The sequence below is a fragment of the Vicugna pacos genome, chromosome 26, assembly GCF_048564905.1.
Source record: "Vicugna pacos chromosome 26, VicPac4, whole genome shotgun sequence".
NCBI classification, from domain to species: Eukaryota; Metazoa; Chordata; class Mammalia; order Artiodactyla; family Camelidae; genus Vicugna; species Vicugna pacos.
The window spans coordinates 5,739,671-5,861,566 of record NC_133012.1 but is presented as its reverse complement, the minus strand read 5'-3'; the positions used below and the strand labels follow the sequence as shown (position 1 = coordinate 5,861,566).

At 39.9% G+C, this 121,896-nt stretch overlaps 4 protein-coding genes and 1 long non-coding RNA gene across 18 annotated transcripts in view; 2 read left to right on the top strand and 3 right to left on the bottom strand.

Annotated features, from left to right (window-relative positions):
- The first annotated feature begins 671 nt into the window (after positions 1–671).
- DDHD2 (DDHD domain containing 2) lies at positions 672–20,008 on the top strand. Of its 3 annotated transcripts, none has more exons than XM_072950255.1 (18): positions 672–933; positions 2,171–2,398; positions 3,086–3,276; positions 4,220–4,309; positions 4,850–4,970; positions 6,072–6,161; positions 7,114–7,249; positions 9,317–9,525; positions 9,803–9,870; positions 10,541–10,663; positions 11,724–11,819; positions 12,828–12,950; positions 13,056–13,211; positions 13,481–13,583; positions 13,717–13,887; positions 14,571–14,733; positions 17,399–17,506; positions 17,922–20,008. In XM_072950255.1, the coding sequence occupies exons 2-17, from the start codon at positions 2,179–2,181 to the stop codon at positions 17,478–17,480; spliced, it is 2,142 nt and encodes a 713-aa protein (XP_072806356.1). In that variant the 5' UTR covers positions 672–933; positions 2,171–2,178; the 3' UTR covers positions 17,481–17,506; positions 17,922–20,008. The 3 variants fall into 3 exon arrangements, with proteins under 3 accessions (XP_072806356.1, XP_072806355.1, XP_072806357.1); XM_072950254.1 differs by having other exon boundaries at positions 2,153–2,398; XM_072950256.1 differs by lacking the exon at positions 2,171–2,398 and having other exon boundaries at positions 673–933.
- A 312-nt stretch (positions 20,009–20,320) lies between these two features.
- Positions 20,321–25,549, bottom strand: PLPP5 (phospholipid phosphatase 5). Of its 6 annotated transcripts, none has more exons than XM_072950257.1 (8): positions 25,162–25,538; positions 24,829–24,987; positions 24,336–24,426; positions 23,864–23,927; positions 23,241–23,365; positions 22,415–22,585; positions 21,362–21,552; positions 20,321–20,468 (listed from the first exon to the last, which is right to left on the bottom strand). In XM_072950257.1, exons 1-7 carry the CDS (start codon positions 25,195–25,197, stop codon positions 21,389–21,391), a joined length of 810 nt encoding a protein of 269 aa, XP_072806358.1. In that variant the 5' UTR covers positions 25,198–25,538; the 3' UTR covers positions 20,321–20,468; positions 21,362–21,388. The 6 variants fall into 6 exon arrangements, with proteins under 6 accessions (XP_072806358.1, XP_072806360.1, XP_072806359.1 ...); XM_072950259.1 differs by having other exon boundaries at positions 24,919–24,987; positions 25,162–25,536; XM_072950258.1 differs by having other exon boundaries at positions 24,879–24,987; positions 25,127–25,531.
- A 168-nt stretch (positions 25,550–25,717) lies between these two features.
- NSD3 (nuclear receptor binding SET domain protein 3) lies at positions 25,718–118,300 on the bottom strand. 5 transcript variants are annotated; one of them, XM_072950253.1, is made up of 24 exons: positions 118,171–118,300; positions 85,614–86,332; positions 77,978–78,049; positions 77,365–77,527; positions 71,087–71,241; positions 69,073–69,588; positions 67,272–67,398; positions 63,436–63,536; positions 61,272–61,317; positions 58,199–58,329; positions 57,700–57,828; positions 56,971–57,097; positions 51,587–51,784; positions 50,953–51,126; positions 47,099–47,245; positions 43,690–43,846; positions 40,722–40,924; positions 39,964–40,076; positions 39,124–39,393; positions 35,451–35,567; positions 33,818–33,959; positions 32,653–32,759; positions 31,946–32,150; positions 25,718–31,539 (listed from the first exon to the last, which is right to left on the bottom strand). In XM_072950253.1, the coding sequence occupies exons 2-24, from the start codon at positions 86,286–86,288 to the stop codon at positions 31,298–31,300; spliced, it is 4,317 nt and encodes a 1,438-aa protein (XP_072806354.1). In that variant the 5' UTR covers positions 86,289–86,332; positions 118,171–118,300; the 3' UTR covers positions 25,718–31,297. The 5 variants fall into 5 exon arrangements, with proteins under 5 accessions (XP_072806354.1, XP_006201182.1, XP_006201183.1 ...); XM_006201120.4 differs by lacking the exon at positions 118,171–118,300 and adding an exon at positions 117,256–117,796; XM_006201121.4 differs by lacking the exon at positions 118,171–118,300 and adding an exon at positions 117,256–117,796 and having other exon boundaries at positions 35,484–35,567.
- Positions 118,301–121,043: 2,743 nt separating this feature from the next.
- On the bottom strand, positions 121,044–121,280 carry LOC140689414 (uncharacterized). Its single transcript, XR_012064339.1, has 2 exons — positions 121,244–121,280; positions 121,044–121,124 (listed from the first exon to the last, which is right to left on the bottom strand). It is a non-coding gene; the product is annotated as an uncharacterized lncRNA (long non-coding RNA).
- Positions 121,281–121,408: 128 nt separating this feature from the next.
- The window catches only part of LETM2 (leucine zipper and EF-hand containing transmembrane protein 2), a 16,750-nt gene continuing 16,262 nt past the window's right edge, over positions 121,409–121,896 (top strand). For 2 of the 3 annotated variants that reach the window (XM_006201119.4, XM_072950230.1), the window contains exon 1: positions 121,436–121,896. This exon is cut by the window's right edge and continues 44 nt beyond it. The gene's annotated coding sequence lies outside the window, so the exon portion shown is untranslated. The other variant, XM_072950231.1, reaches the window with a different exon arrangement.

Genomic DNA, 121,896 nt, shown 5'->3' with positions numbered 1-121,896 from the left:
AGAAAACGAAATACCCCAGAGATGTGGGCAGGGCTACTACTTGGGAAATTCGTTTACACTCTTCACCTCCGCTATGTGCTTTCGTTTGGACACAAATACCTCATCTCCAACCTACTTTGTGCTTTTTGAACCCTGTCAAGCTCACTTCTACATCTTTTAGAGATATCTTTTTGGCAGTCTCGAAAAACGAATCAACGCATAGGAGAGGGGGGCAAGGCCCTCAAAACGACGTTTTTTTCCTTGCAATTATCAACGGTATCGGTTCTCAGCACCCAAAAGTGGAGGTCTGGATAGACGCAGCTGCTGCTAGCGCCCGGTCCTACTTCTCACCAGGGCCGTGGGCCTCCCCGCGTCCTCGCGGATGCCTGTACCATCCCCGCCCATCAGTAGAGTTAGCCACGGGGTCAGGAGGCCTGTTTCCCCATCTATTAAGTAAGGAGGCTGGGCTGGCTCATCTTGAACAGCCTTGCTTTCACTGAAATTTGAAATGCTCCCCACCTGTAAGGTCTCATTCCCCATCCCTGCCTTCTAATGACCCCTGGCCTCACACCGAGATACCGCGCTTGGGCTCGGCGCGGAGGGCATTCCGCACCACCACCTGTGCGCCCAGCGCTCCAGCCTCCGGCCGGCTCGGAGGAACACATCTCGCGCGATTCCCTCCACCTCTCGCGACACTTCCTGCCAGGGCTCCTACGGGCTCCGCGCCCCAGCCTTCGCCTCCACGCCCCGGTTTCCTTCATCTCACCTTTGCTCTTGGCAGCCCGGCCCGCTGGGAGCGCGGTGGAGCCCCGAGTTGGGCGCAAGCCCGGCGGGGCCGCAGCTCCGCCCTGCTCTGCTTCGCCCCGCCTGGGCTCGGGGGGAAGGCCTCCGCGGGGACATGTCGTGCCCCTCTCTGCGAGGGCCGGAGAGCGTGAAAGGCTGCGGGGCTTCCAGGTGAGTCCGCGACGGCGCGTTGGGGGCGCCGGCTGGGCCGAGGGGCCCGGCCGCGGTGAGGGTTGGGGGCACTGCGGGATGGAGATGCCAGGGCGGAGGAGGACGCGTTGCCCCGGGCAGGAAAGGGGGGGTTTGGGAGGAACAGCCCCGGCGGGATAGGAGTGACCCCGGTTCCAGGGAAGGGTCCCTCTATTATCGATTGCGCCCAGAAGAAGCACCGGGAATTTACCTCGTTTCATCTGGCTCCGCTCCTCTCTGCGGGGCTGGAGGCGGGACGAAGAGACGCGTCCGCGAGCTGCGAGGTCCCAGAGTTGGGATGCAGGAGGCTCGGGGTCGCGGGGAGAAGGGACATGCAAGGTGGCGGAGGAAGATTCGTGCTGGGAAAGAAGATAAAGTGGCGAAAGCCTGGAGAGCGACCGCTGAGTCCTGGAGGCCCGATGTTTGCGGTCCTGCTGCGCCCCAGTGATGAGATAGCGATGATCTTGCCCTTTCCCCTCGGAGGAGCCTGGGTTTATCTTTGATGTCTGCAGTGTTAGTCTCTGTCGAGTGTTAAGGGGATAGAAACTCAGGTCAGAGTCTTCCGTGACGGAAGGGGGCTTTTGAGGTCACTTGTTAACTTTTCACCTGACAACTGGATGATGCGAGGGGGTGCGTGCGTGCGCGCAGTGGCCCCAAGCGATGGTTCGTGTTTTCAGAATCTGTACCCTAGTCTCTAATTAAGCACCCTTCAAAGATCGATAAAAAGTGACTGGTTCTTAAGTGAATACATTTATTTTCAAGACTGCAAGATTCCAGTTGTCATGTAAATGTGTAATGATGGGCCTGGAGCTTAAAACCAGGCGTTAATAAGACATTTAGTTGGAGTAAATATTTTTGCCGTTGGCACTAGATTTGGATTGGAAATTGGGGTAAAACGTTTTTTTGCAATCAAAATTTCGACCGTGTGTTTCTTGTGAGTCTGTCTGGTTTTGTTTGATTGAAACCATGCAGTTTTCTGAGAGAATTGGAGATCATTGCAAAGCAGTTGGTCTAACAATAAAAAGCATTTTTAAGCCTCTCTTCCATCCCCCGAAAATCCAGCTGTTATTTTATTTTTATTTTAAATTGTATAGCCCCCTTAGATTTTTTTGTTTTCGGAAACGACTCCTTAAAGTGACCAGTTTGGTGTGTGTGAACAATTACACTGTTAACAGAAGGAAAAACATTTTTTTTCTGTTAGTTTTCTTTTGTCTTTTAGAGAACGAAATGTCATCAGTGGAATCACTCCAGGAACAGTTGTCCCAGTCAGATCCGTCTCCATCACCAAACTCATGTAGTTCCTTTGAGCTAATAGACATGGATGCTGGCAGTTTGTACGAACCAGTTTCTCCTCATTGGTTTTACTGTAAGATAATAGATTCTAAGGAGACATGGATTCCTTTCAATTCTGAGGATTCACAGCAACTGGAAGAGGCATATAGCTCTGGTAGGATGAAATGATGACCTGTAATAGGCAAGGACTTACTGTCAATCTCTCCCAAACTATAACGGTCCTTATAATGAGTGCTATTTAAAATAAATTTTAGATTTTTTTCTAGTTGTCGCCTAAAGCATTTTTATATAGAAGCTCTGAGTTACTGTTCAGCCAATTTATAACATTGAAGAATTTGGTCTGTATTTTAAAAACAGTATCTGTTGTAATTTCTGCCTACTTATCCAATAATGTTTCTTACGTTCTACCTTATGTTTCAGTTTTTGTTTATAAAGACTGTGATGGGGGCCGGTGTCACATGGCAAAAGAATGAATTCTTTGATTTTTCACTTGTTTTTCTTCTTTTATGAAACAAGGCTGATGCTGATCTATCATCGTGATGGTCATGGTCATTGATTTACCTTTTGGTCCCTTAAGCAAAAAATTCATAAAAGCTTTCTTATTTACTTCTTTTTTTTAAGGGACTGCTGTCTCTCCTCGGAAAACGAACAAAACAGTGTTTGGGAATTTTTTTCATGTTTCATTAAAGCCATGAATGATTTTGATGGTTTATAAAGTAGTGTAACCAAGAAGAAACTGATCATTCATGTGTTTCATCATTTAGAGTATAACTCAGAATTGTATTTTGGGGCTGTTTTTTTGCTATACAATGTACTTCTTTTCCTTTCCAATCCTTGACAGGAAAAGATTGTAATGGGAGAGTGGTCCCCACTGATGGCGGCAGATACGATGTTCATTTGGGGGAGAGGATGCGGTACGCTGTGTACTGGGATGAGCTAGCATCAGAAGTGAGACGATGTACCTGGTTTTACAAGGGAGACAAAGATAATAAGTATGTTCCATACTCGGAGAGCTTCAGCCAAGTATTAGAGGTATTTCTTTGACTGTTTTTTACTCATTTTCCTCATTTTTTTCTTCATTTAATAGTCTTTCCTTCCTCTTGGGACTTATTTTGTGTAACTTCCAGAAAGAGTTTGGTTCTGTTTGCATCACAGTTTCTTTCTGCAAGTTTGTTTCGGGATAAAGGAGATTTGAGATTCTGAAATACTATGGAAACTATTATGCCTCGGAGTTAAAAATTTTTTCCTAATGGTGATCGTTGTTAACATTTAAGCTATGATCACAAGGTTGGCTTTTCTTTTTCCTTTTATTTTTCTTGCTCTGAAAACATTCTGAAACTTGATTTAAATTGGAATAGGACATTAATATTATTGCAAGAAATAAATCAAAATGTGAATAATGATTATGTCTAGTCTAGGTCTGATGGAATTGGTAGTAATTTTTTTCCTCTGTCCTGTACTATATTATCATTGTTAAATTAAAATGATTTTAAAATAAATTTGATAAATTAAGAAAAAGAGCTATATATGTAACATAGTCTTCATTATGGAAGATGTGCATGCATTACTATTATTGAAAGGAATATATCAAATTGTGTACAGTGATTATCCCCAGTCTAGATGATACAAGTAGGGGTGATTAGGTTTTCTTTGTTTTATCCTAGTATCTTTTGTAATTTTAAAAGAATTAAAATTGATACATTGGAGTAAGATGTTCTCTAATAATTTTTTTTGTGTTTTTTGGGGAAAAGGTTGGGGGGGTGGTAAACAGATTTCTTTCTTTCATGGAGGGACTGGGGATTGAACCCATGACCTCGAGCATGCTAAGTATGCGCTCTGCCACTGAGCTATATACCGTCCCCCCCCCCCCAGTAGGATATTCTTATTGTAATTGTTTAGCATTATTCCTGTGAAGAAGCTCAGTTTTAATAGAAAAGCTATTAGAGAAATCTAATGAAATGTGTTTTCTTTTAAGGAAACTTATATGCTTGCTGTAACTCTGGATGAATGGAAAAAGAAACTGGAGTCTCCCAACAGAGAAATTATTATATTACACAATCCAAAGGTAAAGCAAATTTCATCTCTTTAATGTCCAGGTTAAAGGTTAATTGCATTACTAAGGGGAACTTAATTGGTTTCTTTTTCCTGGGGATTCTACTTAGGATGACCTTTGGCAGTTTTTATGTTGCAGTCACAACTAGAAACTTAAAAGGTAGCCAGTACAGTTATTTGCTGGTCCAGTTCTTACATGAATTTTAAGGGAAAACTATGCCACCACAGATTAAGAAAATCACTGACACGTTGTGTGGGCGTGTCCTCCTTGTGTAGCTTGTTGAAAGATCCGTTAGGCTGATGTATTTTCTTTTTTCTTTCTTAGCCTTATTGAGGTATAATTGACAAATAAAATAGTAAGAGATTTAAAGCATACGACATTAGCCTAATGTGTTTTCAGGATTCTCATTTCAAGCTGTAGGAGCTGCATATGAAAACTCCTGTTGAGACTTGACTATGTTTTATGTTTTGAAAGATCTGTTCCTACCCCTCCATGTGCAGAGATGTCTTTAATGCAGCTTATCTTTACTGCTCTGATCTTTTTTTATTTAAGCTTATGGTGCATTACCAGCCAGTTGCAGGGTCTGATGAGTGGGGTTCAACACCCACCGAGCAGGGTCGACCAAGAACAGTGAAGAGAGGGGTTGAGAACATCTCTGTTGACATTCATTGCGGTAATGTTAATCATTCATTTTGTTATCTTCTGATATACTTACGAGCTTGTGACTTGACTTGTGGCCGTTTATTATGGCTTTAGATTACCTCAGGGCTTTAAAATGACTTTAATCAAAAGGGCTTAGAAAATTAGCATTATTTCATCTACTAAGAATCTTAGTAGGTATAAAAATCTCTTTTAAAGTTGCTAAGTATATGGTGGGGTAAATAAAATTTGGCAGTATGATTCAGTAAAGTGCAAATGAACTGATTTAGTCCTGTTTCTAAGAAGGTTGTTTCCACTTGCTTGATTATTAATTTATTTCAGTCATTCCTGTCCTTGAAGGTTTTCAACTAGGGAAAACTGTTTCTCAGTAGGACCTTGATAGTCATCAGTTGCTAGGGTCATTTATGGTTGGTTTTATAATTTATTTCAGTGGATTATAAAATTCCTTTTATCTTACGTAGGAGATGGCTTGTGTCTTAGACAAACTGTTAGACTTACTGTAATTTAAAAAGATGAGTTTAAAATTTCAGGCTTCAAATACACACCAGACATTATTGGTACAGCTGATAAAAATGGGATGTTAGGTGAAAGTATTCTGTCAATGTTAGACTGCCTGAATTTGGTAACTGCACTATGGTTATGTAAGAGAGTATTCTTAGGAAATACACATTAAAATATTAAAAGGTTAAAGAGGTATGATGAGTACAGTCTGATGATGTATGTATGCGACCTGCTCCCTGATGGCTGAGAAAAATAAAGGTGAATATGCATACACGTAGGATAATGAGGTAAATGTGCTAGTGTTGAGTCTGTGTAAAAAGTACAGGAGAGTTTCTGCACTGTTCTTTCAAGTTTTCTGCAAGATTGCAGCTACTTCAAAATAAAAGTTAAAAAGCTGAAATATTTTTTTCACAGACTTATTTCAAGATAAATGAGAAATAAAATAAAATCACTATATTTTTACCAAGTAGCTAAATGTGGGACTATTTGTGTCCTTTAAATTATCTGCTCATATTTTAACTGGCCCATCTCTATAACCTATGCGTTGTGAATTTGATTTTAGCATACGTGACTAGTTACATAGACTAATTTTTCTTTGTAAATTCATTTGTAGGGGAACCTTTACAAATAGATCACTTGGTTTTTGTAGTCCACGGGATTGGACCAGCTTGTGATCTCCGCTTTCGAAGCATTGTACAGTGTGGTAGGTTTGCAGAGCGCCTAAGATTAAATCATTCAGGGGGACTATGAGTGCTCCTGGGAGCTGAGATGAAGTATTGCCTTTAGTCTGTTGCCGTAGCTGCATAATGAGATTTGGAGAGCTGAAGACAGGTGGCGAGGTGGTAAAGCTTCCCAGCTTAGACCTGAAGTGCTAGTAAATTCTTTAGGCTAATAGGTTTATACTCTTAACTAATAATTCTTGAGTGAACAAATCCTTATGCCTTATAAAATGATTTTATGATATGATGGTCCTGTTTCTAACCATTCCAAGTTTAAAGGGAATCATAAATGTATAACCACAATGATAGTTTAAATGAGTAACAGAAGCTTTAGTCATTTTTGTAATTGATACTGTGATAAACCTTTCGATATTCTAATTGGAATATTTAGGTCATTAGTATAACTTTATTTTGAAAGATAGTGTCTTCTAAAACATCTTAGTATTCATAGTCTAACTGCCCCAATTTGGGAGTCCGACCCTAATGGCTAATGCTTCTAAGCATAAACCTTCTAGAAGGTTAAGATTGAAGTAATAGGTATTTCAAACAGCAGTGTATTTCATTTTAGTCTAAATTACTGGGTGATGGTTGTTCATAAGAACGGGAAAAGTAGGATGGAATCTGACTGCAAGGCCACTTGATGTCACTTGATTTTTTTTTTTTAATTGAAACAGTTCCCCTGACACAGTAGAACTTCTGAAGTCAGCATTTTTTTGATGAAATGTTTTGTATAATAAAAGCAAGTTCTATATTGAAAGAACATCTTTTCCTATATGCACTGTTAATTTTTCCTGAATACCACTCTATTTTTGACGCAAGTCAATAGGTGCTCTAAGCAAATGGAGATAGACGCAGTATAATTACATGATCTGTTGCATCCTAATTCTGAGAATTCATTGCTTCACTGTTGATGCATAAGATAACTTTCTTTTCCAGTTAATGATTTTCGCAGTGTTTCTTTGAACCTGCTACAGACGCATTTTAAGAAAGCCCAAGAGAATCAGCAGATTGGGAGGGTAGAATTTCTCCCAGTCAACTGGCACAGTCCTTTGCATTCCACTGGTGTGGACGTGTGAGTAACACCTTACACCACTGAATTGTTAACTGTGATTCTGATATGTTTTCTGATTGTTGATATGGTTAGGAACATTTCTGCTATAGCTGGGTGTGTATTTAAAATTTTGTTCAACTAAAAGCTTTTTGTACTTCTGTGTTTTTTTCTTTAAGGTACATTACTAAATGGTGACCAATCCCTTGCTTTAACTAGCTCAAGTTAGGAGTAAAGAGCTGTGTGTATCTTCTTCCAGTATGTTTTACTGGCTCATTAGTGTTTACTGTTACAGCTTTATTTCTTTAGCATTAAAGCCAAACATTACTTTCTCCCCATAGTGCATAAGCATTTCCATTTTCAGATGTCAAAAGCCAGCATACCTCCAGATGTGCAAAATATTTTGTTTTCCTTCTGTGATTATATTTAGATAATGTTTGTCCAAATTTGGGGGAAAAAGGAAATCCCCAAACATGAAATTAGTAGCATCTATAACTTGAGGTGTAATTGATACAGTGACTTAAGTGATGGCTTTTTTATGTTTATAAGCCCAATAGTTTCATTTCTAAACTTTATGATAACGTCAGAGAAAGCTGCCTTATGTTAAGGATATTCAGCTGTGGGCTCTCCAGGAAGGAGTGTGTTCGTAACATAGCTCTAGGATAGAACTAGGAGGTGCTTCTCTGGTAGATAAAATGAAGTAGTCAGCATTATTTCCATGCTGTCTTGGAAATGCTGTTCTGACTCTGTCTCTCAGTTCTTGCTACCCTGTGATTTGAGCATAGTCCATGTGCCAGAGGTTCCACTGTGGTGGTGCTTTTACTAGATATGGAGTTCACATTCCTTCTTGTCTGAGCTGATTCTGCATTGAGAGAGGGAGCTGATCCACTTATCACTTGACTTGTGATCAGAACACCTTAATGCTAAGAATTCTAGGAAAAGCCTCTTGTATCTTTTGTCTTTTTAAATAATTGTTTATTATGGAGGATTTTGTATACAAAAGTAGTATATGTAATGGAGCTTCATGTGCTGACTTTGATTGCCCAGCCCTAATAAGCCTCAGCACGTGGCCAGTTCTACCCCATCCAGTTCTTCACACTCCTGTATACTGCCCATCCCGCCATCATTTTATTTTTGAATAAAATCTTAGACATCATATCATTTCATACATTTCACCTGTAAATGTTTGTATATCTTAAAGGATAAAAAAATGTAACCAATAATGCCATTATCACACCTAAAAAAATTCTTAATATCAGCAAATATATAATATTCAGATTTCCAATTGTCTAATAAGTGTTATGATTTATATATACATATATGTACATATACATGCACATACACAAATGCACACACATATTTTAAACTGGGTTCCAAATAAGGTCCATGAATCACAATTAGTTGATATGTCTGTTAAGTCTCTTTTTTATTTATTGAAGTATAGTTAATTTACAATGTTGTGTTAATTTCTGGCATGCAGCATAGTGATTCAGTTAAACATATATATATATTCCTTTTCATATTCTTTTTCATTATAGGTTATTACAAGGTATTCAATAATTCCCTGTGCTAGAAGCAGGACTTTGCTGTTTATTTTATATATAATAATTAATATCTGCAAATCCCAAGCTCCCAGTTTATCCCTCCCCACCCTCTTTTCCCCCCAGTAACCTTAATTTTGTTTTCTATGTCTGTGAGTCTGTTTCTGTTTTGTAAATAAGTTCATTTCTGTCTTTTTTTTTTTTAAGATTGTATATTTAAGTGATACGGTATTTTCTTTCTCTTTCTGGCTTACTTTACTTGGTGTGACAATCTGCAGGTCCATGCATAAGTCTCTCTTAATTTCTTGATTTCCATCTTATTTTCTTGCAATTTTTGTACTGAAGAAACTGGGCTGTTTGTCTTGTAGTTTCTCACACTCTGAATTTTGCTGATCACATCCCTTTGGCTTTAAACGTGTCCTTCTGTCCTCTGTATTTTCTATAAATTGATAGGTATCTTTTGTATCTTTAAATGTCTGAGATGGATGACTTAGAGGAGGTCACAGCTTGTACTTAGGTTTTCTGCTTTCCATAATTTTCCTTTTTTCAGAGATCTGCAGCGAATAACCTTGCCCAGCATCAACCGCCTCCGGCACTTCACCAATGACACAATCCTGGATGTCTTCTTCTACAACAGCCCCACCTACTGTCAGACTATTGTGGACACGGTTGCTTCTGAAATGAACCGAATATATAAACTTTTTCTGCAGAGGAATCCTTATTTCAAAGGAGGTGTATCCATTGCTGGTCACAGTTTAGGTAACAAATGGATTCTCTGTGACCAGAGAGGACTGTCACATTTAAGGACACCCGTTTCTGAAGTACACTGTCTTTCGTCAGTAGCAGACTCGGTGGTGTAGAACGGGTCTGTGATGAAGCATTTGGAAGGAGTTGGAAGGGTGGCGGTGGTGGGTTGGAAAGACTCCCTGCTTCATAAATTTTGCTCCCTGGGCAATTGGCTTATTACTTTTTTTGTGTAAAAGACAGCTGTTTGTGCTGACGCTTTGGAGTGTCCCTTCTTCTGTTTTACTTGTAGGTTCGCTTATATTGTTTGATATCCTAACAAATCAGAAGGATTCTTTGGGGGACACTGACAGTAAAAAGGTAATTGCGATGTTCAGATAGATTCTCTTGTAGTATTTCTTAGTAAGGATTTTTAGATTTTAGGCTTATATTTTGTTTTACTTTGTCTAATACCATAATATTAAACTTATATTTATTCTACTTTTAACATACTTGTAATTATCTCTGTCATTCTTGGATTATAGAAGACAGTAATATGCTTCTGCAAATATTTGCCACATTCTAAAATAATTATCAGTCTCTTATTTTTCACTATAAATATACACTAATGATCATTTATTAGAATTTTAGAATCATTCGGTTGAAATCAAATTTGCATCTGAGGAAATGAGGAATGAATTGGATAGAAATTGATATAATTTATAGAAATTCTGTTTGAAAACAGTCCTTAAACATTGTTTCCCTAATAAGAGCTCAGGAAATGTTTTGTTAATGATGATGAAGAAAACTTGGATAATTATTCACTCACTCATTCATTTATTTAAAATATTAGGTTTCAACTGATGTTATAAAAACTTACATATCAATAACCTCTTAATTTATATTATGTATAAATTACAGTTCATTTAAAGTTAAGATACATCTCTACGTGGAAATCTTATATAGTACATTTCTTTATTGCAAAAGAAAGTATTCATGAAAGAAATCTAAATGAATGTAGAGAACACGCGCTTTACAATTCAACTTTTAGGATTCGCCGGATATTGTCATGGATCACGGAGACACACTGACATTAGAGGAGGATCTGAAGAAACTTCAACTCTCTGAATTCTTCAGTATCTTTGAGAAGGAGAAAGTAGACAAGGAAGCTCTGGTAAAAAATAATCTGAAAACTTTACGCTGTACCGGTTTCAGCATTTTGATTGCTTACCTTCACCCGACTGCTTGTTAAGAGTCAGCTCTTCAGAAGCGTTCAGTCATGAATACTTTATCATCAGTAATGTTCTTTAGCATTACTTACGTGTTTTTTTTTTTTATCATATAAAGTGATCTTTGCTTTGTGGGAGTTCAGAGTTCAGAGGAGCCATATTGCTGTGGAAATAGAGCAAAGACTAAACACAGCCGAGCTCTGAAAACACAAAAGCAGGAATAAATGACCACTAGCTTTTCCAGCTTTTATTTTCTGTTACACTTTCCAGAGCTCTGCCACTTCTGATGTACTTTTTTTTTTTTTTTTTTTTTTTTTTTTTTTTTTTTGCCACTTCTGATGTACTTTTTCTCCCCCATGTTTGTGATACATTAGTCCATTTAACAGGTGTTTGGTAAATGCCTGCTGTGATCAGGCAGACCATACCAAGCAGTGAATTAAGGTAGAATGGTGATAACCTCGTGATATTTAGTGGAAAAGACACGTTCAATAACCACATGATGCGTTCTAAGTGCACAGTGCTTTCAGAGGTGTAATGGGATGAGCTGACCTAGTCTGCGAGGGTGAAGGGAGACTTCCCCATCCGGGGCCGGCACTTGCGCTGACATCTCAGTTGTCGGTCTGTTTCATGCTGTGTGTTTGCTCTGCGTTCTTTCCGGGGCAGGCATACAACTGTCCTCAGGAGCGTGACATCTAAGGAGCTTGGAAATCATGGAGGGTTTTTCTCTCGTGAACTTAGATACTCACTTCTGTAGGTATTCTTTATAATAATATCTGTCACTATAGCATTGATACTGTGATACTAATATTTTTTACTCTTCTTTAGGCTCCTTTATGAATAAAATAGTCTTCCCTTCTCAAAGTTGTTAATGATGTCGTACCACTAGAGAGCCCTTGTCATGCAAAGCAAAGAACAACTTGGGCCTTATTCCTCCCAGAGAGCTGGACATTTCATTGATTTTATTTTGCCTAGAAATAAGAAAGACATTTGATTTTCTATGCCTAGGCTTTATGTACAGACAGAGATCTTCAGGAAATGGGAATTCCCTTAGGACCAAGAAAGAAGATACTAAACTACTTCAGGACCAGAAAAAATTCAATGGTACGTGCTTACTATAGCTTGTAGGATTAAACAGGTTTTGACACCCTTGTACCCTTGTGCTTTGTGAAGTGTTTAGGGAGCTGTGCCATTTTTCCTGCTCTTTGGCTCTCTTTTTAGAAATTAAACACATTTCCTTTATTTATATTAAACAAAGTGTAATTAGCTTCAGAAGTCCTATCTCTCTGGACTGCTACCATTCAGTTTTTCCCCTTTTTTTGTTCGTTTTATAACTGCTTTTTTGAAATATAATTCACATCACATACCACTGAAATTCACCCTTTCAAAGCAGATAATTCAGTGGGCTTCAGTATATTCACAGAGCGGTCTAGCCATGACTACTGTGTAATTCCACAGCGCTTCTGTCACCCCAAAAAGAAACGCCGTGTTCACGAGCAGTCACGCTCCATTTCTCCCTCCTGGGACTCACTGATCTGTTTTCTGACTTTATGTATTTTCTTATTCTGGACATTTCACATAAATGGAATCATACAGCGCGTGGCCTTTTTGTGACTGGCTTCTTTCACTTAGCATAGTGATTTCAGGGTTTGTCCATGTCGTTAACAGTGCTTCTGCATTCGGTACTTTTGGCCACTGAATTCCTTTCCAGATCCTAGTAGTGAATTCTTTTCCACCTTTCCGGCAGGTTGCTCTGTTCTTATTTAAGGCCCAGAGGGGCAGACTGCTTGCCCGGGTGAGAAGGGCACAGCGCTCGGGACCCCGCGCTCTGCTGCTGTCCCTCCCAGGACGGCTGCCTGGCGCTTCCGCTGCTGCCCGCGTGCCTGTGTGCGGCTCCCGTCACTTCAGTGCTCACAGGAATGTCACTTCATAATTTAAGGCAACTTCTGTTGCCATCAGCTTTATCTTGTTTTCTGAGAGATTCTTCTTAAGAGTTGTTGGCTATCATTCAAAACCTTCCCAAGCATCCTCTCAAACCAGTAGAAAACTGTGTAATTCTTTGGGTATTTTTACTACATAGCCACTCCACAGAACTATTTTTTACTTCTTTAGGGTATTAATAGACTGACCTTGCAGTCAGCTTCAGGGGCGAACATGTCTAACCTTTCCAAAGAGTCGGAGTTCTGCAGCGGTACTGCTGGAAATGATCAGCATCTGGACGTTGGCATCGGGCAGGTAACAGTACTGATTCTCCTTGGTCATTTTATTGTTTGCCATTGCTATGGTAAGAACACATGGAACGTTTGTTATTGAGAGAAACTTTTTGTTTCCTCTTTCCAGGTGTCTGTAAAATACCCCCGACTCATCTATAAACCGGAAATATTCTTTGCCTTTGGATCTCCCATTGGAATGTTCCTTACTGTCCGAGGACTAAAGAGAATTGACCCCAACTATAAATTTCCAACATGCAAAGGTTTCTTCAATATTTATCACCCTGTAAGCATTCGATAGATCTTGTGGTTTTGCCTGAATTCTTAGGGCTTATTGGTAAAGAGCATATGACAGTCTTTTGTGTTGAATTACTTTTTTCTATACGCTTCTGTACTAATGACACAGTTTATAAGAGCATGAATCTGAAAGTGATGGGGCAGAGCTGTACATTTTAAAAAATGAGCTGATAGTTATTCTTGCCCGGCATGCAGTTCCTGAGCCTGTGGCTGCCTGTCTTCAGGAGAGGTACACGTAGTATTGTTTTTCCTACGTAGTTTGACCCTGTGGCCTATAGGATTGAACCCATGGTGGTCCCGGGAGTGGAGTTTGAGCCAATGCTGATCCCACACCATAAAGGCAGAAAGCGGATGCACTTAGGTGAGTCGGGAGTGCGGAGCCTGGTAATTCGCCACCTTCTGGCTGGTGCAGCCTGGCTGGACCTCACCTGCTCTGTCTAGCTGCGTTTAGCTGTGTTCCCACATACAACCTTCTTAATTCACGTGTGTTTCAGAACTGAGAGAGGGCCTGACCAGGATGAGCATGGACCTGAAGAACAACCTGCTTGGCTCGCTGCGGATGGCCTGGAAGTCCTTCACCAGAACTCCTTACCCTGCCTTACAGGCTTCAGAAACTGCAGAAGAAACTGAAGCAGAACCTGAGTCAGGTTCAGAGAAGCCTAGTGGTCAGTGACAGTGTACACATGGGTTTCCTGCAGCAGGCCAGATAAGAGGGACTCCCTGGTGGGTGGCTCGTGTTCGCCCAGGGTCTCCTTACTGTCCCCTTCCTGTTGTATGGGACCAATCCTGTGAGTCCTGTTGGGCCTTCGGCTCTGCTGGCATTTTTTATCATCTTATAGCCACAAATTATGGGAAAACATTATTTGTGAGAAAAATGTTGAGAAGCTGAGCATCTAGTAACAAGGCTTTAAAACACTCCCCACTTGGGAGCTACGGGGGTGATGCTAAGAGCTTACACTGTGGGAACCTTGCTTTTACAGGGGACTGTCTGTGTTCATGGGTCAGTTTTATTTCCCTGGGAGGGGACCAGCTAGGATGCTCTCCTCTCCTTTTAATTTTGCAGTTAATACTGCGTCATTTTGCTTTAGTTTTCTACTGCCTGAAGAGTGCTAACCCTGCTTGCTTTAGTTTACAAATCAAAGGTAAATGAATTAGCTATCAGAGGTGCAGGAAAATAAAAAAGGGACTGGATAAAGTCAGTGGGACTTGAGGAGAAGCTTTCAGGGGACTGAGTCGAGGGAGGTGGGAGAGAGCTCAGCAGAGAAGCTCATCCTGCGGTAAACGTGGAGTCTGAGGGCAGGTGAGGCTGGAAGCTTTTGGGTTCTTATTATAGTTCCTCCCTATCCAGATGTTAGCACAGAGGAGAGCCCTGCGGCAGGGAAAGAAGACGCCCCCCCCATTAATGTGGGGATGCTGAACGGAGGCCAGCGCATTGACTACGTGCTCCAGGAGAAGCCCATCGAAAGTTTTAATGAGTATTTATTCGCTTTACAAAGCCATCTGTGCTACTGGTAAGTGTCGTTTGTTTTTGTTTCTAGAGGATTTTTTGTTTTAATTGTTTCACAGATACTTGATAGATGTAGAAAAGGACAGGTCAGTGTACATGCGGGATTACAATGATTTCTTACTCAATTAGAAAATAGTCTTGTCATTTAAAGAAATTTGGTGTAAACATGTTTTATTCTGCAGTTGGGTAGAGCATGGGGCCAACGGTGCCAGCAACCATGAGTTCAGTTAGCTTAGCCTTGAAAGTGTGTCCTCTGGCCATTAGTGGGACAGGACAGGTACATACGGATTAGCTGGAACAAAGACGTTCCTGTCACTAAAATTATTTTAAGAAGCTCATTTGAAAGTATTTACAATAGCTAGATCAGACTTGTTTTGTGTTAATGTTTAAATGTTTCTTCCCTAGATTTGAGATATAGTTGACATACAACATTGTGTAATTTTAAGATGTACAAATGTGATGTTTGATACACATATATATTATGAAATGATGATCACAGTATCACGTCACATTATAACCTTTGTGTGTGTGTGGTGAGGGCATTTAAGATCTACTCTCAGCAACTTTCCAGTATATAATACAGTATAGTTAACTATAGTCACCATGCTGTACATTAGATCCCCAGAACTTATTCATCAGAATTAATTATTCATAAATATAATTAATTACCTGATGGATTATGGAATGGACTAATGGTGCTTATTGAAATTCATGATTTATAGCATAACAGAACTTACTCACTGAATAAGTTGAACTAAAGGAAATAAAGCTAGGAAAATAAGTTGGGTCAAGGATAAGTGCTCAAAAAATGGATGCTTTATAGTCCTGCGAGGACTTGAACAAAATTTCTGAGGGGAATTTTTCTATTGACTTCAGATAAAGGGATTATTTGATATAATCAGTATTTTCTCTATGTATAATAAATACAGCAGAGGCCATGACATAAAGTCCATAAAGCAAGTCAATAAAAGCACTTTCTGTAAGGGGCCGAAATAATGCTAAGAATGATCTCTCCTGATGTGACCTGTAGATGTTTGAAAAAGGCGTTCTTTAAAAGTTTGAGTGGGCAATACATTCATGTGGCTCAAACTTCAAAGAAAGACAAATGACGAAAAGCCTCTGTTACATTTTGTTCCTGCTAAGTAGTTCCCTCCCCATACTCAACTAACTGCACCTCCCAAACTGGCTTCCAGGGCTCTGCTTGACGCGGACATAATACAGGTGTGAGGGAGTGGGTTATACTGTTTCTTTCCTTTAACAAACACAGATAGTTTGTTTCAGGAATTGTTCTGTACCGTCCTTTTCCTTTCAGTATGTCTTGGGTTTTTCTGCCTGTCATGTAGAGAGAGTCTCTTCATCCTTTCTAGCAGCGTGGTGTTCCACTGTGAATGTATCATGATTTATTTAGTTCGTTATTACAAAATAATGGTGATAATTCCCAATGCTGTACCATATATCCTGTTGCTTATCCATTTTATACATAGTAGTTTCTCTCTCTTAATCTCATACCCCTATCTTGCCCCTCCCCTGCTCCCTTCCTCCACTGATAACCACTAGCTTGTTCTATCTGTGAGTCTGTTTCTGTTTTGTTATATTCACTAGTTTGTTTTATTTTTAAGATTCTACATATAAGTGATACCATATAGTATTTGCCTTTCTTTGATTTACTTCACTCAGCATAATAATCTCTAGGTCTATCCATGTTGCTGCAAATGGCAGAATTTCATTATTTTTAATGGCTGAGTAGTATTCCATTGTGTATATATGTGTGTGTGTCTCACATCTTTATTCATTTGCCTGTTGATGGACACCTGGGTTGCTTCCATGTCCTGGCTATTGTGAACAGTGCTGCTGTGAACACTGGGGTGCATGTGTCTTTTCAAATTAGTGTTTTCATTTTTCTCAGGTATATACACAGAAGTGGAATTGCTGGCTCATAGAGTAATTCTATTTTTAGTTTTCTGAGGAGCCTCCATACTGTTTTCCATAGTGGCTGTACCAATTTACATTCTCACCAAGGGAAAGGACATGGGTGTACTTTTGGTTTGCTAATATTTTGTTGAGGACTTTTGCATCTCTGTTCATCAAAGATGAAATTTTTTGTAATGTCTCTGTCTAGTTTTGGTTATCAGGGTAATGGTGGCCTTGTAGAATGAATTTGGGAGTATTCCATCCTCTTCAATTTTTTTGGAATAGTTTGAGAAGAATAGGTATTAAATCTTCTTTGAATGTTTGGTAGAATTCCCCTGTGAAGCTATCTGGTCCTGAACTTTTATTTGCTGGGAGTTTTTAAAATTACAAATTCAGTTTCACTACTAGTGACTGATCTGTTCCAGTTGTTTCTTCTTGATTCAGTCTTGGTGGTTCTTATGTTTCTAGGTGTTTGTTTCCTCTACACTGTCCAGTTTGTTGGCGTACAATATTTCATAGTGTTCTTATGATTTTTTTGTATCTGGGGTGTCGGCTGTTTCTCCTTTCTCACCCCTTATTGTGTTTATTTGGGTCCTCTCTCTTTTCTTCTTGGTGAACCTGGTGAAACGTTTCTCAGTTTATCTTTTCAAAAAATTGTCTCTTGGTTTCATTGATCTTTTTTTTTTTTTTGGTCCCTGTTTATTTCCTCTCTGATCTTTATTATTTCTTTCCTTCTGCTGACTTTTTTTCCTTTCCAGGGAGTCTGAAGATACAGTATTGCTGGTCCTCAAAGAAATCTACCAAACCCAGGGTATCTTCCTTGATCAGCCTTTACAGTAGAAATGAACCACCCACGGCTGCTTGATGTGAGTTTTCCAGTGTCGTGTACGCAGCATGGTTCATGCATATTAACACTTGAGAAGGAACTGTGGAACCTCCAGCCCTTTATAAATATACTTTTTGTTGCCGTCACCGAGATCTGTGTTACAATTCCTTTTAGAGGGAGCCTGGTTAGAGTTCAGGGGGAGGAAGTACAATGGCCCACTTAGAGAAGGGTCAGTGGATTTGTTTTGCTAGCGACTTGGTCCAGTGACCCTCAGAATCTTAACTAGTTCTGAGCGTCTGAGTTATCATGGCAACAGTGACAGCTTTAATAACAGCCCATCGTGGGATTTACACGCTCGGCCTTTTAGATGCGTAACTAGAAAGTGCGTGTGTCAGACTCCGGCGTTCTCTCCGGTCGCCTTCCGGTGCTGACCCCTCTCCCCCTCTCTCCCCTAGACGGACTCTGAGGCGTCCTTCCCCAGAAAGCCCGCCTCTTCGCTGCTGCACTTCTCCTCTCCTCAGCCGCGCCATTGCCTGCATGTTACCTGCCACTTACCACTCCGGGGTCCCTGGAGGAGAACCTTCCTTCCCGGGAGGGCGTGGGCAAGCAAGGGGAGCCCCCGCCGCCTTCCCGTGCTGCTTCACACGGACTCTTGCCATCCTTTCCTCGTAGCGGGGGGTGGTCTGCATCTTTAATTCTTTGATGGTATTTAGGCACCACACGTTACCGCTTAGTACTTGAGATAGTATAAAGTCTGTTTTGAGTTTGATTTGGGTTGGGTAGAAATTTTTTGGGAAATTGCTGCTTATCTTTAGAAAATATTCTTATCTGGAAGCAGACTCTTAAGCTTCAGAAGACATCTGGGGTCTGCTCGTCTCACGGGCGATCTGTGCGTTTGAAGGCCGAGGCTGAGGGACCATGGGAAGACAGGTGGGCAGTCTCTGAGCCAGCTTTTCTTTCCTCCAAGAACTGTATGAAGAAAGACTAAAACTTGTAAAGATTGTTTACTCTCTGCAGCTGACTGATTGCTAGGAATCCCGGAGGCTGTTCATTGTTTTTATAGCTGTTTGAGCTGCTTGCAGTGTCTAAAGTGGACAGTTCAGTTCACATCAGGTGCATCTTTACAAAGCAAAGATATCATATATCCTAGGCCTGCTCTTTTATATCATACTTCACACTGGGAGCCTCTAGCTGGAGTCTGACTTAGGTATTAAGTTGAGGGTAAAGTTATAAAAGCTGATGTAATTACACAGCCTGGACAGACCGCTTAGGTTTTGAATAAAACCTTCTAGCGGAGCATTGATGGTGAAGTAGTTTGTGCAAGTCACCTGCCGCGTCTGTCAGGGCGAAGGTAGCGCGGTGTCCCCTTTAAGAACGCCCTGTGAACACCGCGCTGCCGCAGTCACCCGCAGTCCCGCATGCCTCCCGCACAGGCTCCCGGCACAGGCAGAGGCGGTGGAGCAGGTCGGTCTGGCTGCGTCCCTGGGGCTGGGAACGGCTGTTGCAGGGTCAGGTGAGGCGGGTGAGGGGAGACCGGCTTTTCCTGAGGCACCTGCTCACCGCTGTGGGGGGCTGTTTTGTCACTGGTCACAGCTTGCTGTTGCCTTTGCTGTTCTCTTTGTGAGCATCCTTCCCAGTCCCCTCAGGTTCCCACAGGCCCCGTGTACACAGTGGCACAGGCAGGCGAGCTGTGTGTCTTGTAACTTTCTTATGAATGTATTATAATGTCCAAAGCCCTGGCGTTTAACATCCACGTAAGCCATCCCTTCGACAGCGGTGGTCTTCATCCCTTTCTGGAGAGACAAGGAAAGGGGGGGTTACTGGCCCCCTAGAGGTAAGGCTGGGGTGTAGGTCGGAGCCTGGCCCTTCCTGGGCCACCGGCGGCTGGACTGATGCCGCCTCAGCCAGCGAGCAGTTTCAGACACGTGGGACACTTTATTCCCTTACTATATAAACTGAGTTGGAAGGGTTACTGAAAATTAAGGAGCATCCAGTATATATTAAAGGGGAAGCTTTCATCAAATTGTCTTCAAATTTAAACTTACTCTTCATATTAACAGAGTAAGTACTATTTAAGAGGGAACCAAAGGACAAGCAAGAGTGAGTTCCTGTAACCAAAGCTGAGCAGCACCCCCTGGAGGGCTGGATGCACCAGTTTGTACGAAGTGTTTCTGTCCTGGGGGGAGGGGCAGGTGACTGTAAAAGAGCTTTACGTCTGTCCACCTGGGGTAGCGTCGTGGCTGCGTATTACAGAGTAAGAAGCTTGGCTTAAATTCTCCCACTGTTGTTTGCACTACTTCAGCTGGGTCACGTGCGGATTCTTGACCAAGCCTATTCTTAAACTCCAGTAGTACCGTTTTCTACATATTCCCAGCTACAGAACTGGTGTTGCTTATCACACACAAGAGACTGTCTGCATGGAAAGAGTAACCGCACTGATTAGCTTTCTAATATTTTGCACTTTTTGAAATGTTTATGTGATTATATTTAAAACTTTAGTAAATCCTGAAATAAACTATATTGACCAGTTTGCCTACTTTGACCTGGCTCATCCATCATCAAGTAAAGACAACCAACTCAATAACTATGTCTCTTCCTCTAAAACAAGTTTAAAAAGTTTTGGCCAAAGAACTAATATTCAGGTTCTTTCCCTTCGACTGGTGTCTTCCCTGTCAAAGGCAGATGGAGCTCAGAATTCTAAAGTTCGGTGAGTCTAAGGTTAGATCCGGAGATGACCGACCCTTCAGTGTTTATACACATCAGCCACTACAACAGATAATTGAATCACTTACATCCGATGTGGAATCCACTGTTTCACTTTGGAGATATTCCATTTCTCAAAAACAACCTTCACCATTTTGTTTGAATATCACATTTACTGAAGGAGAAAGATACACCGAAAACATGTTCTAGAAAGAGCTGAATTCACCCCCAATTGAATTTCTTTGAAGATGACTCAAGGGGGACTGCAGTGTCATTCCACCTCATTGGCTGGACCAAATCTGGAGGGAGAACCCGAGTTAGTTATTTTTGAAAACAATGTCATATCTAAAGTATAATCACAAAGAGAAAGGGAGTCGTAGGTCCTAGAGCATCGGTTCTGATGATGTCCTATAACTGCTCCAGCCCATTGTGAAGCAGGGACAGGAGAAGGCCCGTGTGTGCCCAGATGACAATGCTGTGGGTCCCCCCCGCCTCAGCCAGCTGGCGGCCACCGCGTGTGGGCAGCTTCTCAGTCGTGCGCGGAGGGAAGGGTGCTCGTGAGGACAGATGAGGTAGAGATGGCTGTCAGCTTAGTGCCGAAACCACGCTCCTCACCGCTTTCTTTTTTTTACTGTTTGTTAGTAATTCAACAAATCATTTATGTTCACCGTATTCACAATGGACAGCAGTATTTGGCTGGACCTGGATTAGGTGTGCATAACACAGTGATAAATTAGCCAGAACTGGACATTTTCCTGTTTAAGCCTTGATGGAACTGTCACCAGAGAAAGTAACCAGAAATAAAATAATTTAAGATTATTATCCCTAGATTTTAAGATTTGGGGCTTTGGGAAATGGAAATTAAGTTCTGATAATCAACTCTGGCTTCCAGGACAAAGTGGGGCTAATGAAAAAGGCTTCTTTGTGACAAGATCCTTCCCAGAACAGTATCAAAATCAAATGTAAAAGCAGTAGACCCTAGGATATCAAGCCGATGGACCAGGTTCATCGCTGCTGGGGGCCCACGGAAAGAGCTCGTCCCCAGAACGCGTGGCACCCGGCAGTGAAAGAACCTGGGCTCCTCACAGTAAATCCACGCAGGCCGGCGCGGGACCGCAGCCGCGGGGGCTGTGCCTCACTCGTACCTCTTAGGAAGTAAAAGGTCAGAAAGTCCTGTTCTGGGCGTGGTCACCTGTTCTCCTGGAGGTTGCTCCTGTGTCTAAATATCAAACTGATGAGGGCCACCGGGCCGCTTCTGTGCCGTGGGAAGTGCAGGGCCGTGTCCCAGTGGCCTGTGGCAGTCCGCGTCCGTCAGGGGAGGGAAGTACTGCCGGTAGCAGCCGTAGGCCAGCACCAGGCCCAGTGCGGACCCCGCCAGCACGTCTGCGGGGAGAGGACACGGGCCTTCCGGCAGTCGTGGTGGGCGCCGCCCATCGGGGCGCTGGGCCCTCCAGCCACTCCACTGGTTTGACTGCAGACCGCCCTCAAGTCCACGTTTACGGTTTCTTAGTTGTCACATAGAGCAGCACTGTCAGCATCAGGCTGTTGTCTGAACCCCGAATCAACAAACATCTTTAATGAAGTAAGTGTAACAAGGCCTTTTCCGAATTCATTTGACTGAATTTTTTAATCCAAAAGAATAACACATTCACTAAATGTTATCCACAGCCCTTCTCACCACTCAGAGGTTCTAGAGGAAGGGCAAACTTGTCCAGGAGGTGCTTCTCTACAAAAATTTGGTTTTTCCTTCAAAACAGACCTCCTCAGGGCCTCTGGGCAGTACTGCCAGCTTTTATTTTGAACTGTGAGGTTTTCTGTGCAGATTATTCTGTTATTTAGATGTTTTACTCTATTCATTCAACTTAAATTTCTTTGGTTTAATCACAATTTTGTGATTTCTTGAATTTTACTTTTGTTTCTGAGCAGAAATCTCAGGACAATGACCTTGATTTATTTTAAGACAGTAGTAAATTGAGCTTTGAGGTTGGTTGTAAAAAAAAATTTCCTAGAGAGTTTATTCTGAACTTATGATGCTTCAAAATAATGGGAAAGTTAGGATGTCCCTCCTCGGTAATCTCTTTAAAGATACCGTGTGCTTTCTCATCCTGCATGGAGCTCTGAACGCAGGACAGAACACTTGTGTGTCCACTTGGCAGGTACCTGGGGAGGGTCTCCTTGTGCCCAGGGCTGGGGAGGGATGATGGGAGAAACACGGAGGCGTCCGTGGCCTGGACACCTCGCTTACCTTGCCAGTGATGCTTGTAGTCACAGGTGCGGGACAGGGCAATCACAGCTGCAAAGAGTAGAGGTGACAGAAAGGCACAGAACCTCCAGGATTTCCCTCGGCCTCGTGGTGTGAAGCAGTGTAGCTTCCCTGCCAGGTAGAAGGACGCGAAGGCCAGGCCAGCAAATGCAACTAGAAGAGGGAGAAGTTCTAAGTCAGGTCTTTGAAAGGAAAAGGGGGTCGGGGGCATGAGCAGGTTTTTAGCCCTTTTTGTAACCTCTGGTGTAGATCATCGATTGAGATTATTGATTACAAGACAGAAGGAAACAAGGGAAAATGAAAGACTGTCCCCACAGTGAGTAATAGCTGCCCTGAGAGCAGTTTTTGGAGTACCAGCCACGGGATTCCGGGCAGGTGACTTAACTTCCCGATGCCTTAGTTTCCTCCTGAATAAATGGGAATCATAAAAATCACAGTACCACCTCATTAGCTATTATGTTATCAATAGAGACACGAGTCTAAAATGCTTCCCAAAGCACCTGACACACAGTAACCCTTCAATAAAGGTTAATTATGTTTTTATGACTAGTACGAGATTGCAGGATCTAGGCAAATAATACAGTAACAATGTTCAGATTTCCTAAAGGTGAACTACTTCCTCTGTCCTCGACTATCTACCCTAATAGTCAAGGTTCAAGCTTATTAAGGGGGGGGGGGTTCTCCAGTTTCCAGATACAAGAACAAGAGTACATGAGATGTTCCCATCCTGACAAGCTTCCTAGATTACACTCAGTGACCCCCCCCCCCCCCCAAAAGCACAGAAGTAGAGCCCAGGTGGTGCTCATACAGGAAGAATGTCCACTGGGGAAGCTCTTCCGGCCCTCGTTCACCACATCCTTATCCCCCGTGCACATCAGGTCAGAGCGGGCTTGCCCGTCGGGGAAGCAGCGGTAGAAGAAGTCCGGGCGTGGCCTGGAAGAAATCAGCAGGGTCTGAACAGGGATCATTTACAGCTCCCGAAATTATTTTTCGGTTGTGTTGTGTCAATAAGCCTATTTACCGTTGGTCAAATAGTGTCTCTGGCAAAATAATGAAACTGAACTGGATAGTCACCACTAAAAGAAAAGCCTTGCTTCCAGGGTCAGTATTTAAAATTGGGGGGAAAAAAGTTCACTGTGATACGATTAACTTTTAGGGCAAAGAGTGAGTCACACCGCAGCTGCCGGGGGTGCCCTGGAGGACAGTGGCTCTGCCGTGTGTCAGTGGAAAATGCTGCCCAAGGCAGAAAAGAGCCCAAGTGTCACCTGTGGGACTGAGGTAGAGGAAGGGAGGAAGTGTTAAATGAGAAAAGAAAGATGAGACAGAAGAAAGAGAAAAGGAGCGGGGAACGGTGTGGGTAGAGTGCCCTTAACTACCTCTCCTGGTGGGGATGGGATGAGGCTGGTGCGGTGGCTGGCGCTTGTCACTTACCTCCCCACTATCAGCTTTATCGTGTTGGTGAAGACGCCGTTCAGGGCCAGGGCAAGGCTGGCAGCTGGAAGGCAAAGAGACTTGCTGTTCGTGGTATCTGCTAGGACTGCATGGTCCCTGTCACGTTAAGAGAGCAGCCCGGCTCTTCTGAGATGAGGGCTGAGCTGAGTGTACAAATAATTCTGGCCCTCGATGACCAGTCGGCTGTGGTTCAGGGAGCACTCCTGTACTAGACTGAAGACATCCTTGAGGTACGAATAATCCAGTGCGTTAAAGCACTCGTAGGAGGCGAAGCCAGTTCTTACAGTGCAGTTTCTCTGCTTCACAGGGTAACAGGTGGGGACACAATTACTTTAGGAACACAGAGCTCAGGGGCCACACACTGCGGCCGCAACCCTGGGGTGGACCCCACCGCCCCTGCTGCTTTCCAGCCCAAAGATGAGAACACCAGCCAGGAGGGCTGGGCTCTTACCCAGGCAGGCTTGTCTGCTGTCTGCCGTGTCTGCCTTCTTGAGACATTTGGCCAGGAGGATCAGAGACAGCGGAGAGAGAAATGCAATGACCTGAACCAGAATACATCCAAGGTTAAAACAAAAGAAAACCACACAGAAAACTCTGCACAACTAGTTGTGAAAAGAGCTCTTAGGGGAAGAGGGATGAAGTGACAGCAGAGCTCACACATCACACCTAAATGTTCCTCCAAACGCAGTGTCCAGTGTCTGTGGCTGACTGGGCTCAAAGTCCCACCGGTGAACACCAATCACCCTTGTTCTAAACGACCAGTTACCCAGCACCGCCCTAAGGAACCTCGCCCACAGAACCTGTCTCTTAAGCAAAACAGACTGACGTCTTGCTCCCTAAATCTGGGCCTTAAACAGCAGCACATCAGCGGAGGGAGCAGTGCTGTCCCCTGCACGGGGCATCCGGGAGCCAGTGTGAGCGCCTCCCGCTCCCTAGCACTGAACTCGGGAGGAGCCCGGAGGCCGCAAGGCAGGCCGCTCCGCTCCGCACGCACAAACATCGGCTTGGTTGGGAAGTAGTCGGCCTCCGCGTACGGGTTCCGGTACAGCCACATCTCCTCCGGCTGGATGAGCCTCTGGAAGGGCGGGAGCAGCTCCGTTACCCTGAAGGGGACACAAAGGTGTGAGCGTGTCGGCGGCTACCCGGAAGCGCGCCCGGAGCCCGGCAGAGCGGCGGGACCTGCCCTCCCCAGGCGCGGGCGGGCGCGACGGTGCGGGGCCGGGGTCCAACCGCAGGTCTCACAGGAAGGCGGCGAACAGCGCGAGCCGCACGCCCACCTCGGCCCCGAGGGCCGCCGCCGCCGCCTTGCCCATCCCGGACGGAGGACGGAGGACGGAGGACGGAGCCGACGTGGCCCCGCGGAGGGCGGTCCCGAGCCGAGCCGAGCCGAGCCGAGCCGGCGGCAGCGCGGCCTGGCGGACGCCGCGGGCACTGCGCCGGGAGCGGCGGGGAGCGGCGGGGTCGGGCGCGCTGCTCTCCTCCAGCCTGGCCCCGGGACCGGCTCCAGCCGCGCGGCGGCCACCCCGGGTCCGAGAGCGATGGGACAGGAGTGCGGGGTCCCCGCCGGCCAGGCTCACGCGCCGCGCCGCGCCGCGGCGAGGGCCCTCCTTCCGCGGAAACGACGAGGCCCCCGCGTTTCCGGATCCATGTTCCTCAGCAGCGCAGCCCGTTCTGCCGGAAGACGTGCGGGCTCCCAGCGGGGACTTCCAGGGCTGCAGGCCTGCTGGCCGAGGGGCGCACACAGGGTCAGCCAGCCCCGCGCTGGGTCCCCTCCCAGCCCGTGATGGCCTCTTGCCCCGTGACTTGTGGCAGGCAATGAACAAGTCCACATACTTAATTTGGAACATACAGGACAATTTATTGAAGTCAATCTCAAGCAAAATCTGAAATCAGTGGAATGTCATTAAAAATCTCTCCAAATTAATCCTCACGGAAGCAAAAAACACATCTGAATTCCAAAGTATTTGTGAAATAAAAAAAGGCAACATCTCAGTAGATACAATGTACAAAAATTATATGTTCCTACCAGCACACACAGCAGAAAGAAGCTTAAATATTACAAGCAGTCCTAAGTACGCTATAACTAGCCAACAATAAGCTATCTATGTACAGGTTAACCAAGCTTTATACGTGTCACACTGTGCAACAGAACATAGGCCAATCAACAAAATCCCCGAAATACCATATATCTTGAAGTCTATGTGGCAACATCAAGTCATAATACAGTAATGCCCTAGTGGAACACCCCCCAGGGAGAATTAACACTAATCCCTTAGTGTCAAGAGCTTCTAGCCAAGTCACAGAAACTCAAAAGAGATCGACTTTAGTGAATATTGATGCTTTGTTATTAAAGACTCAAGTCTCAAGTGATTTAGGCAAAATAACATTTCACAGGGTCTACAAAGTTTATTACAGATAAACAAAGTACAGAAATAACCAGTCTACAAAGGTCATTATCATAGATAAAGATCACGAGGAAATGAAAACAGAACCTGCAGGTATCTGTGTTCGTTGTGCAATAATATCACAAGCCGATACAGATGAATTTCTCCTAGCAATTCCAATTATGCACACACCCTTGTACCTAAAAAGAGCCTTACTGTTAGCCAGTTGTGAGCATCATTTAGCATCCGAGTTACCAGCGGCAATATGCTTTTCTTCTTTAGCACAGGGTATGTGGCAGCACAAATAAGATAAAGGACAATATTAGTGACAACAAGGTAAATTTTATCCAGTCCACTTCTAAACCAACAAGAACACCATATAAACACCTCAGCTAGGTGATCTGATGGCTACTGAGAGCCATTCGCACACATCGGGAGCCTGGTAGGTCGGGAAGGGAGTACTGGAACCCGAGGGTGCTTTCTTGCCAATGAGCCGACGCAGTCATGTCGTAGAAGAAAACTAAGGACTGAATAAATGACTTTGGCAACTACTCATCTTTTCCCTTTTGCTCACCTGTTAGCGACTTTTAGGGGTAATTGTCCTCCCCCTCCTCCTGCTCACACATGTGCCACAGCACCTGACCTTGTCACTTAAGCAATGGACTGACGAAAAAAGGACGAAAAAAGAACGGAAATGGGTTTGAAACACACAGGCCACACCAAGCATTTCGGGAGTGTAACATAAGTGCAAATTTTTGTTTTTTCCCTACACAGGCATATATTAAAAGGAAAGAAGAGGTGCTTAGGGATGGGGTTGACAAAATAAAGAACATACGTGGGAAATACTCATATAAATGCTGCTGGTATCTCATGCAGGAGTCTCTCCCCCAGGTGTGTGCATGGATCTGAGTGATACTGGGACCCCCAGCTGCAGAACCCCGCCTTTCATCCAACTCAGAGAGGGTGAGAGACAGAACAGTATACAAAACAATGCTTTCTACTTCATAAATTCAAAAATTACTGTAAAATAAGGAGAATCTGAGGAGTTTCAAGTACTTAAAAAACCTGAATTCAATGAGGCAGAGGTCTCAATGTTAAAGTGACTACTTCGTACCTGTGGTAAACATCATCATCCCTCCCTGACTCTATTAAACCCCCTTTTCTCCCTGTACCCCACCCCAGATAGACATTGATAGATTTTAGTATATACAAATGTCCAACTCTTAACTATTAACACACGGCAAAGCTGTCTACCTGTGTCTATTCCCGAGCCTGTCTGAAAATGGAAGCCACTTCCACTCTTTGTTTACAAACAACCAGAGACCAATTCTACGTGGCCCTGGGCCAGAGGAAGTTGTTCCAAATGATCACTTCACGTCTGCAGCATCTTGGACAACCAGATGGCTGGACACATTGGCCTTGTAAGAGCAAGTCAAGTCTAATCTGCACTGGCCAGCAACAAGGCCACCTCCTGGTATTGCTGTACCTCGGGCGGAAGGACATCCAGGGAAGCTTCCCGGGCTGTGGGGACTCCACGCTAACTTGTTTTCTTTTCCTGGTGGGACGTGGCACCTTGGCTGGAAGGTGACTGCTGACGAAGAGCTTTATGTTTTAAAGTGAAACGAAAGACAAGCAACACTCCTCGGCAGTCCAGAGCCCGAGTCTGTCGAGCTGGCCTGATTCCAAACTGCAGACCCGGGTCTTCCCGATTAGAACACAGACCATGCAACGAGCTACTCAGCTTTACGCGATCACCTCAGGGTTTCACGACATGATACACAGGCGTGTTTCCAAAGCTATGTGGAAACGGCGGCAGGGAGCTGGCAGCAGCCCTCCCCTCCCCCCACCCCACTTTTTTTTTTTTTTTTTTTCAGTTTTTAGATGTGTTCCTGACTTGAACACACAGAAATCTCCAAGTTTCAGTGATTCTAAAAGCCTATTTTATAGCTTAGGCCAGAGCATTTTTGAGAATTAAGATAGGGTGGGACCTTGTTAAAAGGAAAATGAAAGCAAAGCCTCACTCCTCACTTGAGCCCTGATTAGGTATTTAGGCAGTGACTCACTTCCTCCCGCTGCTCAGCCTTCCAGGAAAGGGGCCACCCACCCTCCCTTCTCAGGCCCCCAGGTCCGGCCCCTCCTCCTGCTCAGGGCCGGGGAGGTCCCCCTGGATTGCATCTTCACTTGTTGCCGATCCAACTTCTGAGGCTGTATGCTGATTATCAAAAATCTAACATTCACTTCTTCCTCCAGAGAATCAACACGAGGTTAAAAAAATACTACCATCCTCCCAGGCTACTTTAAGTTATTTCATTTTCAGACAAGAATAAAAACCAACCATTTGTGCTCTGACCACATACAGATTTAAAAGCAGACAAAGGACAAGTTCAGACGACGCATGAGTGACATTTCATCCAGGGCGGCACCAGCAGGCACCCTGCCAGCCGGGCTCACCCTTTCTGCCTCCATAACCTGCGACTTTAGAATCTATAAAACAGGTCAGCAGTGACACTGGAGGTGTGAGGACAGCTCCGCGGCATCGGCAGGACTAAAGCCACTTTCAGATGTCACACAACGTTCGTGGACAAAGACTCCAGAGCTCGGTCAGCTAATCTGTGTTCTACCCTGATTTCTTAAATGGCAGAGTAATCCTATCAGTACCCCCCACCGCCCCCCCCAAAAAATCTCAGCAGAGCTCTGTTTAAGACATACAAACAAAACGCGACACAGTGAAGAAGCTGCATAAAAAGACTTAAACTGCAGGTGTTCGTCGCACACGGGATATACCCTGGCTTCCCGTATAAAAGTCGTCAGGTATTAAATAGCACTGAGTCCAGAACAAAGCAAGGAGACACGATTTCAGGGCAGAGACCATTTCAGCAAGAGTTGCAGTTTGAATATTAAAGGAAACCCTTCATGTTAGTAAGTTTAAAAAAGCAAACATTTATCATATACATATATAAAATAAAGTTTCAGTATGATAAAACCTAGATTTTCTTAAATTATTCTGTAAAAGGACATCAAACTATATAATTCCTCAAGAGATTCTTCAAGAGCACAGTTTAGTGTTTGGTGCGCCGTGTCTCACGTGACTGGGAGCAATCACATTTGGTGACATGTGTAGCATTTTCTATTCTGCTCTTTCTTTTGAGACTATGTCTACTCAAGAGAATTACTGGAGGTCCGATAAGCTACCTCAGAATTATTTGCTGGAATCAGGCAAATGGCAGTTTAGGAGCTTAAGTAAAGGAACTGTAGTGTTTTTTTTTTTTGTTTTGTTTTGTTGTTGTTTTTTAACAAGAAACAATCCAGTATAATTGCACATTTACATACAAAGAAAAAAAAAAGAGAGAGGCACAAAACATGTTTTTCCTTCTTTTTTCCAAAGAAGAGCTCTAAATTGATAGGAAAAAGGAACACACGTAACACAACGGAAGGTTTGCGGTAGAGCATCTATCTCCCCACCTTTGTAAGGTTACTAGGTACTACTTGAGGGAAGATAAATGCTACCAGGTACCAGCAACTGTAAGCAGTCAAATTTCACAGAGAAAGTTAATGTTCATTGGAGCTAGCCCTAGGCTTCTGAGAACGTGTTACAATAGTTCAGACATTACTGGTGAGTTCACACAGGGGATACTGGATACAGAAGTTCCTTAGCAGTAGAAGCAAGGGAACTCGGTGGGCAGACATCCTGGCTCACGTGCATCTGTGAGACCCAACCCCTTGCGCTAACACTGCTTCCTTGGGCGCCCTCTCTCAGTGCTTCCTGCGACGAAGTGTGTTTGCGCAGCCCTTACATACCCTGTACAAGTGTTTTCCCTTCCTCGGGGGGTGATTTTAGGGACTGGACAACACTAAGCAGAAGTTGTTTACATATAATTTGGGGACCCCCCCAAAATTAGGAACTAAACCAAAAAGATATATTCAAACACAGTTCAAATTCATCGGGGTGGTTTCACCAGGAAACACGACTGAGGGGTCAGTGGACAAAGGGGATGCTCGACTGGGAGAGGAAAGTGGAGACAAAATAAAACGCCCATAATTCTCTCCAAGTCAGACCAGAGTCTACATTAAATCGGACAGAAAATGGTGCTTATTTGATCCAACTTTCGGTCTATGCCTTTCGTCTCCCTTTAGCTGCCTTTATCAGTGGGTCAGGGGAGCGGGAATGACCATTCTAACTACGCATTCACATCCACATAAACGCACTTCATCAAAAATACCCATTGTCAATGGAAAACATTCCAAACTCAGTGAGTGCATCAATTTCTTTTTTTTTTTTTTCCCCAGAACAAAACCAGCAACCACCTTACATACCTTTCTAGGTACAGCTGTCTGTCACAAAGCCCACCCAGTTTAAGACCACAGAGGTAATCCACTGAGGCCTTCTGTTTTCAAGAGGCCGGATTCGGTACTCCCACAGAGCCCTTCCCTAAGACTATGAAAGACACCTGGAAGGGAAAGAGAAGTCAGCCTACCTACTGCCCAGGACAGAGGTGTATGAGACCATCACACCCTTTTCTAGAGGGCTTTCTCCAATTCCTACTTAAAACACACACACACACACACATGTACACTGATTAGACTATCTGAACTACACTTCTTAAAATTTTAAAACATGAAAATAAATAAAGGAATGATGGCTACTTTTGCTTTTTACACCCAAGGAACACATTCTAGACTTTAAATTTATCTCATTTATCTCATTCTTTTCTCGTTCTTATTTTAAAAGTGAAGACATCGTTTTCCAGCTGCAGAGGCATTGAAGCACAATAAAAAGCAAGAAAAGACCAAGGGAATCTAACCCTCCACAAGAGTCCCCAAACCAAAAGAACAAAACCGAGAAACCAGCTACCACCAACTGCTCCGGCCTGCACCACCTGCGTCCCCGTCTCCGCTCGAACAGGGCGGCGCTGATGTCCGCGCTGCAGCGGCCTCTCCTGGCCATCATGCAGCACCTACTGACTTTTTTCTTTTCCTTTTTTCATTTAAATAAAAAGAAAAAACAAAGAAAAAGGAAATCACCACCCAGTTATTCTTTGCCTTCTTCTGCGTGATCTTGTGATTCCAATTTACATTTCATCTTGCTCCAGTATTCGGACGACACGGGAGCTCCGGGGTCGTGTTCAGAGCAGCAGAGACGGCCTTCCAGCGCGGAGGGAACCAGCGCCCCCTCCTGGTGCTCTTTACAGAACGAGCGGGGACAGAACTCACAGAAGGAAGCGGCTGCACCACCGCACTGGTCGCACCGATGCCACGGGCACTCCCACTTTCCTGGTGAGGGCGGGAGGGCGAGCCCGGTGAGTGCCTGCGCCCACGGCCCGCGGACACCCCCTCCCCGCCTCCTCCAGTCCAATCAGCGCACTAGGCCCGGCGGCCCAGCCGGCACAGGTCTGGGGGCCTCCAGCGCGGCTGGGAGCTACCGCCCCGCACGCAGCGCCCCCCGGCCAGCTCCTCCCCTACGTGATAAAATACAAGGAACGAATCCTTGCTGGCCCGCAGGCACCCCCCCACTTGCAGAGAGACCGATTTCTCACTAGCAACATTTTTGTTGGCTCTTGGGGCCTGTTCCTTCCACGTTTCCGGGTCCACGGCTCCACCAGGGAGCCCAGGACAAACTCCCAGCTGCACATCACCGGCAAAGACTAGAGTCAGGGGAGGGTCCCGGGGCCGGGCTTACCGTACGGCGGCTGGGTCAGGTTAAGGCATAGGAGGTGGTAGGCTTTGGGACAGTCCTTTTTGTCGCACATGACCAGCTCTCCCCCGTCTCCACACTGGAAACAGTAATCTTCATGCATCTGCTTTGGTTCTGTTTTGATTTTTCGTCTCTTCTGCTTTAACTTAGCATTTTTTGCCTTTTCTTCGGTTGTGGACGCACACGCCGCCTGGTAGGAAGGAAGGACCGCAGTTTTAATGATCACAGTGCATGAAGCTGCACACAAAAGGAAAATCCCACAACCTCACGTTCACTGAACTTTGTCTGTTGTTCAGTGACTAAAACGCCGGAAGGACTCATCTCGTGACAGAACTATACTAAACATAAGGCTTCGTTTCCACTGACTTTTGAAAAAGTGCTTTTTTAAAAACTTCAAAGACACTGAGATGTAATTCACAAACTATAAAATTCACCAGTTTGATGGTTTTTAGTACACTGATTTTTTTAAAAAGTGTTTGAAAAAGATTTTGCTAACTTCAAACTCAATCAGAAATAGACATCCCTTTCCAGAACTACCAGTTTTTACTGAGATTGTACTCCCTGTGCAAGCTGGAGTCCAAACTTTGGGTAAACATAACTGACGGCCTGCACACCAAACCAGGTCCCACTGGCCTGCACGTCCCCAACTGGCCCCAGACAACCTTCATCAGCAGCTCGCCCCCCACCCCGACCTTCGGCCGCACTCCGAGAAAACCACTGCAGTTGTCCGCCCCGCAGTGGCACTCCGTCCTGCCGTTGCCCAGACAGTCCAGGTTATAGTTAAATGTTAACTCCATCCCTAGAACAAGAGAGAGAGAAAATTCATCCTCAGGGCATGGGGAGGAGAGATGCTGTCAAAGACGCACCTTCATAAAGAAAAAAGAGATATAATTCTGACATGAAGATTTTTCCCTCTGAAGACGGTGATGAAAACAAGAAAAAAGGAAAAAACTACAAAACTGGAGGAAAATGTCCCCATCCACCAATGACTAAAGCAAAACTAAATATTCTACAAAAGTCATGTCCTTTTCAGTGAAGTGGTCAAAGACTATGTAATAGGGACTAAGAATCTGAAATCTGTGCTCAAGAAAAATGGGTTCTAGTTTAGCTCTCTTTTCTAAAGCTAATTTACACTAGTTTGTAAATGAACACCACAACCATGGAATTGTGACAATTCATTCCAGGACTAAATGCCTTCTATTACGCTCAGAAGAGAGTTCATGATGCACCATATACACTAAAATCCAGGGATTCAAACTAGGAGGTCCAAGCTTGCTTTTAGCTGGGCCTGGACAACACCCAGTGAGTGCTAGAAACACAGTTCACATCCCTTTTAGCTACAGCATTTCTCCTCTCACCCATTTTCCTACAAACTTAACAAATGAGAAATTAAGTCATGCTGTTAAGATGCTGGATGGCTAAGGAGAAACGAAAGCAGTAACTCTGCTTCAAGAAACTTTTATGTCTAATTTGAAACAGACTGATCTTTCAAAATAAAAAATAAAAAACAAAGCCAACCCCCCCCACAAACAAAGAAACCAGCTGATGTTAACACAGGCTAATTACTTTTAATATTAAAAAAAACAAACCCAAAGCTGAAACACCTGCTTGCATTATGCAGCCAGCAGTAATCTGGAGAACAAATTCAGCAGGATCATGGACACACAGAATTCTGTATTAACCTCCCTTACTCAGCTCCCTTTTGCAGGACATAGAGGTTAACTTCTTACTGGCAGATAGCAGTTCTAAATATAGCTCTTTATCTTATTTGAATAAATACTTGAACATCAAAACTTGAAGAATGTCCTGCCTTCTAAGATAAACTTACTTCCCAGAGAGGGAGCAAGTTGCTTTTACCTGCAGGAATGTCACAAAGAGCAAAGAGTCCCACTCGAACATCACCATTCACCGTCCACTTCTGTGTTTCACAGTTGGGATTACAACTGTGGTTCATAAAGCGAGAATAATTTCCTTTTGGGCCAGCATCAATGATTCGGTCCTTCAGGAAGAAAAGAAAGGAAAGGTCCCTTTGACATAAACCTGAGCATAAGCCTGTCTTAGAAACATCCAACGTTGGCAAGAGCTGCGAGACAGCAGCAGATGGCCGACACCTGACAGCTCCAAAAACGGGCTGCTCTCTGCACAACTAAGTTCTCTACTTGATCTGATGAACTTCAAGTCAAAGCTACTAAGATGAAGTGGAGTTTAGTTTCTTTTAAGGTTTGTTTCTGGCAACAGACAGATCACAGAATAATGCTCCTTAGAAGATTAGCTGGCAGTAGGCTTAAGGAAAGGTATTTTCCGAGCAGAGCGCTCTCCTGTGCTGCCAGCCCTCCTTTCCGGCCCCGAGCAAGAGACAAAACTGGGGGTGTGTGTAGTGGGGTGGACAGGAGCTTAGACCATAAAGAGGGGAGGAGGAAAAGTGAGAAACTTCTCTGAGTGAAGACGTGGAGATCTGACTGATGGCGGGGCTAGAGCTTGGGACATAATCTTTGTAATCTTATTTAATTTACACTAAAGTTCAAAATACTGTTAAAAGGTCAGCATGTTGAGTTTAAACTCTGATAATCTGGAAAAGCTCTAGAGGATGAAGCCTCCTGAGTGCTGTCAAGCTGGCTGGTGGGGTCACTGGCAGTGAGGAGAGGATTTAAGGGGCCAATTAGCAGTCATAAATAAATGGCATTTAATGTTTATGAGTACATGTTCATGAAAATTGTAAAATGTTTAAACAATGACGCATCAGTTAATACTTTTTAAATGATCTCTAGTTCTTACTTTTAATAATACTTTGACTGTCAGTTTTAGAGACAGCCTGGAACTCTGGAAACACGGGTACTAGGCTTCATTAAACTAATGGCTTTTCATTAAACTATAACGAGATATTCAACAAATCTTTTTATCATGGCTGGACCTCAGTTTCTCGTCCTCTGTAAATCAGAGGACTGCTGAATAAATTAAATGAAATAGTTTTGTTCTAAGGTGCATCAAACAGCAATTAGTTACACGTGTTAAACCAGAAGTTTTACTGTCATTTTTCTTATGACAGCATCCATTTTTCCTAACTCATAAAAAAGTCAAAATACACAGAACAATTTAGGGTTACAATTTTTGCTAAAGCAGAATTTTAATGGTGGTTTATAACTTAGAATTACAGAGCTGATTCTCTCCTTCGGTGGTAAAGAAACTGAGGGCCAGGTCTTTGGGTGACTAAGACGAGCTGGGATTCTGATCCAGGTGCGTTACCCCTACTCCTGGTCATCTTCCACTCACAGCGCTGTCTCACGTGACCTGTGCAAGGCTCCAAGAACCATTTGCTTTTGTACTCTGGTATATTGAGCACATTATAGTGGGTAGCATACTGGCTACTGCAAATCATTATAAAATTTGCCTGAAAAAATCAAATTAGAGGAAGGAAACTGAGTTCAACCTAAGAGCATGAAACTAAACCAAGAAATCCTTTTTTTCTTACCAAAAAAAAAAGCAATTTTACCTTGGTAACAGTTAACATATAAAAATTAGTTACACTGTTCTCGTGGGCTCGCTTGATTCGCAATCTGCATTCTTCTTCGTCAATTAATTCGCCAACATATTCATTTACAAATTCACCCTGCAGAGAAGCATGCAATAGAGAATGTAAAATTAGACTATTACATTAGCAAGTATTCCTTACCACCACATGCACAATCCAAGAGAATCAGCCAAAGAGAACCCTGCAAGCATAACTACAGCACAAAGTTAGAACCAGAAATGGACACTGGTACAAATCTACAAGCCTTACTCAGATTTCACCAATTTTACGTGCCCTCATTTGTGTGCATGTGTGTAGCTGTATGGAATCCTATCTGGTGTAGAGTCAGGTAACCACCGCAGTCCAGGTACAGGGCTGTTCCATCAGCACAGAGAGCCCCTGTGTGGCTCCATCCCTCCTCCACCCCATCCCGTTCCTAATTTGTCCTCCAACACTACAGTTTTGTCATTTTGAGTGTGTTCTAGAAACAGAATCACAGTATGTAACCATTAGAGACTGACTCCTTAAAGAGAAACTCAGCCTCATTCTCTTGAGATCCATCCAGACTGTTGTGTGTATCAATAGTTGATTTTTTTTTTTTTTTACTGCTGAGTGATGGTCCACACTGCAGATGCACCACTGTTTAACCAGTCACCTGTTGAATGGTTTCCATGTTTGGGCTATTACAACATTCTGATACAAGTTGTTGTGCACACAGAGGTTTTCATTTCTCTGGGATAAATGCTGGATCATATGAGGAGCGTATGTTTAATGTTTTAAGAAACTGTTGAACGACTCTCCAGAGTGGCTGCACTCTCACCACATGTTCCCCGTGTCTGAGAGAGCCAGTTTCTCCACATCCTCGCCAGCACTTGGCATAGTCCCTCTTTTTCATTTTGCTGTTCTGACAGGTGTGTAGTGGTAAGCTCCTTTTGAAATAAGGGTAAACACTGTACATTCAATCTTTCATGCTTAAAAATGCATAATCATTAAAAGCATGTTTGATTCAGTCTAGGACAACAGCATTATCTACAGGATTTATCAGTTACTAATACATTTCTGAGGCAAAGAAATGCCTTAGGGAATAAGTTAAGATGTATTTGCTTATTGTTTTACTAGACTTGTGTTACTCCACCCGCCCCCAAAACAGATTCTCATCAGCCCTTCTGATAGCTCTTACATCACACAACTGACAGCAAATATCAGTCATCTAAAGAGAAGTACTGTATTATATTTTCTGATTTTGGTACATCACTAAGAACATAAGCTGATGTCCTTAATATTTTAATATAAAAGATTTAACTTGCTCTACTGAACAAAGAAAAGATGGTCACTTTTGTATATGACAAAAGAAGTGAATGGGTCAAATTGGGACGAGCCAACCCAGCCAACCACGAGTCAGCCTTTCTGGGCAGCAGGGTGGGGGCACCGTCTACTTCAAGCAGCCACATGCTTGGATCATCTGGGGCGTGGTCACACAGAAGTCCACATTTTTCTTGACTTACAAGCTATGACAAAGGGTTAGGTTAGAAAGAGACACAATTTATCTGTAACTGCAATACTGTAACAGAACAGTTCTGCACATCTGTGGACCAGGCACTGGCAGCCTTCAATGGCTTTTTCTCCATCCAGTCTGGACTTGGACCTCAGCAAATGAACAGCATTTTGCACTGTTATACAGTATCGCCACCCTCAGGGGCGTTCCATTTCAGCGCCATCTTGGCTGCATGGCAACCTAGTGTTACTGTACTTAACTATTTTGTGCCAAGTTTTCTTTAATGGAAACCCACAGAGCAGAACTCAAACCTAATCAGCTCCACTTCACTTTTTTTTTTTTTTTAATATAATGGAATTCAAGTTAAGGCTTCATTTGAAGACAGGGTTCTGTGGCTTTAAAAGCCTGAATACCATTTATTATGGCTTATATTTACTATTGTATGAAAAAGAGTGAGTGTAGAAAACTGAAGTGCTGATAGCAAATGTGAGGAGTGCAAGTCTCACAAACCTGACGTGGCTGTGAACAAATGTCTCAGCTATTCTGTCACAGAAACATTTTAGGCGTCCAAAAAGTGACAAATCTTTAGCCTCAAAGAGTTACTTGCTGGAATTAAAACCATTAACTGTGAATAAAAACATCACAGTAAAGACCTTTTAAGATGCTAGAAATCTATACATAAAGGCAATGGCGAAAAGAGTGTTTGATTCAGTACTTTATATAATTTCTTCAATTTCTAAGAAAGAAAACACTTCCTAACAGGAAGTCCCCTGTTTAGCTCTGGTACACAGTCAGAAATTTGTTATGTGTGAAAAGGAGACTGACTGTGTACATTCAATTTCATATTGGCTTCTGTCCCCTAAATGTGCCAAAAATCTTTTCCATGTTGCCACAAAGACTTTATGATTATGCTGTACAGTGACTATATTTCTGGCTATTTTGTAAGAGACTGACTGTTTTACATTAGCAATTCCCTGAGTGCTAAGGGCAATCCTACCCTTTAATCCTGATTGTGTTTTCTTTTCTCTTTATTATATCATTAATTTAGTAAATAAGAGTAAATTTTAGAATAAAAGGTGTTAGCACGACATTAACCTGGATAGATGTCAGGGCGGTCCCCAAAACTCCCCTGAATTCATAGGCAAAAATTTGAACACGTGGTACACGAGGCATTAAAGTAATATCAAAACCTGTGCATTATATAATGACATGTTAAATGCAGGTGGCCTTTGTCCAAGCAATGCAATCCGCATGTCCAAGGTGGATATGATTTTTAAAAAGGTGATTTTTTAAAAACAGTAGAAAGGTGCCAAGAATAATTTTCAATTCCCACCAATCCATCTTCTCTCAGTGAATACGCCTTCCCGTTCTCTGTATAGGCACTAGGCAGGCGGGGACTTGTTTAAAGATGCAGATTATGCAGGCCTGTCCCCAATATTTCAGTAAGACTGTTTTAACAAGGACTCTGGGAGATTCTCAGGATCTCTAAAGTTTGAGAGCCACTGTTTGAGTAGCAGGATGTACTGGTGATTTTCAATTTTCTTTGAGTCATTTGCATTAAAATTTTTTTCTACAGTGGGCATGCATTTCTTGTGCGAGACAAAAAGACTGCTTTGAAAAAATCACTTCAAAGTATAAGAATGAAGGTAATTCATAAGTTCTAAAGATCTCATCTTTTTCTAGTTGCTTTTGTATATATGAGCTACTTTGAGACTAGCAACAACCCTTAAATACATAGGGGATAATTATGTCCATTTTAGAGATGAGAAAACTGAGGCTCAGGGAAGCTGAATGACTTGGCCAGGGTTTCATGGCTAATGAATTATGATCTCGGTGCAAAGTCCTAGTGTTGCTAGTTTCTGTCCCAGTACCTTATTTTACTCTTTTGCACTTTTGCTTAACAAGTAAAAAGTATTTCAAGTAGAATGACCAGTGTCCCTTTTCTTTTTTATGACTGATTATAGGAAAGCCAAAGTTGATGTGCATTTTATTGCTACATCTTCCTACCGTCTCTTCTTTGCTGAAGAACTGCCAAACTCTCAAGAGGGGAAGCTTCAAAATTTTGGACTAAATCTCCATCTACTTTGTCCTTAATGAAGCATCTCTAAGAGGCACAGGTCCTGGCTGTTCCTCTCCCACCACTGCCCTGTCCCATGCTACCTTCTTAATGCTCCTCTTGGTCCTGAGGCCCCAGCCTCTCCGCTCCGTCTTGATGATTTCCGCGTCGGGGTAGAGCCTCTTTGTAAAGCACTGGTTCTGGCAGCGCTCCCCCGCCGGGCACACCTGCGGGTGGCACTCGTACTGCAGCATCCTGTTCAGGCACTCGGACTCCAGGCCGCACGGGTTCTCGTCGGCCGGCTTGCAGTTACAGCGGGGAATCTCTGACAGGTCTGCAACCTGGATCTGCACCTTTCCTATGACTTTGTTAGCCTGGAAAACAGAATCACAGATGAGAGGGAGGAACTCGACAAGGCAGGCAGAAACATCCAGGCCCTGGTGGCTCTGCTGCTGCCTTGTGGTGAGACCCTGAGAAAGGCTCTTTCTCTTAATCGTACTTTCCCCCACGGACGAGCTAGGAATACTACCTGCTGCTCCTTAGCTGACAAAAATATCACAACTTGATGTGAATTCTCACTTACTTATCCTGAGTATTTCTCCTTCCATCAGTTGATGGAAATTTCATAACTGAAAACAATCGTGGGCTCTCTGGAAGGAAGGGGCCACACACCCATATTCTCATTTGGTTACAGGATAAGCTGACGGAGCAAGAATAGGATTTCACATCAAACACAATGCTCCCCAGTATGAGGGGCTCATCAAAGACCAAGTCCTCAGGGGGCAGCAGCCACGGCTCCCAGATGACTCTCCAACAGCAGCTCTCAGCTGGTTTTTCGGAAGACTGGATGGGAATCGGCCAAAGTTCTGCCAAGTCAACAAGGGCCTCCTAACTACTAATCATCTTGTCGTCAAACACCAGCGTTCTCACGGGCAAAGACTCACTTTTATGTGTTTGTAAGGAGGGGGCTTTCTCGAGTTTTTTTCAATCTCCAGGGCTTCTTTACTTTCTCTCTGTGCTTTCAATTCCTGGAAGCGTTTGGCAGCTTCTTCCAGTGCTGCAATGAGACCAAACAAAAAATATATAAATACCAAAAATAGACAAAGCCCGCTGGGAGAGTACTTTTAGTACTTTTACACCGCCTTCCCAATGCACTGCATCTGGCCTGAGGTTTTTTTAAAATGATACTCTGGAAACAACCATTCACCTACCACTAGGATAGGGTAACAATGAGATAGGATGTAAGTCATTTATGGCTGGATGCTGTGCTCTGGGCCAGTGTCCTCAGAGAAGAGGTCCCCCTTCGACGATCAGCGACTTCCACGTGAACCAGAGAGCAGTGGTTACCTTGTACCAGATTCTCATGCATTTCACTCTTACCCAGAGAGCTAAACTTCCCAGCAACTGGTTACTCTTTTGTGGCAAAGGAGCTTCTCCTGATTCAGTAGACTGCATGTTTCCAGAACAACCTCTATGTCTGTAGAAACATCACTGAAGACACTATTTTCATCCCCATGGCACAGTCTACTCTACTGAATCTTTCTAATTGGTTGGATTGTGATGTGGTTCTAATGTGACTGGAAACTTAGGGACACCACCAGGTGAAACTCCTCATCTGATTAACATCATGTGCAAGTTAGGAGGTGCTGAGAGCCAACCTGGAGCCTGAGTTCTAAGCCACTATAAACATTATACAATGTACCTTTTTTGAAGGTCTTGTTAATACTAGTTTGTCCCTCAGCAAAGCTTTTGTCTCCTTCGACGTAAGGGAACACTCTGCCCTGGTGGACCCAGTAGTAGTCGTGGGAGCCGAAGAAGAACACAGGGAAGTCCCCCAGGTCGTGCTTGAGGCCCTGGATGTTCAGCGGCACGGACCTGGGGTTGCAGATCTCCGCTGGCCACCATCTGAAAGCAAGAGGACCGCAAATTGCACTACGCTTTATGTGGCTGGCAGAAGCGGGGAAAGAGGTTTTGTACTTTGCAATTTTCATTCAGCATCTAAGGACACAAAGTACCAGGTTTATCTTTAATCTTGCCTAAACTACACATCATTTGGAAACACACTGATTAACGAGTTAATGAATGAAAATAATGAACACAGACTGAACTAGGCACTAAACACCCAGTTTAGGTTCTTTCTTCAAAAATTAGTATTTGAAATTTATAAAAGAATATATCATGAAAATGTTATAAAGCATTATAATAAAGTAAAAATGAACCCACTACACAAGAATTAGAATTTACCAGTAATATTCCAAATCCAATTTCAGTCCTGGAAAAGTCATGTTTTTCTCCAAACGTGACATCCTTAACACCAAGATTGTCTTTCAAGGTGTAAACATTTATTTCTAGTGGTCAAGGGAATCATCTGAAAATAAACTGCTGCTCCAGTCAAGAGTGCCTGCTCCCACTCAAATTAGCATTTTCTGACTCACTATTCACCCATGGTAAATAAATACTTCTTGGGCAGATGTACTAGATTTGTATCAGTGTGTATTTCAGAATCTAATTCATCTTAGATCATTATAACCGTGGGATTTGGGACAGGACTGAACACGCAACCGCTTCATGCAGTGATGACCAAATCCACACTGTCACTAAGTGAATCACCTGTGAGGCACGCTGGACGGCTTCCAGCAATCGGGCAAGCGAGGGATGACGCGTGAGGCTTCTGTGGTATATGAAACCATCAACACCAACAGTAAGTACGCAGACACTTAAATTTTTTCAGTCTCTTATTTTACAGATGCCTCAGAAAGCCATTTATTTAATGAATAATTTAATTACTGGGATGATAAATGATGGCACTGTCACACTCCCAGATTTCTAGTGCAGAAATGGAACACGCTTCCTCTAAAAGGTACCCAGCTATCCATCTAGGTGTTAATTAAAAATCTGAGGTATTAAAAACACATTATATCTAAATCTGTAATTTTAAAAAATTATATGAACACATGTAGAAATAATGTACATACTGTTTAACATGCTTCCTAAACCAACTATATATCGTGGATATCTTCCCATGTTCCTACAATGACCTGCATTTCCTTTTCTTGGCTTCAAGGTGCTCAACAATAGATACACCATAATTTATCTGACAAACCCCCTACTGACTAAGCATGTGGATTGTTCAAATTTTTGCAATTAGAAATAACACTGCAATGAACACCCCTAAAAATACATTTTTGCCTGCTTGTCTTCCCATGCCTTCCCAACCCCCAAACTGTTACTCTTTTAAATCTTTGCCAATCTGTTAATTGGAAAAAAAAAAAACCCTCTTTGTTTCTAATGCACATTTATTTTTAGTGAGGCTGAGCATTCTTACCTGTTTCTTTTTTGTTTGTTATTCTTGTGCAGACTGGCTTTTTCTCATCATTGCTTTTTCAGGTAAGGTATTTGTCTTTTCTTATTGAGCAAATACTTTCCCTAGTTTGATACTTGTCTTTAAAAACTTTGTATTTTTTGCCATAAAGTATATAATTATTTGTGTATTCAAACTGTCAATTTTTTTTTAAGAACTGGGAGGTTTCTTGTCATGTTAAAAAAAAAAAAGGTAGTTTGGGTGGAGTAGGTAGAATGCCCCTCATCATAGCTAAAAATGAAGTTTTTAAGGTTATACAAGTAAGCAAAGCGGTGTATTTAAAACAGAAAACAACATAGCCTTTGTTAAAAAAATTACAGTATATTTGAAATCCTATAGAAACATACTTAGGATTCTAACTGAAAAGCAGAACTCTATGTTCTCCTGAACAGTATCTCTTTTCTTAGCAAAATGATAAACATATGCCTCAAAATGTAGAATGTAGAGTTTTAAAAATATATCGCTATTTTTAGATAGACTGGGATTTCAAAATTGTAGAATAGATAAACAAGATTATACTGTATAGCACAGGGAAATATATACAAGATCTTATGGTAGCTCACAGAGAAAGCAATGTGACAATTAATATATATATGTTCATGTATAATTGAAAAATTGTGCTCTACACTGGAATTTGACACAACATTGTAAAATGATTATAAATCAATAAAAAAAGTTAAATAAATAAAGGATAATAATGAAAAAAATTGCTATTTTTGTTCAAAACTGGCTTCTTAAAAGGAGAGATTTGTTAAAATAATGGCAATCAAATCACACATTTCCTACTTCACTCCCTTAAGAACTAAGGGCTGCTAATGAAATAATCTCTCTTTAAATTCTAAAAAGGTTTCTCTTTTCACACTGTTTAGAACTTCTAGCTAGAACTAATATGAACCAGATTTAGGGACAAACAGAGCTATTTTGACCAGGATATTAACTCTTAATTTTATTGGAAATCAGAAATTAACATAAATCTAATTAGGATGCAAAAAAAACCTTACCTGCTATGCACATGAAGCCTTTAATTCCAAAATCTATTAGTACCATAGTTCATTAGTATAAAATAACTGTCAGAACTTAAAAACAAAAGTCAACCAATAAAAAAAAAATCCAACAACCACTAACCTTCCCAACCTTCTAAACACCCAGACTCACAGTAGGTTTCTTTTCTTTCTTTTTCCAAGGCTTTCTGTTGTACTTCTAGCAGCGCTAGCTGGTCTACCTGTCTCCGAGCCACTCTGTGTGTAGATTGTGAACCTGTGTATGAGCAGTGATTGAATACTTCCTCTTTGTCCCTGGAAAAACTTGCCTGTAATTTCCTAATTTGACCCAAACAATCTGCTTGTAATGTAGTTTCTTGCCAGCTTTGCAGTCATTGCAATTCCAGCAGCCTTCCGGCATGTCTATGCTCAGGCACTCGGGGTGGAAGGAAGCGGGGCACGACTCACAGCAGAGCAGTCTTCCACCTTGAAACAAATAAACAGTCTTAATAACTGAGAAAAGAGGAAAGAGAAAGAAAAAGAGAAAGTTACCTCTTAAGTGCATGAAATTTGATTCAAACTGAGGGCAATTAACAAAGGGATTGAGTCATATTTTAGTGATGGATTAAAATAGAAAGCAATGAACATAGTTAGCTACTTCAGTCCTTTTCTAGGCTTCAGTGGCCAGAAACTCGAAGCTTCTGAGTATGAAAAGCATTACTCTTTACCCCTCTAAAATGTGGGCTACTGAGGTATCAGTTTAGCAGGCAGCTAAAACTCATAACATGAAAAAATAGATACATAAAATCCTCAGACTGAGTAGATTTGAGAACAGGTTTTCAGAGAAATATGCAGCAACTTTCTTTTCTCTCTAAGAGCTAAGAAAGAAAGCATGGCCATCTTTGTATTTTAATCCAGTGGCACTGTTAACTAAATCCCTTTATAGTAACATTAGCAAGCATGAAAATGGCCAACAGGTTGACCAGTACTTTTTTCTTCCCACATAAGAATACAGAAAAGCAGAAGTATTGTCTTTTGTTGAATTGGTGATTACATTATCAGTACCTCTTCAGTGAAGATGAAGTCAAATAGGCTATACAGCAGTGGTTTGCAACTTTTTCATCACCAAGCATCCCCTTTCCTTTTCTCAAGGACCTATGTTTTCAAGTATTTCATTTGAAATATTTTTGAAACCAACCCCCCCCAAAAACCCATGCATTTTGAAAGTAACAATTAATTTCTCCTGTTTTAATTAACCAAAGAAATACGTAAGAGCCAATCAGAGCTTCTGATCTCAATAACAAAGCTAGTATTATCGCATTAAATTGTTAAAATCATAGCCAAATATAAACTCATACAACTGTATTTTGCACAAATGTGTGACTGTTAGACTTTCTGAAATATTAAATATAGTTCAAATTTTGTTTATGAAATTTTCTGACTTCATATTGAGAACCACTGCTTTATAGCATAAAACTAAGTAAATATCAGTGTAGAATGAAGTACCACACGCAAGGAGATCCCTCCAAGTTCCCTGGCAAAAATCCTCTCTTTTTAAATACATAAAATGATCTCTGGATCAAGACCAAAACAGGTGTGGCAAACATTATTTTTAAATGCAAAGAAATTAAAGAGATTTGCCGGGGTAGGGGGGTAGATTAGGTATTTCAACAAGTGACAGAGAAGAATGTTAACTACTGAAGATGAAATACAATAAAGACATTTACTGAAAAAAAAATCATCTTTCCATTGGAAAACCGGTCTATAACCCACGAATAGACTGAGATTTAAAGTCTCATAAGCAAAAGGTTAGGAGCGCTCTGTCTTTACCAAATCACAGGCTCCAACCTTTTGAGAATTTGCTATCAATTTTCCAGAAAATCTTGTCATCCTGGAGACTTTCAAACTTCTAACTGATTAACATAAAAACAAAAAGAAAATCCATATACAATCAGTGATGAATTAAATTACTATATTTCCTCTGCTTAAAAGCTTTTTTACTTCAATCATTGGGATTTCTCCCTTTGTCTGCAGATCTCAATATGGATTAATTGTTCCAATTCTCCAACCTAGAGATTAACTGCCTAAGTGCTCTTAGCCTACGTAGGGAATGCTTCTGTAAGTTTAAAGTAAAATGAGATAATTCATTTTTCCATCAGAAAGAAAGAACCAGTAGGGAGAGCAGTCTTTACAAACAGCTTTAGAGGAAGTGATTATTACAGCTGATGTGGTAAAGTCAGGCTGGCCATTTTTTAACATTATGGAATAGTCCTGAACTTTTAAGTCTTATTTCAGAGGAAATACAGATCCTGAATCATCAGTGAAAATCATGATTTTTTTGGACAAAAATACAAAAGGGAAATAGAAAAATAAAAATATGAACAATCCACCTTGGTGCTATGCAAGGAAACTGCTTTAGGATGCGAGAGAAGTAAGATACAGTTCAAGCTAAGCAAACAAGAGGGCTCAAAATAATTTCAATTCATGTCAGGGTCAATACCGAGTACTGAAAACAAAGTAAGCAACAATTGAATTAGTCTAATTTTATAAAGGCGCCAGCAGGAAAATAAGGCATTTCCTAAAATGCCTAGGGCAGGCTAATTTTATTGCATTATGGAGTTAGTCAGACCCACGTCCATCTTTGTTTGGAAATAGGTAAGTATCACCAATAAGATGCCATACTGTGACTTCAACGGAAAACAGACAAACAAACCAAAAAGCCAGTACTCTCTCCAACCTCCATCTCCATGGGTTCTAATCCACTTGATTAGTATACTTTCTTTCAGTCATGGGTTGCCACTTCAGATGTCTAACAGCAGGCAACACAAAGAGGGGTGGAGGGAAGCCCATGAAAATAGACCTAGTAGATTAGGTCTGAATTAAATTTTCTTTAAAGGTTCCAAACCTGGCCCCAGATCATATACAGAAAAAGGCCTGCACCTTCCAGGTTATTTATTTTACCCTCTGGGATAATAACTCCCTAAATAATACATTATTGTTAAACCACTTTCCCCCCTTTATTATATATAGGCTATGTAAAACAAAACACAAGATAAGATTTTCTTCTATGGACTAAATTAACTGGGAGAATATAAATGTACATTTAGCTCTTGGCTCTCTGTGGATAAATTATCCATAAGCAGTTCTTCAGTTCAGCTGGGCTGCCTTCCAATTTCCAGTATTTGGGGTGTTCTCCCCAGCTGCCCACCAATGTCTCCTAGGAGAAGGGCAACTAGTTTTCACAGCATCTTAACAAAAACACTTAAGAAACAAAATGATAGAATGTATTCCAAAATCAAAATCAGTATCTTGGTTCCCCTCTATTTAATAACCTCTCTTGTTATTTAGTTGAAAGTTAGTAACAAATTACATGGCGTCTAAATCTATTCTAACACGAATGATAGATCTACACCAGGCAAAAGAGAAAAGAACACAAAAAATATTCTTCTGTGTTGAGCAAAATCCTACTCTTTCGATTTTAATAATCTATAGATATATGGAATGCGTGAAAATTTATTCAAGGAGAAGAGTTAGTAAAAACTGATAATAATGGAATTATTTTAAGCCCTTTTTAATAATTTTGCAGCCATATGAAGACACAGTCACAACCACCAAGGTAGAATTTACCAAAAGCAACAGATGGTGCTTGACAGGCATACATTTCCCCCCTTCCTTTAAAGAGAAAAAAATAGGAAATGCAAAAAATAAAAGTAAGAGATAAACTATTTTGATTATTACCTTTCTCACATTTCTTTTTGGAAGCTGACGAAGAAGGAATCATAGGTAATTTCATCAACTCTGCACGATTTGATTCATTCAGTAGGTAGTGGGACTTATAGGCATAGGAACTGAACATGGGGTCTGAATGGTCCTGAACTATCAGCCCTATACGAGACAAACAGAAAGATGTGAGCGGCAATGAAAGTACCCATGATTCCATGCGGAGAAATGAACCACCCCTACTATGCAGCTGTGCTTGAAGCTGGGGGGAAACGAGAATCTGAAGAGAAAGGTCTGACAGAAAAGGCTTCCTGTAGTTATTAAAGGGGCTTTCCAACGCCTTACCCTGTACAGAAACCTACACACCCGAAGAAAACTCCAAATTAACTTGAGGATGTCAACTGCATTTGACGTCATTCTGAAAACCCCCTCTGGAAAACAAAGCTACGTTCCTTAGTGTTCAGGAGTCCTACGACGACGATCCAAAGGACAGAATGACACACGACGTCACTGCTGGGAGTAGGAACCATCGACACAACACAGCAGAGACCCTGTCCGCCTTCCGTGTACCAGGCAGCACTGAGCCTCTCCTCCGCTCTGCTCGGATCTTCAGATACAAAGTCTAGCTTTTCTCGGGGCAGACAACGAAGCTTTTCTCTATCAATACAATACATGATTTTAAAGAAGCCGTTAAGTTGCTCAACTTTACTGAGGTAACGCGAACCACTTAAAATTTTGTCCTGCCATGGTAATAACCAACTCAAGTGCTTACCAACTCAAAGGTCTATAAAAACAGTCCTGTCAAACTACCAATACAGCTGTCCTATTCGGAGGAAAACAGGATCTGCTCTCAACCACCCTGACTCCCCTCCCCTCCTCCCCCTAGTTAAGTTCATCATGTAGCTGCAGCCACTTCTAAACCCAGGGACCTGTGACACCAGGGAAACTTTCCTATTTGGTTACTGGCCAGCTTATAATGATCTAGGACTTTATAATACAAATCATGACAGAGGTTCATAGAGATCATTTTTGAGAAGAGGGGAGAGTTTTGTTTTTAATGGAGTGACCATTTATGTTTTCCTGTGAATGTTATCTTCATCTGGTGCTACCCTACACTGAGAAAGATTCAGAAAACATCTCTGACACAGAAGACAGAATGGAACTTGAAATTACTAACTGGTAATAATACATAAGAATTTTCAAATAAAGGTTATATAATGTTGAATGAATTTCATACACTTAATAGAGGAGAGTGGTGTGGCTTTGAAATAAGAACAACTTAGAATGCTAAGTAATTTTTATTCTATACCAGCCTCCAGATGCAGGGAAATGCCAGAGCACGTACACCCGGGGAGGCACGGCTGCCCGGCCTGCGGTGCTGTGCGGCAGGGAGCAGAGGAACCACCTTCTAAACCCGAACACTTCTTACAATTTTTCTAGACATTTCAGCCCTTGAGAACTAGCCTAATGATTTTAAGCAATCAATAAACAAGAACTAAGAGAAAAATCCTCTGTGGGGAGGGAGAAACTCCGTATGAGGCAAGAAACAAAACCAAAATGGACTTAGTCTCCAATATCAAAGCATAAACAATTAAAATACCCCTTTTTTATGTGTGGATTTATTACAACTGGATCTCTTTGGAAAAGGAGACCTCTATAACTATTGATAAAAGAACACATTTTATTTACTTCTGAAGAACTTTAAAGCCTTTTCAAACGCCAACATCTGACCTACTTAGGGTGAGTTTCTGTAAAGTGCTGGAAAGGAAATGGAAGTGTCTGTTTATTGCACAAAGTCGCCCAATTAAAATATTTGGGAATTAAGTAACTTTGCCTAAAGAGGCATTTAAATACAGCAAATCCTTCAGAAAAATTGCCAAATTGACAAGATGCAAACACAATCCTGTTGTTAAAATATGGGTTTTCCCCTCACTTCCATTATCTCAAGCTTTTAATCAAGGCATATAAGTTAAACTTAACAAATGGCTAGAGAAATGGCCAGGACCTGGGTTCTTTGACAATGGTCATTTTCTACCTGTCTTAGGCCAAAAATACCCGTTTTAAAGGTCACCCAATTACTGAATGAAACAGAGCAAAAGAAAATACTGGGTGATATACATACTGATGGTGCTCGACTCAGAATGTACTCCAAAGTAAGCCAACGTGACAGTTTTAAACTTGGTATTTAAAATGTTGGCTCAGTTACACACACACACACACCCCCACACACCTCACTCTAGTAAAAGTGAGTAAAAGTAAGTGCCCAGAATGTTAGAATAAAACATTTACAAAGAAAAAGAGACCTTTTGTTATCACTGATACGCATATGTTCAAAAGGCTCTAAAGCTAGTCATTCAATTGATAATTCAGTATTGCCATCCTGTCATTACTTTCTTAGGGATGGGGAGATGGAAAAGATACACACTGACTTTTTATTTCTTTGGCTAATACAACATGGCATCAAACACTTCAGACCTTCTCCTCCCTGTGCCATCCAGGTGTCAGAGCAGGACCCGGCTGTCCTCGGTGCTTACACAACACTTCCCTCTAACGACAGGCCACCGCGTGTGCCTGCAAATCTCTGGCAGACTCCAAGTAGACAGCGTGGACCCAGGCTGCTACAAAAGGACCACCTTTTATTTAATCTTTTTACTGTCCACCTCTGCTGGCTATTTTTTTTTTTAAATGAGAGTTCTAAAGGCAAAATAACTCAAGGTCTATAATACTACCTAAATTCTATTAAAAATACTTTAAAGTACTTTTACCAAATTAAAAGAATGGTCTCCTAAAGCCAAAAACAAAACAAAACAAAACAAACAGAAAACAAAACAAAAGCCAAATCTTCATCTTCAGTATGGTCTAAATACGATCTAACAGGCTTGATATGCCATTTCAAGTATTTCACACTAAGGGGAGTCTGGAAAACTTAGCAGTCACGTGAAAAAAACAAACTGCACTGAGGGTATTAGTTGGTTTCTAAAATGCTTACTAAACACTAAAAACTGCTTTATTACAATACAGCTGAGGTACTCTGTAAAGTTGGATACTCTGTATCACATTCAACTAAAGAAGTTCTACTTTATATTTATCATGAACTCACTATTCACTGACCCCCTCAGGGATATAATATTTTTTTAATCGATCACTCTCTCAGCAGACTTAAATATCAACAGCTGGCAAGTAAGAAAGCCTGCACCGCTGGCTCTTAACACACCACATATGTTGCCTTGGCTTCGTCCCATCAGGCTTTTGTCAGTGCCAGACCAAAACGTGATAAAACATCAACAATTACCAAAGAAATGTGCTCGTCTTGCCTTCCAAGTGAAATCTCAAATTAGTTGGAAATTCTGGAGTAAAGAATATGATATGGGAGAGTCTACTTCCAACAGAAGAACTGTTTGCAGAAGAAAAGAGAGTTGATGCCCAAAAGATGCGGAGGTTAGGGGCACCGACCCCCAGGCAGTTGGAATCCACTGTAAATTTACAGTCCTCCCACCAACCCCCGTATCTGTAGATTCAACCAAGCTTGGGTTGTGCAGTACTGTAGCACGTATTGAGAAAAATCCTCACATAAGAGGACCCATGTGGTTCAAACCCATTTCGTTCAAGGGTCAACTGTAGATTAATCTTTTGATGCTTCAAATAGGAACACTAAGAACTCATCTATAATTCTGAGTTATTAAAAAAACCCGCAGATTTTAGCTTAATTTAGGGAAGAATTACTATTCTGAAAGTTTGAATGTCTAATGGTATAAAAGAAACTGGTTTCCTTCTGGAAGTGTTACTCTCAGGGATATTACCGAAACTCAGTGTTAATGGGGAAATATGCCAATGGACTCAGAAAGACATAAAGGAAAAGGACTGATGCTCACCTCTTGCACAAACGAAACAAAAGCCTACATTTACTGCAGAGGAAGAGTTACTGCTCCGTTTGGAATGATTACTGCAGATGAGAACACAGGAAGACACAAAGATGCTGCCGGCAGCGATGCAAGTATCTCCAGAGTGATAGGCCACGGGGCACCTCAAACATCTCATCATGCGACCTGTTGAAAGACCACCAGAAAGGAATCTACGTGACAAGGCATCAGCAGACACAAAATGGGACTTCTGGAGCTGGGCTCTTTTGGGATCCAATGTGATGCTGGTTATAGCAGAATAAAAATGTCTTTCTTCAGTAGCTCGGCCTTTCTTATGCTGTGCAGCCCCTAAATGCAGTGTCCGTCTAGAGATCAGAGGAAAATCCATCTGCTCCTGGGCTGAGGAGGTGGTGGTCTCCAATATGGCACCTGTTTAAGGAGTTTTCAAGGATAATTTTGAACACATGGAATTTTCTTCTCATGGTCTGAATTAGAACCTAGTCTCCGCTCATCATATTATCCGTTGTGGCTGAGCTGTAATAGCTACAGAGGGAGAATGCTTGATGTTCTTTAGATAATGTGCTTATGATTGGCTACTAAACTTAAAAAAAAAAAAGCTCCGTCCCCTCCCTTAGCTCTGTTTTACCTTTACTTGCTTTGTGGATATCTTTCTCCATGGAGCAGGCAGAGCAGCAGTGCTGGGGACAGCGGAATCCTTTTGATTCAAAGATGGCAGTGGGGAATTTGCGGACACAGGCTTCATGGTAAAATTTCCCACAAGCACCAACGGAGCAGCGCTTCACATCTGTACCAGACACTTTACATGAAAAACATGGGTGCTGTCCTGGAGTATTGGTGAGGAACACAGATTATATAAAGCCTGATTAATGCGTATTCCTTTTAAATAGAAGCAACTACTGACATCAAAGAGCTACCCCCAAAAGGGATTCTACTACTACGTGTAAGATTTTAATATACAAAAAAAGGGAGAGAAAATAGTTAAACCGTGACTTAATAAAATTTGCTAGAATAATTGATTTGCTATAATAATTGATAATCAATTTGGAGATATAGCACTAAAAACAATTTAGACTTCCACTTCTCACTTTATACTAAAATTAATTCCATAGAAAACCCAAAACAGAATCTTTCAACACCTGGGAGCTGAGAGTGGCAGGGTCTTCTCAACACAGAATCAAAAAATTAGCAAAGAAAACACAGATCCCATTAGATAATCACTATTTCCTTTTGTAAAACAGACATAAAATAAAAACTCATAATCTTAATAAAAATATAGAAAGTTACAGCTAGACATCTTATGCAAACTGTAGAAAGTCAAGAACAAGAAGATATTAAAATTACCCACAGAAAAGACAACAATTACCTTCAAAGAAGCAGGACTGAGAGCGGACTGAAAGAGAAAGATGGAAGCCAGAAAACAAGGGGATGCTACCTCAAAGGGCTGAAAGAGAACTGTCACCAAGCCAGAAGTCTACATCCAGTGAATGCACACTCTTCAAGAAGGAAGTGAAATCAATACACATTAGGGAGGATTAACAAAACCAAAAGCTGGTTCCTTGAAATAGGTTAATAAAACTGATATCCCTGGCAACAGTGACTAATAAAAAAGGGGAGAAAAAGCAGCAAAATTAACAGTATCAGAAGTGAAAAATGGTACATCACTACAAATCCTACAAGTGTTAAAAAAATAATAAAAGGATATTGCTATATTTTTGCCAATAAATCTGAAATTTTAGATGAATGAACAGATTCCTAGAAAAACAGAACTTACCAACACTGGCACAAAAATAAATAGAAAATATGAATAGTTCTATAAACTATTAAAGAAATTGAAACTATAATTAGAAACCTTCCAACAAAGAAATCTTTTTAAGCCTAGATGACTCCACTGGTCAACCTGCCAAGCATTTAAAGGAAGAAATAATGCCAATTAGAACAGAACAGAAAAAAAAAAGAACGACCAAGTAAAGGACAAACAGATGTAGAAAAATAAATGCAACAAAATGACAAAGGATTATGTTTTGTTAAAAAACAAAACAAACAAATGAATGTAACAAAACAGACCCACAAATATAGAGAACAAACTAATGGTTACCAGTGGGGATGGGGTGGGGAAGGGGCAAGATAGGGGCAGAGGATTAAGAGGTACAGACGATTAGGTGTAAAACAGATAAGATACAAGGACATACTTTACAACAGAGGGAATATAGCTAATATTTTATAATAACTTTAAAATGAGTATAATCTATAACAATTTTGAATTATGTTGTACATCTGAAACTAATATAATATTGTAAATCAACTATACTTTAATCAATCAATACAAAATAAAGCAGAATCATGGGGAAAAAATTCACATATGGAGAAAACAGAGGCAACATACATAAGCAAAAACAACAAGACTTATAAAGAACTACGAATCGATATAGAAATGGTCTAATATGAAAGTGGGCAAAGGGAATAACCGGCAATTTACAGAAAGCAGGAAAACAGCCGATAAACACATGCCAAATGCTCAACTTCACTGGTAATCAGATAACTGCTAATTAAAACCACAAGTAACATCTCAAAAAATACATCAAGTGGAACAAAACTTAAAGAGTTAGATAATACCAACTGTTGATCAGGGTGTGGGGAAACAGGCACTGCTACACACTGCTGGTTGGACTCTAAGTTAGAAGGAACTACCTTATGAAGGCCACAGGGCCGCATCCATAAAACTAAGAGGAGACATTCTCTTTCTGCAGCCTAGCAATTCTGCTTCCTGCTGTCTTCCTTAGGGAAGCCTTGTCCGTGTAAAAGGATGTTGACTGAAGCATTGTTTGTAACTGCAAACAACTGAAAGCTGTAATTATCTGCCTTTTAAATAAGATTAGCATTTTCATTTTGTGTCTGTGTTACATATGGAAATTATAAGTGACTATTTACTGGCCATTTGGGTATCATCTTTTGGGAAGTGTTCAAGTCTTTTGCCAATTTTTTTTATAATGCTATAAAAATTCTAAAGGAAAAAAATACAAGGAGTATTTTTTTTGTTTTGATTGTTTTACAAAAGGTTAGATTTGGTTTTGGAAGTACCTAACCTTTACAAATTGGCTGGCTAAATTATAAAAATCTTTTAAAATTAGCACTTTTAACTCTGGTGCTCAATTTTGGGGGGCAGCTTTGTTATAGAAATAAAACAAATTACAGTGGGTTTTTTTTAATTGTTCTTCTGTTGCATATATGTAATTTCAAATTATATTTTAACACATAGGTAGATATGAAAACAACAGCATTGTTTTTAAAATAACTTTCAGAAATCTAAAATATTACAAGAAAATTATTTTGAAGGTTAAGAGGTTTGACCTCACCTAATGTATGCACTGCTCTATGTAAAAATAAAATAGTCTTTCACTTGCATAATGATCAAAGTAAGTTTAATAGAACTGAAAACTGCTGTAACTAGCAATACTGTAGCACTAACAGGGAGCTGAGCTATACACCCCCCCCCCCCCGAAGACTAACGTTCAGAGCTCTAGCATGTGAATGCTTCTACCACTGTCCCTCCTCACTAGGACTTCCTTTTATTGCCTGATACACATTTTATTCAAAAGGGAGAGTGAAAATGCCTTCTCCCCAGAAATCACTATCTTAAACAATAGAAAGTGATAGTATAAGTATCCTCTAATTCTTTTTACATGTAAAGTATTTATCTTTTGATAAACAAACAAAAAAACTTCCTAAATGACCTTAAACAATGGTTTGAAGAATCTGAGTTTTCACTCCTAACATATTGGCAGTGCACCAGATTGATACCAAACTGATTTTCATGTGATGATAAATAAATCAAAAGCAATTTAAAAAACAATTACTTCTGTGGTTTTGATTTGCATTTCCCTGATTACTAATGATGAACATCTTTACATGTCTTATTGTCCATTTGTGTATTTTCTTTGGAGAAGTGTCTATATATAAGTCCTTTGCTCAATTTTGAATTGGGTTATTTGGGTTTGTTTTTTTTTTTTTTTTTTGGTGTTTTATTCTCAGAGTTTTATAGTTTTAGCTCTTGTGTTTTGGTCTTTGATCTATTTTGAATTAATTTTTGTATATGGATTCTTTTGCATGTGGATCCAATTTTCCCAGCACTATTTATTGAAAAGACTATCCTTGTCTCATTGAACAGTATTTGCACCCTTGTTAAAAAATCATTTGATTGTATCTGTGAGTTTATTTCTGGGCTCCCTATTCTATTGGTTTCTATGTTTATATGGTCTTTATGTCAGTACCACACTGTTTTAATTACTGCAGCTTTGTAGTAAATTTTGAAATTAGAAGGGAACTTTGTTCTACTTAATTGTTTTTAAAGCAAATTTGCCTGTTAAATTTCCTAATAAATGTGTACCAAATTAGATTATCTTTAACCTTTGTTGGCAGAGTTCTAGACTTAGGGTAGAAGCCGTAAGAGCATTTTAATATTGAGATACATGGTCCTTCCTACCAGCAATTTAAGACACAGGCTGCAAATCTGAGTGCTTAATGAGGCCAGGCAGGTTATATCAATGACTGAGTGACAGGGCTTTAGAAAAAGGGAACAGTAGGGGACATGGGGGACCAGGAGTACATGCCACTCCATGTTTGCACATTCAAAACTTATTCTGAAGACCAAATAAAACAATGTGCACATCATTTGACTTTGAGACTAACAGTTGGCAAATTGTTCAAAAGTTTTTCTGCAGGGTCTAAATGTCATAAGTGATATTTTACATAGGGAAAAAGATAAATTATATGTTTAAAGCAGCTTCTATAAGCTTGATTTTTGCCAGTGTGCATAGGTGAGTGTGTGTGTGTGTGTGTGTGTGTGTGTCTGTGAGAAAGAGGGGATATATGATATATGATCTCCATCCTACTAGTCAAGGTGGTAGAAGGCAGTGGTAAAAAGTGAGGACTCTGGGGTCAGGCTCTGCCTCCTGGGCCTAAACCAGTTTCATCATCTGCTCTTTGACTCTGAGCAAAGCTGGAATACAAACTCTCTAATTCACAGTTTCACACTCTGTAAAATGGAAATAATAGTATCTGTCTCAATATTATGAGGACCAAGTGAGGTGAGAAGATAAAATGCTTAGTACTAAACATACCTGGCATTTAGTAAGTGTTCAGTAAAAATAATAATAATAATAATGGAATTCAGAATGTACAAATGATTTTTTGGAGGCATACAAATAAAAGAGTCTAAAATAAATAGGAGAATCCAAATCAAGGGGGGAAGGAAGTAGGAGAATAATGAGCTGTCAAAAGTAAGGTCAGAGCATCATAAATACCTGATACCCAACCGGCTCACAGTTCCTCACAGCAAAACCAAAACACAAAAACACACACGGTTCCTAGGAGCACTACCATGCCACCTCCAGTTGACTTTTCCCTTGATTTACTGTTACAGATTAAACAGTTCTATTTCCTGCTTTCTACGACTTTTAACTAGAATCATGGTGACACAGAGAAGAAATATAAACTTGCCTATTTCTTTCTCTGTAAATTATTTTGATAGGTGGCAATCTTTATATGGGGGGATAAGATATAAATGGTGACTCCAAAACCCCCATGTTTTAAAAACAATTTTCAGTAGCTCCACCTTTCCATTAAAAATATGATCACCATGGTTATAGTCTGTGATGGACACGTATTCCAGTCTGTTAAAGTCAAAGGGTTTTAAACCAGTTTATTAACCACAAAAATTTCAAACCCATCTGAAAAATAATTCACTCTACATACTTTGTAAGCTCTTTAAATGAAACACAAATGTATCTCCATGATTTGATAGATTTTACGGTAAAGGCGCTGGCAGGAGGAAATCTGACAGCAATATTGCTGACTACTCTTCTGATCTTAGAAAGCCTCATCACATGGTCTCAACTCGTTGAAACAGCTCTGGGAGAGGAGAGAAGAGCTGCGTCAAGGTGGTAAGAGACAGAGACATCCTGGGAGATGAGGGCATTCATTGCATGAACCTCCCTCCCTGCAGAAGCTCACCAGTTTTACATTCGATGCAGATGAACTTTCCATCAGGGAGTGATGTCAACCCCAGGCACTCCAGGTGGAAGTGTTTGCAGCACTCTCCCTCACAAGGAACCAGAGAGTCACCAGAGCTTTCACAGATCTGTAACAGAGCAAAAAACAGTGGTTCTCAAACTTGAGCAGGCACAGGACCACTGGAGGGCCTGTTAAGACACTTTTCACAGGGTCCACGGTTTCTGATGCAGGAGATCCGGGGTGGAGCCCAAGAGTCTGCATTTCTAATAAGACAATGCTGATGTTGCTGGCCCCTGGATAACCGGATAACTATTTCTAGGTGCAATATGTATAAAGTTTAAAAGTCATATTTGATCTTTTATTCCTCCTTCTTTGGAATCTGCATACTTTAACTTCTTCACAGGGCAAAGTGATATTTTTCAAAAAAGGGTAAATATACATTAAAAAAGTTAACACCAGCTTCAATTTAAGAAAGTGTTTTTGAAATCAGCCATCTGTCATTTCCTTCCAATTAATAACAGCATCACAATGAAGACTGGCACTCGCATGTAGATAATAAGAATTTCAACTCAGGAAGGGAAGAAAAGAGACAGAAATGACTTCTAGATCTGCAGCTTTAAAGGAATGTGATGATTTAGAAAGACACTGCCCTCTCCAACACGAGGGGGTGTTTCATTGGCAGAATATTCTAGCAATTCTTTCGAGCAGCAGGACAGGTCTCGTGCCTACCTGACACACAGCGTCCTTCTTACTCATCCCAGTGCCTCTTCTGGACAAACTTGAATCCACGGACTGCACATCAGAAGCATCTGCATCTGCGGTAGCGGAAGGGCTATCTGCTTGCTTTCCAAAGCCTACCTACGTGGGAAAAAAAAACACCTTTTTAAGAAAAACAAAAAATTTCATCAAAACTAGGTGCTAGGAAAATCCCAGTGCAAGACTAGCTCAAATAAACCACTGTATATCCTCTTGTTTTCTTTCTTTCTAAGACCCTTGGGTACCAGATGTCTGGTGTTTTGAGAGAAACTGTTAAAATTAAAACACTATGCTTCTGTTAGGCAAAATTAAAAGAGCCATAAGTCACAAAATAATCAAAATGGTTTCTTTACTATGAGTTTGTTTGTTTTTTAATTCCCTGCTCTCCCCAAATAAGTCAGGCAAAGCATTGTTTGGTTATTGGTTTTGCAAAGCTGGACAGCACTGCGCCCAGACCCTGGGCCATGCTTACCTGCAGGTCGCTCAGTCCCCTGGAGTCGGAGTCGGATGTGTCTCTGTACGCTGAGCTAGCCATTTCTACGTCCGTTGAGGCGCGGCTCCTTTTCTTTAGGGGTTTACAGGAATCTGAAATCTCGCTGGCACCTTAACACAACACACCGAAATTAATCCTAAAATAGTGCTTTAAGTTTGTTGTTTTCAATTTTGTGTGTATGTGTGGGAGAATATTTTCTTTCCCCAAACTCATCTGTAGTGTGAAAAAAAAAGCACAGCTCTCTTTGTAACAACTGAAGTCACGAGTCAAAACTTCGTAAGCTTCTGACCTTCCTGAAGATGAGTAATGATTTAATTTACAAACCGCTCTGTTAAAACATTGAATTCAGTGCTCCTGCGCTAAAGCTATTTTCAGGCCATAGAGCCCAAGTTCCAACCTAAAAACCAATTCTATCAAAACTGCAGGACAGCTGATACGATTTGGAGCGATCCAGAGAACCATTCAATTTGGAGGGGGAAGACATAAAACCCAACACACTGTGTAGCTTACAAATATGGTCGCAGAGACACCTCCATCTTGTTTTTATTAGGGATGTGACAAATCTTTGATTTGTATTCGATTCGTACACGGATAGTGCCATTTTCCCCCGAATTTTGCCATTCAGTTGATTATTGCCCCCCAAACAGATTCTGGATGTTCGCAATTGTTCATCTGAGACTTCCTTGGTGAAGGGCATTTACTGTGACCATTACAAGTGCTGCGGTACAGCTACATACGTCATGCCATTTAAGGAGGCACAGTGCTGAGGGCTGTAAACAGACAATCAACGTTCGAGTGCAGCCAAATCACGAAGAGCTGGATGAGAGGCCGCTATGTGGAATTGGTTCGGGAAGGAATAAATATGAAAAAAAAAAAAAAAAAGGCAGAGAATAGTGTGGAATTTTTTTTTTTTAAAACTGTGTGTAATACAAATCCAGCCAAAACAATAGTGCAAAAAGTTACAAAGCAACAATCTCTTGGGCTAATGCGGTAGAGGCTACACAGAACAGCCGCGATGGTATGTGCAGGTCGGGCACGGTGAACACCAAGGAACCAAGGAGACGGTTAATATTTCAACCCACAGTTTGTGTTTTGGATTTTTTTTTTTGCCCCCAAAATTTCCATACAACAAACAGACATCTAGATCAGCCCAGCAAGCTATGGTGGAAGTGTGCAGTCCAGAAGAGACCATGGAGGAACAGGTCTCCCGAGGCCACGAAGATCCGCAGGGCTGAGTGCGCGCAGCACGTGGTGTGTGGCCCCGGTCTGTGCCGGAGGCTGTGGGCCTCTTTAGACCGCTCAGATTACTGGAACCTCGTTATCACATCCCACGCTACAAGGTTTTCACTCAATGTTTCCTGACATCTATAAATGAGGGTGTCTGCCCGTGTGAACGCTGATTTAAAAAAAAAAACACAAGTACACAAATCTATCTCCTTCATTGCTGGTGTATGGACCCAGAACACCACCACAAAATGTTTCCTTGGCCTAAAAGATCACTGGATTAACAAGGAGTTTTAACAGAGGAACAGGAGTGCTGTACTGAGAGGCTTTCGAAGGGAAACACAGGTACCGCCATTTCCGATGAGTTTCTGAAAATGCTAGAAAGACGACAGACTGCCAAAGACAGCCGCCATGCTGTTCTCCATGATAACGGCACTAATATTTTTTTTTAAAAAAAATAAGAGCTTTTAATGATTGTAATGTATACAGTTTGGGCTGTTTGGCAAAACCCTGCAGATGTGCATTAATGATGCTTTATTGAAAAACAAAAAACAAAAAACAAAAAACAGTCCATGTTGAAATTGATCAGTGTAAGTTAAACGGTGGTTTTTAGGCTGGACCCATGATTTAAGCTGTACCCATCCAGCTCAGACCAAAAAAAAAAAAAAATCATTTGAATGTTAAAGCAATCGTTCAGAGTCTTGAAGAAGAAACCAGGCAGGAAAGTGCCAATAATGATGATTGGCAAAATCAAAATTGAAAACAAAGGAACTGTTTTATCGAGCCGCCGACAAAGAAATCTTGCATGGAGACTACAAGTCTGGAGTTTCTGGGATGAAATTGTACAGGAATCTCAGTCCACAGTTTCCTCAATCGCTGCGGAGACGGAGCTGTCACTGAATCTGACAGAGCCCTGCACTCCCCGGTCCGCCGACCCTGTGGAATGGTGGAAACACAACGCAATCAGGCCTCCTAATCTCGCAGCGATCGCGATGTCTTTTCTTGGAGCTCCGCCAAGCAGTGTTCCCTCCGAGAGGCTGTTCAGTTCTGCTGAGGATCTCCACGGAGACCATCGCTGCAGACTTCTCCCCGAGAATGCAGAGAGGCTGGTGTTTTTTTTTTTTTTTTTTAAATAATGCAATTTGCCCAGAGTAAACTACAGGGTATTAAATACAGTCTGATCTCACCAAAAACGCACGAATCATGCTATGGAGTTTGTACTGTAGTCAAATTGCACACAGAAAATACAGATACAAGTTTAAGCTTTCTTAAACTTTGTGCATATCGCAATTAGACTTTGCATAAGGTCATCTAATAATGGCCATAAATATGCTATGAATCATTTTAATTTACAAAAAAAGATTTTACAGCACTGTAAAAATAAACGTGGCAAGGTTTTTTTTCAATCAGGTTGTCTTGTCTGATTTGTCATAGTCCATGTTTGACAAACATTAATAGCTACTATTCGGTATTCACTCGAATACCAAAAAAAGTGGATTCGTCACATCCCTAGTTTATAAACCAGTGAAACCCCAGAATCTTATGGAGAAAAGTTGGAAACAGTATCAAGTCTACGTGGTGTTCTCCAATTTACCAAAACAAGTAAGACTTTTCACACGGAGGCACAGAATAAGATCAACTCTAGAAGACACACGCGCGCACGCTCACACACACACAAACACAGGGGAATACTTCAATTTCACACAAATTATCGACTGAAGAGCAACAGCAATGATTTACAGAGACAAACAAAAATACATGAAGTACAAATAATTCTTTAAAATTGGTTTTAATCAAGGAAATGTAGAGCAACAATGTAAGAACTCACCTTTTTGTAATCCAGTCTTCACTGTAGCCTGAGGAACTGTTTCAACCTGTTTGGGGAGAAAAATAAACCATTAATAAGGAATTTTTATTTTTCACTTCATTAACAGAAGAAAAAAATAATAGTTCCATCAATCTAAGTGATGATGAGTGATTAATGTATCTGAAATCTGGACTCGGCCCCATTTTCTGGGTAAAGTTCTCTGTCTCAGGGTCAGGGAGGGTTTAAATCCTAGCTGCCTGTGCTGAATGCCAAGTGACAACACACAGCCACACGCTCTCTAGCCAAGACCTTTCCCACCATTCCTCGTATGTGAAGAGACCGAGAATGCTTTCCTCAGAGTCTGGGGGGCAGAAGAGGGGTTGTTTCTGTAACCAGCCCCAACGCTGCTATAAACCCCTCCCGCCCCAAAGACATTAGGATAAATTTTTACTTACTATGATACTCAGGTTAATGTAACTCACACCACTAAGACCTTTCCGCGCCTGCACTCACATCTAAGTTGCTGGGAATCAGGATCCTCTCTGTAGAGAGTGCTACAGGGCTCCATACAGCTGGAAGCTCAATAATTTTGCTGCTACTACAAACTTAAGAAAGTAAGTTTGTGATATTGCAAAAGCACTTTCTCGAGTGTCTTATGAACAGTGTCTTGATCCTACAGTAGGAGAGCGAGATCAGAAGTTATTCTGCCAATGTGTATGGAAAACGCGTGGTACTATGAGGACTGAACCATTAGAATTAAAGAAAGGATGCTGTTTGGAGGATGCTTCCTGTTTAAGCTATGAACTGAACTTTATGTTTCTTTGAGTTGTGGTGAAATATGAATGTTGATGTTGAAACATATTGTAAACATATTGTCAATATTTAAGGATTGTTCTAAGCTTTTTAAAATTAAAAAAAAATTTTTTTTTACAACAGGTAAAAAAATATACAACAGAAGTGCTTTTTTAAGACACAATTAGTAATACAAGTATAAAATCTTCTAAACAATCACTGGCATTGTTCTACTAATAACTATAAACACAGTGGCATTAACAATTTGTCCTTATGCTTATTAATTTTAGACTGACTGGTCACAGACTGAATTTGGGAACCAGCTGGCAAGATCACATCTTCATTTTGGTAAGAAATACTGCAGATTTGCAAGAGTTTAGAAAGATTTTTTGGAATATAATTTCCTAAGCTTGGAAGTTAATTATGATAAATGAATGAAAAATTAGCATTTTACTTAAATTTTAGTTAAATATTTCTGGGAAAACTGTTTTACATGCTTGATGATACCACAGAGCACCCACAATGTCACCTTTTAAGTCTGGAAGATTAAAGTTATGAAGGAGATAATTTAAATTGAAAACTTCACATTCTTCCATATTTAAGTAGTTTTAAAAATACAAAGCTTATTGAACTAATACTCTTCAGAGTTCTTTTTATTTAATAGTAGCTGTCTGGGCTGTAAAACTGGATATTCTTTCACTTCAAAAAAATTAAGAAAAACTCTGACTTTGAGTTTAATTTAAAGGAGTAATGATTTCCAAAATTTTCTTTGAGAAGGTATGTTAATACGCATATGAAGACACTGATCACTCAGGTTTAATACCCTTCATTTAGAAGACTTTTTTTTTTCACTTAGTGTGTATCTGACAACCCGTTAACAGGTGAGTGCCATTCCACTGGGAAAATAACATTCCAAAAAATCTGTGACACCAACAGAAAAACCACATCATCTATGATTATTTCTTAAATAAAACTCTTAGAGTTAAATTAATTTGATGTGTTTAAAAAATAAAAATAATACATACCAGCAGCTTAAACCAAAAATTAAAAATTTTTAAAAAGGAACTCACTGGTGGTTCCAAATAAAAATCATGAAAACATGAAATCATTTTGCTCACAACAGAAAGTTCAAAATAAACGTGAGGAATTCTTTAAGAATCTTGTACCACTGGCTTCGAATCTCCCGAAGCCTGACTGCTTTCCGTGAAAATGCCTGAAGCAGAATCACAGGGATGGCGGTCTTAGGACTGGGCACTGGGGTTCACCAGGACAGAATCACTAGATAGTCCAGAAAGGAAACCCTGTGTAGGGGAAGCTTCTTTTCTTTTAAGAGACCAATATGAGCCACATTTACAAATACAACGTTTTAACTCTCTACATGTAGGAAGCCAACCTGCTCCTTTTTGATCTTCTTCTTTGGCACAACCTCGGTGGATTTTTCTGATTCAGAACGAGTTCTAATTGATCTTCTTTGTTGCTTCTTTTCTGCTGAGCCTAGAAGATAATTTAAACAAACAAAAACTCATTTGATGGGGTAGCTGGTGATCGCTGGTCCTAGTGCCCCTACTTACAAGTCTGAAACAAAAGGGGAATGTAAAAACAAGACAACTCATTTGAGGATGCCCTGACATTTAAGTAAGTAAGATTTGACCAAATCCCCTCATTACTTTTGGTCTTTTAATTATAAATCATTAAAAAAAACTATTAAACACTTGGGAGTACATAAAAAAATTGTACAGATCAAATTGTAAAGGCTGATGGGTTGAGACTAGGACATAAAGATGAAGCCATACAGATGAAGAAGGATTGATTTTTTTTAAATTATAAAGTCAAACTGAAATAGCAGAGACACGGTTTAGTTTTAAAGCAGATAAACACATTTAGGTAACTATAACTGAAGGGATTGAGGCAATGGTTGAAAATGATTTTATTCTCAGTTCACATTGGGAATTAATGGTTCAAAATTCAGTCAGGACTACATATTTTGCATTTTAACAGATCAATTAATTCTACATGTAAAATGCTTACAGTGCTGGGTGCACTTATAGAAGTTTTGCTGTTGTTGTGTTATTAACAACCCAAAAGTAAAAAAATAGAAAAGGCACAAAAATATGACCAAAACCGTAATTTGACTGTCAAGGGACTTCATCCACTTTAGAAATAATTACTCATGGAAAACTAGTTGAAACACATCATCAAGCTTTTTAATGTTAAATGGTGGAAAAAAAGAAAGTATGAAGATTTTTAAACAGTAAAAATTTTTGACAGTAAACAGAAAACTCACATGGACCCCATCTAGGAAAGGATAAAACTTGCACCAAAGGCCACAACGTGAAAGAATACTGTCAGGAATGATTTCATTCTGTGGCCCTGAGGAGGAGTGACACCTTCAGTGCAGCTGTTTCCAGCTTTCCAGCGCCTAGACCACCTAAATGGTCCTTCCTAGACAAAACCCCCCTTGCAGAAGCTACCTCCATAAAGCCTTCCTTCCACATCCCCTTGTGTATTTTCTGGTTTCACTGTTCTTGTCTATGTGTAAATGGCTTCCCTCACGTTTGTTCAAAGCCAAAACAAAGGAGACTCCCAGTACTTTTGCAGAAGGGGGTAAGGAGTAGGTTGTTTAATAATAATGTACTGTTTCTGAGCTGTGGTTAATTAATTTCCAGCAGAGAAGTCACAAAACGAAGGTGTCCTTTATTCTCACACTAATAAAAATTTACTAAGGCAACAGACCTCCCACCCTCAGACACCTGTGTATTCCAGACAGTCATATTTTAGTATAGTCATCAATATTCAAGTACCTATAAGGAAAGAGGAAAATGAAAACATAACTGCTTAAAACAAACAAAAAACAAACTTGACTTGTTTTGAGGATGAGACAATGTAACTGTTCCATCAAGCACAAATGATATCTGATCTGCTAAAGAAGTTAAGGCAATGTGACTCCTTAAAATTATTCTGAAAACTACCCAAAGAACACATAAATTCTACTACATTTGAAACCACTGAAAAGTATTGTGTTACGTTCTAAGAGAGGGGAAGTGAGCATCTCTGGATTCGGAAACTAGTTTAGAAATCTGGCATAAATGCAAATACAATTCTTCAAACCACAGAAATGGAGCAGTGCCACACACTTCCTGTAGTCCCTTAAATGCACTGAGAAGGCTCAAGAACTCTCCCTAAGTAGTTAACACCCGTGAAGACGATGGTGCAATTGGTTTCTGAAGGGAGATCAGGTCTCTCTTCTGAATTTTCAGCTACTTAAGTTATTTTCACAAGGAGCAAAATGGTCATTTAAAAAGACAAAATATGCTTGTCAACTACAACTAGTAACCAAACTTAAACTGAGGTTAAAGCTTTAGAGCACTCGTTCCTGAACTGAGGCCCCGACATTAATTTACAGTCTAATTACATGTGCCTGCCTAAGGAAGAAACTGGGCATTTTCCAGATATAAGAATTATAACCTCTTGCTTTCACTTTAAAAAAAAAAAAGGAAAAGAAGAAAATTCATAGCAGAACTTATATCTTGAAATGCAAAGACAAACATAAAAATAAAATGCTCAGGAGCTGAGTGGAAGAAAAAAACAAGCTCCATTAAAAGTAAAGGCATAATATTTAAGAGCAATCTAACATTATACGAGGAATTTCCTTTCTCCCTAGCTGGAAGAATAGAGACGTTTAAATAATGATCCTCCTAGTCTCACACTTACAGTCAGACAAATTACTAACAGCTTGGGGTAAAGAAAGATGACAAAACTGACAGACCTAACTATGGAGAGCTGAGGCCAAAAGATCCTTTCAGTAGTCAGGGAAGGGAGCAAACATTTTCAATTACAGCTAATTAATGCAAAGTCTTCTAATTCATTATTCACTGCTTCAACATTGTAACTTCACTTCTCATGTAGTATTCTGAAATGATACAAGTCAAATCTGGTTCTGGACTTTGCTACTCCCTCCTTATTAAAAAAAATTTTTTTAACGTGTTGTGAGAATCTTACTTATTTTGGGAGGGGGAGGTAATTAAGTTTACTCATTCATTTATTTTAATGGAGGTACTGGGGATTGCACCCAGGCCCTTGTGCATGCTGAGCTCCACCCTCTGCTCTCCCTCCTTACTTTAATGGAGCTTCCTTTTCCAGCTCACTTTATGATCAAGGCATTCTGCTTAATGTGCCCTGTCCAACAGATGCCCCATGTCCTCTGCCACCACCTCTGACGGTCTTGCAGCCCGCAACGCTTTTTTTTTTTTTAAGAAAGCTAGCCCAAGTTCTTTCCTGAATAATGACTGTTTTCATTTAGCTTTTATAATAATAAGAATTTTACTCAAAATTTCCCTTAAAAAATATCTACCCCTTAGCGCCACTCAGTTACAGGTTTGGCTGACTTACTACTGATTCAAGATTACCACCTCAGGTCTTAAGATTTTAATCCTTCTAGGAAATACATACATTTGGTCACTTCTTAGATTCCAAAAAGCCTTTTTAAAGAACAAAGTGAAACACACTCCTTTCTCCTAAGATTTCGAATGACCAAGCTAGGTGATATCTCTCTTCTTGATGGCTGTGTGCCACAGTAACACTGTCATGTAAAGCCAAACCCTCCACTCAGTAGAGCTGTAAGGTCCTTGGCAAGTCAGTCTCTTCATAAAGATGACTTTTACCTCTTCCAAAGGCACAGTCTTACTGAATACAGGCATTTCTCCTTTAAGCAAGGATAATTTAGCTTGATTACAATTCATGGTATCTGTTAAGCAGGGAAGATTATAAAAGGAGTTAGGCCCAGGGCCCTTCAGCCCCTAACACAGCACACCTCAGAACAACGGAAAGAGCGTGGACATCCACTAACCTGCGACCGACAGTGGGTAAAGGAGGAAACGGCAAGGGTGTTAGCAGTGCTGGAGAAGTAAAGGTGTCATTCTCATGAGAGAGGTTGTCAGATGGTACATCTACTCACATATGCACCGATTTTACAACTATATTCTTTTCACTATAGAACCCTCCTATTATTGACATTCCTGTAGGAAAAATAACTGTTATTGTTACTATGAATAAAGTTCTCTAGCTCCTAAACCATCCTTTCCCATTGAAATCATTGCTTTTATAGTTTGATTTTTTAAATATAATTCGATTTCGATAACTAAAGGTTTCTTAGGAAGACAGCTGCCATGTGACAGCAGAACAGAACCAAGGCCTCTCAAGCGGATCGAGGTCCTCTTCTGTCGCACCCACCTGCAGGACCAGACGCTGCTTCCGGAGATGACATACTCTGAGTTGCCTTTTCATTTCTCTGGTTTGGTGTAGAAATTATAAGTCTGTCTTGTCCCCTGACACTTATTTCCGTTTTGTTACCAATTCCCTTCAAAATAAGCCAAATTAAAAAATAGGTGATTACCAGGTAAATGACATCATTGGCTTATAAAGACAGCTTAAGATGATCATAATGTGCTTGAATTTTATAGGGTCTTTGACTGCAGTCAATGTATTATCTTAGCCATTATCAGAACAATTTTAATTACGTCATCAGGATGTATTCTAAAATGTACAGTAAGATTATGCGGGGGAAAAAAACTATTTGCTAAATCCAGATGATGAATATCACTAAAAAATGAACCTGTATCACCGAATCTTCTGCCAAAACCAAAATATTTTCTGGTCTGAACAGTCTCTCCCTTTACCCACATCACAGTAGAGAACTCTAGCCATTTTCACTTGGTAAAGTACCCACTACACATAAAAATGTCAACACGTCTTTGAAAGAGAAGGAAATCCTTAGACACAGAAGTATGCCATTCATGGTGACCAAAATGTGCACCCAATAAACAGTTCGGAGCAGACAGAAGGCAATTACAGTTCTGTCTCCTTTTAGGTATTTTTAATGCAATGAAATAAAGGAGTGATTTATAAATATAGTATACATATTTTTAAAAGATTGGTTTTATCTCAGATTTCATTTACATATAGCACTCTTTGGAGGAGGGTGACAAAATTTGGCTTGTGCATCCAAAAGCAGATAAAAACCAGCTCCTAGAATGAAGCCAATTCGCAGTCAGAAAAGATGCAAAATACTCATTTGCTATTCAAAGCTACCAATAGAACCAAGTGGAGACTTAATACAGGTCTTTCCAAGTAGCTTAGCCTTAATGAAATCAGCTGAACCTATAGGCAGAAACAGGTTAACAGAGGACCCTTACACTTTTCTTTAGGAAAATGTATCACTAATGAGGCATACCTATATTTAATTTTAATGTGCATATGAAAATGTTAGGAAGAAAGTGCAAAAGTCTTTTAAAGTAGCATACACCCATGAGGTGCCACTCAATTCAATTCACAAGCCCACAGTTGTGGTAAGGGCTGGGAGGGTAGTGAAGAGGTATATGGAATAAAAATTGCAACTGTTGTAAAACAGCTTTAAAGTCTTAAACCTAAAGTGTAAGTGCCCTAAATGGTCACCCTGGCTGGTGGAGGCATTCAGTCTGAAGAGGCTACTTTCACCCCATTACCCAAGCTATCGCCTCAGCTCATTGTTATAGAGCAAACACAGCTCTGCTATTTCTCCAACGTGCATCAGACACCCCAAGCCAACACGAGCCTAACAAAACTGCTGGTGCAACCAGATGGGCAGGTACAATGATCACGATGGTTACTTCAGATAACTGACAGAAATAATTTAGTAAGAAGCATGCTTTGCAACTAAGAAAAACTAACCATACAGACTAGAAACAGGCAAAGTGCCCAGTTTTTTTCCCATGACTTTAGGGAGCTGAGCTGAATTTTGGCTGCCCAGTTCAAGATTAATTTAGCACAGATGGGGATATTACAAAAGAGGGAAAAGAAGAAGAAAAACAAAGCCTTTTTGCCTATGTGTTTTTTGCCCCATCTTAAACAGAGTAAACTGTACGTTTCAAATGTAGTGGATGCAAAGGGTATTTAGATTACCACCTGGTGGTGTTTGGCGTTTTTTTAAATATCACGGCTGACTAGTTATTAAATACTCATGTTCCCCGAAAAAAACCATGAGGAAAGGAGGTACCTTCGTTGAATAAACAAATTGATCGATAAATTTCCCATCTCCGGCAGCATTCTGAAGAGCAAACACTTGTTCAATTTTCACAACTGGAGACATGTTGCACTTTTGCAAGTCCAGGCTCCCTTTGTGCATTGTGATGGAAGCTGGTAAGGATTTCCTTGCTGCTGCCGTCTTCCAGGCTATCTTAACCGGAGGTGGGTCCTCCTCTTCAGCACTGGTGTGCCGCCTCTGGCTATGTCTCCGAATTTCAGTACTTGACAGGGAGGAGGCCGCCTCGCCTGCACTGGTCTGTTCTGGCTGAGTATTCAGCACTGATCTCGGTCTTCGGGGTTTTTTAACTTCGGCTTTGGAGGCAACATTCTTTTTTGCTTGGGATAAAGCCTCCTCAGGCTGTTTATCAATGTAGATAAAAGTATACTGTTCTATCCTTTCCTCCCGGGTCATTTTCAATGCTTTCTCTGCGTGGGCAATGCCGATGTCCCATTGAGCGCGTTCTCGCTGAGGCCGGGGTTTCCGAATCTGGAAGCAAAGACAAACGGGCATTGAGAACATGCTTGGATCTAACAGGGACCTTTAAACCAACGTGTGTTTCCTACGTGATCTTCTCATCTTTCCAGGTATGTGCGAACAGCTTCAGGTTCCTCAGTCGAAGGAAGGAAATGTCCTGACTCCGAGACCCTGATGAATCAGTGGTACTGTGGATGACTGCAGGTCTGCTCTCTTGCACAGTAAACCCTTCTCTGTTGACCACGCTGCGGGACGCATCCCTCAAAGAGGCAGTCATCCTTCTCACACCAAACTCATAAAAAGCGAGCAATGATGATGGCAAGAGAAGAAAGATTACAGAAATGATCACGTCCAGTGGCCAATAAAACGCTACCATTAAAAATGCCACCCTAAAGCTCAGAGACCACAGCAAAGCTAAGTAAGCGGCGGAGAGCCAGGATGTGAAGCTGCGCGGCCAGCTGGAGCCAGAATGCACACGGGGCAGGGCGCAGGGACCGGGAGCCGGGAACGTGAAAGCTGACAAGACAGAAGACAGGAATGTTCGAGAGGAAAAATAAACCCGAGTCACAGTTTCCACAGGCCTGATCAGAAGACTCTGGATTGGCAAGACAGATGAGAACATTCAGAATAAAGGTATGCGAGATGACCAAAGCAATCAGGAACGATCCAGGGGGTTAGACAGAGGGAGCCAGAAATTAGCCGATGAACCCATGAGACAGAAGAGTGTACACTGAACACAGATATTTACATCTGCAGAACGTTAGGTCCTGATAAAATCAATCCAAATCCCCTGTGATAATATGTAGCTTCGTGTAAAACTATGACACGTTTCTGAATCACAAGAGGCCCACGCTAAATGAGCTAAGCTTAAAAATCTCAACTGACAGATTATCAAAATTCTAATATAGTCACCACCTCATCCAACATCTTTGGTTCCCTCTGTGGTGTGAACTTGGTTGAACCAGCTACTTAAGCTTTCTGTGCCTCAACTTTTTCCTCTGTAGAAACAGGAATAGTAATATCTACCTCATTGAAGTTGTTATGAAGAGTAAATGGATTAATACATGTATATAAATATAATGCTTAAAACAGTGCCTGTCTCACACAGAAGTGCTCACTAAATATTTTAAAAATTTAACTTTCATAAAACAATTTTGCTAATTAAGAATAAAGGGGAATTAGGAAAAGATGGTGAAGTGGGAAAAAGAATAAAACCCCCCCGGCAAAACCCACATTTCACTAGCATCCCCTGGACTATGTGCATTTGAAGTCAATTCAGACCAGACTCCAAGACTGTATTAAGCAGATGGTGAAAGTTTTCAATAGTACCGTAATACTGTTTACATGACAGATAAAATTTATTGACACATAATAAATTATTAAAATTGAACTTAGAGGAGTAAAACATATCACTCTAATTGTCTGAATTCAAGTTATGAAAAGCTCTGCTAAATTATTAAGCCCTTCAAGAAGCGCATTCGGCCGACGATGCCACCACGCTGTCGGTTACCTTCTGCTTCTCAGAGTGATTGCTGGCTTGTTTGGCTGCCTCAGCCAGCAGCTCTTCATACTGCTTGTGACCTTTGTACTCTCGTACCCGCTTCTCATGGACCCATGCCCTCTCTGGCTGGTTGCTAAAAAACTGGACGTGATATTCCCGGGCACCTGTAAGAAAAATTCTCGTTAGCCATTTCAGAACAGAAGCATCTATGTGTACTTCATCAAAAACGTGGACCTACGCCAGGTTCCCTAGTATTACGCCTGTTAAAACTTGTACATCTTGGATTGTCCAAAGATATAATCCAACCCCTACCAATGGCACTAATAGTTACTGTAAAAATCACCCCCAAAATGATTAAAATTAGCAAGCAGATTTTAAGAGAAAAAATTAGGGATTCTGGTAATTATTAGATTTGTTACCTTGGTTACACTACTTTTACTGGCTTCAAACCTTTCTACAAACAAATCTGGGTATAAATAAATAATTTTTCCTTAGAAAAATATATAACGTATTTTCTTGGATTTTCAAAAGCCAAGTGCTGGTCAAATTACTTTTCCAGTGACATAAACGTGTGGCACAGACCTGGGGGAGGAGGAGAGGCCACTGAGACTATCCCAGGGATTCTGTGAGGTCAAAGCTGTCTTCACAATACTACCAAGATGTTGCCTTCTGCGCTTAACACTGCAAGAGCAATGGTGGATAAGACTGCTGGCATCTCAGCACAAATGAAGGCAATGAGTGTAGTATTTGTCACTGCCACACACCAACAGCTAATGAAAAACAAGACCAGTTTTACTTAGTGTCCTTGATGAAGCAGTAAACATTACTGATTTTACTAAATGTCTCTATGTGATGAAGTGGCAAGTGTGTATAAAGCACCCTCCACACTGAAGGCATGACGGTTGTCTTGGGGGAAAGAACTTTTGTGACTGCTGGAACTGCAAGATGAACTGGCCGTGTGGAACACCATTTTTACTGGAGAGAATGACTGACAGGAGAACTATGGATATTTGAATTTGAGAATTTGGCAAATATTTCCTCAAAAATGAGCAAGCAAGTTTGTCACTTCAAGGAAAACAACTGACAGTATTTGTTGCCAATAATAAAACTTGATCTTTCAAGAAAAATGAGAATACTAGAAAATGAGTATCTGCCCCTATGAGCCTTCCAACTTTCCTATAATCAAAGAATTTTCTGATGAAATCAGTGATGACATTAACAAACGTGATTAAAAAAAGTATCTATAAAGGAAAGTGACAACATTTGGAAGATATGCATACAATATTTTTAAAAGGCCAGTGTATGATGTTAATCATAAAAGGCAAACAATCCATTCAAAGTGCGAGATAGAACCAATGGATTTTAATGTAACAAAGTACAAAAAGTTTATCAATGTGATTTCAGATTCCACATTGCAACTAAACCACCATTTGGTGTAGGATCAAAGAAACTGATCCACAATTATCTGAAAAGGCTATTTCCCTTTTCCAACTACACACCTGTGCGAGGCCAGGTTATCTTCATATTCTTCAACCAAAACATAACAGAGTGAATGAAGAAGCAGATACGAGAATTAAGTGTCTTCACTTAAGCCAGACATTAGAGATTTGCAAAAATGTAAAAAAGCCATTGCTCTCAATTTTTTATTTGAGAAAATATTTTTCATAAAAACATAATTAATGATATAACATATAATAGGTTATTTTAAAATAAATTAGTAAACATTTTAAATTTTTCTCAGTTTTAATTTCTAAATGAAAAGAAATAGTAGTAGATATAATAACTCTTATAAACAAAAGCTTTTAGAGTCCTCAAATTTTAAGTGTAAAAGGGGTTCTTGGGCCAAAACATCTGAGAATCATTGTTCTATAGTCATGCTCCTCTGAAAGTGTGGTTCCCAGAAGAAGCCAGTCTGTGACAAAACAAGCAGAGAAATTAAGAGTGAGCATTTAGAAACTATGATAATTTGATACTGCGTGACATCTAGGCCCGAGACCAGGGATTTTGCACCATGAATTTTTTTGGAGGGACGGGCCTTTCACTTTTCTAATAGTTAATTTTATCATATTTCACAGAAGTAGTGGTCCGTGGTAGACTGGAATTTTTTTTTTTTTAAAGAGCAATAAACTGGTCCTTTACCAAATTATAGTTTGGAAAACACTGCTCTAAAGTCTCAGGTCAACCTGGGGAACCCAAGGTAACTCAGGCAGGGGAGAAAGCCAACAAGCAGATCCTACAGGAAACATGGGGAGAAGCTTAAATTGAACTTAGTTATCTGAAATTGATTATACCTTGATTTCAAAATTTTTTAATTTTATTAGACATTAACAGGAGATTATCTAAGGAATTACTTTAATCTGGTTTAAAACCAGATTAAAATTTCAAGTGTAAAAAAAAAATTTCAAGTGTAAAATAGCCTATGAAAAGAGAGAAACACACACCCACAACTTGGATTTCCATATCATCTAATGTGAGAAGAACCAAGCATAAATTTGACTATAATTAATCAAGAAGGTTCATCAAAAGTCCAAGGGTTTTGGTGCACAAAAACAGAAATACAACCTAAACTAACAGGTGAGTTTGGTGGACGGGGTGGTGGGTACAAGTAGCAGGGTTAAAAGAACACAGGGCATAATCTGTTTCCAAAAGTCATGGTTAGTTATTTAGAAGCAAACATGATCCCAAAGGACTTCATAGTTAACATCTCATCTTAATGTTTATTTTCAACTTCTTCCTCCGTTAAACCCATTTACTACAGACAGACAAATCGAACAATCTGTCTCTGTTAGCACATTGCTTCCTGCTGGCTGGAAAACACAAAACAAGAGTGGAATAAAAACCCAAAGACCTGAGAGATGAAGAAACTAGCACATCTGTCCCTAAGTAACGGGCTAAATTTCCAATAGAAAAGTGTGGGAGAAACATTTTTATATAAGAAAAATATATAAATAAAACCAACCAGTTTTAAATTAAAAAAAATTGGGATTAAAAGTTATAATAGGTATAATGTGATACGATTTGAAACTCTCAGTTAAAAATCTTTATTTTCGTATCTATTCAGTACAATATGCAAAGAGAAAAAGAATTACTCCCACATTATGCATCTGTCAAAACCCACAGAACTCAACACACTGATAGGAGTGAACGGGAAAGGAAGCTGGTTCTAAAGAAGGAAAGAAAGGACAGTCGGGCTAGCACGTCACTGATTCTAAGGTTCATTCTATACAGAACAGTGCTACCACATCACTTTTTGTCCTTTTGAAAAAAACTATAAAGGTATTCAAAGAGAAAATAAAAGATACATGATTTTGGACTATAACATCTGAATGTGCTAAAGAAAACACTGCAGGGAAATAAAAGTAACATTGTTGGAAAGGCAAGTAAAAAAACCCCACAGACCTGTACAACACAAAAAGCGAACAGCACTGTAAACTAGGGACTTTAGTTACTAATAATGGCTCAATACTGGTTCGTACTGTGATAACTGTATCACACTAATGCAAGATGCTAATGGGGGAAGCTGCAGGGTGGAGGGAGAGGGAATATATAGGAACTCTCTGTACTGTCTAATTTTTCAGTAGACTCAAAGCTGCTCTAAAAAAATCGTCTATTACTAGAACCAGAATTACTCCCAAACCCTTAACAGCAGTTACAGGTCTGGAGGACGAAACAATGGGCATGTTCGCTTCTGACCATATATATGGTACTGTTATAAGCAGAGGAAGCATTTCATTTTTAACTTTTAAACTTAAAGTGAGACCTAAACAATGAAATACAACTTAAAATAGACATGTGACCCAAACATCTTTCAACATGCTCTTACAAAGAATTTTATCTTTATGTGTGAAAACCGTTAAATACGTTTTCCAATGCTGAGACTCTGACTAATAACAATACTGACTAATAACAATATGGAAACCAGTGATTACTATATCTAATTCAAGATAAATTTCATGAAGTAGTTTAGATAAGCAACACACAGTGGTTCACGGGTATCATGTGTGGAAAAGAATCAACACAATTAAGTTTTATACTGTGTTTCTGGTTTCCAAAAAACTGTCAGAAAACTACTTCATTTAAAACTGCACCGCACAGCCATGCAATGGAATATTATTTGGCAATAAAAAGAGAGGTGTGAAGAATTGATACGTGCCACTACACAGGTGAACCTCTAAACATGACGCTAAGTGAATGAAAGAAGCCAGACACAAAAGACCACACATTGTGGGGTTCCATCTCTATGAAATGCCCAGAATAAGAAAATCCACAGGGACAGAAAGGAGTTAGTAGCTGCTTAGGGCTTGGCGGCAGGGCAGGCATGGGGAGTGATTGCTAGTGCTGGTGGAGATGGGATTTCTTTTCTGGGTTGATAAAAAAGTCACAAAATTAAAGTGTGGTGATGGCCACACAACTCTGTAAATGTAATAAATGTCACTGAATTGCACTTTAAAAGGGTGAATTTTATGGTATGCAAATCATAGCTCAAGAGGGGTATTATTTTAAAAGCTACTGCAGAAAAGAGAAAAATTTAAATATTATCGGAATGTTCCTTTTTCAAACCTCAATTCTCAGATTTTGATTTCCTCAATAATATTTCTTAAAATCAGTTTTTCCTGCAGAGAAGTAGGAGATTGCCTATGGAGTACCAGACCAGATTAGATTAATTCATAAAACTAAATTTAAATACTTCCCTTGAAATACAAGATGAAGCATAAATTGTGCTTTCATTTGTATCCCATAAAAAAGCCGAATTTGGTAAGTTTTCATAAAGTAATTAAATGTTAAATGTGACATTCTTTATATAATCTCAACAGGATGCTTTTCTAAGGGGAGAGAACTGGAGAGCCACAACTCTCTCATGATGAAACAGCTCAGAGCGCTCTGGGGGCCTCACAGGGACATGCATTGCTTTCTCTGAGAAGGCCTGTCCCTCTTAGGAAATCCCTGTCCCTCTATCCTCCCATTCAAAGAATCACCGATTATTAAATGTGCAAGGTACTTCAGAGATTCCTAGTCCAGCACCCTTATCATATAAGCAATGGAACCAGGGCTGCCTCCCCGACCCTCTGAGGAGGGAAATTCAGTGACATTCCCTGTATTATACAGTCATGTTTAAGAGTTGGGTTATGGAATAAAACTTCGCTGAGACTCTGTTTACTGATCTGAAACGTAAGGACAGTAACAGTACCTGCTTCACAGGGTTGCTGCTGAGGACTGCAAAAGAAAACATAAGAGAACTGCCCATGCGCCATGCACAAAAGCAGACATTCAACAATGTGGGTTGCTTTTTTTTTTCTGTCCCACTGATGCTTCCAGTCACCCCAACCTTTAATCAGCAGTTACAGTGACAAGATGACTGCCTTCTGTGCAGGGGCATTCTTGGCTGTGCAGCACAGGAGTTACAAGATACGGTGGATCCTGTCACAAATCTGACTCACCAGACACCTTTTTTCCCTCATAACAGTGAATAGGGACGGAGGTGGAAAGTTCAAAATCACAGAGAAAGAAAAAGGTGCAAAGTTGTCACAGACAATAAGGAACTCGACAAATGAGTTCGCAAAGTAAATACCCAGAAACAAATTCCAAACTCAAACCTTCCTCTGGCTACCAGGCAAGTCCATTCCACATGCCAGAGTCTCAGGAATCTAATCTACATGTTTTGGTCAAACCCAGGAAAAGGAGTAGAGAAAAGTCAGAACACACGTTTTCTTAATATTTACTCACATTCCCAAGGTGGGGTTCTATGGCATGTAGCGACCTTCAAACTCTACTTCTTCATCATACTGAATTCAGAAGGATGTCCCAGTAAATTTACAGATTCAAAAACTGAGTGGAGGATAAAAGCGTCTTGCAAAATTTATCAGGATGGAAAGCCCTTGTCTGAGTGAAAAATTAATAGCCATGGGAGACAATGATGAAATAAAAATGTTCTAGGAAAGCTTCACCCCAAAGCCTCCTAAGCTCATTTAAGACATTTTATTACTAATCCATCTGCTCTCTTTTGGAATTCACTTGAGAGGTCTGAGGAAGGATTTTTAAAAAAAGAAGTGTGAAAAAAATCATAAACAAATGCAGGGTGTTTATAAAGGAAAACAAGGCCTGTGTCAGTTGTGGAGGCTCCCTGTCAGTCAAGACAGCTAATTATTTCACTGTTTATTAAAAAGTGATAGATACATGTTTTCTGGTGTCAGCTTCTGTATCATGTATGTATTCTTATATTCATATACAACATTTAAGATTTTCTCTCCCCGACCTTTAACTTAATAGCTATTTATGCCTTTTCTCACCTCTTGTGTTAATTTTGGTGTGGACCTCAAGTTGGGGATCACTTGAAACCATACAAGGCCACCAAGGGTAGGTCCCCACCTTAGACCAAACAAGATCGCCAACCTGGAACTTAACACCCGCAGACACTTCTGTTGTTGGAACAGAAGACAATACTGGCTGAACCTATAGGGAAAAAAGGTCACAAAAAACTTCATCAGGAGAAAAACTTTCTAAAAAGAAATGTACACAATACATCAAACACATTAACCATGTAAAACTGATCTTCAATCAGACTTCTCTCTGATGCCTGCTACCCATAACTCGCAAAAGGGCAGAAGAAAGGAAGGAAATAATAAGCCCCATTCCAATATTGAAAATAGGACGGTTTCTGTTGCCAAGTTACTGACAAGGCATCTTGAGAATTCACATCTATTAAAAAACAGTTATAGTTTTGAAAAGGTAAGTTAATTCGCTGGAAGTATCTTAAACCAGTTCCAAGATTTATTTCAGTATAACTTCTGAAATAAAGTATGGAACTGTAATGAAACGTATTACACATGTCATAATTTAGTCACTCTGCTTTCACCTTCTCACATCGCATTTGGTGAGACAGTATTCAAGAAAGTGACTCACCGGGGGCTCCTCTTTCAGTCCCGGATCTTCTCTTGGTTTTTCTGATACAGTGTCGACCCTCTCATTTGGTCTCTAGGAGAAAAGAACAAAATGGCAGCAAACCAAAGAGCAAAGACGTACACAAAAAGGGTCAAAACTAAACAGCAAAGGGAAGAGAGAACATTTATTAATGAGCAATGTAAGAGGTAAGAATACAACTTATGCAGTACATGATCCTGTGTCTTTACACTCATTTTCCATTTTATACCATAGCTGTATCTCCCATTTCTTTTTTAATTTCTTTTAAAACTTAATTTGTTGGTTTTGGTTTTTTTTTTTAACCTATGAGAGTACAGAGAGTGGGCAGTGAGATTGCTAGTAAGATGCAACTTGGAATTCTTCTGGAGAATAATGTGGCAATATGTATGAAAAGCCTTAAATTGTCAGACAATGACCCACAAATTCATTCCTAAAAACGTGTACTGAAAAAGCACTGATACATCTATATATAGAAAAATACACACACATACATATAAACAAAGGTATGCACAACAGTGCTATTTATAAGGGCAAATACTAAAATTAGACATTAGTCTAAGACGTGCAAAAATGTAGAATTAAAGGACATGGGAAAATAATAATACAATGTTATTTGAAAACAGCAAATTGCAAAGCAGTTTGTATAGTCTGATTCCAATCTTGGAAAAATAATTTTTTATCTGTACAGAAAAAAAGGACTAGAAGGCTACCACCAGGCAAAGGAGTAACAGATTTCTGAGGTGTGCTTTTCCATATTTGTCAAGTTGTCCTTAATAAACCTTACATTATTTTTCTAGTCATAAAATCCATAAATATGTTATTTAAAAACTGATTTCTGTAATCCTTTGGGGAGGTAATTTGGATGTATCCATCAAAATTCAAAATATGTAGTCTTAAACTTAGCAATTATATTTTAAGAACCTATCCTACAGAAATACAAAATGAGAAAATCTAAGCAGAGGGATGGTAACTACAGCATTATTTCATGTCAATAATCCACATCTATCAACATTTTCCTAATTTTTATTTTAAAATAGACTATATACACCTTGAAAAATATTTGATACATTGTACACCAATTGATAAGAGTAGTTACCTTTGAGGAAAAAGACTAAAGAAACAGTGAGGGAAGATCTATACTTGTGTATTATTTGCATTTTCAGTAAAAAGTAAATTACTTTTGTAATTTAAAAGTTTTAAAAATTTCCTTACTTGTCAAAGAACAAAACTTAATTTAGATGACTTAAAAAAGAGGGATATATCCATTAACTTAGGCCTAATTCCACTAAAAAAAAGGCTAATTTTAGAAGTTACTTAAAATTCTCATTGAGTTAATTCAAGACATTTAAGACATTGCTGTAAAAGTTTTACTAAATAAAAGAAACTGTAAAAATTGTTAGGAAATAATAAGCCAGACTCGTATCTCAAACCCCAAGTTTCAATCATTCATTCAACAGTGCCTACGATTTCCCAGGCATTATTCTAGAAGTTGGGTACATAATGGTGGAACAAACAGACGTGATCCCTGACCGCAAAGAGCATACAGCTGGGCAGAAAAGACAGACACTCAGCACAAACGTACGCATACACAGTGTAAACATATGAAGAGAAATGGTGTGTGTGTGTGGGTGTGTGGGTGTGTGTTTGTGTGTTGGTGTGGGTGTGTCTTTAGAGATAAAGGTCAGGAAAGGCCTCTGTGAGAAAGTAAAGTATGATTTGAATAAAAAAAAGAGGAGTTAGTCTAAGGAACAGACTTACCACGTGACCCAGGAGTCCTGCTCCTGGGCATATATCCAGAAGGAACCCTACTTCGAAATGACACCTGCACCCCAATGTTCATAGGAGCACTATTTACAATAGGCAAGACATGGAAACAGCCTAAATGTCCATCAACAGATGACTGGATAAAGAAGATGTGGAATATTTATACAATGGAATACTATTCAGCCATAAAAACCGACAACATAACATCATTTGCAGCAACGTGGATGTTCCTGGAGAATTTCATTCTAAGTGAAGTAAGCCAGAAAGAGAAAGAAGAATACCGTATGAGATCACTCATATGTGGAATCTAAAAAAATTAAAAAATAAAATCACAAGGGCTTCAGCTGCTTAAGGAAGGTGAAGATTGAAGCCCAAGTGCTTGGCGACGGCTTGGCTCTATGTTTAAAGGAGGGGGTTTATTTTGTGACTTCATTTGCTCTCTCAGGAGAATACTGAGACTGCAGCACATGTATAGATACCTTAATTCAATTCTGGAACTAAAAATTGAACTAATTTTTTTCAAATAACTTACAAAGAGTAATGCAAATCTAGATCATTTAGGTTTTGTCCAATTCTGCTGTAGGTCAAAAAACATCTTTAGAACTTTAAGTATATGTATTCTGTCTCAAAAAAAAAGAGAGAAAAATAAAACAAAATCTCATCTGGAAAGATAACATTAACCTCCGGTTATTTTGCGACTTTTAAGCAGCAGGACAGGGCTGTGACTACTTGTCTTCTCCCTCGCCCCCATTGTATCCTCATGTCTAGCACGGTGGAAAAATAATAAAATAAAATAAAAAAGAGGAGTTAGTCTAGTAAAAAGTGGGAGAAAGAACATTCCAAAGAGAAGGAGTGGCCTGTGTGAGGTCCCTGAGGTTGAAGAAAGGCAGAAACTTCAGAAAGGCCAGGACAATGGACTTACCTGCCACGAAGAGGAGAGGGGGAACAGGACGAGGTGGTGGGGAGGCACCGGGCCCTGTAAGCCACATCCCTGTGTTCTACCTTCTGGGCACTGAGAGCCTCTGACGAGGATCAGGCAGAGAAGTAACACATGCCAGTTTATGTTTCAAAAAGATCATGTTAGCTGCTGTGTGGAGACTATTTTGGGAGGGAGCAAGGGGGAAGCAGAACGTTTAATGAGGTGGCTACTGAAAACACTGGAAAAAGCCCTCGGAAGGAAGGCGGCGGCAGCCTGCTGGTGGCCCCGAGGTCGGCTCTGTCAGGTGCATCTGCGGTGGCCCCGAGGCTCTCTCATCTCCTAGGACACACTCACTGAGCCAGGAAAGAAAAGTCTTATGATCAAGGGAAAATTCTTCCCCGGATCACTAGTGTAACAGGCAGTTTAAAAATACTGTCTACATTTGCACAGGCCCATTGGGCAGCTTCACTTCAGTCCACAGAGGAGCTGAAGCCTTCACCTCAGCGCTCTTTCTCAGCCACAGCAGGAAGGCGGGGCCCCAGAGGAAGCACACCTGCACCCAAGAAAGCAAGCCCTCCTGCTCCGCACCGCGGTCTCCGTGATGTCTGCGGGTCAGGGGTCTCTCTCCCGCTCTGAGGGCAGACAGATGAGGAGTGACGACTAATCTCTGCCAAACGACAGAACTCTACTAACGTAACAACGGGTCTGAAGCCCGTGAACAGCTTGCCCTTTCTGGACTGAAGACAGGATTTCCTCCTAAACCTTTTTATTATTCAAATGTCTTATCTCTTTTTGATTTTTTTGTTTGTTCCAGATTTGTTCCTTCAGGCTGGCTTGAAACACTGTTAAAATCACTTTCATAGAGCTGAAATTTTTTTACTCAGTCATTTTAAAAGGAAAGAAATGGTAAGGGAGAAAAAGAAGCCCAAGAGGATTTATTCTAAGCATTCAAGACTATATAAATAAAAGAAGGAAAAAGAAGTCAAATAAGGATGCTGCAATGACAGGAAGGGAGTACACACTGTAAAAGTGTAGACACGTGAGCAAAACAGAAATGTTTAGTAAGCTTTCAGAGATTCATGACTTGAAAGAAAGGTAAAGGGAAACAGGAGAGCATCCCAAACATCTATTAAGAAGGGGGAGTTTTTAAGACAAAATGGTCAAGAGAAGCCAAATGCTTAGGAATCAAGAAAAATGAGTCAGAAATTGCCAACAGGTAAAACACTTCAGGGTGTAAAATCCATTTCCTTCAGTTGTTTAAAGGAGAGATATGCTTTAGAGAGATTAAAATCAAACAAGTAGGGACAGAAGACACCTTCTCTGGTACTAGTCATGCTGCTTCAGGAAGAGAACGCATCAGACAGAAAGACAACAGTAAGCTAGCTCTCCACAGTGTCTGAGTCATCTTAATTTTAATTAATGCTTTTGCGGGTTTGTATCACTCTACATTTTTAGTTGATTCCACATGGAAAGACCTTTTTTGTTCCCCCAGTAAAGAATCATGGCAAGTTTCTTAAACAGGAAGAAAAAAATGCATTGAGAGCAGCTAAAATAAAATTACATTGCTCTAAACATTCCTTTAAAAAAATTTGGTCTAGGACTTTTATTAAAACCCAAGAGATTTATTAACATGAATAAAATGCATCAAACCTGGCAGAATTCCAAATTTCTTTTACTTTCTGAATAACTGTGGAAGTTTGTAATGCATGGAAACAGTTTCTAAGAATTTTAAGACCTAATCCTCTGAGGCTACAGAACCCAATATAACCACTAACTTAGTGCTAATAGGACTGAATCAGCTATTCAGCTTTTTATAAGTGAAAACGGCAAGCTAAGAGTTAATGAGACTGGTCTTTGTGGATAAGCCCACTGAGGTGCTGGTGGAAGACCAGTGTTTGAAGAGGGCCTACACTCACATGCCTGAGGCATTACACCTGCCAGGGAGGAAGAAATGCAGAAACATTTCCACATGTTTCTAATTTGGTGGGAGAAAAAAACAGCTAAAACAACTTTACAAAATATACAATTTCAGTAGTGATCTCAGGTCTCCTGCTGCCTAGATGTTTGGACACATTTTCATTGTTGAGAAGATATACTTGGGCTGTTCCAAATAAGTCACTCTTTAGAAGGCCAAACAGCTCAAAATTGGGAGGAAATACACATAGATCAAATACTAAGAAGAAAGAAAAGAAGAAAGGAGTAACTGAAATCTTGAACTGTATTATTTTAGATGAGATTTTGTTTGCTCAAAAAGACTCTATGAGTGAGCTTGTAAGGAAAAAGTACATCCATCTATCCATCCATCCATCTACCTACCTACCAGCAAATCCAGCTTGGGGACAATCATTCCAGGCTCTCAATACCCTTCCCTCAGGAATCTGGGGGAGGGGAGCTGTCCAGTGGTGTCAGCCGACTCTTACGTGGGCTTCTGTTTCCCTTCTAAGCCCTCTAAAATGCTGACCACCAAGGGCATGGACCCCTAGTGACAAGCAGGAGGCACAAGGGCATCAAAAATTAAAACACTTAAAAATGATGTCCTAAACAAAGCAGAATAGGTGTTGTTCAAGTTAAGGAAATCCCATTAAAAACATATAAGGTTAGAAAATAGGTTGATTTGTGCACATCCCTGGTCCGTGTGGCTTAGCAGAGGTGCAACTCTGAAACAAGCTCTAGCCTCAGAGTTCAATTGTCAAAACACAGCATCACTTTTATGGCTTATAACTGTCCCCCATGTGTGATAAAAGTTTAATTAATGAAATTCAACTAACAAGAACTTAGCTGTTCACTTTATTTCTTTGAAAGAAAAGGGAGGAGGGAAGGGAAAGTGGGAGGAGAGAGAAAAAGAAACAGGGAGAGAAGGATGGGGAACAGGGAGATAAATGGGGGGAGGAAAGAAAACCTGGACTTCCCCCCAAAACTCAACTTTCAGGCAATGGTCTTGGTAACATTTAGTGTAACCAATGCCACTTACCACATCTACACCTTCTTTCAAGTTGACATTCCTTCACCCCAAGATATTGTAAGTTCCTAAATAAGGAATATTATGCCTCACATGATTTACTAAAAAAGAAAGCAAACTTAAACTCTTAGATTACATCTAACCATTTCAATCCCTGGCTATAGCAGTTAACTGAAAATCAAGTGATATAAAAGGGCAGACAAAGCAGACATCCAACAAAGACAGAATCTGCTTTAAAATCTCACTGAAAAGTGACTACTAGAAACATCATTGTACTGAATTTATCTTTGATTCCAATAAAGCAAAAAGTGGGTATGAAAAATGAACAGACTATCTTCTCCTGCCTCTGCTTCCAGCCCTACTTCTATTTTGAGATTTTTAAACTTATTTTTATCAATAAAGGCAACAAGTCTAGTCTAATAAGTATAACTGGATATTCTCCTATTTGCCAGATTCTCTAGAGTAAAAGCAAGATGAGCCAGCAAGTTGGTTCTCAGGAACTAAGCTAAAGCCAAATTCAGATTTTATACATTTTTTTGATTCCCAAGGGTCATAATGCATTAAATATCTTTTTACTGCAGGTCCATGAAAGAAATACTACACTGGATGTATCTGAAGTGCAAGAAGTTAAACTTCTCTCCTCCAAATTGACTCATTCATTTAATATACAGTATAAGGCACTATGTGAACGAAATTCTGGAAGGGGGGCATTAAATAAACGACATAAGAAATTCAAAGTCCTTTCAGAAAACATTTAGGTCCAAAGCCTTCATTTTACAGATGCAGATCTAAGACACCAGACTAGCTAGTGTCCCTGATTACTCTCTATCTCATCACCCAGTTTTACTTTCCTCACAGCACTCACCACTATCTGAACTTACACATATTTACGTACATATGTGTGTGTTTTCTGGTTCCTCTTACTAGAATATAAGCATCTTGAAAGTAGGCATCTTTACTTTTCATTCATTGCCCTACTCTCAACTCTTGGGAAGATGTCTAGCACACATTAGGTACTCAATCAATATTTGTTAAATGAATAAAGAAGAAAACCATAGAAAATTGAGGAAACCATATTGAGATATCACACTGAGACTTGTGAGAGCCTACCACCAGGGTGAGCTCCACTCCAGAAAAAGGTAACTTTTGAGTTGAAGGTATGAAGTACTGGAACCCAACTACCAAGGAAAAGGTGAGTTGGTAAGATGTAAACATTTCTTTGAACAGAAGATAACATATTAACCTATTCAGGCATACCGGATATAAAAGCAGACAACTGTCACAAAAACAAATATTCATTTCTTCCCAAATCAGTGTCTGAGAACACCTTCAATTCATACCATGTATTAGAATACTAACTAAAAACTCTTCATCCAAGCTAGAATTAACTTGTTACATACCTATTATTATTATTATGAAATCTCGGCGATGTTAAAAAAAATTCAGCAGCATGCATCTTAAGTTACCAATGAAGGATGACTTTTATAAACTCTATCTTAAGTTTTAATGAGTAAATATAAATACTAATGTTGACTTTAACAAAAAGAGTTTATTTACCTCAGGTTGTTTAGTAGCAAACATTAGGAATAAGTGTTAAATCTAAGCGCTACTGGTGAACGTTGGTCTAGAACAATGGAAAACCAGTATCATTAACCATCTTCCCTCTGCCTTTCCTCTTCATCTTCAGAAATCAGCAATTTATTATAAGCAAAATTAAGTGGAGCTATTAAAGAACCATAAAAAGCAAGATTCTTAGAACCACACGTTTAAAAAAGTTTTTTTACCCTAATGATGTCCATTCATTTATTCAACAAATATTTACTCAGCACCTATTACAGTATCCCAGGCTCCTTGCTAGGGGTTAGAAGTTATCAGAAATACTTATATTTGAAGAGATTAAAAACTGAAAAAGATCTCCTGGACTTCCAGTAAATGTGAGATATTACAAAATTTTTCAAAAAGATGTTTCAACTTACATTTTGTTCCTCTGGTTCTAATTTGGGGATTTTGTGTGACTTGCGCTCCTCAGATCTAGATGAGTCATGCTTGTTGCTTTTTTTCCTCTTTTCTTTTCTGCTTTCATGCTTTGACTTTGTGTGCTCACTTGCCTGGACTTCATTTAAAAGGTCTCCACAAAGGGAGGACTCAAACAATTCCCTGCCATTCTGGATAGTTTTGGTTATTTTTAGTTTAATTTCAGGTGAGCCAGTCTTCTTTGGAATCACAGTTTGTGGTACCGAGGGAGGAGGTGGTGGCTGTGGAGGAGAAGGTTTTTCCAGAATTTCATGTGGTCTTGTGTTTGGAATTTCTGAATGGTAATAGTCAGTGGGGCTAAAGTTTCTAACTGCACCAAAGCCGTTGGCTGACCCGTTGGGATACTGATTATATGACTGGTATTTGGTTTGAGTTTCATACATGCTGATTGATGGTGGGTAGCCATTGGTGAGGGGAGGAAGATCTTCTGTTGTAGGTGGGTACTGAAAGCCTTGCTGCAAGGTAGCTTCATATGGTGTCTGGCCACCATCTTCAACAATGTCACTGTTGTTGTCAAAGGCATCCTCCTGACGGATGTTGGCGGAGTCAATGAGTTGAGGTGGTTGCTGAATTGTGTTTCCCATGATCCCTTGCATGAAAGAGAAAGAGAAATCCATTGTTCTGCTCCAGCATCCTTAACTTTCCCTTTCTCTCATCGGGCCTAAAGTTTTAAAAGAGATTAAAAGGTGTTAGTTAATATCCTCAAAGGCTAGAGGCTAATCAATTGCAAAAGTCTGAATTCAATTTTCATATCCAGATATGCACAAATGCTAAATATTTTTAAAGTAGGTAGTCAATATAATTCTGACACAGGGTAAACACTTTTTTTTTAAATTGAAGTATAGTCAGTTTATGATGTGTCAATTTCTGGTGTACAGCATAACAGTTCAGTCATACATATATACATACATATATTCGTTTTCATATTTTTTTTCATTATAGGTTGCTATTTTTATCTTAAATGCTTATCTGTTTAAAACTCACTTTCACAATAATTTTAGTAACAACATTTTGTCCACTTTGCAGACACGCAAAATAGCTTTGACATTCCTTTTTGTTTCCCAAGTTAGAGATTATATAAGTCTCAGGTTAAAACTGGTAATTGCAAAATAAGCAGTGTCCTGAGATAAATTAGGTTCCCTATGTGCTTCCCTTAAATCATTCATGTTTTGTCCAGTGGTTCTGTTACTACGAAAATAATAACATCTTATTACAAGTATTTTTAAATACAAAAGTAAAAAGGCCAAACCTTCTGCCATACCATCATTCCCAGTCTTCTGTGTCATGGATAACCTCTGTAAACACTTTAGTGGGTATTCTTCTAAATCTTTCTCTATATATTTACACATAAAATATTTAAAATAGAGTTTACTCTGTGACTTGCTTATTCAGCTTAAAAATACAACATAGATAGCTTTCTACATCAGCATGTATAGATCATTTCCATACATACTTCATATTGCACAGTAAAAACCTGTAGACTCTACCATATTTAACCATTTGTGTACTGACAGTCATTTAGTTGCTCACAACTGTTTGATATTATAAGTAGGTCTATAGGAAATTTTCTTGACACTGTATCTTTATGCACATATGTATCCCTATATGAAAGATTTGAAATTAGCTACTGCAAAACTGTTCTGTGGGCTGTACTATATAAATTTACACTCATACCAGTAGTGAGTAGGGATGCCTGATTCCCTACACTCTTGCCAGTATCTAGTTGTTTTTAACCAGTGGTATAGATGGCAAAATCATCTTTAGTTTTACAAAAAAAAAAAAAAAGACATGTCAAGACCTATATACTGGTGACTCTGATTCAATAAATCTGGGGTGAGGCCTAGAGCATGAGTATTTCAGGACCACATCCCAGCTGACACTGATGCACACTCTTGGTTGGGTCACTGCATTATACTCTAACAATTCCTGCACCTCCTCGAGATGTCTGAAGATGCCCACATTGTATAACAATGTTAAAATTTAAATAAGCATGTATTAGGAAATGCTCTAAGAGCACTCTGCTTTGCCACAAGGTTTGACAGGTCTACATCTTGGGACAAAAGATTAATGGACAGTCCAGATATTATTTTGAAAATCCTATAACCATTTCTTCTAAAAAGCTCTAAGGCAAAGAGGATTTCACTACTGTATCAAGTCTGAGGGTCTGACTGTAGCTGCAGGAATACTGGGAAGAGGATTCTGACGCTACAGCCCAGTTCAATTCTATGATCAATTAATAATGTCCACCATCTTGGTTCTAGTAGGATTTGCCATCATGATAAAGCAAGTAACCCAAAACAACAAAGGGAAGGAAATGAAAGTTAATGATACACTTTTCAAGGTGAATCCAATTAAACAGCTGTTGTTTATTCTGCTGTTAGCAAATGGAAACAATTTTAGAAGTTCTAAAACTACAAATCAGTGAGTACGAGCGCGTATAGGAAATCAAACTGCTCTTACTGCTCCACAGCGGAGTGGGGGCAGGGCCAGGGGGCGTCCCGGAGCATGCCTGTTTTTTCAGCATCTACCCTGGGCCAAGCACTTTATATATATCTCATTTAATCCTCATGAAAACTCTGTAAGACAGGTACTGTGACTCCTGGCTCACAGGTAAACAAACAGCTTCAGAGGGTCAGGTGGCTTGCCTAAACCACAATGCCAAGCAGGCAGAATTAGGATTTGAACGTAAGCACGTCTGACTCTAAAGCCCAAGATTTTCGCCCCTGTGCCGCTTCCACCTTCCTCAGCTGTAACTTCTCAGAGGATGTGTTTCTTCTGTTCACTTACTTTATTCCTTGGCCACTGTCAAAACAGCAACTAACTATTCTATAATGACCACCGCTAACACTTAAAGAGCGCTCAGTACATGCCAGCAGCCATTCTGAGTGCTCTACGTGCAGTCCTACATTCACTCTCCCAACAGCCTTCAACTAGACATTAATATTAGTCCCATGATGGATGAGGAAACAGAGGTAAGAGAGGTTATGACTTGCTCAAGTGCGCAAGGCCAGTCATTAGCCGAAGGAGCTGGGATTCGAGCCAGGCAGTCTGGTTTCACAGTCTGTGATCCTAACCAGCATACCGAACTGATAAAGCTGACACAGGTTAGAAATCACTTCTTCACATACAGCTTAAGAATCGAGACATCACCCTAATATGACCCTTGGCAAAAATGTATAGCTCACAGACACTAGAAAGGTGTATTCTAAAATTCTGTAAACACACACGGGGCAACTATACAGGTGGAATTCAAAAGTTTTTCAAACTTCCAACTTGAAGCAAGTTAAACACCGACATTTCACAAGATGCAACCTGTGTTTTTGGTTCTCACAACTGTCATACACAAGATTATCTTCTAGATAGTCTCCCAAATTATAGTCTACAGTGGTTTTCAGGCATATGTATTTAGAGACTAAGATTTCTCATGTTTTTGATTTAGTTCCAAACACAAACTTCCTAGACATTGGATATTTTCACCCTCTCTTCCTTCCTCTAGCCCTAGAACCAAATATTTCATTTTAGTTTGAAGAAATAGCATTACCATATTACAATTATCATATAGGGGTTTACAATTACACAGTGTTTTATATGCATTCTGTTTTGGGGAGGTTTGGGGAAGAAGGTAATTAGGTTCGTTAATTAATTAATTAATCAATTTTTACAGAGGGACTGGGGATTGAACCTAGGGCCTTGTGCATGCTAAGCACACTCTAGCACTGAGCTATCCCTCCCTGCCATTTGCATTCTTACTTGATCCTCAAAACAATCCTGTAAGGCTAATGGGGCAAGTGTCAGCTTCATTTTTCAGATAACTACATTGAATATTTGAGTTGCTGAATTTCCCAAGACTACAAAGCTAATTAGTGAGTAAGCCTGAAAAAGAATCAATCTCTTAGCTTCTAATCCTGTGCTCCTTCCCACAATATCTCACTGCCAGAGAGCATTCAACTACCCCAAGATAACACACTATCACCTTAGGTGTCACATGCTCAAAACTGGACAGACTGTCCTTTCCCTAGCTCAGCTTCCAGACTACCCCAGACTAGTCACTGCTCCCACTGTTTGTCTAGCTTCCCAGGCTAGAAGCCCCAGGTTCCTAGGTGACAGCTTCTTCCCCCTCTGGTAAGCCATAAAATGAATCACCGGACAAAGCCGGTAGTGTCTTCCTTTGAAATCTGACTTCTTGATCTCTACATCATGTCAGGCCAGGCTCTTGTCAGCACCTTATCCTGGAACTGCAACAACTGATTTCCTAGATATTTCTCACCTCTGACTTCTTCCTGCACAGCAGTTAGAGGATGCGTCCCGAAACCAAACTTCAATAAATCTATTCCTAAGACACTAAAACTCCATAGTCTATCAAGTCCCCTCCATGCCTTTCAAACTTTTCCATAACCTGATTTTTCCCACAAACCCAAGATGCATGTGCTTCAGTGAACTTTTCTGACCATCTACTGGGCCAGCTATCTATAAACCATGGCTTCACTCATATATTACACTTCGTTTAATCTTGTGAAGCAAAGCATTAGTCCCATTTTACAGATGAGAAGGAATGGAGAGCAAAAAGATCAAGTGATTCGCCCTTAGCCACGTGGCCAAGAGAAGCTGAATAAGACAGTGGAATAAGATCTCCTGACTCCACCACTTGGTACACGGCAGCTACCTCATGATCTGCAAACTATCCAAACTCCCCATTTTTTTCCAATATGCTCCATGCTCATAATCCAAATTTCTGTTTGACAGCTTCTCTCATAACTCACAAGCATCTTAAATACCTAATAAAGAACTCTTAGTTTTAATTTTACTTAAAATGTGTCCTTCCCCCAGTCTTTCCTACGAGAAAAAAGATCAAACCTCCATCTATCAGCTGCTCAAGCCAGAAGCCTGGGAATCACGACACATCCCTTCCCTCACTCCTACCTGCGTCCAGTCAGTGAACTCCCTGAGTTTTACCTCCAAAGGGCATGTCTCACATCTGTCTCTCATTCCATCTCTCCTGCTCTTCACACTAGTCCAAGCTCCTCACCTGGTCTACTCCACAGCCACCTCCCCAGTCTCCATGCTGGTCCTGCCTCTAAAATCTATTTCCCCATAAAACAGTCAGTCACCTTTTAAAACTTATCCAATCATGTGACTACCGCTCAAAATACGGCAGGGAAATGAACATCATGGATGACTCTCACGAATGTCATTTTGAATTAACTAAGCCAGACACAATAATTCCACTTACATAGTGCACGGTGCAATTTCATTTACATAAGGTTCAGAAACAGGATAAAGTTAAAACTAAATGTGTAGTTAGCTGCCAGAAGAGTGGCTGCTTTTTTTGAAGAGGGTGCTGTAAACACGACAGGGGGACTGTAGGGATTTTTCTGAGCTACTAGTTACATTTAATTTATTGATCTAGATGGTAAATATATGATTTACTAAAATAAGCAAAAATAAAGAAAAAAACCTTTAATGCCTTCCCAGAGTATCTAGATAAAATCCAGGCTCCGCACCACTGCAGCAAGCCCCTGCACGGTCAGGCCTCGGTTTACCTTTCCAAAGTCATCTCCCAGCACTCCCCGCTGCAAGCACTGCATTCCAGCCTCAAGGACTTCTTCTCAGTTTCTCAAATGTGCCAATAAGGGTTTTCGCATGTGCTGCCCCAGCTGCCTGAACACCTATATTCTCTCAGAGAGAACTTCCGAGGTCCTCTGCTCATTCTTCTCACTGAGCCTGTGTTTTGTCCTTTGTACTGACCACAAGATGCGTTATACAGACATGTGTTTGCCTTCTTACTGCCTGTCTCCCTCATTCCACTGCATGCTCTACAGGTGCAGAACCATGTATGTATTATTCAATGCTGGACACTCACTACTGTTCAATTAATAAATGAATCAGAGTCCCTGTCCTCAAAGGCCTTAAAACTACTACACCTCCATTGACCTGCAGCATTTCTGGGGATATTAGCCTATAATGTAACTTAACTTACCCACTAATCCCTTATTTGGTAAAAATGTGTTATGCTTATTGTACAAAACAAACAAAACATTGGCAACCATAATTATGTGGTCAACCGATCTTCTACAAAGGTGCCAAAGAGACAGGATGGTATTTAACACATGGAGCTGGAACAAATAACTGGATATCTATGTGGAGAAAATGAACCTCAATCCTTACTTTATATTATACCCAAAAAATTACTAAAATTAGTTCATAAGCCTAATGCTAAAGTCAAAACTTCTAGAATAAACATGGGAGTAAACATACTGTTAAGTAAGACAAAGATTTCTTAAACAAGCCACAAATACCATAAACTATGAAAGAAAAAGACTGATATCCAGAGTGTTTAAAAAATTTTCTTAATAAAATTAATTTTTTTAATTAAAAAAAGATTAATAAAATGGCATTCAAAATTAAAAATTCTTGCTCTTCAAGAGATACTTAAGAAACACAAAGGTGAGTTATAGGCAGGGAGAAAATATTTGCAAAACATGTGTCCATCAAGGTGGGGAGGGTATTGCTCAAGTGGTAGAGCATGCACAAGGTCCCGGGTTCAATATCCAGTACCTCCTCAAAAAATCTAATCACCCCCCCCCACACACACAAAAAAAGAACCGATGTTTAGTTGAACATGTGTACAACAAAGAACATCCTTACATCCTGATATTCTAGGAGATGGGGAGAGACCTATGAAGGGTTTCTGAGCAAAAATGAGGCAAGAGAAATGACAGTTTAAGTATTCATTACTCCACAGGTTACTTACTAAATGCAAACAGGAAAATGTACAGTAGAGAGACGTGGCAGGCCTCATTTCAACAAGTGGTTAGGTACGGCAACACCAGAAGTGGGACTGACTGGCCTCATGGTGTGAGTCAGTAACACATCATCATCTCTGCAGTTCTCTTCCCCGCGCTCAAACTGAACCTCAAAATGGGGAAACAATTAGGCAAATCCCAAACATCGGACCTTCTCTCAAAAAACTGGCCTGGGCTCTTCAAAAATGTTACAAAAAACCAAAAGGTGGAAAGACTATTTTATACATATTTATTTATTTTGGATAGAAACACTATTCTGTCTATATATATTTAGAATAGAAAGACTATTCTCTCTCTCTCTCTCTATATATATATATATATTTTTATGTATATGTTAATGGAGGTCCTGAAGATTGAACCCAGGACCTTGTGCATACTAAGCATGCGCTCTACCACTGAACTATACCCTCCTTCTATATTTTAGAAGACAAGATAAACAACCAATGCAATGCGTGAACTTTCATTAAGTCCTGGATTTAAATACACACACAGATTAAAAATCACATTTTGGAGAAATGCATATTTAGAATATGAACTGGTTATTAAACAATGGAGCTATTAATTTTCAAGGGTATGGTAACAGTGTTCTGTTTATATACGAGAATATATCTCCTTATTCTTAGGAGAGCTATGCTGAAATATTTAAAGTGTCATGGGATCCACAACTTTCAAACAGTTTAGGATTTAAAAAGTACATATACCTAAAATGAAACAAAGGAAGAAAAATGTTAACCAGTTAGCTAACCCAGGGGTTGACTGTAATATTTTTTTAACTTTCCTAAAGGTTTGAACATTTTAAAAGTTAAATGTTGGGAAAAAATAAAAATAAATAATTTAGCTAAAGGGTTGAAAGAAGTATTGAAAAGAAAAAGTAACCGCTTCTCAGGGTGGTAAAAGCCCGCATTAAATCCTGACAGCATATTCTGACCAACTAAGCCAAATGGTCCACATTATCACATTTTCTAGTAAGTCTAAGCACGAATAGAGCCATGCTTTCTCATATTCTACCCCCAAATAATACAATAAAGCAGTTTTGATAATTTTAAAAAAGATGTTTTAGGACTAAAACTAAATTCTTTTATATAGTGATTCTGTACGCACAGGAGTCTGGCAGCTAGTCTTCAAACAGCAGACGCACCTAGTGACAGGACAGTCAGGAGGCGCTCCAGTGAACACTGTGTTGAGAGAATCAAACTGCTAGGCTCAGAACTCAGATCCAAGGCTTACTAGCTATGTGACTTTCAGTGACTTCATCTCCCTAAATCTCAGTTTTCTTACCCAGAAACTGTGGCTACTCTGTCTACCTGTGCAGCGTTGCTGTAAGAAGTAAGAAGTAATCCCCGAGCGGAACTTGGGACAGTGCCCGGAGCGCCACCAGAGCCCAGGATCTGCTGGCTGTTACTTCTACTATCCTTCAGTGCAACGCTGGGCTCACAGAACCTGTGAAACCCTGACCTCAGATCTGAAGGCATTTACAATCTCTTTGTAAATTAAACAAGATAGGATTTCATGGGCAAGAGTCATAAAATAGTAGTAAACAATGCAAACAACGTTAAACAGAAGGGGACCAGGAATTAAACTGCATGCCATTACAATTGTAACAGACATTTGAGAAGAGTGTTCATTAGGGAAGGAGGCATTTAGGCCACGAAAGACAGGTAGGATGTGGAAGCTGGGTGTTTCTCACCCACAGATTTTAAAACTACTGGGCAGAGGCCACCAAAAGTCTCACACCTTTGGTACTAATAAACCCCTGATAAAGATGGTAGGTCTGAAAGTTTCTGCATTACTAAGGTAATAACAATACTGACTAGCATTTGAGGACTTACCACATGTCAATACTGTCCTAAGTGTTTTTGTTACATTATCTCACTTCTCATAACACCTCTTTGAGGAAATGCTATCACTACCCGCATTTCACTCCTGAAAAACGAAGGCCAACAGATTAAGGGACGTGCCCACAGTCAGACATCCTGTTAAGGGAGGACCCACACCCAGGCGGTCGGTCCCACAGCACTGGCCTCTGACAGTAATTTCACTCCCACAGCCTCTGAGTATGTGACACGAAGGTTCACTTGACATTTCACACTTCCCAATCCAACTCCCCAGAGCTCTACCATGTACTTCCAAGTAAGTGAAACCACCATGAGCAAATAATTTAGGACAAACTCTTCCTCTGACCAATGTTTCTAGGTTTGTGTTTTTTTAAGATGAAAGAAATCAATAAATGAAAAAAGAAAATCAATGAGTGAGTTTTTTTCCTTAATTTTGATGAAGCTGTTCATAGACATTTTTAAAGGAAAAAAGTTGAAAATTACCAATTGAAGCTTTAGGTCATTCATTCATTTATTCACCAACTTATTCATGAGGGGAGTGATAACAGAAAAGGTTACAGAATCCTTAAATCAACCTTAGGTACAGAGTTAAACAAAAGGAAGCATATCATGTTTCACATGAACAGCTTAGGCTATAAATATCAACTAAGTATTCATGATGTGTTAAATGTATATTCTAAGTCACTATAACAAATTCTTCAAATGAACAATGCCCTTTGGTAGACCGTACATATTGTTGGATTCCAGTTTATAGAACTACACGCTATTCATAGCAGCACTATTTACAATAGCCAAGACAGGGAAACAGCCTAAATGTCCATCAACAGATGACTGGATAAATAAGATGTGGTATATTTATACAATGGAATACTACTCAGCCATAAAAACAGACAACATAACGCCATTTGCAGCAACATGGATGCTCCTGGAGAATGTCCTTCTAAGTGAAGTAAGCCAGAAAGAGAAAGAAAAATACCATATGAGATCGCTCATATGTGGAATCTAAAAAACAAACAAACAAACAAAGCATAAATACAAAACAGAAACAGACTCATAGACACAGATACAAATTTGTGGTTGCCAAAGGGGCGGAGGGTGGGAAGGGATAGACAGGATTTCAAAATTGTAGAATAGACAAACAAGATTATACTGTATAGCACAGGGAAATATACACAAGATCTTATGGTAGCTCACGAAGAAAAAAATGTGACAATGAATGTATATATGTTCATGTATAACTGAAAAATTGTGCTCTACACTGGAATTTGACACAGCATTATAAAATGATTATAAATCAATAAAAAATGTTAAAAAAAAAGAACTACACGCTGTGCCATTTTCCTGTTTAACACCAGTTTCTTCTCAATAAGAAAAAACATTTTATTATAGATCAAAATTCCTCATATTAATATCACTATTCAGGCTTTCTGGAATCAGAAGTAGTTCCAAAGATGTCATATAAATTATCTATTTCTATCTTTAGCTCCAATAATACATTCCTTCAATACATTCCCGGGTTGCTTAATTTGTAAATCTAACCGCATCACTTTCCTGATTAAAATCCTTCAGCGATTCCTAGAAAAAGTCAAAGCACTTTGGCTAACACAGCATATAAGGCCCTCCAAGCAAGGCCTCCATCTACAGCTTCAACTTCAAGTCACTTCTGTACACGAGTAATGTTAGATTAATGTTATCTCCTATGCCTAGGGTTTTCAATGTTAAATTAATGTTATCTCCTACGCCCTTCTATGCTTTTTTTTTTTTCAGCCTGACTTTTAATCATCTTTTGAACTCAGGAAGTCATTTCCAAGAAGTTGTAACTTAAGTTCTAGGCTAGTCTGAGTAACTTTCCTCTGTATTCCTAAGATACACTATGCATACCTCTTAGAATTAATCATGAAACAATCTGTTTGTGCAACTTTCTTGAGAGCAGGAAGTAATTTTATTCATCCCTATGCTCCTAGAACCCAAAGCAAAGGCTCAGGGCTTAATGAATCTTTTAAACTGAACTGTGTAAACTTAAGGGAGTTATTACATATAAATGAAATGACTTAAAGAGTTGCTGAGGATCTTCCCAAGAAGAATGCAAGATAATATAAATGCAACTATGGCCTCCTCAGGAATATCCTTGGCAAAATTTGACTGCTAACTACTCACCTAGCCACTACTGAGATTCTCCTTAATTCTGGGCTATCCCCCCCTGCAAGGCTTAAAGCCCCAAGAGACTGGCATCAAGTCAAATGAATTTCCAGAGAGAGTCTATTAACCCAACAAAAGGCCAAAAGATATCAAAAACTCTATGTAAAACCCTAATGTTATTACTACTGTGGATGTGAAATTCAGAATGTAGAAGCTCTCAAAATACAATTTTCATAGTCATATTAACTGAACTGGCATGAACATCAATTCTTATTTTCCAAACCTATTCCAGTAATTCTAACCAATCACACTAAAATACAAAGCAGACTTGATACATAAACACTAGAATTTTTACAGAGAAAGAAAAATAGTGGAAAATAACGTGATTCCCACAACACAGAGGAAGAGGGTGGTCTTCTTTCACCCAGGGTAAACAAGGGATCCAGATGTTTCTTTATGTGAACTGTTACAAGAAACATTTCTCAAGGTTTATGATAAATCCACAGTCTGTGTGTGTTTCTATAGTAACAGGAATGGAGTACACGCAGACAGTCTACAGTAATGAATCAGCTATGCTGGTTCTTGAAAACCTGGCATTTTTAACTGGTGATTTCTGTGGCAAACATTTAAAAAAAAATACATAATGTTTAAAAATTAAAGGGTCATTTCGTTTTAAAGCAAAAAACAGAAATTCAGTACATAAAGGTAAGCTTAAGTATACATTCTTTGAGGCATATCAGAGAAAGCTATCAAATATATTCATATACTGATTTCTAACTGAATGATTACTAATATTTGAAAATCAGGCCCTGTATTTGAAATCAATTCAATACACACACACACATACCCCTTCAAAAAACCACTTCAACTACGACTCATACTTAATGACAGAATATGAAGATTTCCGGATAACAGCGTCAAGGGAGATTTTCATTCTACTATTTTTCCCCCCAAATCTACACCAAGAAGAAAACGGTAAGGGGAGTTTTTTTTTTTTTTTTAATATGGTCTATTATTTTCAGTACATAGGTTTGAGAGGGTAAGACCAGAACCTCTACAAAGTAAAAACTTGAAAAAACACTCTATATAGGAAGAATGCTAAAATTCCCTAATGCCAGGATTTTAAGAGATTCTATTCTTTTTGGTTCTGTGTTCTATTCATATTTTAATCTAATTATATGATCAGAGTGATCCTTCGGCAATAAGCTATAAATTCTGTATTGCCTATTTTGGCTTTAATTTAAAAGTTGTTTTAATATAAAAATTGTTTAATTGATAGTAATGTAGTAACAAAGGTATATTGTTTAAAAAAAGAACAGAGGTATATTATTCTGTTGTATCTATTTTAAAACTGTAAGTAATTCATCCTTTTTGGAAGTAAATTAAGAGATAAATATTTTTTACAAGCCCAAACACACACCTTTAAAAATCAGCAAACATAAAGTGCTACTAAGTATGAACAGGATATAAGTTATGCTAAAATTCATATTCTTCCTTCACAAGCTTTTCTATATTTTAACTTCATCACAGACACACAAAAATCGGGGCTGGAGGTTACGGGAAAAAAAAGAAAAAATCAATCACTTGGTTCTAAGAACCTAATCATATCTCTACAGCACAAAAAGGAAAAACAGTATTTACTTCTTATTTATTAAAAGTAGCTAGAATTCATGGCATCTAATCTGGCTCTGTTATAGACAAAAAACAATAACTGAATTTGATACAGTGACTACCAACTCAATGTCAATCTTCAAACAAAATGGATCCTACTTGAAAATTTTTAATCAAGGAAACACAAAGTTACAAATGGAAGTGGTGTTGCATTTGTTTTTAGATTATTTTATCTTTTGAGAGAACTGAAAGCACAGAAGTTTACAAGATTTAATATTTATTCACAAACAAAATACTTTTAAAAACATTCAGGTGTTACATAGCTGGTACTTACAGCTACCTATCCACAGATGTAACTATAATGGTGTAGAAGAAATTATTTCTAACTGAAATTGGGCATTTTCTCTCAATTTGTTAAATTCCCATGATAATATAAATGCTGGGACTTTTGAGACTTTGAGGCTGCCATATAATGATACTAATTCTATAGATACTTAACAAAATTTTAGTTTCCTTATGTCTTTTTAATGAAAATTTAAGGATGTCAGAATGAAGCAGTTTGAAAAGAGTGCTGGTTAATTTCTGAATCATTTCAAGAGGTTTACTACCATTCTGGTTGAGGTTAACTCTTAGAAAGTTTAATGCTATGATTTAGGGGAAAACATTTTCGTTTCTGAACGATTTTTCAGCAATTATACTAATAAAAGATCAACTCTCCAAATGACACAAAAGGCTTACAGTATTTTAGTATGTTAAATAAATGTTCTATATTAGTAAACCTTATCTGGGTATCTTGACTTAAAGGTACTTTCCGAGGTAGCCTTTTAAAAAGAACTCTAAGCTGCTGACTAATTTCTGGGTTAAACTGGAAAGTCTGCTTGCTTTAAAAAAAAAATAAACAACTCAGGAGAAAATACAGTCCCTTTATATTGTCATGTGACTTTACTCACTTATCCACCAAGATAAAAGGAAATCATGTCACTTTTACACAATTACTGATAACATGTATCCAAATCAAAGTAGTCTTACTCCATTTATATCTAATAAACTCAAGATGTATCAACAGAAGATACCCTTCTAGAACAGGATTTGTTACATGACACTTACTCATTAAGCAACAAAGCAAAATCATAAAGATTGGTGATGCTCTTCAATAAGCAGAGAAATAAAATGTGAACTTGGTGCTTAGACAATAAAAAACAAAACACAAATACTGGTATGATTTTCTCTTCTTGCTCCCCACTAACAGTATTTTTGTCCTATTTTCTTAAAGACACAGTCTTTAAGACAGAATGCTCTGCTAATCTATCAATTTTACTCAATTTAAATAAGAGTGCTGTCACCAAAGGCTACATATTGCATGATTCCACTTATATGAAATGTCCAGAACAGGCAAATCTGTAGAGACAGAAAAAAGATCAGTGGCTGCCAGGGGCTAGGGGGAGGAAGGAGCAGAGGCTGACTGCTGCTGGGCACGGGCTCTCTTTTTGGATGATGAAAATGTTCTGGAATTAGTGGTGATGGCTGCACAACCTTGTGAATATATCACAGAACTGCACACTTTAAAAGAGTGAACTGTATGGTATGTGAATTATGTCTCAAAAAAAATGCTATAAAAGAAATCAAGAAAGTGCTTGCATAAGCTTCTCAACAATAAAGTCTATAATATCCATTCAAAGAATTACTGGTTTGTACACACCAGTGTGCAAATTTACTTGAAGTACACAGCCTTCCACTTATTAAGACACGGGAATTAAAAGGTGAGGTGCTGGGAAAGCAACAGACCAGCAAACAAAATAAGCTCCTGGACAGAGACCGAAGCCTGAATGGGGAACTTGGAACGTCACAGAAGACACATGCAGATTAGTGAAGAAAGGACAGAAGATTCAAAGCATGGCAGTGGGACAACTGTTTACCCATATGGGAAAAAAATTAGATCCTCACCATATCACGTATCAGCTCAGGTGGGTTAAAGACCAAGTACAAAAAGTAAAGCTTAAAAAACTATTAAGAAAAAACAAAGCATAAAATGGAAGCAGATCATTATGAACACAAGGTGGGGAAGGATTTCTTAAATAACAGAGTACAAAACATACCCATTAATGAAATCAATGATACTGTAAAAAATAAAAACACGAACTGTATGCCAAAAGTCAACACAAACAAGTGAAAAGAAGGCTCCAGCCTGGGAGAAGATAAACGCAACACCTAAAACGAAGCTGGGTTCTGCCCTCCAGCTTTCTGCCAAATCTGCTCAATTCTTGTGATGTTCATTGGCTGAGCCGTATCATTTCTCATCGGAGTTAGAGTAACAACTCCAAACTGTTCTCTCTGCTTCCAGAGTTGTCTCCAATCTGCTCTCTGTAGCATTGTAGCATTGACAGTACTTAAACAGAAAAAAGAAAACCCCTCACACTTAGTAACTTCCCTTGGTTCTCCATGCTTTAGGACAAAATCCAAAAAGCAAAAGGGCTTCTTGATTTGGCCCCGCCTACCTGTCCAGCCTCCTCTCCTCCAGCTTAAGCTTTCCCACCTTGCCTTCCACCATTCTATCATTTCATATCTCATCAGCCATGCAGCCTTTAAGATTCTGTTCAGGTGGGTTAAAATAGTCCACGAAGCCTCTCCAGACCCCCCACCTCCACCCCGAAGCCAGTCATACCAGCTCACCCGTACTCTACCACAGCACTTAGTACATTGTAGGGGGCCACCTGGTCCTAAACAAAGGGGGTGTGTGCGTAAGTGAATATGATCTCAAAACATCTGTGTAAGAACTCATAGTAAAATACTTGATTATATCCATTCTGGATACCAGCTGCTGCCTTTAATTGCCCTGTGTAGGCTGAGACATCACTGGGCCAAGATTCCTGCCAGCTCCTCCCTCCTTCCCATTCTTCTGCTGCTACATCGGGAAGGAGACCAGAAGTTGCAGCCAGGTTTTCCCCAGCCCTAATCTATACAGGCTTCTTTAAGAAAACAAATATGTACTGAGCACCTACTATTTACGAGACACTGGCATAAGCTCTACAGTAGTAGAGGTGAAAACTCAGGCTGGAATCATACAGCTGCATTATTTTTGCAGAGAGAAAAGCAATAAAGGGGAAGTCCTGGAGATAAGACTCAGTAAGATTCATTTATTCAATTCATATCGAGTGCCTGTATTATGTTTGGTCCTAAGTACTATAGATAAAAATGAGCAAAGACAGAGTCCCCATGGACAGAAAGGGGCAAGTGCTCTGGATGATAAAGGAAAACATCCAGGGTTGAGAAGTTGGGGGATGCGGCACAGAAAGAGCATTCCGGGGGCCTCAGACGTTTCAGGCCTAGGAAACAAAAAGTCCTAACCTATGGCAAGGGAGGGGAACTCCTTCACAAAGACCTACATTAACCATTGCCTAAAATGGTTTTAGTTAAGAACTTTCTTGGCTTCTTAGTATCACATCTTCCAAATGATCTAGATTATTAGAAGGGCCTTTCTTGACATGTTGCAGAACCAAATCACAAGCATTTGATAGAAGCACACTACATAATTCAGGGAAATAAAAACAACTGAAATGGCAGAGAATATGGAAAGACATGGGACCACCTCATCTCTGAAACCCCAGGCCAACCCCAGTGGCTAGTACAACATCAATAAACAAATCAATCACAAACAGAAGGGAGTATCACAGTAAGGGGCCACAGGACTGGATTCACAATGGAAGTACATTAACATGGCCTAACAGCCAGTAGTAACTAGTATTGCTGAAATGCCACAGGCTGTTAGCAGCATGCATTTAGAACTGACTGTATAGATTTGCTTTTTCCTTCCCAAAAAGACCACGAATAAAGCTAAAAAGTATCTGCACGATGATCATATGTCCAACACAAAACCAAACTAGCAGCAGGTAATCAGGTCACTAAGAGGAAACAAAACAAAACGAAATTTCCCCAATTATTTTTAAACTTCTTCAAAAGTTTAGTATTTAATCTTATTATATTTTATTCAGTAATGTTTTCATCAGAATTAAATGAGAGCGGAGGATTTTTTTTGAGTGCTGGGAATTCAGAGTATAAACACATCACATGAAAGTCACTGACAAGAAACGGTTTCCCCAGGAAACTTTAAATACTTACGTAATCACATTTAATATGAAGCTCTCTACCATGAATCCAGTAATTCTACAGGCACATATAAACTATTAACATATTAGGGTTCATATTTACCAAAACAGTAGTTGTATTATGAAAAGAAGCTTCGTCTTTCATTCAGGGTATAAAACCTGCAGGCAGTACTAACAGGGTTAAGAGAAACTGTCACAACATTATCGCTGTTGAGTTTAATACATAAGGAGACTCTGAAATTCTAATAAAATGACTTCTCTTTCTTTGAATCATTTATAGACAAACGTACTAAACACAAAGTCAATGTGTATTAGAGTGCCAACCTGTACTTGAGATTTGAGGCATCTTTGAGCAACTTCAACGTTCAGAGACTTGTCAAATGGGTTCAGATTTCTGAAGTTCATATTCATCTTTAATTTCCAAAGCAAAGGGTAGCAGTGCCTTCTTAGGTCATGGAAAAACCAACCAACCAACAAAACAAAACTACTTCACTTTCAGCAAAGGTACTGGGTACTATCATGTTTTGCTCACTATGGTACTGCTATCCCCAGCACAGTAAGGGAATGGAAAAGGCTGCTAAATGAATACAGGGATGGCAAAAAAGACAAAAGGGAATTAGAACTGCTATTTTACTTAACTTTCATTTCCAACCAAGTAATGAAGACAGCAGAAAATGTCTTCTGGCTATCAAACTACAGTCAAAAGGACAGCCCCAAATCACTGCATTATTATTGGCCATAAACAGGACTTCAACTTCATAATCTAAAATTACGCAGATAATTTCAATGTGTAACTGTTTTGGAAACCTCATCAAACCACTGTGTTATACTAATCTCCAAAATTACTAACACTTCCCAAGAGCCAAATATGAGTTACCAAATCAAGTTTCATCTTTAGTATCTGGACTTTATGTAACCCACTGATCAAGAACTGAGCCAAAATTCAAATATATGGTGAAGAATCAGACTAGGAAGGCAACACACTTATCAATGAGTTCACATTCTGAAACAAGGTTTTTCAACCCAGCAACACTAACATTTGTTGTGGGTAGGAGGTGCTGTCATGTGCATTTAAGATGTTTAGCAGCATTCTGGATGCCAGTAGTAATAAATAAACATCTCCAGACACTGCGAAATGTCCCCTGGAGGGCAGAATCGTGCTAGGGTTGAGAACCACTGCCATAAAAGGATGGCCACTGAATTGTAAATGTTTACTATTGTCTGTTCTCCTTTGCTTCTCTGTAAAGTTTATAATGAACACATAAAAATATAAATACATTTTTCAAAAGAAAAATACAATTCATCATAAACCAAGGAAATGCTCATATTTATTCAGCGTGATTCCTATTTTTCAATGACTAACATGCTCAGATGCATTTCTGAATATGGCATATTTGAGTATTCAAAAAGTTTAACAACAACCAACAAAAAACCGTGCAACAACTCAGAATAGATAAGATGTTAATCTACATAAGAATCCCTCTGAAATTTCAAACAAAAATACTTTAAAGATGCTTCAAGTAAAATAATTTATTGAGCACTAATGATGTGACATTCCAAGTGCTTTGCAAGTATTATCTCATTTAATCCTCAGAAAGCCCCTGTAAAGTGGATACTAGTATCTCCATTCCACAGATGAGGAAATTGAAGGACCGACAGGTTAGGTCACACCCAGGCAGTCTGGCTTCACAGACTACACTCTTTTCCATATGCTATACTGTCACTGACCACTGAACCACTTTTCTGTAATGCTTGCATTAATTCAGAAAGGCAACCCTTACTGCTTCAGAAAACATCTCCATTACTACAGTTAACGAAGCCAGTATCTTCAACTTGTATAAAGGCTGTGATAGAATAATAATACCCTCCCCCAAATTCCCCAATCCTAATCCCTAGAACCTGTGGACATGTTGCCTTATGGGGCAAAAGGGACTTGGCCGATGTGATTAAGATCTTACAATGAAGAAATTATCGTGGATTATGGGGGGGGGCAATGTGATCACTAGGGTTCTTATAAAAAGAGAGGGAGAAGAGTCAGAGTCCGAGGGAGATTTGAAGGTGCTCTGCTGCTGGCTTTGAAAACAGAGGAAGGGGACCACAAACCAAGGAACGCAGGCACCCCAAGGAGGTGGAAGTGGCAAGGGAGCAGATTCTCCTCTAGAGCCTCCAGGAGGAACAGTCCCACTCATACCTTGATTTTAGCCAGTGGGACCCACGGTGGCCTTCTAACAGCCAGAGCTACAAGATAATAAATTCGTACTCTTTTAAATTTTGTTGCGTTTAAGCCACTAAGTTTGACATCATTTGTTAGAGAGGCAACAGGAAACAGAGTCTTCTCTGACAGCATTTCCACTCACTTTGTCTTCATGAGTCCTATCAGCATCCCTATAAAACATTCAACAGGGAGGAGACCTCCCTTAGATTCATTAACCTACGATGGAAATATCACTTTAAAAACTCTTACCCCATCACAACATAAACAGTCCTATCCATGGATACAAATATGCTAATAGGACCTACAACTTGTCTCTGGACAGCCAGAAAAGCCATTAGGTTCTAACTGCTGGCAGGGTGTTGCTGCCACCTTTCACAATGCAGAAGAAACGGAAACGATCTCTTCCCACTTTGTTGGCACAGTCACGGCTGCTTTTTATGCTCTGCAGTTTACTTTCATTCCCGTCACAGATGTGATACAAAGAATGAAATGGCAGTAAACCACTACCACATGCACACAGTAACATGGGTCCTTTTCTTACTAAAATACTTACTATATTTAAGATGTTCAATTTCTGACAACCGAAATCTCTGGGCCACACTGAATTTTGTGGCTGATTTTCACGAAAATATGTGGAGGCAGAGGGAGAAAACTTGGCAGTAGTAAAGACAGGACTATGCTAAGAACCATTTCTTAAAGACTGTTAATTTAGACAAATAGTAGCCATAGTTAATAAAGAAAAGAAAAGCCTCTTGCAGCCATCCAAAAGAACTCTATTAAGCCAATATTTTTCCTAATGAATAGCATCTAACTGGAAATTTCGAAAAGGTGATTAATGTATAACTTCCCTAAACAAAAAGGCTTTCATTCACATCTCAAAACATTAACTATTTCAGAATATGTCTAGGAATAGATGAGTACAAATAAGATTCTTTCCACATGTATCATGTTGGCATTTAAAGGTCAGAAATTAAATTACCTAATTTACTATAAGGGAACATTTGATCTCCGACTACTCACAGATAACTCAAACCAGCCTCAGTCAAACACTGCTCTCATCAGGTAGAGTGCTTATGTCTCCTGCACGCCGATGTCCACTCCCAGACAAGTCAAACAACACACTGGAAAAGTAGGAGTTGGCAGTTTTCTTCTGGCCAAGCAACGGCATACAAATAAATGACTTCGAGTGAATTTCTTCATCTCCAAGAGGTAGGAAGTGAGGCCCAGTACTCAAAAACCGACCTTGGAAATATCCTCCCACTTGTTTTTTCCATTTTGTCAACTCTATGATGTTTTATGTGGAGAGAATTTATTTAATACATATATGTATCCCTGGACAAAAGTTTGTTTTTAAGTTAGAGTTCCCAGAGAAATGTTTCTATACAGACTCATTCTAAACTCATCACCTCAAATTACCCACACCAACCCCACCAAGATAATCAGAGGCTGAGCCTCACCTCGCCCATTCCCAGACTCTAAGTGGCTTGTTAGTCCAGATAGAGATCTCATTCCTCACAAAGTCCTTTTTTTGTTTTGCCTGTGACGTGGTTCATTACTGAACACCAACTATGTACCAGACCCTGTTCTAGGTCCTGGGAAACGAAAGGAAATAAGATTCTGGTCTCATGGAGCTTAAATAAACATGAAAATTTCAGATAATGATAAGCTACTATAAAACAGGGTAACAGGATATAGTGCCTGGGGGGCTGGCTTGCTATAAAAAGGACAAATGGAATCAAAACCAGGAATTAGTCATACCGAAAGACCGAAGGAAGACAAGTGAGGAACTGAAGTATCTTTTACTTCCTTTCAAGATCTCTTTGTTTCAGAGGCTTCTAAGGTATGGCTATAGTAAAAAGATTTAAATAATAGTTTAGTCAAGTATTCCACATAGTATAAAAAGTTTCAGCTTTCAATACTATTTAACCATAATTACTCCAAAATACTACTGAAGTGAAATAATTTTGCTGGTGAGCAGTACAGACTGTTAATAACTGCATCAATTAAAAGAGGTTTTACTACTTTTGTAGTTAAATTTTTTACTTAAATTCTAATTTTTAAAAATTTAAAAATATTAAAAATTTTATATTTAAAAAGAAATCACCAAATAACTATTATTAAGTTGTTTCCTGTGAATGGATTTATTTACTATTTAAGATAGTGAGCATTTGGAAAAATGAGATTTTAAAAACCCAACTCCACAAAAACCAATACAGTAATCACAAGAGCAAAGAATGTGAAAGTGTCCACTTCTACTTAATTCTTTCCCTTCCCTTATCTAAATCTGTGCTAGTCGCACGTGGCTATTTAATTGTAAACAAATTAAAATTAAATACAATTAAAAACTTAGTTCTCAAGGACACTAGCCACATTTCAAGTGTTCAAAATCGACATGTGGCAAGTGGCTACCATATGGGACAGCAGAGACAGAGTATTTCCATCACTGCAGAAAACTCTATTCAGTCAGTGCTGATGTAAACCATTTTTCAAATTTAACCTAAACAAAATCATCTTTAAAAAGCTTATAAAAATAAGGCTAATCACGAACTTTTTAAAGAAATTGGTGACCAGTACTGAAAAACTAGATAGAAACCATGCAAGAGGAAATTCAGCAATCAGACCTGTAGGCCAGAATAAGAACAAACCAAGGAGAAGCAAAAATGTTTTTTGACACTGGCTTTGTAGTCATGAGACTTGAATTTTAGTTTCGATTATACCTCTAGCTTAGCTGCATGAATTTTGAAGAGATACAACATATTTGGACTTCTGTTTATAGCCCATAACAAAGGTTAAATCAGGTAATCCAAGTCACCTGAAATGACCCCAAACAATGGGACCATGAGATGTGATTCCTCTTAGTTATCAATACATAAACGTATGCTTTGGATTTGCATTCTGACAAGAACATATGTGATTAAAAAATTAACTTTAAAGTCTTACCTACCACGTTAACATTATTTAAAGACATTCATTTTGTAACAATTCTGTGAAATTCACAACAAATATCTATTTAGATAAATACTTTAGGGGGTAAAATGATTCATGACCACCATATTTCTTTCTACAAAATTCTCTACATAAGTAATCAAGGTGGTTAACCAAGTGACACGTTTTTAGTTTTTTTTTTATTTTTCTGAATTTAGACTATTAATAATAGAGCAACACTAATTTTTAAAACAAAACTGTACTACTCTACAATCTGTTTAACTCTAATGTTACCACCCCAATAAATTCTGAAATTCTCACTTAATAATTTTCCATGAAAAATGTGCTAAGAGAAAGATGATGGTCAAGGGACATTAAAATATCCTGTATTAGGGAGTGACCTGTGGGAACGTGAAACACAATTAGCTAATGAAATACCAAAGCAAACAAACAAAAAAACTGTTTATCAATTCATTTAACCAGGAACCCTGCCACTAAATACAGTCACACAATTTCACTTGACTATGATTCCATTAAATTACACAACATTTTAGGTTGCTTTGTAGTTCTTATTTTTTCCTGACTAAACCACATTACTATTGAACTGTCTTGTACCCAATACACCCAATTTCCCTTATCTATTTGGTTTAACCTCAACATTTTCACTTTGTTCTTGACCACACCCAGCAGTAACAGACGTGGTATTACCACTGGAAGAAAATTTACATTAAATTATTTTCCAGTCCCCTACATCAAGGGTACTGGTTCACACTGAAAATTCTGACACACTAACTTGTATCAGTCATCTTGTTCCATTCACTATGAAATCTAGCAAACCAACAAGTTCATCCGCATATTTTCCTACCTCTTTCCCTAACGAATTTTTAAATTATAGTAAAATGGTTTGAGATTGCTCAGAATTTACTTTCTTTTACCATAGCAAGGCAAAAAGACACTGTATCACAGAAATGATACGTAGTTTTAAAAGTACTAAGCAATTTATCATAACATCTAAAAAAGATAATTACTGGGGGGAGGGTATAGCTCAATTGGTAGAGTGTTTGCTTAGCATGCATGAAGTCCTGGGTTCAATTCCCAGTAACTCCATTAAAAAATAAATAAACCTAATAACCTCTCTCACAAAAACAAAACAAAAATACAAAAAATAAATCTCTTAAAAAATAAAAAAGACAACTACCAAGTTTATCTTTCCTATAAAGATCAGATTTTTTGTTGTTGTTATTCATCAGGTTTATCACTTTATTACTTTAGGTTCAACTGTATTCAACATTTCATTTTAAAAATAAGCAATAAAAATAAGAACACAAAGAACTTCATACCATATATTCAAATTTTATCACCGATTTGCTTAATCAGAACACTGATTAGCAATGGTGAAAGCCACAGCCATCATGCTGTTGTAATAACGACAGTGGAGGTAAATTTGGACTGGAAAGTTAACTTCATGTTTATACTTGTACCAGCATGAAGTCTCTGTACCAGCTGAGAAACACCCATACAACCCATGCAAAGACTCTGCTCAAGCACTAATTAACATTTAACTTTTACCTTTTACAAAAGTGAGTTTAGGACAACTGAGTTCATTTCTTTATCTACAAAGCATTCAACCAGAAACTAGCTCACTTTGCATATGTTATTTTTCTCATACTGAAGAAGTCATTTATCATCAGCAATGTGTCTGGTCCAGTTCTAGGCTCGCTACAGTACGTCGAATTTGGATTCCTAGAATCCCCAGAAGTAGTCATTTTCATCTCCACTTCAGAGATAGGAACACTGAGCCTCAGTGGTAGGAGGTGCAGTGGGGACAGGAACTCAGGTCTCCCTGACTCTTGCCCTACAGCCACTGCCTGCTGAGTTTATTTAAAAAAAAAAAAAAAAAAGTTCTGTTAAATGGCTTAAAGCAAACAGAACAATAAGAACAACTTTCAGGGTGAAGTTCAGTTAGAGCAAAGCAAACCTCTCTTAATAAAGAGAAAGCCATACTTTAGTTTGCTATAGTTAATTTTTAAGTAAATTGGTAAGTTTGCCATAGTTAATTATACAGGTATAGCACACATTCTATAGACATTTTCTAAAGTAAGGTGTTTCTAAGTGAAATTTGAATGAAAAGAAATATTTTAAACCACATACAACACTCTCAAGTAAAGGAATCTTGACTGAACAGGAAAATGATTTTATAATTGAAAAAATCTACCACCTACTTTGTTTCATAAGCTTAAACTTTATGTCAGGTTTTCTTAACACAGGAATATTGTTTTTATTGATTACTTTTAAAATCTCACTCCATTAATTGATAAAAAGTATCAATTATATCTCAATAAACTCCATTAATTGATAAAAAGTATCAATTATATCTCAGTAAAAAAGCTCAATAAATGTAGTGTTCTTGTATTCTTGTATTGCATATTAAAAAACACAAATAAATGCAATTTTTAAAAACAAAGCCTTTCTGATATTGCTAGGAGTTTAAATTGGTTCAAACCTTTCTGGAAATGTTCTAAAATCAACTGTGGTGATGATTACATAATTCTATGAATATACTAAAAACCACTGCATTATACATTTTAAAGGGGCGAATTGTATGGTATGTAAATTATTTCTCAACAAAACTATTATTAAGAAAAACTTTCTGGACAGCAAATTCGGAATACGTGTCAAAAGCTTTCGTTATTCTACTTCTAGGAATTTATTGTAATGAAATTATCACAGTCATACAATTTTTTAATATGAAATAATGTTCATCAAGTTATAACATCTAAAAATTGCAAGCTGCCTAAAATACCATCAATAATATAATGGTAAATGGATATGGCACACCTATACAATGAAATTACATGTTGATTTTTAAAATCACATTGCTCAAAAAATTTATTTCACTATAAAGCAGGTTACAAAATAATATTATGTACAATTTCAATTTATAAAAAGAAATACACAAATGTGTGAGAAAAACACTGGAAGGATACAGAACAATATGTTAATTGTGGTAACTGCCAATCGGTAGGATTTCAGGTGATTTTAATCTTCTTTACATCTTACTGGTTTCAATTTCTCTACAATAAACAACCCTTTCATAACTTGAACATAATGTTATTTTTAAACTAGTAGCCACTTAGGAAAGCACAAATTTCCCATTAAAAAATAAAAACTAATAGGGCTATCAGCATTTCTTAGGAGTACTGTGTACGTAGACGTATGCAGATGTGTGTAATATCTTAACCTCAATACCCTAATTCTATCACCCATTAAAATAAATTCTGATGACCAAGGCTTAATTGTACAGGTGATAACAATACAGAAAGCATGAGATGACCGTAAGTATATTAACTCTATACACAAAGCCAAGTTACCTAATTTAGGTTGAAATAACTATATCAAATCATGTTTGCTTCCACATCTAGGAAAACTCAACATATATGTTCATTTCAAGATTTAAAATAATTTCTCATCCTTGCAGGAAATAACAATTAGCAAGGGATATATTTAACCTTCACCTAGAATAAAAAAGAACAGCATTCTATAGGAATTCTAGGATACAGCAAAGTATGACATGGTTTCTCACTACAATCAAACATGACATAGTATATTCTAATGTATTTGGATCCTGCAGAGATCATGAAAAACACAGCTTAAAATAACAAAATTAAAATAAACAAAGGCTTTAATTTATGTATGCAAATACGTTATCAAAATGTCCTCAAAGTTCACACTGCAGAGTTTTATGCAAATAGTTTGTATTCATCAGAGCGTCAGAGGGGAAAAAAATTCACTTTTTCTGCTATCAAAATCCTTGAAAGTCAACATGCAACCTTTCCATACATATAAGAAAATACTCTAGAAAGCCAGGGAAGCGCATTAAAGTAGGCTTATCCAGTTAAACAAGAAATGTGGTTCACCTAGCCAAGATGCAGACAAGGTAGGAATCAAGAGGCACCAGGATGAAGAGTCAACATAGACAGCCACTGCTGGACTTCAGGTTAATACTTTATAAAATGGTTACCTTAATGTGAAAGCAAGAGAGTCAAGCTAGTTTTTGTAAATAAGATACTTAAGCTAGGAGATTACTGACATAGGCAAATCCGACATTTTCCAAGCAAAAGTCACTGTTAAGAGTTTGCACACAGATCTAAAATCAATAGTCACTGAATCCTACCAAAAAGGGCAACAGAGATGAGCTCTGAATAAACAACTTGGTATAAAATTGCATGATCCTTTAGGATTCAACATTATTTTTTGTTTCACATTCATTAATAAAACACCAAGATTTCAAATCACTAAGTGACTACCCTAAATGTTAGGAAAACTGTCTAATTGTCTAGATAACCCTTTGGATAACAACAGATGATTCAGTTTACATGTGCAGACCCCTCACGGTTATTAGTTTTTCAGCTTACTTTTCAGCTGTTATCCCTGAAGTCCAACTACTACCAAGGCAATAACCAGTTAAACCAATCAGGCTGTCCCTGTAGCCTTTCTTAAAGGGCTTATTACCTGCGTGGTGACTACGTGATGTTCACTTCCTAATTATTTGTTTATACTGTATATTTAGGTCTTATGCTCTTTTCTTTATATGCATGTTTTACAACTTAAAAGTTTTAAAAATGCACTTTAAGGGTTTTATTGTTTGTTTTCTATGTACAGCTTTCTTAAGTCTCCACAGCTGAGAGATGTTAGTATAACACAAGAAAGGGGGAGGGTATACAGCTCATGGCAGAGCCCGTGTTTAGCAGGCACATTAAAATAAATAAATAAACCTAATTAACCCCTCCAAATTAAAAAAAAAGTATATAGCACAAGGCTCACGAGACACAGTACTGTCTTTGGTTATGACCAAAGCGCCACTAGGCAAGCCTCCAGATGAGATTCTTAATATTCTGAATCTCAAATCAACTTGATAAGCTAAATTTTGTTTTGCCCACTTAAATCCCAGGAAGCCACATATTGCTTAAATTTAAAATACCTACTTATTTGAGTTCAATGGTTCTTGTGCTTTGCAACTTCACATACACACATAAAAAGATCAAGTTATTGTGTGGGAATTCTATCAAACGTCTCAGAAGGTGTCATGTAAGTGCAAGTACTATTAGATAATAATACTCATATATATAGTTAAAATGGAAACTATATGTATATAAATTTCCTCAATTTCCTATTCACTTTCTCCTCAATACAGCCCTAAATCTGGATGAAAAAAGGGAACCTATTAGAAAAAAGAATTCTCAATTTAGATCAGTCAATGATGACACAGATCCACATCCACAATTTTAACATAAATCAAGAATCATTTACCAAAGAGCTTTTCAAATTCAAAATCTTGTTAATAAGCAAATGTACTTCAGGAATAACAACACACATTCATCTAGCAAAAATCCAACATTCGCCAAATTGCAAAATTTTAAATATGATTTTTCCTTCTTTTCATCTCACCCTGGACCGGTACGACATAATACAGGAAAGTTTAAAAGTACTTTCAAGGTCAGCAGTAAAAAACAAAACAAAAACAAAGTTCAAAACAAAACAAAAAACCTCTGAGCACTGAAAAAACGTGTTAGGTAGTCACAGCATAATCAATTTCTCAGATTTACCTTTATTAATATTTATTACAAGATCACCCTGCAGAAATGAAGTTCACCATTCATTTAAAAACTCAAAGGCAGAACATGTTGTTTATTAACAAAGAAATAAATCAGTTGCTCTTTCAAAAAAAAAACTAGACTCTTCTGGTAAAATTGAAAACAGCATTGCATCAAGAAGCAGATTTTATGGATAGACACCAAATTCTAAAACTTTTAAGTTTTAATGATTTTAATTTTTTAAGTGTCTATAAAACAGACTTTTTGTTTTAAAAGAACTCAATAAATAAGTACCATTGTTATTATCTTCTTGATAGTAAAAAAGTAAAATAAAAAAATTAAAATAATCAGTGGTGCCTAAGGATTTTTTTTAAAAATTGTTTTCAATTAGGTATTTTTAGCTCATTTTTTAAAACTTACCAGTGTCTCACTTTTCTTTCCAAGTTCTTTTCCAGGACCATGATGGATGGACCTCTTATTTTTTTCATTTCACCGTTACCTTATTTCATTGATGATTTTATTAAAACAGGAAAAATACTGCCAAAACCACTTCATTACCCAAAACGTAAATTTCAAGGTACCTGGACAAGATTCGTTTATGCATGTAAAAATCTTTTGCATATATGCTATATGAACCACATGGCGAACAAAGTATGGAAAAGAGAAGAGCCTTTGCCTCCTTGTACCTGAATCCTCTTGCACCCATTATACTAAGCGAGCCTTGAGTGTCCCCCTCCCCTTGAGCACTGACAATATAATTCCACAATAATGAAGGAATGTGATGGGAGTATAAAGAGCTAGGTTACACCAATGCCATGGACTGAACTTCTCTAGGCTGCAGCGAATCCTCTTCTAAAATAGTTAGATTACATTTCTTCTATTTAAGTAGGCTGTTAGGAACCTAATTCAGCACTGGCTACATTACTTATAATAGCAAAAACCTGTTAACAACTTAATGTTACTATTAATCAATCTTCCAAACAATGGAATACTATACAACCCTTAAAAAGCTGTAGATCTGTATGTAGTTATTTAAAGGATGTCCCAGGTAGTCCACTAAAACAAGAAAGCAAAGTGCAGAGTATCACCCAATTTGTATGTATTTTAAGACAGATGTACATATATATGTTCAAAAACTTTCTAGGGGGTCACATAAGAATCTTCAAAATGGTTATCAGTGGTGAATAGTGTACTAACTTTAAAAAAAACTCTTATAGCTTTTTATAATATTTGGGGGGAAATTAAATAATGAACATGTATTATTTTTACCAATTTTTAAAAGAAACGAAAGAAAAGGTCGGCTGATCCAGGTTTTATAATTGGGAAAGACTTGGGTTCACATACTGGCTTTGCTATTTACCATTTGTATGATGTTAATAAATTATTTAACCTCAATTTCTCCATCTGTGAAAAGGAGTTAATAGTACTAACCCCACACAATTGTTGGCAGTATAAAAGGAAATTACATAAGACACTCAGCATAGCACATTGTAAAAGGACAACTATCAGCAGCTATTACTATGATTATTATAAATATTATTATAAACTCCAGAAACTGAGACAATTGACTCAAAGCATTGACGATTCATTCACCGATAACCAATCGCAAAGGCAACCAATTTCCTTTACTCAAAACTCAATCTGATCAGTATAACAAAGAGCACATCTATTAACTTAAAGTTAAAAAAAAAAAGCTATCACAGGTAGCAGGTGAGCTGATGGATATGGTAATCAGAGCAACGTCTGGGTTTTAATTAAGTACCATCTAACTAGAATAGCCTTCTTCATTATATGGATACCTATCCAAGAAGCCAGAATACTCTTGACAGCTGGGCAGGGGACCCTTCTCTTTACAAAATGCTGAATACACAGGAATACTGCCCCTTTTTAAAAAGTAATTCAAGTTTTCAACCTGAGTTTTTTTCTTATTTTAATAGACAACAATTTCTCATTTTCCTAAAAATGGCTGGCACTGACAGTTCATTTACAAATTAATTACAAATAACATGTCAATCAAGTGAGAGCTATAAAAATGAAATCCCCATAAAAATAAACTCAAAAAAGCATCCTGAATGGCTTTTTTGAATGGAAATTTTCTTCACAAGATTTTTAAAACTTCAGGCTGAATATTATCAAGTCAAAATACTCCTAGTTGTAAGTCTGGCCTCTATACTAAAAGTATTCTCAGAAGGTGAATGCTAACAATATTCAATTTTATTTTTCCAACAGACCAAGAATATCCCAAAATTCTATATAAAACTTGAAAAGATGATGCGTTAAGATAGATTAAATGATATTTAGTATAAGTGGTTTGAGTCCATCACATTACAATTTTAACAGGCCTTCCTGGTATTAGAAAACAGTTTCAGTATCAATGTGATGGACTGAAGTTTGGATTACCCCTATTACAATTACAAAACAAAAACGAAAGGCCACGCAAGACAATCCTTTTCAATATGGAAATGAAACAGGCTCTACTTAATTTATCTACCATAAGTTTGTTAGTATTTAAACCTTTAGAACAGTAACTATTTCGAATCACATAAGTAGGTACATTTGAATATATTAAAGAGTTACTGTAGCTTTCCTGAGAGTGACCTGAAGTTCCCACCAAAAAAAACCCCAAAAGAACAAAAAAACAAAAACCTGGCACTTGAATGATGCTCCAAGCACTGCATGCCTGCTTCATAGATCATTACACTGTGCTGAACTGACATTTGGAGACTATTGAGCTAGATACATGAAACCAAAGGGAAAGGATGGGTGAGTTTCTTAAAAAAAAAAAAGAAAAAGAAAAAAAAGAAAAAGAAAAAAAAAGGAAACACTTCTTAACACACCCATCACCCATAAGCAAGAGCTATCACAAACACCATTTGAAAAGACACATTTTTAATTTTTCAACATTCAAAATAGAGCAAGCAGGTAACCTACCACAGCAGATCTCCCTACCCATTCTCTCCCCCACACAGTGCTTTGCCAAGAGCACAAACCCAAGTAAAATAAGCGAGGCAATTTCCTTGTTTACTTAAAGAATTGCAGAAAACATGTTGACTGCTTCCGAGGCTTCTGAAACAAATGCATTTTCAACATTTAAAAGACATTTCATGATCACGTTTGAAACAACCGAGTAGTAATGATTCCTTCAGCTAGTAAAAAAATACAGTTTTAACTTTATAAAAAGGGTTAAATTTTACTCTGCAGCTCATTAGCATGCCTTGTTTGCAACCAGAAGGAAGAGGGAAGGGGGGGAAGCAGCAAAACACACAAGATGGAAAACATTACTACCTCTTTTTCGGTGGTTATGAATAATTTTAAATGACCCCAAGATGTATGGGAAGAGTTCATGAATAAGAAAGAAAGAGGTTTAACAATCTGAACTGGCCCCTTCCAGATTCATACTGATGTCGGGAGAGAAAAAGGAATTTATTTACACTGCAGTGCCTGGCAGCAAACATGGCTGCCCCTGCCCCCTTTAAATCGGAATAGTCTTCACTCCCTCACCAAAACCATCAAATTATGGCCATGTCTCTCCCTGTCTTGCTACCATTACACTAACACATCTCCTCCTCCCTCAAAGCAGTAAAACCCACACCTCCCCATTTCACAACATCATAACCACCAGCTTCTCTATTCTCTAGTCTTGAAAGAAAAGGCATAGAATACACACAAATATAGGGACAAAAGGCTTTCCCTTCCTTACACTTTAACACTCCCCTTCCCCTTCTTTTCCTCCCACTCTGTGACGCTTGGTCCACAGTTCTCATCCTTCTCAACATTCAGCTAATTTCCTTCCCTATCCCAAGCCTGGGTCTTCCAGTTTCCTGAGTCTATTTCCTATCTCCCTCCTGCATCCTATCTCAGTCCTTTCTCATCCCTTTTTCCTAATCCACCTTCCCCCCTCCCCACTTCCATTCCCTCGTGCTTCCCTTGAGGCCCCATTTCTCCATCAAATTCTATCTCCTTCCTCCAGACTCTTCTAGTTCCCATACTCCACCCCCAAACCTGCCTATTTGTCAGTCTGCCCAGGTCTCTAATATCCAAACCTAACTCTTCTCCTCGCTCCCTGCCCCTCCCCCGTTCCATCTTTATCCCCGCCCCCATCCCACCTCTACTCCCAATTCCCAGCTCAGCGCCACTCCATCTCTCATCCCAATCCGACCTCCCCTGCCCCACCTCCTAATCCCCTCCACACCTCCCACCTTGCCCCATCCTTCTAGACGCTCCTCGAATCCTTTCAGGCCACCCGCTAGCCCTCCCATCCCTGCTAAGGTCTCTCTCCCTACCCTGGTCCCATTCCTCGATCGCCCCCTCCTCAGCCCTTCCTTCCAGTACACACACACTCACATGCATTCACTTTACCTTCAGTTTGTTCCATTCTAACCCCCCGGCCGTGTCAGTACGATCACAGGAGAGACACGGAGGCCCGGAGCGGGGCTGGGGTGCGGGCAGCCGCCGGGGCCGCGGGGGGAGGAGACGGAACCAAGCTAGGCCGCATGAAATCCCCGGGCTAAATTTCCCCCGCGCCGGACGCCTCTGCCATGGCGGCCGGCACCGAGGAGGGCCACGGCCGGGCCGGGCCGGGCGCGCGGCGAGAGGAGGAAGGCTGTGAGGCGGGGTGGGCAGGGGAGCCGGAGGGATGGGGGTCGCCGCGCAGCTGCAGCTGCCAGAGACGAGCCTGGGGCTGGCGGCCGGGCCGGGGCAGCAGGGTCCTCGGGACTCGACTCGGCCTCGCACGCCTCTCCGCGGCGACCAGTGGACAGTCCCCCCCGGCCTCCACCGCCGTCCTGGCCGCCGCCGCCGCCCGCTCCCGCCGCCGCCGCCGTCTCCGCCGCCGCTGCGCACAAAGCCCCCCCAACCTCGACTCTCGGGACGCCGCCGCAGCCGCCGCCAAATCCTCAGCCGCTCATTGGTCGCTGGCCGCGGCGCCTGCCGGGAAATGCAGTCCCGGGCTCGGGGTGCAGGGAGTGAAAGGAGGAAGAGGCTCATCAGCAAGCGGAGAGAAGGGGCGGGGGCAGAGCCAGAAACGAGAGCGGCAGGCCAGAGTCTAGACGAGAAGTGAGACCGCAGGCGATAAAGGCAGGGAGACAAGAAGGCACGATGCGGAGGGGAGTGAAAAACAAAACAAAACTAGAAGGCAGGTTAGAGGTGGGGCCTGTGAAGTCAAATTGTGCTGGTGCATGTTCCTTGATGCTGGTGAAACAACAGCACGTGTGAATCACCAGATGGGACTCCTCGGGGTGACACTGCGATGCCATCCCTAGACGTTAGACATACCCTACAGACGGGCGCCTGGTTAAGATGACCGAGAAAGGGGACCGCGGTTTCTGTGCCTCCCTGGCTGTCTCCTGCCGGACAGCTGTCAGAGGGGGCGCTCCCTGTTCCCCGCAGCTCTGGGTCTGGAAGCCGCGGCAGTGATTTCAGACCGGAGCCTTGGGGGACAGTCTCCCATGGCAGGCTCCTCGGATGCCTCCCTGGCAGGCCCCGGGCCCCGCGCGCCTTCCGCCTGCTCGCCCTGCGGGCCCGGGGGCTTGTGGGTAACGGGGGGCCGGCAGCGCCGCCCGCACCCCGACCCGGAGGGACCTGGCGGGCTCCGGGACCGTCACGTGCCAGGGCCTCCGCTGCTCGCTGCCAGACCTTCGCTTCGAGGAACGTGAAGGAGTTTGTCCTGGACAGAGCTCACTCGCGCAAGAATGAGAGGAGGAAGCGGCAGTCAAAATTCTCTGCAACCCCACATCCCTCCCCATCCTAGGAAATTTGTGTGAAACAATAGAAGGTCCCAGGTGTGTGACACAGGAAACTAGCCTTGCAGGAGTGTGCCGATTGGGGGATATTTCCTGGGGCCTGGTGATAATGACTTAGGACGTTGCAGCACAGACACATAGAACGTACACAGGAAACCTACGCAGCGATCAGATGAGGAAACCAATACTCCGTTCTGAGAATAATAAAGTCATATCACCACTAGACGTTACACTCTCCATCAACGTAACGGTGCTGCATCTATTTGGTACCCTTACGGGCAACTCCTGCTATCTTTATCTTTAAATACCACTAAAAAGGGAAATTAAAAGATTCCTACAGATCAATTATTTTTATGATTACTAATTATGCATTCTTTAAAAAAAAGCATAACCCTGTTAATAATATTAAGGATGATATTCAGAATTGTGTTCCCATTACTAGAATCATTAACTATTTCTAAACCTATGCTTGTGTGGTTCCTATGCTTGTGGTATCAAAAGTTAAAGGAATCAACAAAAGCACATTGTGTTGGTTTTAAACGTCTTTTTAGAACACAGGTCTCCAATGGGGGCCACCTGAGCTAATTACAGTTTAACTCTATCTCCTGGTAAAAGAGGTTAAATTGATCTTTTTTTCTTTCTTTCTTTCCTATGATCTTTTCTACCTCCATTCTTCTTTTCCACCTTCCTGCATCCTCCTTGCGTTGTTGATAAGCCATTTCCTTGGAATGACACCTGGATTTTCTTCTTGAGGAGGATGTGGTAAATTACTCCCAGAGACTTTATTTTAACCTGCTTCTAAAGCTATGCTGACAAGAGTTTAAAATGAAAGTTATGTGAAGTAGATACATAGCCTCTTCCTACATAACATACACATGTTATTAATAATATTTCATTTGGAGCTGTACTTAGGGGAATGGCCATTAAAAATAATAATTCATATTTTTAGCATCTAAGATCTTATGGGGTTCAGAACATGCTTTCTCTTCTTCACAGAAAATGAGCAAACAGTTCATTAAGACAGCAGTCTAACACAATTCTCAGGGCCAGGGTTAGGGAGGAAAAAATTCTTTTTCTCTTTTGAAGATTATATCAAAAAAAATCACGACATGATAAATCACTTATCCTGAGCGTCAAAAAATCTCTAGGCCTGAAAATGGGAGAAAGCAGGAATTGCTTTGAACCAATGGATTCCAATAAGTAAGATTCTTAATCCTTAATTTTTAAAAATACAATTGCTGACATATGGCCATGGTAGAAAATCTAGCTCATCTTTCAAATACTGAACTTGGAATCATTCATCTGGTTTATGAATACTTAATGATTTTCACTGTGCCTGGTTATAAATGAATACAATGCATGAATAAGAATATTTCTCGGTATAAAATGTCTCCCAGGGAACTGAGAGGAATATTTTTGCATCTTTTATGATCTTTTCCAGAAAAGTACATGTACATGATAGTGCAGTGATTAATTTATGAAATTAAGATGAAAATTATACCTACCTAGCCGTTTAAAGCTCAAAATTTACCATCGGGAATTTTCAGGGAAGGAAAGATAAAGAAGGCAAAGCTTTGTAGATTTTGTTAATTCTAGTAAACATACAATGTGAAGTGAAGCCTTTATGTGGAAAGTTGGGCATCAGACATGCACAAAGGGCCCTCTAGTGGCCAAACTGAAAAGTTTTTTCCTATTTAACATAGTTGATCCATTTAGTTATTTGCTGAAAAATGCTTTGTGGATTAAAGCAGTCTACATTTTTTAAAAATTGAAACTTAATACCCGCCATCTTTCATTCTTACAAATGTGCAGCCCAGGTGAGTAAGGTCTGCTGTCAGTCACTTGTTAAGAGAAGTATTCTCCGTGTAAAGGAGATTCCTTGCGGTCTGGTGTTCGTTAAAGTAGAGCCGCCACAATTTTTGTTTTCCTTCTAGAGCCAGATAAAGTGGATGGGTAGAGATAACTGGTAAGCGAGAACATTTCTAGATCTTTCACGTTTCCAAGATGGCTCAGTTCCCCATCCTAGGAACTGAAGTGCCTCCATACCTGCACTGCCAGTGACACTGCACAGCTAATACAAAATACATTTTAAGTGTTATTTGAGATTTCTACACGAACTACTGATCATAAACAGTATCTGTTAAGAGAACATTTTTAAGGCAATGTTCTTGAGTGGAATTCAAATTTTCGTGTGAAGATTTCACAGCATTCCAGTTTGGGCCCCGGAGATAGGAGGGGAATGTTTTTCTTACCATTCCCGCCCTTTCTGCCACTCCCTCCCCACAGCATTCCCCGCCATCTCCCCGCAGCTGTGGAGTTGGGAGGGACGGGGGATATATCAAAGTGATGTAATTCCTGACTCCGAGATGGTTACCATGGCAACTATCAGGCACATTACACTGTAGGTAGAGTAAGAGCTTCTTTAATCCAGCCTTCAAGGAAGGTTTTTTTTCCGGAGGTGGGGGGCAGAGGGGGTGAGTCCACAGCCTATAGAAAGTGAATAGGCAGAAAAACGTCAGTGTTGAGCCTCCCACACCTCCCACCCAGTGTAGACACTCCTTAAGCTAAACCCAGTAGAGAAGTCATTTCACGGATGGGAACCAGACCTCGCCGTCCCTGGACTGCCACCGCAAAGGGCATCCTGGCTCCCCAGAATCTGAGAGCTCATTGGTAGGTGGTGTCGTCACTCAGAGTGACGTAATGGGTGAGGAAAGAGGTGGAGCCATAGAGACTTGGCTTGGGGCCCTTCTAGCTGGGGAGCTGGGGGAGGAGGGGAATAGGGAAGGGACTGGAGGACTGAGGCAGCCGTTCCGGGGAGCCGGCCGGAGGAGGTAGGGGTGGGCGGGCCAAGTCCTCCGGCTGTTACTTGGTGGACCGCGCCTGCCTGTTTTCCTCCGGAGCCTGCTCCCTCCGCGTCCTGCTCCTCCCATCAGCACCCAGATTTCCCGACAGCTTCCAGTCCCCACCCCGCACTCCCCTCAGCCCTTGACCTCGGGCCTGCGCCTGCTCCCCAACTTTGAAGCTCATCCTCCATTGCCCCTCCTTCCGTGCTTCGCTTCCTCGTTTCTCTTCTGTACCCTGCGCCCCGCTCCTCCTCGCCTTCCTTCCATAAACCTGGATCGCCAAGACTCTGGGTCCCCGAGCCTGCATCACCCCCTCTCCAAAAAACAAAGACCTCCCCCCGCCCGCCCAGACCCCACCACAACAAACACAGTCCACCAACACACAACGCGCACAAAAGCCACGGGCTGGGGAAGCC

What these genes read in the sequence shown, in the direction of transcription:
- DDHD2 (XM_072950255.1), top strand. Translation starts at nt 2,179, where the DNA reads ATGTCATCAGTGGAATCACTCCAGGAACAGTTGTCCCAGTCAGATCCG. An exon ending in TTATATTACACAATCCAAAG is followed by an intron (nt 4,310 to 4,849) that starts GTAAAGCAAATT and finishes TTTTTATTTAAG; the next exon opens with CTTATGGTGCATTACCAGCC. An exon ending in GGACCAGAAAAAATTCAATG is followed by an intron (nt 11,820 to 12,827) that starts GTACGTGCTTAC and finishes TTACTTCTTTAG; the next exon opens with GGTATTAATAGACTGACCTT.
- PLPP5 (XM_072950257.1), bottom strand. Translation starts at nt 25,197, where the DNA reads ATGGGCAAGGCGGCGGCGGCGGCCCTCGGGGCCGAG. An exon ending in CAGCAGACAAGCCTGCCTGG is followed by an intron (nt 23,928 to 24,335) that starts GTAAGAGCCCAG and finishes TTTGCCTTCCAG; the next exon opens with CTGCCAGCCTTGCCCTGGCC. An exon ending in ATAAAGCTGATAGTGGGGAG is followed by an intron (nt 23,366 to 23,863) that starts GTAAGTGACAAG and finishes GATTTCTTCCAG; the next exon opens with GCCACGCCCGGACTTCTTCT.
- NSD3 (XM_072950253.1), bottom strand. Translation starts at nt 86,288, where the DNA reads ATGGATTTCTCTTTCTCTTTCATGCAAGGGATCATGGGAAACACAATT. An exon ending in TAGAACCAGAGGAACAAAAT is followed by an intron (nt 78,050 to 85,613) that starts GTAAGTTGAAAC and finishes CTTTTCTCCTAG; the next exon opens with AGACCAAATGAGAGGGTCGA. An exon ending in TATCCACAAAGCAAGTAAAG is followed by an intron (nt 51,127 to 51,586) that starts GTAAAACAGAGC and finishes GTCTTTCAACAG; the next exon opens with GTCGCATGATGAGATGTTTG.